Raw genomic sequence first — 139,528 nt, forward strand, 5'->3', positions numbered from 1 at the left:
ATGACAAGAGATTGCACAAGCAGTGAAAAAAATGAAGAGTGGCAAAGCACCCGGTGTAGATAACATTATCCCAGAAGCCCTAAAGGTAGATCCAGATTTAACAGCGGAAATCATGGAGCCACTTCTAACACTAATATGGAACGAAGAACACCTCCCTGAGGAGTGGAAGAAGGGTGTCCTCATCAAGATACCGAAGAAGGGTGACCTCTCAGATTGCAATAACTGGAGGGGAATAACGTTGCTCTCATATGGGGGAAAAGTGATGTCAAGAGTCATACTGAACAGAATAAGCATAGCCGTTGACAGGAGACTACGTCAAGAACAGGCAGGTTTCAGAGAAGGTCGGTCTACTGTGGATCAGATTAACACAGTAAGGCTAATCATTGAACAATTTGCTGAGTATCAGACATCTCTGTATATACTTTTCATTGATTTTGAAAAGGCCTTTGACTCTATCAACCGGAGGAAAATGTGGAAGGCTATGGAAAAGTTTGGAATTCCACAAAAGATAGTCCGTCTTACACAGGCAATGTATGATGGATATACTTGTCAAGTAGAACATAAAGAGAAGCTGTCTGAACCTTTTGCTGTAAAATCTGGAGTAAGACAAGGCTGTCTACTGTCGCCAATCTTGTTTATCGTGACACTGGATTGTATGCTGAGAGAGGCAACGAATAGAAAGCGTGGCATTCAGTGGGGATTAAATAACCGATTGGAAGAACTGGATTATGCCGATGATCTCTGTCTTCTTGCAGAAGGTTTTCGGGACATGGAAATCATACTGAATGGCTTAAAAATAGAAGCTAAAGAAGTATAGGCTTAAAGATTAATAACAAAAAGACTAAAGAAATGTGCATAAACCATCGTAACAATTGCAACTTGACTCTAGATGGAATGGATGTAGAAAGGGTTGAGGAATTTTGCTACTTAAGAAGCATGGTAAGCCAGGATGGAGGTGCTTTTAAAGATGTGGTGAGTCGTATAAATAAAGCCAAAGGAGCTTTTGCATAGTTACGACCAATATGGAGATCCCCTCACATTCGTATAAAAACGAAGCTAAGGATATTCAACTCAAATGTGTTTCTACCCCAGACTATTAACTCAACTCTGTGTTACTGTATGGAAGTGAGACCTGGAAAGTGACCAAAGACATTACCTCAAGGTTACAGACTTTTATAAATCGGTGTTTGAGGTACATTATGAGAATATGGTGGCCAAAAACTATCTCAAACAAAGACCTTTGGGAGGCCACAAGTTAGTCCCATTCAGGAACAGATGAGAAGAAAATGGAGATGGATTGGGCACACCCTGAGAAGACCACAAGAGAGTATCTCAAGGCAGGTATTGAGTTGGAATCCACAAGGCAGTCGCTGGCAAGGCAGACCGAGGATTACCTGGAAGAGAACCATAGATAAGGAGATTGCTGGAGTTAACAAGACATGGAGGGAGGTGAAAGCATTGGTAGCAGATAGAACAAGCTGGAGAAATTTTGTCGAGGCCCTATATTCCACGTGGAATTAAAGGAAATAAGTAAGTATTGTAAATCAGGAGGAAGAACATGATGAGGAGTAGCCTTAGGGGTGGGTTTGAAAATAAGTTGATTTTATAGACGAAAGGGACCAGAATAGTCTGGGGTAGAAATATCTCTAATAATCTGTTGACAATAAGAGTCACGATTTTGGTTATCTAGACAGGTCTGAAAAGAAGGGGGAAAATTAGATAAAGACGAAATGGGGGTAACAGAATTTATGGGAACCTGATGGATTTCAGAATCATGAGAGTTGGTCGTCAAAAAAGACTAGATAAAGCATCAGCCACTGAATTATGGAAACCAGAGACGTACGGATAGTCGCAAAAGTATCCGTCCACATGCTGGTGTGATAAATAATTAAAAGGGCATACAAATGCCTTCATGAAGCCCTGAAGATAGTCTTTAACAAAGTAACATTAAGGCACAATATAATTGTGTTATAATATATTATATGTACCTCCGTTATTGTTAATAATCCATTAATGTACGGATATAGCATAATAAACGGTAACACAAAAGTATTCGTCCGCTATGTTCTCTGTGATGTCTAACATCACAACATGGGGAAATACATGAGTCAGGGTTCTTGCGAGCACTACATGCTGATGTTGCAACACGTAAACATCTCGTTCAGAGCTACAATGGGTAAGATAGGGGAAAACGCTTTTTGAACAGGAGCGAATTGTTGAAATCTCCAAAGGAGAACATTCCCAACGACAAATTCCTGTGAAGACAGGAATACTACGATCAAGAGCAGAATGCACTGTTTACACATTCAAAACCACTTCGATAGCGATAAATAATTCCTCAGCTACTTCCCGCCAATTTTCAGGCAGTCTGTTATACTCGGTACGACCGGGTGAGTTGGCTGTGCGGTTAAACCTAGGAAGCTCACACAAGGTGAAAAGAGACACAACCTAAGCACCTTGCCTCAAAATCTGCATGTTTCTAGTCCTGTGCTGCGAGAAGATGTAGAATCATGAAGTGGGACAGACATCAGCACCGGTACTGTAAGACGAGTATTACGTACAGTTGGTATGAAGGTCCATATAAGCAAGTAAGGTAAGGTAAGTAATGTAAAGTAAGGTAAACGGACGGAAGAGGTTGAGTTTGTAAAACAGTATGTCGGTTAGCCTCTTACATTCTGGAAACGAGTAGTATTTACCCATGAATGTAAATTCAGCTTGTCTGATACGTCCGCAAAATGTAGTGTGTGGAGAAAGAAGGACGAAGAAATCTGCAGGAAAAACCTTCGGCCTACACCATATGGGGGTGTATGTTGGAGGATGGTGCAAACAACTTGTACATAATATCTGGAACAATGGATACGATGGTGTATTTGGAAGTTTCAAAGCAGCAACAGAATCCTAATGTCAAAAAATTAGGGACTGTTAGTGACTACTACTTCAACAAGATATTGACCCTAAACATACTACGTAGGTCGTTAAGCACTGGTGGCTTTACAATACACCTTTTATGCTGCAAACACCTCTCCAGATTTAAACTCTGTAGAGCATTTATTGGCGGAATTAAAACAGAGACTGCAGCAAAAGAGGAAAAAGTAAGGAAAGATGGAAGCCACCACTATTTCTTGAAGAGTGGCAGAAGATAACCCCAGAAATCGGATGATGATGATGATGCTTGTTGTTTTAAGGGGCCTAACATCGAAGGTCATCGGCCCCAACCCCAGAAATCAAGGCAAAACTAGTTCACACCATACCGAAGAGGCTTCAAGCTGTCATTGCTGCCAAAAGAAATTCAACTGGATACTGAAGAGTTATTTGTTCTGTGAGCCAAGTGCGTCTGAAGTACAAGTGGACGAATACTTTTGCTGCACTACTTGTCGGAACAAATAGCTACAAAAGCCACTATTTTTAAACATGTTGTGTTATTATTTGATTGTTTTATATTAACACACTAGCTGATGTACCCGTGCTTCGCTACGGGATTCTCAGAAAGACTGTCTTTGTGGTTTTCCTACCTGAAGTTGTCAAAAGGAATGTAGTGATTAAAAGCAATGTTATATAAAATAAAACCAAACCAAACCAAACCAAACCCCATGGCTCTACAGCCCTTGAAGGGCCTTGGCCTACCAAGCGACCGCTGGTTATATAAAATACTCAATCAAAATTAATAAACTGCATATTTTCTCACTTTTAACGAACAGTACTACGGTGCTGATCTAACAGTCCAAAGTTCCAGAGCTGCATTGACCAAACCGCAGACAGCCGTGAACACTTCTCTGCCATTATTCCTTTAAATATGCTCATTCCAATCAGTGCCTCAGAGTAGAAATTGAATAGATCGAATGCTATGATGAACCAGTTTGTTACATATCAGTAGTATCAGAAATTTATCTAACTCCCCAGCTACTTCCCGCCAATTTTCAGGCAGTCTGTTATACTCGGTACGACCGGGTGAGTTGGCTGTGCGGTTAGGGGCGCAAGCTGTGAGCTTGGATCCGGTAGGTAGTAGGTTTGAACTCCACTGTTGACAGCCCTGAAGATGGTTTTCCATGGTCTCCAATTTTCACACCAGGAAAATGCTGGGGCTGTAACGTATTTAACATAGGGGCTGCTTCCTTTCCACTCCTAGCCCTTTCGTATCCCATCGTCCCATGAGTCCTATCTGTGTCGGCGCGACGTAGAGCAGATTTAAAAAAAAAAACTTGGTATACACCAGTAATCCCATCTATCGGAGATGAATGGCAACAGACACACAAAGCAAATCACAACAAACAATGGTCAATGTAATGTTATTGTTGATCAATGTTACGAGCTTTCTGTATTGTACGCCTTCACATTTAGTTTTCTTTTGACTCTGTAATATAAGGTCGTCTCATAAAATTAATTATAGCTTAGACTGTAGTTCCTTATTCCCCGACTTTACATAACAATTTTCATTAAATTCTGTTTACCCATTTTCTCGTGACGGCGCTGATATGATCTTAGCAACAAAAATCCATATTCATGAATATCTCCATTATCATAGCCGGTACGGTCAAAATGTATAAGACATAAATGATCGGAAATTTAATACTATGTAACTTTATTTATATAGTAATTGTCACTAAGACCACTAATAACACAAATATTTGAGAATTACATTTTGGGCCTTCCCCTAAACTACCATTTTGCTCAGCGTGAATAAAGTTATTTATGGCCTAGATTGTAGTGACTTATTCCCCAACTTTGCATACCGATTTTATTTATGATGGGACAACAAATAACAAATTTTTGAGAATTAAATTTTAGGCCTTCCCCTAAACTACCATTTCTCTCAGCGTGAATAAGATTATTTATGGCGTAGATTGTATCGACTTATTCGTCGATTTTGTATAATTATTTTAATTAAGATAGGACCACTAATAACATAAATATTTGCGAATAACATTTTAGGCCTTCCCCTAAACTACCATTTCTTTCAGAGTGAATATAGATTATTTATAGTTTATATTGTAATGACTTATTTTAGAACTTTACATACCAGTTTTCATTAAGATAGGACCACTAATAACATAAATATTTGAGAATTAAATCTTAGGCCTTCCCCTAAACTACCATTTCTATCAGCGTGAAAAAGATTATTTATGGCCTAGATTGTAGCGACTTATTCCCAGACTTTACATACCGATTTCCATTAAATTCTCTTCAGCCGTTTTCGCATGATGCGTGTACATACAGACAGACAGACAGACATAAATTACGGAAAGTTAAAAAAATGCATTTCCTTGTTACTATGGACATGACTGATACAGAAATACCATCGTTTTTAAATTTTGAGCAATGTACAGACAACTCTTATTATATATAGGCACTATATAGATTATATTTCAGGCCTTCCCCTAAACTACCATTTCACTCAGTGCGAATAACATTATTGATAGCCTAGATTAGAGAGACCTATTCCCCGACTTTGCATACCAATTTTCGTGAAGATACGACCACTAATAAAATAAATATTTGACAATTAAATTTTAGGCCTTCCCCTAAACTACCATTTTTCTCAGCGTGTATAGCCTATATTGTAGCGACTTATTTCCCATCTTTGTCTAGCGATTTTCATTAAGACACGACCACTAATAACATAATTTAAGAATTAAATTTCAGGCCTTCCCCTAAACTACCATTTCACTCAGCGTGATTAAAATATTTATAGCCTAGATTGTAGCGGACTTTACATTCCGATTTTCATTAAATTCTCTTCAGCCGTTTTCTCGTGATGCGTGTACATACATACATACAGACAGACAGAAATTACGGAAAAGTAAAAAAATGCATTTTCTTGTTACTGTGGACATGACCAATACAGAAATACCATTCTTTTCAAATTCTGAGCAATGTACAGACAAAACTCTTATCTATATATATAAAGTAGCTTGTCCTGACTGACTGACTGACTGACTGACTGACTGACTGACTGATTCATCATCGCCGAGCCAAAACTACTGGACATAAAGAAATGAAATTTTGAAGATATATTCATATTAAGATGTAGGTGCTCGCTAAGAGAGGATTTTTGGATATTCCGTCGCTAAGGGGGTGAAAAGGGGGGAGAAATTTTAAAATTAGTGTGTCTATATCTCAAAACTTTAAAAGTTTACAGATGTGAAAATTTGTATTTAGAATCTCCTTTGAAAATAAGGAAACACGTATTTTTTTGTTTTGAGACAATCCCAATAGGAGGGGTTAAAAAGGGTGAAAAAGGGGTTGAATGCCTTTAATCAGGATACCGGTACTTATATCTCAGAAACTGAAGATATTACAGACCTCAAAATTGGTACTTTTGATCGCTTTCAAAAATAAAGAAACACGTATTTTTTTTGTTTTTGAAAAATCCAATTAATGCGAGGGTGAAAAGGGGGGGGTGAATTTTTAAAATGAGTGCATCTATATCTCAGAAGTGTTTAAGTTTAGAGATGTAAAAATAGGTATTTAGAATCTTCATTAAAAATAAAGGAACACGTATTTTTTTGTTTTCGGAAAATCCCAACAGGAGGGGTGAAAAGGGGTGAAAAGGGGGTTGAATGCCTTTAAAGAGAATACTTATATCTTAGAAACTGAAGATATTACAGACCTGAAAATTGGTCTTTGGGATCTCCTTTAAAAATAAAGAAACGTGTATTTTTTTTGTTTTTAGAAAATCAAATTAATGGTGGGGGGTAAAAGGGGGGTGATTTTTTAATATGAGTGTATCTATACATCAAAACTTTTAAAGTTTATAGATGTAAAAATTGGTATTTAGAATGTCCTTTAAAAATAAAGAAACACGTATTTTTTGTTTTCGGAAAATTCTAATACGAAGTGTGGAAAAGGGTGAAAAACAGGTTGAATGCCTCTAATGTGGCTACTTATATTTCATAACCTGAAGATATCACAGACCTGAAAACTGGTATTTGGGATCTACTTTAAAAATAAAGAAACAGGTATTTTTTCGTTTTGGGAAAATCCAAATAATGGGGGGTGAAAAGGGGGACGAAGTTTTTAAAATGAGTGTATCTATATCTCAAAACTTCTAAAGTTTATAGATGTAATAATTTGTATTTAGAATCTCCTTTAAAAATAAACAAACATGTACTTTTGTTTTCGGAAATACCACTTGGGTGTAGGGGGTAGTTAATAATGACTGAAAATGGTGTTGAATTCTTTTAATTAGGCTACTGATATCTCAAAAATGAAGATGTTACAGACGTGAAATGTGATATTTGCAATCTGCTTTAAAAGTAAAGAAACACGTATTCCCGGAAAATCCAATGAAGTGGGGGTGGGGGGTTAAAGAATAGAAAAATTAATTGACTTATTTGTATGAGAATACATAAGCTAATAAAAACTAAAGTTGTTACAGACGTGAAAATTGGTATTTGGATCCCCTTTAAAAACAAAGGAAAACGCGTTTTTGGGGGGAAACCATCTTGGGGTGTGGGGGGGGGGGTTGTGAAAAGGAGTTGAATTCCTTTCGTGAGGACACATAAATCTAAAACTGAAGAAGTTGGAGTCGTGATATTTGGTATTTAGAAGACCCTTTACTATTAAAGAAACAAGTATTTTTTGCCGGAAAATTCACTTAGGGGGGAGGGGGAGGAGTTTGAAAGGAAGTGAAAAAAGTTAATTATTTTTATGGGTATACTTATATCTCAAAACTGAAGGTAATAGACGTGACCACATTGGTGTTTGGAATCTCCTTTAAACATAAAGAAGCACGCCATCTTTTCATTATTTTTTGGGGGGTAAATAAACTTAACGGCGGTGGATTGTAAAAGGAGGGGAGACCAATTGATTTTACTGTTCGCAATGTACTTACAAGGAGCCTCCGTTGCTGAGGCGGCGGCGCGCCGGGCTCTCACAGCTGGGTTCCGTGGTTTAAATCCCGGTCACTCCATGTGACATTCGTGCTGGACAAAAAGGAGGCGGGACAGGTTTTTCTCCGGATACTCCGGTTTTCCCTGTCATCATTCATTCCAGCAACACTGTCCAATATCAATTCATTTCATTTGTCATTTATTAATCATTTCCCCAGGGAAGTGCGACAGGCTTCGGCAGCCGGAACAATTCCTATTGTCGCCGCTAGACGGGGGCTTTATTCATTCCATTCCTGACCCTGTCGAATGACTGGAAACAGGCTGTAGATTTTCGATGTACTTATTCTGATCATAAACAGATCATTTCTAATCTTTCCTGGGTTCGTTTTCATGAACCATCTTTTCCTTCGGAGAACGTTCTTAGATTACAGTAGATTATCCTGGCATTTAAATAAAAATTTAAACTAATTTGAAGTAAACAATAGGAAAGAGATTGACCGTCCGTTCACCTCTATAATAAGGTAAATAATGCACGGAAGTATGTCATTCGTATCGCCAGAAATCCCGCACATTTGCCTACGCGCGACAATGGTGCTGGTCATATTGTCAACAATGACAGTGGCAGCAGAGGTAAGTTACCGCCAAGTAGCGGTCTTGCATCTTGCTGTGGGGTCCAGAACATCTATAATAATAATAATAATAATAATAATAATAATAATAATAATAATAATAATAATAATAATAATTTTTCTGGACCGTCGTCAAATGTGCGGATCCCGCTGGAAACGGGTCCTGGACGGGTAATGACTAAGAATACAGTCCGGCCGCGGGTTCAGTACCGCCAAGGCACTCAAGAAGACACCACGCCGGTTCTCCAGAAGGATTTGATCCATATTAAAAATGCTTATAGGAAAAGATGGCAAAGATTTAGGGACCTAACTGACCGGGTGGAATACTTGGACCTAGCCCGGGAAGTACGAAATCGATTGCTGGAAAGAAAGATTGAAAAATGGGAGGACACTTGTCGTAATGTATTAGAAAACGAGTCTGATCGCGAATTTTGGCGGATTCTCGCAGTAAACGAGTCAGATCGCGAATTTCGGCGGATTATATATCTACAACAATAAACATTCAATTATAAATTTCAGTATAATACCGTAGCGAAGCACGGATATCTTGCTAGTTTTATATATCTAGATTCTAATTCTCAAGTAAAAGGTAACTAAGTATTGCAACATGGATTCCCTTTGCTACCTTTCAACTACTGACTGTTATTTATGGTCACATCTGTGAATGGACGGATACTTTTGAGACTACCTGTATTTCAACGTAAATTTGAAACGAGAAGGATGAAGTAACCACCGACCAGTTCAACCAGTTTTATGGGCGTTGTTGAGTAACCAAGAAAGAGCCTGATTATCAGTACTAACCAAAAATTCACGATGATCAAGGTACTCAGAAAAATGTTCAATGGATAAGATCAAAGCAAGAGCTTCTTTTTCATATACAGAGTATTTGCATTCTACCGGAGATAAAATGTGGCTAAAGTAGGCAATAGGAAGTGCCTGACCATTAAAAGTCTGTTGCAAGACCGCCCCCGTTGCAACATCGGAGGCATCAGTAGCAAGTTTGAATGTGAGATTAAAATCGGGCATTTATAAAATAGGGGCCTGAGATAGTTTAGATTTCAGAGTACAAAAGGCAGTTTGTTGAGATTCAGCCCAATAAAATTAAACTCGTTTTTTTTTAACAAATTTAAAGGTTCCGCAATTTGTAAGAATTTGGGAATATATTTGCCATAAAAACTGATCATGCCGAGGAACGATTGTAGTTATTTTAAATTCTTGGGTGGAGTATCTTATGTATAGCTGAGACTCTATTGGGGTCAACGACGACACCTTGAGAGCTGAAAATGTGGTCTAAAATCTTTATATATGATTGAGCAATTAGAACCTCGTAGGGATTGACGGTCTACCCAATGGACCGTAAACAGGTCAAAACTTCGAAAACATTTGGATATCAGAAGAAAAATCAGGAGAATAAATTAAAATATCACCGATAAAGGGAAACTAAAACTTGTACCTAATATCAGAAAATAGTCAACAAAACGTTGCATAATCTGTGAACCCAATTTTAAACCAAATGGGACTTTGTTGAATTGATACAACCCATTAGGAGTAATGAAAGCAGTGTATCGGGAACTAATCTCATCAAGTGGTATCTGGTTATTAGCCAAATTTAGATAAAAATGGTGAAAAATTTTGAATTAGAAAAATGCTGAAAAGCTGAGTGCAATTTTGGCATAGGGTAAGCATCATACAGTATTTGAGAATTTAATTTTTGATAATCCACAATGAATCTTGATGAACCATCAGGTTTATCGACAATAAAAGCGGGAGATGCGTAATTAGATGATTGTAGAGTAGATGAAGCCAACCCTGAAGATGGTTTTCCGTGGTTTCCCATTTTCACACCAGGCAAATGCTGGGGCTGTACCTTACTTAAGGCCACGGCCGCTTCCTTCCAACTCCTAGGCCTTTCCTATCCCATCGTCGCCATAAGACCTATCTGTATCGGTGTGACTTAAAGCCAATAGCAAAAAAAAATGAAGCAAAAAACAACAAATACCCATTAACATGGCTTGAGGTAGAAACAGCACTAAAGAGCATGCAAAATGGGAAGTCCCCAGGCTTTGATGATCTCAGCTCAGACATAATAAAGGCAACTGGAATACCAGGCTTGAATTGGCTTTATAGAATGTTATCAGTGATTTGGGAAAGTAACAAAATTCCAGAAGATTTGAGTAAAAGAGTCATCATCCCACTGTTCAAAAAGGGCAACCGATGGAAATGTGTAAATAACAGAGGCATCATGCTGTTGTCACACTCACTGAAGCTGCTGGAAAAGATCATAGAAATGAGACTTAGGAAGATAGTGGAACCTTTGCTTGAGGGAGAACAACACGGGATCAGGAAAGGTCGAAGTACTGTGGATCTTATCTTTGCAGTAAAGATGCTGACAGAAAAGTACTGGGAATTCGGAAGAAATCTTGTGATTGCATTTGTGGACATTGAAAAAGCATATGATAGTGTTGCTCGAAACAAGATATAGGAATGTCTGGAAGACCTAAAGGTGCCAAAGTACTTAATTGACAAAGTCAAGATGCTATACCAGAAGTGCTACAGCTGTGTCCAGATAGGCAGCAGACGATCAAAATGGTTTGAAACAAAGAGAGATGTCCAACAAGGAAGTGCTCGGTCACCACTCCTGTTTGTAATAGTAATGGACAAGGTCATCAAATTTTTCAAGAAAATGGACAGTGAACCAAACGCCCTGGGATTTTCTGATGATATGCTTTTATGGCGAGAGACAGAAGCTGAGCAAAACAAAGACAGTGGAAATGACCATCAACAGGGAAGGAACAAGCTCAAATATATTTCTGGAAGGAGCAAAAATCGAATCAGCTTCCCACTTCAAGTACCTTGGAAGCACAATCTTGAAAGACAACACTGTTAGGCAGGAAATACTCAGCAGGACACAGAAAGCATCGAACTTCTACAGTTAAGTCATAAATCTTCTCTGGGACTGCAAAATACCACAAAAAGCGAAAACAATCATGTACGACACTTACTTCGTACCAATCCTCACGTACGGTTTAGAGACATTACCCTACTAAACAAAGACTTCAGTAGAATCCAAGCAACAGAAATGAGATTCCTTAGAACCATGAACCAAACTACCAGAAAGGACAAGATCAGAAATGAAGTGAATAGGAAAGTACCTGGTATCGAGGTTCCTATTACCAGTGTCATAAATGCAAATTTCAGCAGTATGGGCACATAATGAGAATGAACAGGGAAAGACCTGCCAGAAAATATTTTGACCTTAATCTCGTAGGAAGAAGACCAAGAAAATGTTGGATAGAGGCTGTAAGATCAGATGTGGAGAAGAGAGGATACAAATGGGAGGATGTATTGGAACAGAAGATGTATAAAGACACCACACCCGGGAAACTGAAGTTGGGAAATGATGAGGGAATGATAGTATTATCAAGAAGCATCTTGTCAAGTAATTGATTGAGAATTTTCATCCTAGGTGGGGTTAAAAAGTCTGGAGAAGAACGAACAGGAGTAGTATCCGTTAAATCAATGTGAGCAGAAAAGTTTTTTACAGTTCCCAGAGTCGGAATAATAACATCCGAAAATTCAGTAAGTAAGGACTGTACTTGATCAGAGTGAATGGAACTAATATTAAAAAGGGTGGAATGGTACAAAGAAGGGTACAAAGGGCACTAGGAAAGTTTTGCAATGTGAGTGAACGCTTTAGGCTTTTTCAAAATAATTTCCACCACACTCAATACACTTCTGCATACGTCGAAACCAGTCACTGCACCAACTCTGCCACTTTTCTTCGGTTACATTTTCACACTCTTTATCCCATGCTGCCAGAAGCTCCTTGTCGGATGCAAAACGTCGCCCTTTCAGCTTCATCTTCACTTTTGGGAAAAGTGCGAAGTCACATGGGGCAAGATCAGGACTGTATGGAGGGTGATCAAACACAGTCAACCCTGATCTGGCAAGAAAATCCATTGTTACATTAGCACGATGTGCTGTAGCATTGTCGTGATGCAAGAGCCAAGTGTTGAGCTGTGACCTTGGACGAAGCTGCTTGAGAGCCTGGATGACCTGAGGCAGACATGTCTCACTGTACCACTTCACAGTAACTGTCCTCTGTGTTTCTAGCACAACCCAAGTCAGGATGCCCTATTTAGTGAAGAATACTGACATCATTCTTTTCTTCACTGACCTTGACTTTCGCACAGTCACAGGAGTACCTTCATCTTCAAACAGCCACACCTTGTGGGATTTTCCTGGGACGTCGTAATAATAAAGCCACGTTTCGTCACCTTTAACGATGCTATTGACGTTACGCGACGTCCCATTTTTGAACTGTTTTAGTATTTTTCGGCACCATTTCACTTGATGTGCCCTGTGTTCCTCTGAAAGTGAATGGGACACCCAAAGGGAACAAACCTCTCTAACATGGAGATGGTCATGTATAATTGAATGAATAGCTGGTGCAGGAATGTGGAGGGTCTCTTCTATGTAGGTGCTTTGAAAAGTTCTCGGAATGTACTAGAATTAAGTATCTTACCTCGGTGGAACTGCTTTTACTTTTCAACATAGTCTCCCTGTAGACTAATGCATTTGGTCCAGTGATGTTCCAATGCCTTGATCCCATCTCGAAAATGAGATTCCTCCAGGCCTGCGAAATACCTCTCCAATTCAGCTGTCACATCTTCCCTTGTAGAAAATCTCCGTCCACCGAGGAAAATTTTCAGCTTGGGGAATAGATGAAAGTCTGATGGTGCCAAATCAGGTGAATAAGGTGGATGTGGCAACAGTTCATACCCCAGTTCATGAAGTTTTGCCATGGCAATAACACTTGTGTGCGTTGTCCTGATGAAAGATGACCATTTTCCTTGCCAAACCAGGCCTAGTTTTGCGTATCTTTTCCTGTAGTTGGTCTAGGAGGTTTGCATAGTATTGCCCCATAATTGTTTGGCCGGTAGGGAGATAATCTATCAGCAGAATACCTTTTGAATCCCAGAAAACTGAGGCCATGACCTTTCTGGCCGAACGCACTGCCTTTGCTTTCTTTGGTGGTGGTGAATCAGCATGTTTCCACTGCTTTGACTGCTGTTTTGTCTCTGGGGTATAGTAGTGGACCCAAGTTTCATCTGTAGTCACAAACTGGCGCAAAAAATCTTGTTGGTTGCACTGAAAACGAGCCAGACTTTGTTCGGACATTTCCAGTCTGGTGCGTTTATTGTCCAATGTCAAGAGCCGCGGCACCCATCTTGCGGATAATTTTTTCATACCCAATTCTTCGGTTAAAATATAATATACCCATTCAGAAGACATCCCTACAGCTTCAGCAATCTCCCGCACTTTCAGTCGACGATTCTCCACGACCATTTTATGCACTTTTGCGATAAATTCTGGGGTCGTAACACTTTTTGGCCGTCCACTACGCGGATCATCATCCAAGCTCTCCCGACCAAATTTAAACTCGGTGGTCCACTTGGCAACGGTTGAAACTGAAGGAGCAGAGTCCCCCAGTGTGTTCTGAAAGTCGGCATGAATTTCCTTTGATTTCATACCTTTCTTTACAAAGTATTTAGTCACTGCTCGAATCTCAGTTTTTTCCATTGTCACAAATCACTACGCTCGAACAACAGCAAAGAGTCGTCACTACCACACTCCTGCAGCTAGAGCACTGATGCGCCACGTGTTCACTCACAAAGGATGTGTGATTATTGCGCGGGAACCTCGTTGCTCTAGCACTGACATCTAGCGGTGATTCCGAGAACTTTTCAAACCGTCCTCGTACCTGCCGATATGTTAACCGCCTCTCTTGCTGCAACATTTTCCTCACAGCTTCAATGTTTTCCTCAGTCACTGATTCAGACGGTCACCCAGAGCGCAGATCATCTTCTACCCCAAAATTTCCCCTCTGGAACTTTTTGTACCAGCAGAAAATTGTAGTCTGATGTGGACAGTTTTTCCTCAGCACAGGAGTCATTTCCTCCAGGCACTGGTCAACAGTTAATCCACAAGCAAAATTGTAGCGGATAATTGCGCGATATTCACCTTTAGACCACACTGACATCTTATCTTGCTTTCAATCCCACTGCTTGGTAAGAACTGGTGTGAAGATCGCACCTTGCTGTGTTCTAGACCGGTTTTCACTCCTCTTTTCATCCCTCACCATAACAGGGGTGTCCAACCAACCGTTTTTGCGTATTACAAAACTTTCCTAGTGCCCTTTGTAGAAAGCAGTATTGACCAACAGAATACATTTTGAAAAAAAATGAAACCATAGAATTGGCAGAATCCAGAATGAGACTGCTATGAGAAAAAAATCATAACCTAAAATAACAGGGGAAGATAAATCTGGAACAACTAAAAAAGGGAAACGGCCAAGAAAAATATTGCATTTTCACTTTTAAAAAAATAGAGCCAAGGACCTAGATCATTTGGTTAGAAGCGGAAACACACTGAGTGTTGGATGGTAAAAAATTTTAATAGAGAAAAATGTTTTTTAAAGATTCAAAAAGGCTCAAACTAATAAGCGAGACAGCAGCTCCAAAATCTAATAAAGCAAGAGTAGGCACTCCAACACATAAGAAGCACTAGGTACAGATGGAGGAGAGTTAATAAAAAAATAGGCTGAATAATTTTGTGACGCAGATGGAATTAAAGACGCATTTTGTGAAGAAACGGAAGCAATTTCATTCTGAATTGGCAGGTTTTCCCCATTGTAACGTCCACTGCCTGAGGACGAGGGTGAAAGTAGTTTCCCGAATAAGGAGTGGGGCAATTTCTAGAAATATGACCTGTACCCTTACAACAAAAGCAAATCGTGGGTGGACGAATAATATCGGGAGGACAAGGTCATGGGGAACAGATGCATGACACGAAATGTACCCTAATGCATAAATTGCATGAGACTGTGCCATACAGTATAAATGAAGCAAGGAAATGGGGGGCAATGCATTAAATAATTGCCGAAAAGAAGGAGTGGTATAAAATTGCACAAAGGAAATGAATTCAGTGGTGGTGTAAGCAATATTCAACACGTCACTGTATGTAGTAATGGAATCCAAATAATCATGTGCTGCTTCACTCGGAAGTTGGTGGCATCGAACAAACTCACCACTAAGCTTATTTCATAAGGGAGAAAGTAGTTATGTATAGCGTTATGCAATTCGTACCATGTAGAGGAATGAGACATATTATCTGTCCAAAATTTTGAAAAAAATCCAGTAGTTTTACAAGACAATAGAACAATTAATGGGGGTAAAGATGCAATTTTTAAATTTAAAAATTTTTAGGCATGGAAAGTGCCAAATAGTAAGATTACGAGGGTCTGTAGCTAACAATGGCGGAACCTGAAATAGCGATTGTTTGACGATTTGAATATAGAGGGAGCTGTCAACTGAGTTAACCGGAGGTTGTGAATGTGGAGATATAGAATGCTGATGAATAAATGAAGATGGTTTAATATCATCACTAGTTAATAAATCAGATACCAGTGTGGAAGAGGAAATCTGACCCGATGAGGTAGGTGTGTTAGAAAAACATACTAGATCCGCAGAGGGTAAATCAGGCAGGGAAAGATTCCTGTAAGATGGAGGGGGGAAATGGTATGTTCATCCCCTAATTGGAAATTATCTGAAAAACAGGCCATAGTCACAGGTAAATAATGTAATAAGCATAACGAAAAAGCTACAAATTAATTATAATTAAAGAAATGTTCTGCTACCATATATCGGGGTAGGATACTTAGGGGTGATAGCTAATTCCCTTTTGTTTGTATTTATTTGCACCTACTAAGTTGGTGAGCGTATGAAGGAGAAGCCTTCGTGCCAGCAGAATAGAACGCAACCTTCTGACTCAGAGAAGTAACAACATAGTTTAAATACACTTGCGGTAAAGCTAATAACCGCGCGATACAATCCAAGTAACACATTAGGCTCAGCAGGACGAGAATCGAACCAAGTAGACATTAGCACACGATTTTCCAGCAGAGTTCATTATGCGTAGGAAGCAATACTGCGGGATAGACCCAGGAGGTAATGCCATGGTAAGTACATGGACATCCGGATGAAACAGGAAAACAAGAAAGCTTTTTTTTTTCTAGGACAACCAAAAGGCAACAATATGTATTTCGAAAATACTTATTAAGAAATTTACAACAATTAGGACTAAAAGAAAAGTTACAGTATTTTTCTTTACATAATGCTTGAAAACAGTTTTTTTCACAACACCCAAGACCAACAGATTCATCCATAAAAGGTAGCCACACAATGTTCAGGCATGACAATGAGTCTGACTAGAATTTTTGCACACTTTATGCATTATTGGAACAAACATCATTTGCAATACAATAGAATGATACACAAAGATCAAAGGACACGGCATGAAACAGAGTGCAAAATTTGGGCAACAGACACTGCTCGTAATTTTATTTAGGATAAACATGCAGTGTGAGTCATTCCACAATGAAATAAACCACCAGGGTTGTAGGAAACATTACTGAAGAACGAGAATAATATTAAATCTAGAAGCAGAATAATAAGCACTTCTCACAATTAAAAGCCATCATTTTGAATGGAACAGCCACTAGGTTTGTACTAACATTAATGAGAAATAAGAAAAGTTTAGTCCAAGAAAGAAAAATTGGAATAGTAAGACACTTCTCACAATTCCACAATATAATCTCACCTCAAACCACTCGAAATTGAATGTCCATAAGGGTCATACAACGAATTAATGACGAACAGGAACAATTTTTACAATTCACTTTTTGTTTTTAACGAGAAACAGAACGGAACAGACACATGACAAGGGTGAGGAGAGAGGATGGGAAAGTCTGCTCAATGGAATCCTTTTAATTCATACCGAAATATTGGCACGACCGTCCCAAGAACTACGAGACACCCACAGTTAAGTTAAAAGTTAAATGTCCACAGTTGGAAATACAGCCACAATACAGTTCAAAATTTATCAGTCACGAGGCAATGAGTGCCTCAAAAATGGTGAGTTCACCGTCAAAATGAGTTTTGACGGAATGAAGTTTTAATAGGCCGAGGGGCAAGACCAATAAGTTATAACAAAAAGAGTTTATGTGCATGTTGTTTATCACCCACCTCCACGTAGTAATAAGTCCCGTAGACGACAAGCAGTACAGTCCAGCTGCACATGGACAGAAAATCCCTCCACACAAATATCACTCCATAATCCAACTCGGCACCGATAACACCAACGCAAGCTTTTATAGGCGGGAGGTAGCAAGTGCAGAACATACAAGAAAGGTGACGTGAGCGGAGGAGGGAGGAAGCAAAATCATACACAGTAAGCGTAGAGCCGGCCAGGTGAGAAGATGAAGCAGCTGACCCGATGCGTCACAGAGCAGCAGGCGGTTTGTAGAATGTAGAATGGCTGGATGATGAAATATGCAAGGTAGGCGAAGAAGGACAGAGTCCAAGATTATAGAATGTAGCGGTGAGAGTACGTGACAAAGCCCTAATTTAATTCTTGAATATTTATGATATTAGTGGTCCTATCAATAAATAGTGCATTTAGAGCACTGTATTTTAACTGATATCCTGCCTGGGTATGGCTTTTCCCCACTCCGAACAAATACCCATATTTAATATAGGTGATGAAGAACGAAGTTTATATGAGTTCCCCCCCTGTGAGTGGGGGGTTCAAACAAAGAATACACCCATGGTATCCCCTGCCCTTTGTAAGAGGTGACCGAGGGATGATGGAATTAAAACCATGAGACTACTGGTGATTAGTACCATAATGTGAGGAACACCGTGGGTTGACATTGCTTGTGATTAGTACCACCATGTGAGGAACACCATGGGTCTACGTTGCCTAGGAGTAGTACAATTTGTGAGGAACACAACGGGTCTGGTTGTTGCCTGTGATTAGTATCATCATGTGCACCAAGACAGGGAATAGGTTGCTTGTTCCTCATTTTAAACATGCCAAGTGTTGCGCTGGAATGTGTTGGTTCTCCTGTGTTCAGAATGGGTCTGTGTTACCTATGAGTAGTACCTGTATGTGGGAACACCATGGACCTACATTGCCTGTGATTAGTAGCACTATGTGACGAACACCATCGGTCTTTGTTGCTAGTGGTTGGTACCACAATGTGTCTATGATTAGTACCACTATGTGAGGAACACCACGGATCTAGCCGGTGACTGTGATTAGTCCCACTAAGAATCAGAGTTATTTAGCCACCTTAATCGATACCTTTATTTGCCTTTGGCAATTTTATAAAATCATTAGTAGTACATCTTTCGACTGCTTTGCAGTCATCATCAGCAACATTCATGTATGCTTAGGTATAAAAAAGGTGAAAGTATGCACAATACAATGAATATTGAATTTTCACGACCGCATTGTAATCGAAACCGACTTTCAACCTATTAGGTTGTGTTATGTACATTTAGTATGTGTTGAAGAGATTTTAAGTACAGAACAAAAATGGCCAACTGGACACCAGTGGGATCCGAACCCACAACCTCCCGATTTCAATATTGTAGATGTGTGGAAAGAAAACAGATACCAGCGTCAATCACTACTACCTCAACAGCCTCATACAACTACCAGAACTTCGACTTACCAAGAGGAGGTTGGTGCCGACTGGATCATGTTAGAACTGACCATGGCAGATGCATATGAATGTTGCACATGTGGTAAATATCAGACTCCCAGAAGTGAGACTGCAGAGCTCCAAACCAGATAATCTCCCTGATAATGCTGGGTTTTTGTGTACATCATTTGGATTGTTTCTTTTTATGTTCTTTTCCTTATAAACCAATCATTCCTTTCTTAAATCACCATCTCTCACACGCTTGACTGCTTTACTTCCCAATCGCAAACATTTCAGGGGAAACTCGTTTTTTTGCTAATGGCCAACAAAGATCTCATATTCCTAGCAGTTAAATCTTGATAGACATTTGTCAACATTACCCTTATTGCTGTTGATTTTATGTAGTCAGGTAAATATTGGAAATAACTATTGAGAGTACATCATCAATTATGGATTATATGAAAAATTCATAGGACCAGCTTTTTGAGATTCAGATAATGATTGGGATCAATTCTTAAAAGGACCAAACAGTAATAAAGAATTCAGGGATATGAAACAAAATTAGTAATGCAGAAGGAAGCAAGGTATTTTTGCAACTTACCATATTTACGCGAATAATACCTGCATGTTTTTTTTTTAAATTGAGGCACGAAACTGGGGTGGGGTTTTTATTTGAGTCAATGTTGGCTTTTTTCTTCTTGCAAAATCAGCCTTCCTAAAGTTATGGTGTGGGGATTATTCGCATAAATATGGTACTTCCCCTGCAACTGTTATGTAGAGGGTTAATCTAGGGTAATGTGACATTAGGAAGTCTCAAATTAGTTTTCGGCTAATAATCCTGACAATTATGCCACATGTTGGTAACTCTGGAACTGGATTTGATATTTTGCTATTTCTATTGACAGTCATACCTTAGCACCCAGTTAGAGAAGAAACAATATTCTTACTTTTACCTTCATAAAACTTTCTAAAATTATAAGGTCATGATTAAGTAAAACATAGCAATAATAGCATTTATTATACAATAATTACAATAAATATGATGTACAGAATATATCAAAATATCTTTGAAACTGTAAAGAAAGTAAAGTAGTAGCACCATTGGTTTATAAAGGTATGAAGGCTAACATCTTCACTTTTCAGGGCATTAGTTTACACAAATGAACAATCTCTGTATTAAATGACTGATCATATACTGATGAATTTAAATATCTTATACTTTTTCACCAGTAATGGATATAATTTCCAGTCTAAAAATTCACCAAGTAACTGGTGGATCAGCACAAAATCAATCTTTTCATTAGGAAGCTAAGGGTTAATGTAAAGCAACGTACTGTGAATAAGTAAGCAAAGATAAACTGTACTAAGTTCTTTTTGATAAAATAAAATTCTGCGTATAATCAATATAAATCAGATTAATACTGTCAGGAATATAACTAATTACAATTTATTATTTTTAAAGGATAAATAAAAATACATTGCAGTTAGGTTGAGGTTAGTTTCTTGCTAAACCAATTCAGTTTTTCATTTATTCCCTTGATTTTTCAGAAGTAATCATTGGAGATGTGGCTTTCAGTATTTTATTTTCTTATCAAACAGTGCAATATATACAACGTATGAATATATCTATAAGAAAACTAAATCAGATCTGACTTCTGTATCAGTCTTTAAAAGAAACTGTAGCATATATAAAATACTCAAAACTCAGAACAATAATAAATATTTTACAGATGAGCCGGCCCTGAGTGAGCTCGAGAGTGCCCATTTTATGGGTACATATAGGACCAGGAAAGAAGAATACTATATTTACTATTGTGTATCTTGCCATGCGTCAGTATAAATACAACAAGGTACACCCTGCGGGAGCTGAATACATGCTCTCATCTTATGGTTGAACTGTCTCCTGTAATCCTCCCCTTATCTTGGTAGCAGCAGTTCTCTCCCCTTGCTTGGTGAAAGGCAAGTAGGTGATACTGGATCCCAGGCCTAATGAGTCAGATGGAATGTGAAACTGTTGAACTGGCTGTAACTGCAGTATACCCGTAGTCGATTACTTTAAAGCACTAGACTGAATATGACATTGTATTCAATTTGAAAAATTTTATTATGTAATCAAAAGAGTATTGTAAGAAAAGATGGATGGCTATGGGGATGGTGGAGGCCGATTTAAAAAAAAATGATTGATATCCTTCCTGTCATTTAATGAGTCAATAGTCAGGGAAATCAGTACCAAAATAAAAGTGTAAACCATGCAATTATACGATTCATTGTAAAAAATAAACATTTTTTTGGAGTATACTAAATCTGATGGAACTATCTCCTATGGAAGACAGTTTTCAAATAATAATACTGATAAGCTATGTGGAAAATGACACAGAAAAGAATGTGATTGTAGCAGGTGATCTTAATTTACCAAATGTCAGTTAAGAAGGTAATACATATGACAGAAAGCATGACCAACAAATGGCAAATAAGTTAATCTGAGGAAGCTGAACCAAAAAGTGATGGAACCAACTAGAAAGAATAATCTGGACATGGTGCTGGTAAAACCAGATGAGCTCTACAGAGGAATTGAAGTAGCAGACTGTACAAATGATCACAAAGATGTTTTTGTCATAATTTAAAATATAAATACGATAGAAAGGAAGGTTGTAAAAGTAGAAATATGGTTGATAAGACCATATCATATCTTTCTGGTATGTGAATCTGTTGTGATGTCCTTTGGTGTAGCCCAACTTTCTTTTAGGATAGGTGTATAAGGTAAACAACATGAGAAGTGCATAACAAAGGACATCATAAAAATCGCATGTTCGAAGAATATATTTAATGTATTATTATGTCTTTATACGTAATATTTACATCATATATCAAGACCATAGTTTTCTTACAAGAACAAGTGATTCACATGTTCAAGTGATATAAGTTTAAACAGACTCATATGATCATTGCATGATGTATTAATGAGTCAAGACATACCAATGTGATATATCGGGTTTTGGTGATTGTTAATTACACGTCTTTTCCATATGTGATAAAGACTGACGATGGCCCAATAGAAAGGCCGAACGTAGTCCTAATATATGATGAATGAATAACAATAACATAATTTAAGGTATTGAATAGGTGGACCTATCTATCTTTGTTAATACTGTTAATAGGAACTGACCATGTTAGAAGAAAGAAGTCAAATTATTATGAAGACCTGTATTTTGACTAGTCACACTTGCCATAAAGAGCAGATAATTTAATTATCTATATCAACTAAGACAGTCCTCAATTCATAACAAAGAAAAAAGAATTACATTCTTCTGATTCACCATTATACTCTTTAAGAAGCATTATATCATCTAACTTTTTTTTTTACCAATTTGTTTTACGTCGCACCGACACAGATAGGTCTTACGGTGACGATGGGATAGCAAAGGCTTAGGAGCGGGAAGGAAGCGGCCGTGGCCATAATTAGTTTATCAACTAGTGTTTCTGATAACTGACAGTAAGCCTTAGCTCTGCTGGCGAGCTCTAGATATCTTTCTGCTTTTGTCATTTGCCTGGTGTGAAAATGGGAAACTCTAACATTATCAATGAAATCAACAAGTTACCTTGAAATAAAAATATTCTAAACTGGAAGAAGAGCAGTGGAGAAGCTGTAGTATCATAGGAAGTGCAAAATTCTAATGAAAACTAGGAGTCTCAGGTCAGATCCAATGCCATGAAAAGTGTCTTGAGGGTCTGCTTTTGAAACTAGGTAAACTTGGATTCCCTGGACTAGTCCTAAGAAGCAGTGCACAGGCTGTTTCACAGGTTTACTGGATGTTGCACAAGAGGTTGGCTGACACATCACCAAAATTCATGAAATCAGTACCATATTGCATTCTCCAATATAACATGGTCCAGCATTTTAGAGCGAGAATCTGAACCATTAGTGATTGAAGATCCATGCTAACTAATTTACTAACAAACGGTATCCCGTGCTGTCAATAATCTCATCATACTCGAGATCTGCAGATGGTAGTGTCAATACAGATTCCTTACAGGCACACATGAAACTCCCACCAATACCTTAGCAAGGAGATTTCAGAAGGGTGAATCCACAACAAGGTGGTGCCAACATCAAGAGTTGCAGTCAAATAGGTTGTACGCTTTCTGAAAAGTGCAGGCCAACAACTGGCATTTGCCAGAGGCTATTTGGTAAGATTCCCCCCCCCCCCCCGCGTAGGTGATTAGGCGTTGGGTAGAGGTGAAAACGGAGAGGAAGTGGAGCATCTCGAGGTTGTAGCTCATGACTGGAACGGCTAAAATGTTAGCAGATAATGTAAGGCAGTCAAAAGCAACATAACTTTTCCAAAATTATCATGAAAATAAAGGTATTATAAATTACAAAAGATTGAATTTTCTGAACACTGAGGGCACAGAACATCCGTTCAGTGAACAAAACCTTTAAATAGGTTTTACAATGCTGTGTAATTTCTGAATGGATTAAATTTAAAACCAGAGAATAAGAGCACTTCACAGCAGTTTATCAACTAGTGTTTCTGATAACTGACAGTAAGCCTTAGCTCTGCTGGCGAGCTCTAGATATCTTTCTGCTTTTGTCATTTGTTTTTGGTGGCGGAGGTCCCTTTGCTGCAAGATGGCGGCTGTACAGGCTGCAAAAGAAAGTTATTCCATTAGTATAACTTGGAAAACAAAATGGCATAAGGAGTAGCCAAGAAGCTAGGAATATTTTAGTCTTTGTTCCGAGTATTTTATAAATATATTTACATTACTAGTATTAGCAAAATACAAGGCTAAGGAACTCATCTTCCTCACTCCTACACTAAATTCTCTAGCAAAGGACAGATAAGGGACAAGAGAGTATGGCTGCCAAGAAATAGACAATGATGAGCCACCTTTCCTTTCTCCCTTTGGAAACAAAAAGACAAATTGTATATGATTTGATCTGACACTTGTTTGCTCATTTCTAATACTCAGAAAGATTGAGATAATGATGGGAGCAGGGTTCCTTAATAAGCCACAGAATCAACTCGCATGTATGTCTTGAAATGAGGAACATTTGGATGTGAACTGAGAGAGCCAGGATTCAATTCTACAACCTTGGCAACAACAAGTAAGTGCTCAACCAACTGCAACATTCAGCCAGCCAATGGTGATAGATACAGAACAAAATGGGCAGTACAAGACATCAGATGAACAACCTGAAACTATCACCAAGAATATTAAAAAAATTAAATGCAACTAATGAGCTGTTTCCACAGGAGTACAGTATAGGTAGCGGCTCTCAAGATCTTCTAATAATGATTATAAAGCACACAATTCTATTTCATAATGCCTAATGACACTAAGACAATTAGATAAGATTAGACTCAGGTTTTACATGATCCTAGAGCAAATAATTCACAAAATATTGTCATTTGAATCTTTGTATGTTGTCTGCTCCTTTTGGAATGTCGCTACTGGTGTGTTCCTTTATCAGTTTCATTCAAAATGATAACAATTAGCTACAAAACACACTTCCAGTTTTTCACACATTATGTAGAATTTCAGAAATATTGTTAGCACAGGCTACTCCAATGCAGAGTTATAAGTCTTCCAGTATATTCAATATGTCCTTCTAAACATCATCTTTCAGCTTCTCCCATCATCCTGAACTAAAGACTATGCCTTGCTGCTGCAACCATTCTTTGCTATTGCCTGCTGTTCCCTTTGGCTCTTTGTAGCTTTTGAAACCCATCCTGCTCTGTAAGTCAACCATGTGTTTCTTTCTTGGTCTTCCTCTTCCTTTCATCCCAATTTCCTTTATTAACTCTTCCAAAAACTGGCTGTGCCTTAATATGTGTCCTACCAACTTAATTTTTTTCTTCTTTTTTCATCTGTACCGGTACTTCTGCTGTATTCCGTGATTAAGCTGTCATGATAAACTGTTTTCAGCTGACTTATTTTTAAAGTTCCTATCATCAACACATTTATCCACAGAACTTCTGCCCCAATTTTAAGAGCCACACTCCGTTTTTCGCAGGATAAAGTTTAAAATAAAATTGCGGTATCTGTATTTATCATATGCGACTATTTATTCAACAAAAGGTTAAAGTTTCAACATTTAACAACAAGGATGCATAACATACTGTACCGGTTACGACCTGTACATAAGTATTTTTTGAGCATAAGTTACGTTTATTTACCACGCGTAATGTTCCGAGCGCGCCTGGTTTGTTTACCAGCAGCGAGGACTAGCTAGCGAGTGTATGACGACTGTGAGCTGTGACGTAGCCACAGGGGCTAGCTAGACCGCCCGTTCGTCTCAACATGTGTTACCAGCCTTGACTGGTATTTTCTGGATTCCACGTCACTTGTTCTAGAGAGTTCGATGGAGAAAATTTTGAAATTTCTATAATAATGATGCTAGCGAATCAAGCGATATGTCATCTTGTTTGGGATCACCTAAACGTCCCAATGCTCGAGTTTCAAGCAAATCCATCGAGGGATTCGGGAGATATTCAATCAAACCGTATTATGACGTAGACGTCCCGAATCGAATAAAAGGAGGACCTACTGTAGCCTATTCACACAGTCTCAGCTGAGTAGTCAGCGGGGACACTCTTGCTGCTACTATCATCGTGGAACTCTGTCATTATACAAGTGTGGGAAGACGATTCTTCCAAGTACTATAAAGTGGACTCATAAGACTTCGAGTGTTGTAGAAAATTTTCTAAGTCTTCGTAATTGAACTTAGAATATTTACAAGTGTTAATTAAATGGACTTGTATTATTTACGTGCCTTCGAGACTAAAACTTTTCTAAGTGTTTGGACTTGTATTATTTACGTGTCTTCGAAGCTGGAATTTTTCTAAGTGTTCGTGAAATGGACTTGTATTATTTACTTGGATTCGAGACCAGAATTCTTCTAAGTGTTCATTGAATGGACTTGTATTATTTACGTGCCTTTGAGACTGAAACTTTTCTAAGTGTTCACTAAATGGACTTGTATTATTTACGCGTCTTCGAAGCTGGAATTTTTCTAAGTGTTCACTAAATGGACCTGTATTATTTACGTGTCTTTTTTTTTTTTGCTAGGGGCTTTACGTCGCACCGACACAGATAGGTCTTATGGCGACGATGGGATAGGAAAGGCCTAGGAGTTGGAAGGAACTGGCCGTGGCCTTAATTAAGGTACAGCCCCAGCATTTGCCTGGTGTGAAAATGGGAAACCACGGAAAACCATCTTCAGGGCTGCCGATAATGGGATTCGAACCTACTATCTCCCGGATGCAAGCTCACAGCCGCGTGCCCCTGACCGCACGGCCAACTCGCCCGGTAATTTACGTGTCTTCAAAGCTAGAATTTTTCTAAGTGTTCACTAAATGGACTTGTATTATTTTCATGTGTTCGAGACCAGAACTTTTCTACGTGATCATTGAATGGACTTGTATTATTTACGAGTATTCGAGATTGGAATTTTTCTAAGTGTTCGTGAAATGGACTTCTATTATTTACGTGGAATATTTGCGACTGTTGAGGAACTCATCCTTCTAATAGACAGTGATTGATTAACATTGCTAGTGATGAACTTTAACTTTCCAACGGCTTTAAACAAAGTTAGGATTTCACTTGCATTTACTCAAAGACTTGTACATTTGCCAGTGTTGGTTTAAAAGACTTATAAATTTCGTCAGTGAATTTATTTATGTGGAAGGACTTGTGTTTTCGTCAGTGGTCACTCAAAGACTTTATGAATTTCACCAGTGATTAACTTTAAATATATTCAAACTTCCAAGTGAATGGACTTGTGTTTTCATTCGAGTTTAGGCAAAGACTTGCACCTTCGCCAGTAATGAACTTTGAGTTTAACTATAATTTCACAAGAAGGGACTTGTATTTTTCGTTGCCAAAAGTTATTCAGGGACGAGGATTTTCCTAGTGATGAACTCTAAAATTATTAATACCACTCATATCGTTTTAGGAGTGTTGGAAGTCTTGATGTACAATTATCAAGAACTCTGCTTATAAGTTGATCATCCAAGGTTTTCATGGACTCAATGCTACTAGTGACCTTGGGAACATCAATCCTCTCAGTCTCATTGGGCTAAGGTTGTACATGACTATCTACAACATCGCCTGGATCACCGGGGTTCAACCCGGGCCTCAGAGTTCGAGACATCTCTACTTGCCGTCAATCCAGACAGTCCAGCTGCCTCTGTCTGGGGTATCTGGAGTCCCTGGAATCCCTGGAGTCTTCTGGAACGTGCTTCAACCAGCTTGGCTTGGTGAGCTGGAGAACCCGAGCCATACTATTGGAATACGAGGAAGACAATCCATTTCTACTTAGAGGTGATGTGCCAATTCATGACTTATTTGAATAACCTCTTGTGCAATCAGAGTCAAAGTTTTTCTGTAGATAGGACCTACCTCCTGTACCGAGCCCTAGCTACAATTAATCCAGTTTTTCGCCCTGAGAACTATAGTCATGCTACTTTAAAATTTAATCTGAGAGTCGGGCTCTTTTTCTGGTACAATACATCAAAAACCTTTGTAACTGTTCAGTACAATATTTGTATATTGATTAAATCATTATTATCTAAAACAGTTTCCAGCATTTGGCTGGATCAGTTGTTGATTCTGGAACAAAGTTTTACAACTGCATGACCTTGCTGATACCAACCCACCATGGGATTTAAAAGGCTGTTCCTAACCTGGAGAACAGGTGCCGTTGTAGCCGTCCCTAATCTGGGGTACAGATGCTACCTGATGGGTTTTGGGGGCACTTCCTTCCCTGAGGAACCACCCCCCTCCCAAGGGGCTGCTCTGCCCAAAGCCGTTAGCCTTTTCAGGCTGTCAGGCCATTTCTCGCCACCCAACATTGAGCCACTGGTTGTATGGTCTACTCCATTATCATAGCAGGGGGACCTGGCCACCCAACTTGCTCGTAACCTTTTAAAATTGAATAATAGTTATTAAATGACTTTTTTTTTTAAAGGTGATGGGCAAACTGGGCACGTGTAAAGAAAATTTGTTGTTACATAAGCTATAAAATGTACATAAAATGGCTCATTTATCGAATTCATAAATGTAATCCAGGGTATATTCACCCAAAATAAACCAACAAGGACACTTCATAACTGCAAGTTAACAGTAAATAATGAGATCACAAATCGAAATACAGCACAAACTCTTACAGACAGCACCATGTTTAAAAAGAACAACTGTCTCAGGGATTCAAGGCTACCAACACGCTATCACTCATCATCACTGCTCTCATCCATGGAAATTATTCTGGTATTTTCGTTGGACTCATCCGTTCTCTTACAAGGAATGGTCTTCTCCCCCTTCTATGATGTTGGAAATGCCACATTTCTTGGAGTTCTTGACCAAGAGCTCAACTGGGATGTGGTCCAAAGCACTTTTTATCCATGCACAGATAAGCTGGAGATCTGGCTTCTTATTACGGCCTGGGGAGATCAGGGTAGGTAACGGTTAGAAGCCACCTGTACAGAGCTCGATCGCTGCAGTCGCTTAAGTGCGCCCAGTATCCAGTATTTGGGAGATAGTAGGTTCGAACCCCACTGTTGGCAGCCCTGAAAATGGTTTTCCGTGGTTTCCCATTTTCACACCAGGCAAATGCTGGGGATGTACCTTAATTAAGGCCACAGCCACTTCCCACTCCTAGCCCTTTCCTGTCCCATCATTGCCATAAAACCTATCTGTGTCGGTGCGACGTAAAGAATAAAAAACAAGAAGCCATCCACTTTGTGTACAGCTCCTTCACTGTGAACTTGAAGGGTCTGTTCACGTCTAAGGGTTGTAAGAGAGATTTAAGCCACTCGAAATCACAACTAAATCAGTCTCCTTTCTCGTTAGTAACTCGCGGACAATGGGCGCCGTGTGTCGTCGCAAACTGTCCAACACAAGTTTAACAGTACACCAGGGCATCACTGCAACACCACTTTCATCTGATTTTCCACAAGAGCCTGTCCATCCGTGCTTCCAGCACTCTTGCAATAACATGATTTATTCTCAAGTCCAGCACAGTTTTTAGTTTGAAAACTATGAAATGATAGGGATAGGGCAAGTACAAGATTTTGATAAGGATAGCACGAAGGAAAAGTAGACTGTAGGTATAGGACATGAGGTAGGTCGCTGGTTCATATCACTGGATATGAAGTATCATGATAAAATGTTTTCACCTGACCTATTTTTAAAGTTCCTATCGTTAACACATTTATCCACAGAACTTCTGCCCCAATTTAAGACCCACACTCTGTTTTTCGCAGGGTAAAGTTTAAAATAAAAATGCGGTACCCGCTCTGTGTACAGCTCCTTCACTGTGACCTTGAAGGGTCTGTTCACATCTAAGGGTTGTAGGAGAGATTTAAGCCGCTAGGAATGATAACTAAATCAGTCTCCTTTCTCATTAGTAACTCGCGGACGTTGGGTGTGGTGTGTCGTCGGCTCTCCAGCATCTTTTGAGTGTCTTCTCGGTTTTCGGCTAAGACACAGGTAATCTTATGCTGTAATAATAAGAGGAAGTATCTGTCTGTCTGTGTGTGATGAGTGATGCGCAGCCAAATCTATGGCATGCAGAGATCTAGAATTTTTAACTTAGGGAGATGGAAGGGGATCCGAATGCACCTTGAAGCCGGATTTTTTAATTTTTGCTTTTGTTGGCGAGTTATGAACGGAAAACAGTCAGAAAACGTGTGTTGGGAAATGTCACTCCAATGTACTGTCACCAAGATTAAATGTATAGATTCACTGTCGCTAGGCAACAAACATAAAATAGGTAATACATCAAGGAGCCATTTTAAGTCCATGATGTAGGAAGCCATTTCTAGTCCCACACATGAAGAGTCACATTCAGTTCGTAATACTGGAAGTGTTTGTCTGTGTGTATGTGTGGAATGCCCAGCCAAATCTACGGCATGAGGAGATCTGAAATCATAAGTAATAATTTTCATTATGGTCTGTATTAACAATTGATCACTATCAAAAGGGGTATAAAGATAGTAACATGAAGTTTATAACCTATGATAGTAACATCAATCACCGGGCGAGTTGGCCGTGCGCGTAGAGGCGCGCGGCTGTGAGCTTGCATCCGGGAGATAGTAGGTTCGAATCCCACTATCGGCAGCCCTGAAGATGGTTTTCCGTGGTTTCCCATTTTCACACCAGGCAAATGCTGGGGCTGTACCTTAATTAAGGCCACGGCCGCTTCCTTCCAACTCCTAGGCCTTTCCTATCCCATCGTCGCCATAAGACCTATCTGTGTCGGTGCGACGTAAAGCCCCTAGCAAAAAAAAAAAAAAAAAAGTAACATCAATCAACCTTACCCCTTTTGATAGTGGAGATCTGAAGTGTTTAACGTTTTTGTTTCCGAATTTGGTCAACTATGAACCGCATAGAACTTAAAGCTTCTTGGCCTTTCTTCTTTTCCCAAAAACCTCTTCTTTCTTCCACTTCTCATCTTTCTCTCCTCTTTGGAAATGATCCGTCCGGGCCTCCATTTTAGTGGTTTCTCTTCAAATGATTTTAGACTGTTGACTCTTCTTCTGAACTTTCTTCTAATGTGGATCATCTGTAGTGTAATTCCAACATCTTCCATGTCCCTCTTAACCTCTTCTACCCACTTGGGAGATGGCCTTTAATCCCATGATATATTTGAAGATCTTTTTTGTCAGTCGTTTGTCATCCATTCTTACAAGTGTCCGTAGAATTTTAGCCTTCGTTTCCGCATTGTGTCTGTGATCTTTTCAGTATACTTGTAGCGCTCCTCATTTCTCCTTTCCTTGTTCTCAAGTTCTTGCAGCTCCCCTTTTTTTAATTAAAATAAGACACTCTCAAGCGTACAATCCTTCTAGTTTTCTTACCGAGTTATAATGCTGGATTTTGGCCTAGTAGGATATTGCCCGTTTGTTATACCTGTTCTGTGTTAGTTAATAGGCCAGATCTAATTTTCTGGCTCATGCCTTGTTTGCCTCTTTATCCACTCTGTTGAGTTGGATCCATTCACCCAGGTATTTGAACTTGTTTGTCCTTTTAATCTTGCCATGTCTTACCTCCACATACCTCTCGCTCTGGGGCTTGTACTCTACATATTCAGGCTTTTCGTAAGAGATTTTAAGATCCACTTTATCAGCGATTTCATGCAGGCTCTCCAGCATCTTTTGAGAGTCTTCTCGGTTTTCGGCTAAGATGGCAAGGTCATCTGCAAAAGCTAAACACTTGATTTCTAGGTTCTGTCCTTTCTTCCCCAGGTGTATTCCACTTATTCCTTCCAATTTCAGACCTTTTTTCCAGGTTTTCATTGCTTTCTCCAGAATGATGTTAAAGAGGATTGGGGATACTCCGTCTCCTTGTCTGACCCGTTGTTATTTCAAACGGAACACCGAGTTCTTCTAAGAACTTTACTTTCGAGGTGGTGTCCATCAGGGTTAGTTTTATGATTTGTCTCGTTTTCTTGTCAAATCCAAACTCCTCTAAGACATTAAGTAAGAACTGTCTATCAATCGAGTACATTCATACATATCCCACGTTGTTCCATCTTAAGTGATAGGTCGACGAATGAGGCTTCTCTACTAGTTCCGGTCTCTGAACTTCTCTCCTTCTTCGATGCTCTCCAAAGTATGTCCTTGCTCTTCAATGTCAATCTTCACCATGTCCTTGTACCTGAGTCTTGGTCGCCCTCTCGGTCTTTTGTCTTCAAGTTTTAGACCATACATTTGTTTCAGTAATTTGTTATCTCCCATGCTTCGCATATGACCATACCATCTCAGTCACTGCGATGTTATCCTGTCCTGCAGTCTTACAACTTGAGCCTGCTTGCGGATTTCCTCATTACGGACTCTGTCCCTCCGTGTTTTACCGATCATGCTACGGACAAATCTCATTTCTGCTGCCTGGATTCTAGTGACATCTTTATTTCTTACAGTCTATGTTTCGCAACCATAGGTCAGGATTGGTACGTAATAGGTTTCATATATGACTCTCTTACATTTTGTTGGTATTTTCTTGTTCCATATTATGTCTTTAACTATTTTGTAGAAGTTGCTACCTGTCTGCATTCTATGGGAAATTTCCTTGTCTATGGAACCAGTATCAGAGATAACACTCCTAAGATATTTGAACTGATGGTTCATCTGTAACTGTTTCCTCTTCATTTCAATGTGCCACTGGTTGTTCGTATCTTTTCATGACCATAACCACACTTTTCTCTTGGCTGAAGATGAGTCCATATTCTCCATTAATTTCATCAGCACAAGCTGATTTTCCGGTTTTGATGGATTTCCAGGCATACTCCACATCATTCCATGTTAAGTCTAACCCGTTGTCAGTGACAGGCTTATGAGATAGTACTGTGGGGTTTTTTTGTTGTTTTTTTTGTGTGTAGGCTGCATGCAATTCACATTTAGCAAATCATCAAAGTAAGTCCTCCAAGTTTCTTTCATCTTATCATCTTCAGTGACCAGATTTGCATTATCATCTCCTAAGTACAGTAGAAGTCCGCTACAGCGAGTATGGCATAAAACGAGAACTCCGCTATAATGACGATTGTTTTCTGTCCCTTCAAAATTCCTATATTAAACTGTGTATCGTCCTTTGGTTAAAGTGAGAGCCCTAACACTGACACATCCGTTATTACGAGTGATTATGTGCGCACGATTTTTTCCGTTACAGATATTTATGCACCCCGGCGATAATAATGCATGCGACCAATTATCTTCGGCATCGTTTCCTCGCTAGCGAGTTCTCTCGTCGGCATTCGAAGGCGATGTCGGAGTCCATTAGTAATACCCGTCGACTGCTGTTCTGTAAAGCAAATTCGAAACGAAAGAGAACAAATTTTCTCAATAAATGCGTAAACAACGTGCCCGATAACTCGTTAAAAATTAAGGCTGACTAAACGACCGCTTAATTTTGAGGCTAAATACTGCAATTAAGTAAGAATGGGATACATTTCAAGACATGGCAAAGTGCTTAATTGATTTCAGAGGTTAGTTTATATTTTCTCGCGTCTGGTTAAATTACGGAAAGGCTATTATGAAAATTTATAGCGAGAAGGTTATCATTTCTCTACTGGCGCATGAAGTGTGTTTTCATCATACATATAGTACGGTTAAGTTTGGATAGGTGACGCCATTTGAATAAGAAGACTGAAACGTTTGCAACAAAATGCGATCAATCATCTTCGGTACGGTATAGTTTTCTCATTTTGTGCATTTGCGAGCTCTCTTGTCGACATTCAAAGGCGAAAGGCGATGTTGGAATTAATTAGTAATATCCGTCGACTGCTGTTGTCTAAAGAAAATTCGAAAAGATAGAGGATAACACGTTTTCGTAATAAATGCGTAAATAACGTGGCCGATAGCAGTTGTTAACTCGTTAAAAATAATGAATGAAGTAAACGATATCTTGATTTGAATGTTATATACGGAAATTAAGTAAGAATGTTATACACCTCAAGATATGGCAGAGTACATCACTGATTTTAGAGGATATTTCATATCTTCTCGCGTCTGGTTAAATTTCGAAAAGGCTATTTACATGTAAATTTTTTGCGAGTAGGTTATCATTTCTCTACATGCGTTTCAAATATGTTTTCATGATACATATACGGTTATGTTAGGTGACGCTGTTTGAAGAAGAAAACTGAAGTGTTTGCCACAGAAACCTCTGGAGTGATACCGTATTTCACTGAATCCAAGACTTTTTTTTCTTCTCAGAATCTCATGTGAAAACTCAAGGGTTGTCTTGCATTCGCGGCCTAACAGTAAGTTAATGGATACCACTGGCAACTACCTCGATAACCACACTGCTTCTTTTCACCCGCGCACAAAACTCGTTGACATTAAACGACCGCCTCTTTCCTATAGCCTACATCGCTAGCCGCGACAACGGTTGTACCGTGCCTGTGTGTAAAGTCACTGGATCTCAGGAAATAGTGAAGAGAGTATGGCGTTCTATTAGCTTCTACAAAAAAGTTTCTCAAATCTGCAGAATGGCATCAACACATGCGAGCCTTCAGATTCTTAGAAAGGCCAGGGGTACTCAGTGGTAGAGTTATAACGCGTCTATTGTACTTGACGCTTAGTAAAATTAAGTTTTATAGACAGCAGGAATATTTTCGTGATGGACAGTCGTATTATAAAGATACATGGAAAAGGTATTGCCAGCAAATTTTCAACGGGTTCTAGTCGATATTATGATGCCAATTTTAAGTTAATGGTTATTAAACACTCGGAAATGTAGAATAACTGTGCAGCTGCAAGAAAATACGGCATAGGCCTAACTAAAGCCAATATTTGGCGTCAGCATGAAGACAAGAGCTAAAAAAATACGCTGGCCTACTGCACAAAAAATGCATTCAGTGGTCCGCAACAAGGACGCTTTAAAGAAGTCGAAGATGAAATTGTGAGGTATGTGTGCGAAAAAAACGCAAGGGCGGAATGGCCATACCATGGCGCAATAAACTCGTTTGTTGACTTTCAACGTCCGCGATTAGGCCTATAAATTACATCGCTAGCCGCTGAATTTGGCCGAACCCGGCAAGCGAGACGTGTGTGTAGCGGTAGCCGGTTATATCTGAAGCTGAGTAAAAGTAACAGTTTTACAGACAGCAAGAATAATTTCCTGATGGATCGTCGTATTGTAGAGACGCATGGAATAGGTATTGCCGGCAAATTTTCAACGGGTTCTCTTCGGTATTCTGATGCCAATTTTAAGTTAATGGTCCTTAAGCCTGCAGAAATAAAGAATAATTGTGCAGCCGCAAAAAATAAAAAATAAATAAAATACGGCATGACGAAAGTTAATGTTTGGCGTCTAAAAATAGTCTCAAAATGCGTAGGCCTACTGTACAACAAAGGCATTCATATGATTTCACAAAGTACTTTTTGAGCCTGTTTTACATTTTTTGAAGGAAAAAGTGGGGTTCATCTAGGATTCGGAGAAATACGGTACTATATTTTTTTCAAAATGAAATTAAACATACACTTTCATATAGTATCGGATTTCAAAAAATAACAAAAAAGTAAGCTGTAGTGTGGATATCATCTGCGGAAATGCAAGTTTTGAACAAACCGATTGTCGTTTCATATCGATTTTAATGTACATCGACTTTTATACAAAATTCGGATATAACGACAACCCGTTATAGCGAGTAAATTCTTCGCTGTTATGGATTCTCGCTATAAAGGACTTCTACTGTATTTAGAGTGTTCTTTATCTCTTTTTCTATTTTTCATCATCCCATATAACATTTTCTTATTACCATTAACATCCTCTTTCAATTCATCACTCCACTTGTTCAACCACTTCTCTCGTTCTTCTGTAACAACTTGTTTTGCTTGTTTTTTAGCAATCCTGTACAGTTCCTTATTATTGTCAGTACGGTCCTTGAAATATTTTCTAAACATGTCGTTCTTGTTCAGGACAGCAGTTACTGTTCTGTCATTCCACCATGGCATTTCCTTCCATCTTCTTGTGCCACTGGTTCCTCCACATACCTTCTCAGTTATCACTATTAGATTTTCTTTCAGATCCTTCCATTCCTCCTCAACTGTTTTTTCATCTGTCTTTGGTAGTACTGTTTTGATGTTGTCTTGAAACTCTATTATTCTATCATTATCCTTCATCTTCCATGTCTTGAGTTTCTTTACCTGTGTGGTTCTTACTTCTTTTAACTTGTTAAACTTGAAGTATCCAATAACGAGTCTATGATCACTTTCCAGGGAGACACTAGGAATCACTTTTACATCTAACAGTCTATTTTGTAGTTGTTTCTCGATCAAAAAATAGTCTACAGTATGAGAGATTCACTTTTCCATCCCATCCATATTTGTGACCTTATGGCTTTTTTGTTTTTGATACCATGAGTTTCCTATTACAAGGTTGTTCCTCAGACAGAGATCAAGGAGTCTAGTTCCTTCTGGGTTTCGTGGACCCCATCCATGTGCTCCTAGTACTTTCATATCTATCTCTCACAGTCCCTACTTGAGCATTCATATCCCCTAAGATAATCCTTCCATCTCCTCTTATTCTTTCCTCATATGCTCGAGTCATATGCTTTTTTGAAGTCCTTACTGCTCTTGTTCTCAGAATGCTTTTTAAGGTTGAATACCTGTTCTGTACACGTCCTCCCCTTTCTGAAACCAGCTTGGTATTCTCCAATGAAGTGATGAGCTTGATCTTCAACTCTGTTCAGCAGGGCTTTAGAGAGTATCTTATAGGTGATTGGAAGTAGAGAGATCCCGCTGTAGTTGTTTGGGTCCGTTTGGTTACCTTTCTTATAGAGCGGGTGTATGAGTGCACATTTCCAGTCATTTGGGATCTTTTCAGTTTTCCATATGTCTTCAGTAAGACGATGGATTCTTTCTGCAATGATTTCTCCTCCGATCTTCAACATTTCTGCCATTATGTCATCTTCACCTGGTGCTTTTTTTATCTTTGAGCTCGTTGGTTATCTGCTTGATCTTGTCAAGCTTTCGTGGTTTGGAATCTGGGTTGTCATGAATTTGTTTAAGGGAATCTAGTCTTTTCAGAGGTTCTTCGTAGTTTAGCAGTGCTTTAAAATAGTCTGCCAATAGCTGGCAGTTTTCTTTATTGGTAGTAACTATACTTCTATCTGTTCGCTTGAAGCAAAGACTTGGTGGTAGGTATCCCTGTAGCTCCTCTTTGAAGGTTCTGTAAAACTTCCTGGTGTTGTTCTTTTTGAACTCTTCTTCCACCTTTTTCACCCTATTTCTGTCATATTTTCTCTTCTCAGCTCTTATGATCTTGGCTGTTTCCTTCCCTCCCTTTCATTCCTGAAGTCTTCCCATTTTTTCTTGGTCTTATTGGAATTCCACCTCCTCCAGGATGTTAATCTTCTTTCAAGTGCTTTGTCACACTTTTCATTCCACCACCTGTGCTTCAGTTTTCTTGGAGGGTTTACCAAACTATTGGATGCTTTGATCAAGGATTCTCCAATCTCTTCCCAGCTATTCATCTCTAAGTCAGACAGGTTTTCAAGATGCTTATCTTTATTCTGCTTCAGTGTCTCTGTATTGATTCTGGGCTTCTTGCTGGCTTTTGGTTTGGGTCTATCTGGCTGGAAATCTGTTGTTGTCTGAATATATGTGTGAAGATCTCCCTTGTTGTGAAATAAAGCGCAAGATACAAGAAAAGTCTGAGTAGTCATGCTGCTAACAATTTCCAGGTGAATAGCTGTAGTAGCCAAACATACAAAAATTTACAAATATCATTTAAACTTTGCACTGTTTTTATGAGAGCCTGATTTTATGTACAGTGAGCCAGCATAATCAATCCCACAGTGTAAGAATGGATTAGCAGGTGATACTATGTAGTTTGGCAACAGACCTATTAGTTGCTGGGCATATTTTGCCTTGAGCTTATGGCAGATACCACTGACGCATCCTTTATTACGAGCGATTAAGCATGCACGACTTTTTCTGTTATCGATATTTATGCACCCCAGCGATTATGTTGCATGCAATCTTGATCACCTTCAGTATAGTTTCCTTGCTATGTCCACTAGCAAGTTTTCTCGTCTACATTCGAAGGCGCTTTATCTTAAAACAATTTTTATTAAAATAGTCAACCTATTCAATACAATACATACATAAGAACGTTTATAACTCATACATGACACTCAAATTGGGACGTTTTGCCCTAGTTGTGGGCAACTTCAGCCTAATTTTCCTCCTCAAATTGAACCATATTAATAGCTAAAATAGTATGAGTGGCAAATGTTTCAGTTTTCTTATTCAAACAGCGTCCTAACTTAACCGTACTATACATATGATGAAAACATACTTCAAGCGCCAGTGTAGAAATGATAACCTTCTCGCTATAAATTTACATCATAATAGCCTTTCCATAATTTAACCAGATGCGAGAAAATATACTAACCTCTGAAATCAATGATGCACTCTGCAATATCTTGAGATGTATCCCATTCTTACTTAATTGTAGTATTTAGCATTAAAATTAAGCGATCGTTATTCAGTCTTTGTTTTTAACTAGTTAACTGCTGTCGGACACACTATTTATGCATTTATTATGAAAACATGTTCGCTTTCATTTCAAATTTTCTTTGCAGAACAGCATTCGACGGGTATTACTAATCGACTCCGACATCGCCTTCGAATTACATGTAATGAACTTCATTACAAGATATTAGAATCATTCCGTATTGACGGTTTTCACTTTACAATGGCGAAAAATGAAAGTATCCTCCTATTCAATACATCATATATTCCGTCATTAGACGGAGTAAACAAGTTCAGACATGTTTCGGCTCGTTTGAGCCATCTTCAGTGAAAAAATTAGGGGGGTTGGAATAATTTACATAATATGAGTTGAAAAAATGCTAAAAAACATAATGAAAGCGCAAATGAAAAAACAAACAAAAGAGAGCCTAGACGGAAACAAAATAGCACAAATATACAATATTTACATCAATATGCAGAGCAAAAAACAACTTATTGTGACAAAATTCAGTGAAACAGGTGTTAATTTGAAATAATAATTGATACTAAAAACTGCGTTAACCTAAGAAACAAGGCAATTGCCTTCGAATTACATGTAATGAACTTCATTACAAGATATTAGAATCATTCCGTATTGACGGTTTTCACTTTACAATGGTGAAAAATGAAAGTATCCTCCTATTCAATACATCATATATTCCGTCATTAGACGGAGTAAACAAGTTCAGACATGTTTCGGCTCGTTTGAGCCATCTTCAGTGAAAAAACGCAGTTTTTAGTATCAATTATTTCAAATTAACACCTGTTTCACTGAATTTTGTCACAATAAGTTGTTTTTTGCTCTGCATATTGATGTAAATATTGTATATTTGTGCTATTTTGTTTCCGTCTAGGCTCTCTTTTGTTTGTTTTTTCATTTGCGCTTTCATTATGTTTTTTAGCATTTTTTCAACTCATATTATGTAAATTATTCCAACCCCCCTAATTTTTTCACTGAAGATGGCTCAAACGAGCCGAAACATGTCTGAACTTGTTTACTCCGTCTAATGACGGAATATATGATGTATTGAATAGGAGGATACTTTCATTTTTCGCCATTGTAAAATGAACTTCATGGCGGTCCGTATTGAAAATAGTATATTATCTTAAAACAATTAAGTTTATTAAAATGGTCAACCTATTCAATACAATACATTCATAAAAATGTTTATAACTTATACACGACACTCAAATTGGGACATGTTTCACCCTAGTTGTGGGCAACTTCAGCCTAATTTTCCTCTTCAAAATCAAATGTTATCGGGATCCCGATATTCTCAAATTGAACCATCTTAACAGCTAAAATAGTATGAGTTAAAAATACAATGTGTCCGTCTCATTACTGACAGGTGAACAATTAATTAATGGAGTTCTTGAAGCAGTCTTTAAAATTCATTCATTAAAATATCTGGTGTTGGCACTTGTTAAAATTATCATGAGGTTAGGTACCCTCCTTCTTATAAATCAGTGTTACATTAACACTTGATACAAAATAAACACCTCATTAGAACACTATATACAGTCACAGGATAAAGAGATTTAAAATAAAAGCCATCTGGATGTTAATTAAAATGTCTGTTGTCTGATAACATCTATCGATAGTATTAAAAGGATATTAGACAACGGGTTGATTATTACTCCATCTAATGATGGAAATGTGTATATATTGAATTGTTTTAATTCTGTCACGTCTTTGTTTTTCTTTCTTTCCTTCATTATATTTTAAGACATTTTTTAACATCTATTATATAAATAACTTTAACCCTTTTTTCAGTGAAGATGGCTCAAACGAGTTGAAACATGTTTGACTATTATTATTCCATCTAAAGATGGAGATGTGTATGTATTGAATAGGAGGACATATTAAATTTCCTTTGTAAAGTGAAAACCGTCAATACGGAATGATTCTAATATCTAGTAATACCATCAAGCTGGAAAACCTCCTTACTGAGGATACTTATAAAGGTAAAGGAAATCCAGACTCTCTCGATTCGTACAGAGCAGGCAGTCAAGGTCACGAGCTGACTGACGGATTTGACTGCATGAGAAACAGCTGTTGTGAGCGCTAGCCCAGGACGTTATCAGATAGTGCAAGCCTCGAGGGGTGTACATTACACGTTAATAACTATGCTACTCTGGTTTTTTTTTTTTCATATCAGAGGTACCAATATATACAAGAAAGAGATACTGAATATATGTACTGCATATGAAAAATGTACATGAACAAATTAATCGTGTATAGTTATGAATGAAGCACTTGACAAATTTGCATATGAAGTATAATAAATTGAAGAACATACATAAAAATCAAAAAGAAGAAAGCAAGTATTATATGAAAATATCTACATTATATATACATTATTTATACAAGTTGTGACCAGTATTTGGCTACATTGATGGCATTGTTTCCAGCTACTCTGTGCAATACATGCATATATTATTTCATATAAGGGCACCCATAATTAATTAAATGAGTTCAACATAACATTTACACAGCATGTGCGAAATAACATGCTTTGTAATTACTGTGTAACAGGAAAGTAATTATTTTAAAGGTTATAAGCAATAAAGAAAAAAATAAAAGGCATTTTTTAAGGACTTAACATACTCAACTTGCTCAACTCTGAAAATGAAAATCCACAGCCTGCTTCCAGTCATTCAACCGAGTCAGAAATTGAATGAATGAAGCCCCCATCTAGCGGCGAGGATAGAAATTGTGCCAGCTGTCGAAGCCTGTCGCACTCCACTGTATGATTAATGACTGACAGATGAAATGAAATGATATTGGAGTGTTGCTGGAATGAAAGATGACAGGGAAAACCAGAGTACCCGGTGAAAAACCTGTCCCGCCTCCGCTTTGCCCAGCATAAATCTCACATGGAGTGACCGGGATTTGAACCACGAAACCCAGCGGTGAGAGGCCGGTGTACTGCCACCTGACCCACAGAGGTTTTTATACTCACTCCGCTATGTACACTTATGAAGCGAAATAATGCCTAATACAATACTGCTATGGTACTGTAACAGAACAACATGTTAAAAAAAGTAAGCAAACTAAAATAGGCTACGATAAAAGTAGTATCTCTTCAAGTAAATGTATTGACACGAAAGTACACAAATACAAAAACACACTGCTAATTACTGTGTTAATCCTTATGCCACAGCCTATGTAGCTATATGATTTCACATGTCACACAATCTGTATATCTTAACAACTTTTTAGCAATTATTCACACACTGTTTGGTTGGACACTCGTAGTGCAGGCAAATCTCATAACTGATCATAGGTAAGAGCCTGATAATCAGGATTGAAACCTAGTCTTGTTCAAGTTCATTTGTACATGTGGGGGGGGGGGAGAGGGGAAGAAAAACCTCACACCTATAAGTGTTTCCAAACAATGTTTTTATTTCTCCCGATATATTCAGTCTTTCAGGAAATGAGATGGGTCCAATTGTTGATAAAAATCAACTGAAGATGTATGAGTTCTAGCAGTAAGTTACGTGGTGCATCCTCTGGATGTAGCTGAAATGGTACGCTGAACAGTTGTAGCTTTTGTCGAATACCGTCATGTTATGAAACTCACCTTGAAGCTCATCTAGAAGGCAAACTTATTTCTTCGGTTCAGTGTAAAAGTTCAGATATCCTAAACAGTCAAAATGGTAGAAACCTGCTTTTCAAATTTGGTTCTTCAATAAGGTTAGTTGAATTTAAATCTTTCTATGGCAGCGAACATATCTGTTATTAGATTGTAATTACCTTGCATCTGTAGAATTAATTCCTTTAGGTGTGTTAAAATATCTGCCACAAACGCAAAGTCAGAAATCCACTTTGGGTCATGAATCTGAAGAATGTCCTTGCCTTTTTCAACCAGGAAATCAGAGATGTGCTGCCGGAACACAAAAAATCTTAGCATGGTTCTCCCCCTACTTAACCACAATACTTCAGAATAATGTGGTACTTCGCTGTGCTCACTGTCGATCAAGTCCATGTAGTCTTTTAAATTGGTGATGGGTTAATCCGTGAGCCCCAATATAATTCACAGTTTTCATAACAGTATCCATTACATGACTTATAAAGGGCTCCGTATCAAACAGGGATCATAGTGTCACGATCACGGCTTAAGTAACGGAATAACCATTCTTCGTTGGATTTGGAAGATGTCTTCCGTGAAGGAATGAGTGTAGTCCGACTGTAATTTTGATCTTAGTCGACCAATTAATCTTGATTTTGCACCCGTCATAGCTGGACCACTATATGTCTCCACAGATACAAATTTATCCTAGCACAAACCCTTTCTTTCAGCAAACTGAAAAACAGCACTAAATATGTCTAGCCCAGTTGTAGTTGTCTTCAGAGAATTCAAGTCAAGGAACTCTTCGGTTACTTGTAGTGAACCGTCTACTCCACAAACTAAATTAACTAGCTGTGTAACGTCCACAATTTCTGTACTTTTATCGATTGCTATTGAAAAAGTTGTAAAATTCATACAGATATTCTCAAGCTGCACCCTGATATCTTCAACAAGCTCATCAATTCTTGCAGCTACAGTGTTTCTTGACAGACTTAATGATTCATACTTATTTCTTTCAGCAGGAGACAAAATCTACACTGAGGTCACTATACAATCTTCAATGAACTCACTATCAGTGATTGGGTAACTTCCCAGTGCAATTCTAGCCATTTCATAGCCAGCCTTTAGGATGTTGTCGTCTATAGCATTCTTTAAATTCCTGCCGTATGCTATAATTAATTCAGGTATCGGCTATATGAAAGCTATTTGCAGTATTCTGCATGCTTTAACTTTTAATAACTCCAAATACTGAATTTTCCATCAAAAAGGAAAAAGGAAGCTTAATAACTTATGCTTACTGCCTGAACACCATTAGATAATTCAGCTATTAAGGCTTTCCTGTTTTCTCCTGTGATGTCCTTGTAGTCACAAGAATGATACACTTCATAGTGCCTCCAGACATTAAACCTCTGTGCTTCTCTGTCATGATCACAGTTTAAGTAACAGGATAACCATTCCTTGTTGTATTTGGAAGATGTCTTCTGTTTACAATCTACACTTCCACTCAACATGTTTTAACCATTACATGTAGACCAGAATAGGTAGGTGGAACATGTCGTCGGTAGGCGTGCACACTGCACAGTCCTGAGTAAACAACGTGGGGAAGTACATGCAGAGTGAGGGGAAGAGACCTGTGTTCGAGTGAACAGGGATTTCTAGCACAGGCACTGCGCTTACGGCGGGCAGGGTTTGACACCCATGCTATAGAGGTATCGCTTTAGAAAATGCAATCTTCAAAGTCTTTTCCAAAATACTAACGGACAGGTTCACGTTGCCAACTACCGAAATCATCCCCGATCAACCATACGGGTTCAGGAAAGGCAGGTCAACATTACATGCGATACAGAACTTACTGAAAGACATCAGAAAAGCTCTGAGACGTAAAAGAGGCAAATACCATGTCTATTTTATAGACTACAAGAAGGCTTTCAATCTGCTGGATTCTTATTGGTAAACTTAGGCAAATGTTAGGAGAAGGAAATTATCTAACAAACATACTGGTAAACACCTTACAGGATAAAACAGTCATTGTAAGAGACAATCTTCAATCCTCATGACCTATCATCCAGACGAAGGGTGTTCTACAGGGTGACCCGATTAGTCCACTCTTATTCAACCGGATTACTGCAGACGTCATGGAAATACTGAAGGGATTTGAAGGGCAAATCACTCTACATACCTGTGCAGATGATATGACCCTTGACTCTTCCAATTTAGAAGACTTACAAAAATGCTGCGATCTACTGGTATCCTGGGCAAAAAGAAGCAAATTCCAGTTAAACATGGACAAAACGGTTCACATGATGTTCAGAAGGGGTGGCAGAGTTGCCGCCACAGATCAACTGTCCTGTGGAGAAGTCTCCCTAAAAATTGTAAATGATTTCAACTCTCTTGGTGTAATCTTGCAGACCTCTGGAAGCTCCTTCACGTAACATGTAATAAATAGGGCGACAGCAGCAGTTATTGCGATGAGCAATATCAAAATGCTATGGAGACTATCGATTGATACGGCTATGAAGATCTTTAGTAAATTAAATCCCATCACCCCCTATGGGATACAAATCATTTGGCCCTATCTCACCAAAAACAATTTAAAAGTAACCGAAAAAAGCAAAGGCAACTTTTCTGAAGAAGATTTTATGTTTATCACAATATGCCCCAACCAGACTAACTAATAAATTAGCCAGGGAATCCTTTTACGTAGAAGATATAAGACTACAGATGTGCCTAGCATGACCTGCTAACAGAGCTACAAGCTAAGAAGAAAGAAATATGGTCTGAGTTCTATGCCCCTCAAGCCATGACATCTTCACACTGGAAAGCTCACGACTATGATCTTCGACATATGGTAACTTGTTTCTCAGCGCAAGGATTCCACTTTTGAGTGTGTAAAATCAAAGCCTTCCACGAGCCAGCCTTAAAGTGCAATTGTGAACTATGTGAACAGAAAAGTGAACAATATCATGCTGAGTGGTGTAATAGGAGACAGGAGAACTTATGTAGTGAATAACCTTTCATTTAAATTAAATTTTAGAAGATGAGGGCATTAAATTCATCTCAGAATTAAAGTATACTGGTGGCCTGTCGCAACAATACTTGTGAACAAAGACTAAAAATAAAACTGGTGATAAAAGAAGCGTGAGAAAAATAACTGAAGATATACTGAACTCCTTTAAACTTACACTTCCGTTTTGACTAAACATACAGAATTTTTGAACCTTGTAATTTATAGAATTTCAAAATGAATTCTGTTCGCAAGACCTGAATCTATCACATAAAGCTGGCCGTATACTGCTCGGCAATTTTCAGTAGACAATAAATCTGAAATGTAACTGAATCATTCCCTGAATCTTAGAACAATAAGGATCTAATCCTGAAATGTGACTACGGTTAGGAGAGAAGGATGCAACGGACATTGTACTGTTATACTGCCTTATATGGTTCATGAAATCATTATCATGTAGCATCATACCTTTAAGTACAGCGTTTGCTTGAGATTGTGGAAAATAAACCAAACCACTGTGGCAACATGAATTAAAATGTCCGTTTACCATTTCCACAGCGAAATGCTGTGCTTGGCTGTGCATACGGATTTCATTTAATAAACCTACACAGAATAATTCAATGTAAGTTTAATAAAAAAGGACTTTTTGAAATAGAATACTCTGAGATGAATTTCTTTCTGTTTCTCACTCATTAGAACCAACATGGAGCAACAACTAACATTCTGGTGATACCTTGATTTCACAGAGCCATCTATTGGACTAACAGAAAAATCTGCATAGACACGTTTCACACAGCTCTCTATCGGACTGGCGTAGAAAGATCAGCACGAGACAACCTTCATAGAGCCATCTAGCGACAAATACAGTGAACTGCAATGACCTAATCATTGTATAATTTGAATAGATTACTGAAAATGAAAACCTACAACCTGTTTTCCAGTCATTGACCGGGTCAGGCATGGAATGAATGAAGCAGATATAGGCTATTAGTACGATGGGGTCGCCACTCCCAAAGTGATTTATTAATGAATGATAGATGCTATGAAATGGGAATGGAGAGTGTTGCTGGAATGAAAGATGACAGGGAAAACCGGAGTACCCGGAGAAAAACCTGTCCCGCCTCCGCTTTGTCCAGCAAAAATCTCACATGGAGTGACTGGGATTTGAACCACGGTATCCAGCGGTGAGAGACCGACGCACTGCCGTCTGAGCCACGGAGGCTCTTGAATAGATTACTATTTTACATAAATAAAGGACTTTATGAAATAAATAATTTATTCTAGTAATCCTGAGATGAAACTCAGTCCATTCACTCACAAATACTCTCTCCTCAGTTGGTGGCTATCCATGAATGGGTGAGAGGAGTGTTTATTCACTCACTCATTCATGCATCAACATCATCAAATCATGCATCCACTAATTCATTCATTCATTCATTCATTCATTCATTCATTCATTCATTCATTCATTCATTCATTCATTCATTCATTCATTCATTCATTCATTCATTCATTCATTCAAATGTATGTTATAATTGTTGGAATTTGTTAAAGTATGTGAAACAACACTTGCAATAAATTCTATTCTAGTAAACCTGAGATGGAGACCTTTCTTTTGATGTATAATACATAGGCAGTTTTCTCACAATATTGCATTACACATTCAAATTACAGTAAAACCTCGTTAATTCGAAGTCGTTGGGACTCAAAAATCGGACTTCGAATTACGTGATTTTGAATTAACCGCCAATTCGCAATTCAGAAGTACCAACCCTTGCCGCGTTACGAAATATTTTAAGTCCCGTTACTGCATGCAGTTAACCTTGATTCACAGTTTATACCTTTCAAATGCCATGAAAAAAGAACTATTTCCAAAATGTATCCAAAAAGGTGCATTTACAGTATTCAAATAATGCACTTGCATATCTCACTGGCAAATATAACCTCACGCAACGAAAGAAAGAAAAAAAAGCACGATTCAAAGACGAGGAGAAATCTATGCTGGCTCCCATGTGCAAGTGTGTGCAAGTGCTTAATTCATTGGAGTACTATACTGTATGCATTTTAGATGCCTTGTATTTACACAGAAAGTACCCGATGCCCTTAAAATCAAACTTTCCTATGACTCTATCCTTGTACGATTTCCTGCCATGGCACTTCTCTTGTACTTCAGAAATGTAAACACTTGCCGCGTCACAAAGTATTCTAAGACCCATTAATACATTCAATCACCTCGATTCACAGTTTAAACCTTTCCAATGCCATGGAAAAACTATTTCCGACATGTATCCAACGAGGTGCATTTACAATGTTCAAATAATGCACTTGGATAAATCACTGACGAACATAACCTCACGCAACAAAAGAAAAACAATCACACAATTGAAAGACGAGGATAAATTATGCTGCTTCCCCTGTGCAAATGCATTAATTTTTGGATATCTGTAATGTTTGCATTTTTAGATGCTTTGTACTGGGATGGAAAGTGTCTGACGCCCTTAAAACATTGTAGCTTATCGAACTTTTCTATGACGAGGGGATAAAGTTTCTCGCTTCCATGTGCACTGCAACTGCAACGCACTACAATGACCCCCATCCCCGACCCTTGTACGATTCCCCGGCTGGCACTTTCTCCTTTAAAACCATAAGACCGTTTGGGCTCGCATTAAAATAAAGCAATGCAGTTTCATCGGCAATGACAGTATTTTTCGGTACCTACGAATTTATTATATGAGCCACGCTTTTTCGTCAAGTGTCGGCATCGCCAGTGTTCGCATATTTTGTTTTCCCGCACACTGCCTGTTGCGTGATATTACGGCGTTCCTTAAAAGGTTGAATACAAAAGAAATCCGATTTCATTCAACTTGGCAATCATGAAGCGCGCTGTAGACCCACCGAAGTGAGTGTAAGTGCGGAAAGCTACCCCTCCTCGTTCCGGAACACGCGTTCTATCATAACGCGGATAAATTTAGAGTTGAAATTACTCTGTAACATACCATTGTTTTAAAATGTAAAGGCAGTTTCGAATTAAAAGTCTGAATATCGGTAATGGGGCCGACATTGTACTTTGAATTACGAATTATCCGTATTTCGAATTAAACAATTTAAATAACATGCAAAACTGTATCTCATGTTTTCGGGAACGAGAGCTTCTTCGAATTACGTGGGATTTTGAATTAACCGATTTCGAATTATCGAGGTTCTACTGTATATATATATATATATATATACTTTATATACACATTGTATGTTGTTATCACTGGTTTTCTATAATATATATATATGTATGCAAAAATGACTATGGCAGCATATAACTGGTATACAGATAAATTATGAGCCACAGAAAATCAATTTCCTTGAGTTGCATGATAGGTACCAGTGAATCAGGAAAACACGAGTTTAAATAAATCTAAATATTTAAGCGGCACTCAAATTGATGCGTGTTTCAAAAGTAAAGGCAAGTCTATTCTTAGTGCTAGTGGTAGCAGATCTGACAATGAGTGTGTTTCAAGATGTAAGTTTCATCACAACAAATAAATATGAGAATGTTACAATCTTTAAAAAACATATGAAGCAGTCTTATACTTACTATCTGTATGTCTCTGTGCGAATGTAGTCCAAGACATGAGATACGCCTACTTGCAACTGGTCTGCGATGGGTGTAACCCACGGGTTATTCTCCATCTTCAGTACTGATTTATTGCTCACTAAATCCAGGCTTCCTACAAACATACAAACAATGTCAAGGAATAAAATAGAAAACATAACTGTTAATCTGTCAATAGAATTAATTTGGAAACCTTGTGGAATAAAATAAAACAAAATACATAGCCATTGTCTCTAAGACTAATATACTTGTATGATACATTTCAGATCATTCCACTTTCTTTTTCTGTCCTATCTCCACCTACACTGGGCACTGCTTTGCACAGAATTTAGTTCCTTCCCTGCTAACCAAGCGAGTGGATGCAAAGATGAGCTATGGGATGTTCAAAATAAGCCTTTAATAAAAAATAAATGTGAACAATTTCATTCACCTCCAAAACGTTTTAGATTGACACACCCAACCGCTTCATTGCTAGCTTTCCACTCCTCTTCCAGAGGACTGGGCATAAAATCTACACTAACAGACCAATGCTGCACCGATGCATTACAATCTCAGAAAAAAATAATCGTTAGGTCATTATCAATCAGTTTATAAGATTTTTTCCTATATTTTTTAAATTCTTGCCTTTTTTTTGTTCAAGCTTTTTGGTTCACAAGACTCAAAATTGTACAAAGCTTCTCTTTGAACAAGAAAACTTCTTTTGCTAGCACTCTTTGTAATGACAAGTTTCTTACCTTTCTGAAACTGAAAATGCCATTTTCCAGGTTTTTTTACAACTTGGTCACCATAATCCTTCGAGTCATGCACTGGACAGTCTTTCCCCAATCGTAGCAAACTCACTGATTATTTCAACATACTTGGATGGGTTTTCAAAGACACTGTGTCTCTGTTGTCTCTTCAAAGACACTATGTCTCTGTTGTCTCTCTACATTACCCAATATCCTGTCAGGGGGAATAAATGAGTGTACTACAATGGGGAACCAGATCTCAATTTTCTCAATTTTTGCAGGAGCTTCATTCAGAAACCAGTGGAGAATCATCCCCATCGTTGTATTCTTATTCTGACTGTCACATCCGTCAGAGAATAAGCGAACAGAACTGAAAGCATCCATGTTTGTACAAGTCAGGTTGTGATGCACAGCAGATGAAATTAGACATGACCCTTTGGCATACTCATTTTCTGTCCAAACGTAAGAACACCCTGAGTGCACCTGACAGATTCTAAAGTTGTACAGGTACAACTACTGTGCTTAATATGCAGCTTGGTCTGGTACATTTGGAAGTCCAGATTTTTTTGATGGTCGTAGCTGAGGGTAAGTTGGCCGTCAATCCCTTCTTGCATTTTCTTGTAAAATTGATTACTTCAGCGCTTGTGAACTTACAGCTGCAATTTTTGACTGCATTTTCTCTTTATTTGGGTAAAACAAACTGAGTACTCATTTTACTTCTGGGGTTATCTATGTTGGATGTTATTTTTGCAGAACTGACAGAGACATGTTGCAATAAGAAATTGTTCTGCCACACACGATCTGGTTCCTTGTAAAAGTTCTGATGTATTCTTCATATACATCCTGCATGGAAAGTTCCTTGCATCTGAGTTTGCTAGGCTGAGTGGCTCACACGGTTGAGGCGCTGGCCTTCTGACCCCAACTTGGCAGGTTTGATCCTGGTTCAGTCCGGTAGTATTTGAAGGTGCTCAAATACATCAGCCTCGTGTCAGTAGATTTACTGGCACGTAAAAGAACTCCTGCGGGACTAAATTCCAGCACCTCTGCGTCTCCGAAGACCGAAAAAGTAGTTAGTGGGACGTAAGGCAAATAGCGTCATCATTATTATTACATCTGAGTTTTCCATCCAGGTGCTAGCACATGTTTTTTTTTTTTTCTTTTGAAAGCTTTCGGTTGGTATTTGAAACAAGACATGACCAAAACTTATAAATAGCCATTTTCTTGATCTCATACACTCCTCTTCCAGAGGACTAGGCATAAAATCTATGCTAACAGACCAATGCTGCAGCGATGCATTATTATCTCAGAATAAAATAATCATTAGGTCATTATCAATCAGTTTATAAGGTTCTTTACATTCTTAAATTCACCTTGCACTCTTATTTTCTTTCCTTTTCCACCATCTCTTTCTCTTTCTGACCTCATAGGTTCGGTCCCAGCAATCATGATTTCTTTTTTGCCGACACCATTCTCTTGTTTAATTGTATCTTCTACCTCATCACTATAGTTATGCGAACTGGATTTAACATATCCATTCTCATTCATTTTGGTAAAATTCACAAAAACTAAACGAGAACGACAGTAGCCACTTCCAGATATCAACACATCTAACCTGAACGGTTAGAATTCCTTGATATTTTGAGGATAAAATATCTCCGCTCATTTGTCAAATGAAGCAGTGTGGCCAAATTAACTCCAAGCGTAAATACTAGTTTCATAACCATGTGCAATAATATGTCATGCATAATTTTTGTATACTCAATCTAATCCTTGTGGAGCCTGAAATAACAGCTTTTACATTCATAACTGTAAGGACGGACATGTCTCATTAGCAGGTACTGCAAAAGTAAACATAGCATCATGCACTTTGCAGATCTTGCATTTTTGTCTATTTCATACTTAGCAGGTACTGCAACAGTCTACAAATTTCTTTTCTAATTCCACGATGTTATATCCGGTTTCAGAACCAGAGGTGTTGCTTTTTCGTTGCTAATGGCGAGCTGAAGACATCATTTTCCATATTTTTTCACATTTTTGACATTTTGCAGGTTTTCCAACTGAGGTACTCAAATAATAGTGATAACAAAGGGAAACGTTCTGAACTTTAACACATTTTAAAAAATTGTTTCAACTACATTAATAGAGGGCCTACTTTTGGTATTTAGACTTTCATTTCTTTTAAAACTGAAACTGAAAGCCTAGTGTAGTGCGCTGATCTAACTAGACTATTTCCAACGAAATAATAAAGTAGACATAAACAAACATTTTGTATCACTCCGCGAGTTCCACATGGCTTGGTGCTTGCTCTTTACGTCAGTATGAACATGATAGTAAGAACATAAATGAAAACTGACAGATGTAGACATAGGAACATATTTGAGATACGATAACAAAATACATCATCATTGCTATATATCTGCCATGAAAATTAATAAATATGCTTACTTTCATGACATTTCATTAATCCGAACTTGCAAGAGGCTCGACTCCCTGTAGACAGGCCGATTTACTGTCACTTGCATCACTAGAATCCTCTCCTAAATTGATAACTACATTTTGAACCACAGTATCTATGGCACTTACGAGATACCACATTGTTTTTTTCTCTTCGCGCACCACATACTGGATATAGGAAGATGTTTATGCACATCTCGAAGGCTGGCAAAATAACGTTTGATCTGGCTCCACACTATCTCTACTGGGTTTAATTCACAGCGATACGGGGGCCAGCCTAAGTACAGTGTGGCCCGCTTGATGGACTAAGTCATCTATTACGTATTTCTCGGACCGAGGTCTGTCAGTCTTCACCAATTCCAGCAATTAGGTTTTAACATTTAAAACATCTAAATGTTCATCGCATGTTATGTTTTTACTTCTCAGCCACGAAATTACTACAGCTTTCCTCTAAGATTTGTTTGGGATACATTCTAACTTCACACCGTAATAAAGAGCATTGTCTAACATGATAACACTACCAGGCATCAGCTTTGGTAATATTCTTTTAAACCACAATTTAAAAAGTCGCCAGTCATTTCATCATCATAGTCTCCTTTTTTCTTTAACTCAAACACAAGATCACCACTCTCCACAAAACCAACATCACTTCCAATGTGTAACACTATCAGTCACTTACCCTTCTCTGTTGGATATTTTAGGCCTGTGCTTAAACCCGAAAGAAATGCCTGTTTCTTTGACTTTACGGTAGTATCTCGCCATGCCTTTGATGTTGTATGCCCTTCATTAATCCACGTCTCGTCCAAATAGTAAAATTTTTGCCCCTAGTGTCTGAATTCTCTCATCTTGCAGAGACAACGCCTACACCACAATATAATATCATCTCTAACCACTACAACGCTTTTTCGATTTCTACTGATGAACTTGAAACCTATTTCTTTCAGTAGGGTGTGAAGGGAGGATGTTTTTTTTTAAATATGGGATTTCAAAGTCAGAATTTACAGCCAATGACACTTTGTTATTCTTAAGGGGTTCATTGTTTCAAAAAATATGTGCACTATCCTCCGCTTAGCAGAACGAACAAATTCATCGCACTCCACATCCAAAACACTTCTAACACGTGGCCCATTTTTACCTGGTGTGGTAACACGGCCAGTAGTAGAAAATTCTTTCCGCGCACTGTACGCACTCAAAACAGACACACCGGTGAACTCGGAATGATAATTTCACGATATCATCAATTGAACTGTCGGGATATGTTTCCATGAACTTATTAAATACGTTTAATACTAAAGTCTTTCCTCCACTTTTCAGAGGTTTCCCCCGCTTATGCTTTACAACACCAGCCATTGACGTGTGATTGAAATGAACTGACTCAAGGTCGTGTAATCGCTCGTGAATTTCCTCCCGGCTGACAGGTACCGATACAAGATTTAGGGATTTCCAAGAGCAGATATCGGTTATTAACGTTATTGATACTTCATACTTTAAACAAACTTTCAGAAAGAACTCATATTTTTAAATTTAGAAATAGACGGGTGGATGAAGAAGGAAAGAAGTGTGAAGCAGTCAAAGTGATGTGGTTTTGTTTATGTTTACTTTATTCTCTTGTTGGAAAGAGTTTAGAATGAGGATACAGCAACACAAGCGTTCATGCACTTGAAAAAATGATGCTAGGAATACACTTTCAGGCTGAAGAGCTGTTTTCTATTTTCATTCATTAATATGAAAATTAAACAGAGAATCAGGTACTGTAGAGGTCCACTATAGAGAGTACGGCATGTAGTGAGTATTCTGTTGTAATGACAGCTTTTTTTCTGTCCTTCGACAATTTCTACATTAAACTGCGTATTATCCTTCGGTTACATATTAAGAATTTCATTTTGGTTCCGTACTGACGTCACTAAACATGTACAAATACAAATGTAAAAGTTCCACCAATTCAATATATCATATATTCAGATAAAATTATCTTACAGGAAGTACTAGTACATGTTTCGTCCAATTATTGGACATCTTCAAGCTATTGCCATCAGTATTAAACCATTAACACTAAACAATAAAAGAACAATGGAATAAAATCTATGGGAAACTAGTGTATGACTCATTAAAATCGAAAGCGAAACATCGAATTAAAATATGAATGTGAAATCACACATTCTGGCAAGATGATTACTAAAGTCTTACAATTGTTCTTTGTGTTGAAACACAGATCTTGATGTGGTGAAATTAGGATAAATATCCTCCTTATTTAATGTTGCGGTGAACTTCAACAAGGAACCATTGAGCCTTTTGAGGTCATGCTATTGCCAACTGTGCATAACACGTAAATCGTGTGAGGTTCTCTTCTGGCCCCGTTGGAACTTCTCAGGCTGGTCTGCAGCCTTGTTTAACAAGAACACAAAGAACAATTTTAAGACTTAAGTGATCATCTTGCCAGAATGTGTGATTTCACGACTTGATAGATGCACTGTCTACTCATATTTTAATTTGATGTTTCACTTTAGATTTTAATGAATCGTACACTAGTTTTCCATAGATTTTACTCCATTGTTCCTTTTTCTTGTTTTCTTTTTCTAGTGGCTTTACGTCGCACCAACACAGATAGGTCTTATGGCGACGATGGGATAGGAAATGCCTAGGAGTTTGAAGGAAGCGACCGTGGCCTTAATTAAGGTACAACCCCAGCATTTGCCTAGTCTTAAAATGGGAAATCACGGAAAACCATCTTAGTCGATGTGTTCTCCTCACGATGACCAGATGAGGCTGTGTCATTAGTAGCCTCTCCTCCTGGCTTACTCTGTATGCGCAGCAGTTGGGTGACTCGCCGCAACTCCGATGTGTGGACCTTAACAGGAGGGTTGGTCTTCAGTAAGTAAACACCATGGCCCAGCCGTTTATCCACCTCGATGGAACCAACCCACTTAGGTGCGAGACCTGCGTGAAACCCTCCAATCTTATTAATGACTGGGTGGTTGCGTAGCAATACTTGTCGGCCTGGTAGGAAGATCTGCATCTCTTCGACATCTTGAGCCTTGGCCTGGGTAAGGGATCTCTTCTCGGCCAAAGCTTGCTTCTCCTTGATGTTCTGCTGCTCCCACTCTGCCAGGGAAACAGCTGCATCATCTTGGCCCCAAGTGGGTGGTGGAAGAATCTCCCAATCCCCGGTGTCGTACAGCTGTCGACCAAGAAACAGCTCTGCTGGGAAATAGCCAGTGACACGGTTGATGCATCATTGCAGGGCAAAGAGTGACTGAGGTATCTGACGGTCTCACAGTCAATGTTCTTAGTCTATCAGGTGGACTCGTAGCATCTTTTTCAGCTCCTCGTTCCGCCATTCCGCTGGATTTGCCCTTGGGTTGTAGATAGGGGTGGTCCAGTGCTCCACACCCCATTTTGTCATCATATGCTGCCACTTCCTCGGCGTGAACTGACTCCCGTTATTTGACAGAATGCACCGTGGATAACCGTAATGGCTGAATACCTCGGTCTTGTAGCAGGCTGGTGATGCGTCCCGTCGTGGCTTCAGGTATCGGAAAGGCCTCAACCCATCTTGTGAAGAGGTCAGTGATTACTAGGCGTCCTGTTTTACCCTGTGGTATTTGAGGGTAAGGACCCATCAAGTCCAGGGCTATGACCTCCCACGGGTGTTGTGGCTGTCTTCCTCGTTGGCTGGAATCTGTCTTCCTGTTGCTTGCCTTGGTGCAGGCACAGATGTAGCACCCCTTCACGTAGTCCAGGATGTCTTTCTGCATACTGACCCAGAAGAATCTTCATCGGATGGACTGATATGTCTCTTTGCCTCCTGGGTGTCCGGCTTCCGTGCTGTCGTGGAACTTCTCGAGGATGTCCGTCGCATGCTGTCTGGGGATCAGGCGTGTCAGAGATGTGTGACCTGTACATCAAGTTTACCCCGTCCGCTGCTCCCACTACCCTTCCAAGGTCGTGAGGCTTCATAGGCGGTAGTAATCTGGCAACAGACCTGTTGACAAATGAATGGCTTGCTTGGCTGTCGAATATTGCTGTAAAATACTCGTTGCCAATCCGTAAGACGATAGCTGGGCGGAGTTGGTCTATTCTACTCACTATCTGACCAATTCCTCTTCTACTTGACCAGAGTAGTTCATCTGTCAGGTCTTGAGGCACCTTCCTGTTCCCGGTCCCAGCCCCCCTCAATCCAGAATGGGCTGGACGTAGTTTCTCCGACATCAAGGCTGGGCACTTGTTCTTCAGGTGTCCCGCTCTTCCACACTGGTAGCACTTCCTAACTGCGCTGGGCTCTTGCGTGGCTTTGCTCTTATTTTCCTCCTCCAGCTGGGCGATGATTCTGAATAGATTGTCAAAGGATCTGGGTTGTGATACTTTCACAAGGGGCCGAATCTTATCGTGATATCTGCTAAGATCTTGTTTTCGCTTCCTTCTGGGTGCAGACGCTTGAAGAGTTGGTACTTCTACAGGACGAAGGCGCTAGCTCGCATGTCAGGGGGTTGTGCCTCAGTCAGTAGCTTCCTTTTCACAGAGCTCTTCACTTCTTCGGAATTAAACTTAGCGAGGAATTCCCTCTTGAAGTTCGTCCAGTTTAGATTTAATCCCTTCAAGTTATTCCACCAAGTAGCGGCTTGCCCCTTTAATCGCGGTGTGATGAGTTGCATGAAGATTTCCTCTGGAAAATTATTCCTTCGTAATAGTTGACCGATCCCTCGATGAAACTAGTCGGGTTCTCCTCCAGTCGCCCGTGGAATTCCGGACGGCTCTCTATAATCACCTTGGGGTCTAGGGGTCCTGTATTGCCGATTAGGTTTAAGGAGGTTAGAGGTGTGGCGGTGTGTCCTGTTTGAGTCAATCTATTTTCTACTGTGTGAAGGATGCTTTCCCATATATTCTGTACATCTCCCCTGATGGCTGAAATCCGGTTTTCTATCCTTCCTTCAACAGCAGAAATACAGCTTCCAAGATTTCCATCGATGGCAGATATACGGTTTTGAAAGTTTCCCCCAATGTTAGAAATCCTCCCCTCAACCTGTTGTTTTATGCCGAAAACCTGGATTTCCACCCGCACCTTGGGGTCCAAGATATCCCCTTCCAGCTTGCTTACTCTAGTATCGATCTGGTCAACCTGTTCCAGTTTTGACTTGATGTCCGATATCTGCTGCGTTAATCGATCGGTGACATCGCTAATTTGCGTAGGCTAATTGTAGCCACCAGCAGTGCTAATGCACTATGCGAGACTTTGTCTCATTATCAAAAATTGATGCCTGCTTGGCCATCAGATGACGTAGATGTCAATTCCCATAGGGAATCTGAAATATTTGTGTACACCTCCACGGTATGCACTAGCCAGCGTTTTGGTAGGTGTGCTAGGTACCAACTGATGAGAACAGCCTAGCACACGGGGGTGAAACGCTGGCACCAGGAATGAGTTAGCTGGAAAATTTATAATGTCCAATAACGGACCATTTATACTGGTATTATAAATTTACTCATTCGGAACAAATATTTCAGATTCCCTATGGGAATCGACATCTACATCATCTGATGGCCAAGCAGGCATCAATTTTTGATAATGGAACAAAGTCTCTCATAGTGCATTGGCACTGCCGGTGGCTACAATTAGCCTACGCAGTGGCCTCCACGGTATGCACTAGCCAGCGTCTTGGTAGGTGTGTTACGTACCAACTGATGAGCCCAGCCTAGCACCCGGAGTTGAAACGCTGGCACCAGGAATGAGTTAGCTGGAAAATTTATAATGTCCAATAACGGACCATTTATATTGATATTATAAATTTACTCATTCGGAACAAATATTTCAGATTCCCTATGGAAATCGACATCTACATCATCTGATGGCCAAGCAGGCATCAATTTTTGATAATGAGACAAAGTCGCTCATAGTGCATTGGCACTGCCGGTGGCTACAATTAGCCTACGCAGTGGCCTCCACGGTATGCACTAGCCAGCGTCTTAGTAGGTGTGCTAGGTACCAACTGATGAGCCCAGCCTAGCATACGGGGGTGAAACGCTGGCAACCAGGAATGAGTTAGCTGGAAAATTTATAATGTCCAGTACTATGGTGCCGATCTAACAGTCCAAAGTTCCAGAGCTGGAATGACCAGGCCGCAGACAGCCGTGAACCCTCTCTGCCAATATTCCTTTAAATATGCATACATCTCATTCCAATCAGTGCCTCAGAGTAGGGATGAATAGCTCGAATGCTATGATGAACCAGTGTTACGTACCAGTCGTATCGGAAAATTTATGAAACAGAGGAATGGCATGCTAAAGAAGAAAGTTACCTAACTCCCCAGCTACTTCCCGCCAATATTCCGGCAGACTGTTACACTCTGTACGACCGGGCGAGTTGGCCGTGTGGTTAGGGGCACGCAGCTATGAGCTTCCATCCGGGAGATAGTGGATTCGAACCGCACTGTCGGCAGCCCTGAAGATGTTATTCCAGGGTTTCCTATTTTCACACCAGGCAAATGCTAGGGCTATACCTTAATTGAGGCCAAGGCCGCTTCCTTCACACTAATAGCCCTTTCCTATCCCATCGTCGCCATAAGACCTAACTGTGTCCGTGCAACGTAAGGTAAATTTAAAAAAAATACTCAGTGCGCAGCAGTAATCCTATCCATCGGAGATGAGTGGCAACAGAAGACAAAGCACCTCATGACAAACAACGATCAATGTAATGATATTGTTGATCAATTTTATGAGCTTTCTATATTGCAGGCCTTCACATTTAGTTTTCTTTAGACTCTGTGATATTATAAAATTACTTATAGTGTAGACTGTAGTTCCTTCTCCGGCTTTACATACTGATTTCATTAAAGCCTGTTTACCCATTTTCTCGTGACTCGACGCTGATAAAGACTTAGTAACAGAAGTCCAAATTCATGAATATCTCTGATCATAGCCGGTATGGTAACAACGTATAAGACATAAATGATTGGAAATTATAACTTTAGTTATGTAGTATTCATCGATACGACCACTAATAACATAATTATTCAAGAATTAAATTTTAGGCCTTCCCCTAAACTACCATTTCATTCAGCATGAATAAAATGATTTATGGCCTAGATTATAGCGACTTATTCCCTGACCTTGCATACCGATTTTCATTATGACAGGACCATTAATAAGATAAATATTTGAGAAATACATTGTAGGCCTTCTCCTACTCTATCATTTTTCTCAGCCTGAATACAATTATGGCCTTAATTGTAGCGACCTATTCCCCGACTTCCCTACCGATTTTCGTTAAGATACGACCATTAATAACAAATATTCAACAACTAAATTTTAAGCACTTATTCCCCAACTTTGCATACCGATTTTCATTAAATTCTCTTCAGCCGTTTTCTCGTGATGCATGTACATACAAACATAGATACAGACAGACAGACAGACAGACAGACAGACAGACAGACAGACAGACAGACAGACAGACAGACAGACAGACAGACAGACAGACAGACAGACAGACAGACAGACAGACAGACAGACAGACAGACAGACAGACAGACAGACAGACATAAAGAAATTACGGAAAAGTATAAAATGCATTTCCTTGTTTACTGTGGGCATGACTGATACAGAAATATCATCCTTTTTAAATTCTGAGCAATGTACAGACGAAACTCTTATGTTATATACATAGATATGATGAATTAGTGGAACTTTTACATTTGCATTTATCCTTCGGTTACAGCAAGAGCCCTATCACCGATGCGTCCGTTCTTACGTGCAATTAAGAGTGTGTTACTTTTTCCATTATCAATATTTGTGTACTCCTGCGATTATATTGAATGCAATCGATCATCTTTGGTACATTTTTCTCACTATGTGCACTAGCGAGCTCTCGGTCAACATTCGACCTTGAAGCAAATGTCAGAGTCGATTACTAATACTTGTCGACTAGTGTTCTATAAACACAATTCGAAATTAAAGATAAGATGTTTCCATAGTAAATGCGTAAATACCGTGGCTGATAGCAGTAGTTAACTAGTTGGAAATACAGGCGGAAGTAAGCGATGGCTTAATTTTAATGCTATGTACTAAGTAAGAATGTGATACATCTGAAAATGCAGCGCAGAATGGATGACCGATTTCGGAGGTTAGTTAATTCATTAAAACCTCATTAGGTCGTTTCTGCAGCGGACAAGAAAGGAGAATGTGTGAAGCAAGAAAACGTACTATTGAATACACGAATAAAACCTGTCTAATACAGATATATAACCACTTGATATGTTTTTTCCGGCATGTGTGCAATTTACGTTGTGTATGTATGGTACAGTGAAAGATACAGCCTTCTACCATTTCTAAAGATGAGAGTATTAAAAGACATAAAAAATACGAGAGAACAAAAACGAAAACCTTTTCCATTGGGGATCATTAAATAACAACAGTGTATTAAGAGGTGTGTAGAACACCAGACAACTGGGGGCCTATAAGAGTATCACCGCATTATTGCAGATCACACTCTTTCTAAAACGAATGTCAGCTGAAGCCTTATATTTCAGACCAGTAGGTTATTAAACATTGTTTCCTGGTCACACACTTTGACTATGAATTATTTGGAGGTTAAACTCAGCCATGTGCGAGAGAATGACTGACCCTCATCTTAAACGCGACAACACTTTGATCAACACAAGGTGAAACTTGAAGCTGCGAGTTTCAACATACACAGCACCACTGAAAGGCGCGGATGCCTGTCTATCTCCTGGATTTTGTCTTAATTAATGAGTGATTTCACGACTTTTTCAATATCCATAACTGGCCTAACACAAGACAAATATGTGCCACGCTAGTCAACTTCACACAATTGTGTTCCTAATCTATAGGTAGTCTATCATGCAACAAATATTTGCTACCCTTCACTGTATCACTCAACACAAAATAAATATTTAACTTCTGAATGGAATGCAAAATACAAGCACAAACAGGCTTACTGGGTTATTCAACAATATCAATGAAAACTGGAGAGTAAAATTGAACTTTCCTGTGGCTAATGGCTTGCTTTCCGAAGATGTAATTTACTCTCTAGTTCAGGAATTCAAGGCCATTTCCCATTATCGCGGCCTGCCTCCTACGGCGGAATGTTAGGTTAGGTGATGCTGTTTGAATAAGAAAACTGATACTGGGAAAAATGTGATTGTACTAAGCTGTAATAATGAAAATTTGTGACATAATAAGTGAGGTACTTTAAAATAGATTTTATACGCTATGAATCGGGATGATGTGCTAATGGAGAAATCGTTTTATTGAGGAATGCACTAATGAGTTTTCACTGTGTTTTCTTGTTTCTGGTTAAATTTTGGACAGACTATTCCCAAGTAAATGTATAGTGAAAAGGCTATCATTACTCTCCTGGCGCTATATGTGTTCATGACACATATAAGGTTAAGTTAGGTTATGTTAGGAGATGGTGTTTGAATTAGAAAACTGAAATGTTTGCCAGAGAAGCCACTGGAGTGATACTACCTGTATTCCAACTTTTCAGAATGAAACTTAACATATGCATTCACGTTGTCTCGGAATTATAAAAACAACTAACAAGTAAGCCATAGTATGAAAATCTATGAAAACACAAGTTTTGAACAAAATGATTGCTGTTACATACCGATATTAATGTGTGTGGGGTTTTTCCCGACTTTTACAAAAAATTGGGGACAACGATCCGCTATAGCAAGTACATTTTTCGCCGTAATTAATTTTTGCTAACACAGACTTCTACTGTTGTACCAATAATGATTTCATACAAAATCATCTGCAGTAGTTTTACACAGTCTCTAAAGCTCTTTCCAACTATATAGTTGTAATTAATAATAATAATAATAATAATAATAATAATAATAATAATAATAATAATAATAATAATAATAATAATAATAATATGTGTATAAAGTCTATTCAATTAAAACACGTTTATAGTGATGCCAAAGGGCTGAAACTTTTTTTATGAAAAGGGGTTAACATAGCAGTAAATTAACATAGGTGCCTTGCAATCTTAAATACCAACCAATGGGCCCAGATTTGATCCTGCAATCCTGTGTATAAAAGATAATCATCTCAACCAACTACACCATAGTCAGACTTATAATTATTATTCAGAATACAAAATGAAAATAAAGCATATCATCATTGTGACATGAAAACTGCTATGTGAAATATTTCAGCTTAGAATTTTGGCTGGTAAGTTTCTGTTGTCTAATGTTCAATAATGTGTGAGTGATATCAAAGAATTCTTGTTCTTAGTGATATATGTGCTGCAGGTGAGTATTTCCCCGACAACATCATCACACAGTGGTTTTCACAGTGAGCCCTTACTGAAGTGCTCATTTAATTGATCATTCATTTATTTAGAGTACAGTGAATATTTCATTTTATTGAGTCTTGGTAACTTGCAGGGATCAAGGCATGGGTTTCACAATTTCAACGGAAGCTTGGAGCCGAGGGTATATTTGTTTGCAAGCTATACTGGGAAAGAGGGGTTGCTACATGACACACCTGACCTTCACGTGCTTGCTTTCAAACAAGGATATGATGAAAGACAATGGCGTGGACCAATGGACCACATTTCAGAAGCCTAGCGAGAGCTAGGATGTCGTATGACATGAGTTTGAAGCGAGTGTCGGTGACACGATGATTTGAACTAATGAAAAGGTAGCATCATTCCGATATTGGCTATGCACTGGTTAAAGCAAGAGAATGCCCTGAGCGAGCACAGGACAGCGTTTGTGGAGGCGAATTAATAAAAGTGACCAGCGCGTGGGCTCGCTACCCTTATTCGGCCGGAGTCTTCTCGTCCTTGACCTTATGGGACCCTACCCTAGGACATCTTGGGGAGGCGGGGATCCTCGTGTTGACTGATCTATTCGCCGGATGGGTGGAAGCATTCGCCATCCCTGAAGCTACATCGGGACGTATCACACAACTCTTAAGGACTGAAGTCTTTAGTCGGTATGGGTATCCTCAGTGTCTACTCACGGACAATAGCAGTCTGTTCACCTCAAGGTAGTGGTTGCAAGCTCTGTCGGACTGGGGAATTGAACACAGGACTACACTGATCTACCATATGCAGACGAATCGCAATGAACGCAGAAACCAGCAGCTAAAGAAGATGCTTCGGATTCATTTGGTCGACAGAGAACATAACAAAGGGGACCAACACCTACATGAGTCCCTTCTGGCCATCAAACAGTGGTTAACCGCATCACGGATTTCTCACCTGCAGAACTTTTCCTTGGATGTCCACTGAAGAGAACTGGCGACTGGGACTTTATCCATGAACAAAGAGAGAACTGGAGGATCCTCATACGTGGCATGCGCAGAACCAGTGGCAGATTCAATAGGTGCGCCGCCAAGCCGAAGAGCGTTCAAGGAGAGAAGCCGAGAACAACGATGCACCGGAGGAAAGGGAGTTCAGACCTGGAACAATAGTTCTTCATCGAAACCATACCCTCAGCAACAAGCTTCAGAAGTTCCACGCTAGGATGGCTTCAAAGTGGCTCGGACCTTTCGAGATGAATAAGAAGTTGGGAAATGGTGTGTATCTCGTGAAGACTACACCACCGACAAAGGGGCATACTTACATAAAATCAGCTTCATGGTCCGTATCGCACTTAAACAGATTCACAACTAAGTATTTTTTATTTTCCACCTTGTCGATACACTAAATTGCTTAAGGCAACTTATTGGTTAAAAGTGGTACATGTTTCATATATTATCAACATCTTCAGCCACATAATACTGTTTAGATGAAACATTCATATATTGACAAAGTATCAATGTCAATATAGCGATGGTGGAGTTTGTAGTTCAAGGCCCAGCAGAAAAAGCGAGTGCCCTGTGTGAAAGCACGACAGTTCTGGAGACACGGGTGAAGCCTGCAAGCAGTGATGGCGGCTCCGGCGTCGTGAAGATAGCAACTCCACGGGATGACGGGATCATTGTAGCGATGGCAACAACACAGCCAGGGGGACCCCCTCAAGGAGATGGAGAACCGATGGGGTCTGAACCAACAACCAACAAACGAGGGTGCCACCTGACCAGGACACTAGTCCAGGCACAAAACCATATGCTGGTAGGAACATTGAATTCAGCACCCCAGAAAAAGAGGAGACTCAACAGGGCCAAGTCCGCGACGTGCAAACCTCTCCCGTGCATCACACCGGTGAAATACGAAGATGCGTTGGCCCTGACAGAACACAAAGGTGCGACGAGGGGAAAGTCAGTGGAGCTTCGACTGCCACGCGAGGACCTGTGGATCATTGCTACAGAGAACAGGGACACCGTTGGCCAGACCCAGCGGATCCCCTATGGAAAGGTGGTGGCCTCTGATCGAACTATCTGGCTGCCAAGTGTGTACTACAACAGCGCCAACGAGAAGAGAGTCGATTGAGGTGGTCTAAGTGTAATTAAATTTTGAGGGCTAAGAGAGACGAAGATATAGATATAAGGACACCTGGATATAATTTAAGACCTAGATTAAGGAATGTACAGGATAGATATTGAAGGTTTTAGGGGGGATAATTGTCGTAGGTACGACATCGTAACTGGTGTAAAACCTTCAATTATTATGTTTAATATATTTTAATTATAGTTTATTAAATGCTAAATTATCTTTTATTAAATGTTAAACATGACTAATACATGGTTTCCCTGCACATATGTGTTATAAAATTTGTATAACCTGAAATACGTATTGTGTGTAAGTTTAACCTCAAAATCTATATAGTCGAAAACAGTAGAAAACTCTATAATGTTCGTATATTAGATTTATTGTACTATAATTTGGTATATATGAAGGGTTCTGGAAACTTACTGTAAGGTTTATTATCCAGATACATGTAGAGACATTAGGAATGTTGGAGAAATTTCTATGTGTTTTGGTAAACAGTAAACGAAAGTTCGAGGTGGATCCATTACTGGAGTACTTCATTCGACTAGCTGGTAAATCGATGTTTTGAGTGTGTTCCATTAAGTGTTGTAAGAACCCTTCCAGAAATCGATAATTCTAGATCAAACAGTATACATATCGAGCTGTCAGTCAGTGAGTGTTGGACTCGGAGTCAGGTTGGACTCAAAGGTAAGTGATGGACTGCGAGTGACTGTTGGTCTCTGAGGTGGAGTCAGGGAATTCAAGAGAGTGTATGTTATAGTGCGCGAGTCAGTGCAGTTGATATCTGTACCTGTCAGAATCAACTTCAGGGTACTCCGCTATTAAGTGTTGTGTCACTTGGTAGTGTGTTTAGTTGTGTCTTGTGACTTACAGTGTCAATAAAGTAGTTTATATAAGGAAGTGAACGTGTTCTCGTGTGATATTTATTTCTGTCAAATAGGATCGCATTGCAGAACGATATCAAGAGAGTGTGTATTATAGTGAGCAAGTCAGTGTTTTTGATATCTGTACTTGTCAGAATCGACTTCAGGGTACTCCGTTATTAAGTGTTGTAGAGTCACTTGCTATTGTGTGTTTGTGACTGACAGTGACAAAGTGGTTTACACAAGAAAGTGAACGTGTTCTTGTTTGATATTTATTTACGTCAAATAAAATCGCATTTGAGAGCGATAGTAAACTTGATCGAGGAGTATATTTTGGTAGGATGTTTTACCACACAGCGTAGTTTTATATGTGTACAGTTATTTTCACCCCAAAGCGCATTAAAACAGTCTTTTCTTCAAGGTTATGGACCCCCACTGCACTGTAAAGTGTGCAGGAAAGTGGAAATACTCATCTAAAGTGGAAAGAATTAACAAACCAGCCAGAAGCGTGGTGTGAGCACGCAGGCCATAGTGTGAAAGTGCTAAAATTTAGGAATTTTCCTTGCTAAATGTTACGTTTGTGTGTCGGCATACACTTATTAAAATGTAATATATTTTTGATCCTCAAGATGACCTCTATCAGCATTGAGAAAGATCTGAGTCATATATTTTTGTCACCTGTGATGATTTTGTTACAGATTTTTCGTATTTTCTTGTTTATTTTAATAACCATGTTTTCCTCTAAACTGACATTATGCCTCACCTTGTATCATTTTTAGCTTTCAGTTGACCTCATTGTGTCCATATTAGATATATGTTCCCCATCAAAACCAGGGTATAATCTTAAAGTTATTTTTCATAGTTTGAACTGAGTACGCCTGGGAGCAGCTAACTAGTCTGGGGCAGATTACCTCGATGGTAGGAAACGGGGACAATAGGTGCAACAAACATACACTTAATAATATCTTACTAATAATAAGCTCTACAAATTGGTTAAGTAGTCTTAAAATAGCAGTGGAAAATAATAGGACACATATGAAAAATTTGGAACTCGTAGCACAGTGCCTTAGTAACAGGCATTTACCTGGACTGACAAGGTTTGAATACCAGAGGAACCAAGCCACAGAATTTTTACCTGAAAACTAATGTGGTGCTAGGAAGGGTATCAGGCCTTAAGCCCTTACCCAAAATGGCTCAGTCAGAGTAACCCCAGGCACTACAGAAATACAGTTGAAACTGGTTAAGACGTCCCTCTCTAGTGCGTTTCCCTGCTTATTACGTCATTATTCCAAAGTCCCAGTCAATGTCCTATTAAATACATTACATGTTAAAGAAACCTGGATAGCAGATTTATGTCACTCTTTAGTACGTTCATAATATTCCCACCATAAGAAATTTAAATTAATATTCCTAGCCATGTTGCACACGCGATGCGCCATTTTGACTGGCCTGGGTGAGGATTTGGTAGAGAACTTAATTTCACAGCCCTAGCATGTCGGCCTACAGCTGCACGGAGCGTCAGTCTCAAGCCAGTCTTTGATGTGGGCGCGTGTTTGTTTGGATCGCACAACAGGAGCTCGTGTGACGTGTTGGTGCTTAATTTTATGATCGTAAGTTCATTGTGTAACAACGTTCGTAAATTAGGACAACAGCTGATGTGTTGGTGCTTAATTTATGTCCTATTAAACACACGCAAAAGAAACCTGGATAGCACATTGATGTCGCTCTTTAGTATGTTCGTAATATTCTCACCATAAAAAATTTAAATTAGCGTTCCTGGCCACGTTGCGTGCACGTTGCACCAGCGATGACTGGCCTGGGTGAGGATTTGGTAGAGAATTTCACGGTCCTAGCGTGTTGGCCTACAGCTGCAGCGAGTGTCAGTCACGAATGAAGAGGTATTTTATGACACAAACGAAAAGACAGCAGGATCATCTAATAGGTCGTATACTTAGACATGATGGGTTATTGAAGAAAATAATAGATGGTTCCATACAGGAAAAAAATTATAGACGACGATCAAGATTAGAGTACATGACACAAATATTAGATGACACGAGTGCGACTGCTAAAATGAACTGAAACATGAAGAATGGACAGCTGCTGCCAACCAGCCTCACAGCGGATGACTAGAGAGAGCGAGAGAGAGAGAGAGAGAGAGAGAGAAGTTAATTGTGTAACAACATACATAAATTAGGGCTAGTGTACTTACGCATAGTGATTTGCAGGAAATTCAGTTATGGATAAGAAGAAAGCTACACATTTTATAAATGATGAAAAATTAAAGTTTATTGAGAAAGCGGATGCTAATCCACACATGAAACATGTGCAAATAGCCCAGATGTTGGAGATTCCTACCATAACTTTAAACATAATTACCGACGTGTACAGTTCACATATCTAAGAACGCTTTTCCTTGATGATTTGCTATGTTGGTGTTCTTAAAATGTATTACCATATTTACGCGAATAATCCCCACATATTTTTAAAAAAAATTTGAGGCACAAAATTGGGGTGCGGGTTTTATTTGCGTTAAGGTTGGTAACACACTCCTGGCTCACCTAGTTTTCGATGCTGAGTGTACAGTTATACTTTGTGCAACTGTAGATGGAAGAAAACTGTCCCCATATGTCATATCTAAACAGAAAACAATTCAGACTTTTAAGTCTAATCAGACTTTATATTTTTTTAAATAGTACCGTATTTTACAGAGTAATTTAAATTCAAAATTTTTCCGTGTTACGATAGAACGCGTCTTCCGGAACGTGCAGGGGTAGCTTTCCGCATTTTCACTCACTTCGGTGTGTCTATAGTGTGCTTCATAGTTGAAAATAGAGTGAAATCATAATTCTTTTGTATTCAGTGTTTTAAGGAACGCTACAATATCACGTAGCAGGCAGTTCGCGGAAAAGCAGAATCCGCGAAAACTGGTGAGGGTTGGCATTTCTGAATTACAATATGGTAGTTAATTCAAAATCACGTAATTGGAAGTCCGATTTCTGTATTACAAAGACTTTGAATTAACGAGGTTTTACTGTATCGCAAAACAAACATCAGATTTCGCCGGTGTGTCTATTTCACGTGTTTACATTGCATGAAAAGAATTATCCACCACCGGTTGTGTTACTGTCCAGTAAAAAGAGACCATGTGTGAGAAGGGTTTTAGACGTGGAGTGTGACAAACTTGTAATTTAGGAGGGGATTCTAGTGATGCAAGAAACAACGAATCTTCCCATCTACAGGGAATCGAGCCTATTGCAAGTTCAGATTAATGAAATACCTGTCACGAAAGTTTCATCAATGTTCGTACTATTAAAACATCTAGATTATGTCCAGGGATTAGATGTACATTTTGTTACTTTTTCTATTGTATTGCAGAACAGGTTATCGGCACTTTCCTCAGGGCACTGTATAGCAACTGGGCTTTCAAGCAGGAATCGAAACTGCTCCTTCTTAACACAAATCTAGTATGCGATTATGTTATCGATACCAGAACAGATGTTGCACCTTACATTTAAAAAAAAGCCATGGGAGGTCTTGGGATTGCCTATTACTGTTTTGGTCCTAATGTAAGACTGGAAACGTTATGTTTTCGTGTTAAAATGCCAGAAACCGCAGTCGTTTTATTTGCATACATTACATTTAAATGGTTTGTATCATTTCCAACTTGTACTGACATGTGCTGCGAGCGCGCTTTCCAGCTGAGCTCAAGGTCACGAATAATTGTAATTTCTGAAGTTTTGATGGTTTTTTTTTTCTCTTTCCAATTTGATTGGATTAGTGACGGGCAGAATTGAATATAATGCATTCAGAAACGTTTGAGAATCTATACTTACATTCAAAACCATGTTCTCAAGTCCAACATAACCTTTAAAAGTCGATGTAAGCCTAATTAACGCGGTACAAGATTTCCCGAAACTTGACTATGAACAGTATTAAATTACAGTAAATTACAATGGAAGATTAAGAAAAGAAGGGATTTCGCGATCATGTTGGGTGCTTTTGTATCTAATGTGCTTTATTTTATTAGACGAGAGAATTAAAAACTACCCGTGGTTGATTGTCACATGGCTTGGTGTTATTACATTTTTCGAAGAGTTGGCTAATCAAAGTTGCTGAACTGAAAGTTTACACGGGAAACTGACGAAGATTCCCTTGTAAAATTGAATATAAAGTATCGAGATTTTGAACTCGCGTACCGGTAATTAATGTTTGATGCCGGTTTTGTGGTCTAACTTGCCTGCCTCTCATCTGGAGGGTCCGGTTCAATTCCCAACCAGGTCAGGCATTTTTACCGGGATATAAGGGCTGGTTCTAGGTCTACTCAACCTACGTCATTACCTTTAGTTAAGGAGCTATCTACAGGTGATTTTTATCATCTCAGGCAAAGCAGCTATATCCGTAAATTTATATGTTCATATTTGCGTAAAGACCACGTGGACCTTGCGGAGTGATACGAAATGCTTGTTTAAGCCTACGTTACTCTTTCGATGGCAGGAATTTTAGTTCATTTCATTTTTTTTTTCAAAATGAGCCTTCCTAAAATGAGGGTGCAGGCATTATTCAACGGTGGGGATTATTCGGGTAAATACGGTATTTTATTATTTATTCCATTAATTATAATTGTAAACACTTGTTTGTTTCCATCGTAATTATTTTTACGTTCAAATCTAACCTTAAATTAAACAGCGTAATTGTTTTTCACTTTTTAGCATGTTCCCTCATTTTTTTTTCAGTCCCCACAAAAACATCCTAACCAGTTTTGACTGTAACTGAGTTAAGCTGAGGAAAATTAATTCATGTAAATGAGTGAGTAAGCATTTATATGAATAAATTAAGTTACAGGTTATGAGCCCAGCAAGTTTCATGACAAATACTATCCAGGATTATGATTTCTAAAGCAGTCAAGTCAGTCTACTTCATAACATACCTATCTCTGGAGGAAGAACTGTTAGTCGATTTCCCTGAATATGAAGCTCGCGCAGACGACTCAAATCTCCCACCTCCTTGGGCAACTCCACAAGATCATTATCACGCAACACTAGCTGAAATAAAGAGTACTCTCAAAATATAAAATTATCATAACAGTAGGAGAAACCGACATCCACTCTTGGATTAAAGGTATTAAGGAAAATAAATAGGGACTTCAAAAGGACAATTGTTATTATAAGAAATGAGAAGGGAGATATCACCAAGACCAAAGTAGTTTACTATGTTAAGAACTGATGATCATCATTAAACAGTATTGCAAAACATATTAGTATATTTAACCTAAGTTGAGCAATTTACAACATTATAATTTATGGCAATAAAACAACTGATATGCAAAACTAGAAAACAAAAATCAATTATACGAGTTCTGACACAGACAGGTCATGAAGGTTGTGGATCACACTGTAAGCCTATAACAGTTACACAGATTAAAGAAATACTTCATTCTTGAGACATCCATTACATAGTGATGATAAGAATTAACAACAAATGATAAAGACTTCACTACAATTTTTATAGAAAACAAGTTACCTCAGTGGAGCACTTTTAACCGATTATATCGGTCATCTTCAGCAACCAGCTCCCAAGACAGAAACATTAGATTGGTGTCTGTTACCAATATTATGGTTAGAAAGGCAGTTTCGACTAATGGTGGTGTTTGTCTAACTATTTTTTTTAAAAACCCTGTTAAGCTTTTCAGTCTGCCAAAACTAATTTTGAATAAATACATTTATAAACTACCTGAAAAATAACATATATGGTAACAGAATTATATCTGGAAAAGAAACAACCTAATTAAAAGAGAATAAATAAATAAATAAATAAATAAATAAATAAATAAATAAATAAATAAATAAATAAATAAATTCTACTTGAAAACAAAAACTGGGAGACCTAAAAATATAAACTGTAGAAAAACTTAAATATTTAGGTGAAATAAGCACATATACCTGAACGAGAAACCAGCAAGGCAAAACAGAATAGATAAACTGGTTACAGCACAGCATACATATAATAAAAAGTGTCTCTTAATAGCAACCTAATTGAAACACTACAAAACAGTCATCCGGCAACTAATTACATATGCCTGTGAAACATTATTCACACAGTTGCAATAGATACAGTACTCAAGTTATAAAGGAGAATAGTGAGAACATGTTTAAATAAAAATTATCACGTAAACGGAGTCTGGAGACTAACTTCCAATGAAATAGATTATAAAGAAATTAGCAGTTACCCGCAGCTTCGCTCGCGTGGATTTCGTAAAATAATAAAAGTAATCGTTCCTCGATACTGTACTAAGATATTATCTGAAAATCCCTAAAGTATAAACATTCACCGACAAATTGAGTTTCAATTACCCCGGAAACTCTTTGTAAACCATGTTTGTGTTATTGCCTTTTGGGGCTAAATAAAAGTTTATTTTTAAAGGAGATTCCAAATATCTATCTCCACGTCATAACATTTTCAGTTTTTGAGATAGGCTATAAGAATGCCCATAAAAAAGAATTTAATCCCTTTATCAGTCCTTCCCATTTTCCAAAAACAAAAAGGAATACATGTTCCTTTACTTTTAAAGGAGATTCCAAATACTAATTTTCACATTTGTAACATCATCAGTTCTTTGTTCACTTCTTTTCACCACCCGTTAAGTGCCTTTTTCCAAAAACAAAAAGTACGTATTCCTGTATTTTTAAAGGACTTTCCAAATACCAAGTTTCATGTCTGTAACATGTTAAGTTTTTGACATAAACTCTAGATATACCAGTACTCATTTTCAAAATTCACCCACTTTTCAATTCTTTTCAACCCCTTTAAGTGCATTTTCCAAAAACAAAAAAGTATACGCGTTTCTTTATTTTTACAGGAGATTCAAAATACAGTACCAACTTGCACGTCTGTAACATCTTCATTTTCTAAGACATAAGTATCCTCTTAAACAGAATTCAACCTCTTCTTTACTTAATTTTACCCCTCCCCACCCAAGTCGATTTTCCGAAAACAGAAAAATACGTGTTTATTTTTAAAGGAGATTCCAAATACCAAGTTTCACATCTGTAACTTCTTTTATCTTTTAGAGATATAAGTATCCTCGCAAAAAGAATGTTTGCCACTTAAGCACCTTTTCCCCTTACGAGTACACAATCAATTGGAATGCCTGCGGCTCTTGAAGTTTCAAACCAACTTTTTACAATTTTTTCCATTCTCTCGTATTTGCAGTATGACGCATACATCCTTTTCTTGGAGTTTGATCTGCATTCTGAAGCACTTGATGTAATGCTTCCTCTGTTTTTCACAATGGTATTCAGCGTGGATACAGGAAGCTGCAATTCGCATGCGAATGAAACACGTGTTCCGGGGTACGAATCAACCTTTTCTAATATTCTAACTTTCTCATCCGTAGTGAAAGTTTTTCTTTCCTTCTTTTTTTTCCCATTATTAGCAGGAAAACAATAAAGCAATAACAAAGAAGGATTAACAAATACACACAACAGGAAAGGAAGATCGCAGCAATTCACTTTGATTGCTCGACTCACATAACAAGAACAAAAAAACGTAACAAATAACAAAAATAAATGTGACGAATCGGTGACAATAACTTTAACAACTCCAACAACAAATGCAAGTGTAAAACAATAACCGTGAAATAACGAACTCAGGCAAGACAAACACTGAATCACTTGATAATGTCTCCTTCTGGCTTATACTGTACTTAATAATAAAGCAAACACCTGATATCTCCTTCTTCTTTGAGGTTTTGTAGGGCTCTGCATTTTGCCATTATCCAGGTACTGTATGTGCGGTATTATACATGTTTTTGATTTCTATTGTGTGTTTGTTTACTTGCATTCAAAAGACGTAGGAATATGGTGAAATGTTTGTGTGTATGTGACATTTAGAGAGTTAATTCAACTCGCTGTCAGATTTGAAAATAAGGTTTAGGACGTTGTGGAAAACACCTGATATCAAAGAATGCGCTGCGTTGGTTAAGCAGAAGTTCAATACTGAGAGTTCTAAGAGTTATTATAGACCATGGTTGATTGATTTGGTCATCATGCCATGGTTACTTAAAGCGTTTTAGGTTAGTTGCGACGCCATTTTACCTCAAATTTTACCTAAAATGTCACAAATGTAAATTTGAGGATTTTAATACATTGTGAGCATAGGAAATCTCAGGGGCCAACAAAAATGTTGTAAAAGACAGGAAATCGTAAAAGCTGGTAACGTAAATGCGGGGCAATACTGTAGTTATTAGATGGGCAGATTCTGTACAGGAAAGTATAATGTTCAATAACTCCCACATCAAAACACTGTTTGAATTGGGGAGAAGTTACCTCAGGTGATGGTGGATACCTTTTAACCCACATTATCATCCTGAAATGAAATCTCAAATCCATTATTATGTAGCAAACATCAGAACAAAGAACAGCATAGAAAGGATGATAGAGGTCTGGAAAAGACAGTTTCCCGTTCTTAGCTGGGGATTGTGAATCAAATGTCAGACAACCTGTTTATGTTGACTTCACGTGCCATGTTTTATAGCTGTATTCAAACAAAATTGCATACGAGCGGGTTTAAAAACCACATGGTTCTACCACTGCCTCCTAGATTTGTATTGTTCATTACTCTCGTGATAATTAACAACATATTACCTAACACATCTCAGCAAAAGTCTGGAGAACAGTAAGAATGTTACTGTTTAATTTTAAATATGGTGTTACCACACAACTTGTTAGTACTCATTTAAAAACTGTTGATGAAACCAGGGTCCATACAGTCTGCACAAAAACATAACCAGCTTCACTGTAGATATTCACAGAAATCTGCACTTTGTAATGAAATTAATTCTTTAACAATGCAAGTTCGGCATACCAGTATGGTTCTCAAAAAGCATATTAAGGAAAGTATCAGACCAATACTACATGTAGTAGAAACTAACTAGGATTTAACTTACAATTTGCAAATTCTTGAGCTGTCCTATCTCAGGAGGGAGAAATTCAAAGTCATTATCTCCAAGATAAAGAGCACGAAGCGTTTCTGGAACATAAGAAATTATTGTTTCAAAAATACCACAGTAAACAGTACAGTGTTTTCTATTTTTGATGGGAAAGAGGTAACTGACCAACATACTGGAATTCAATAATGATATTGGTGTTGTCAGCCAAGAGTTATCACATGAAATTTCCCTCATTCTGTGGATATACGAAAGGCAATGGGTTGGGATAGAGTGCCTTATCTGAAGTATTTATTTGTTTATTACTGTTTGCATGAAGAAGCTATACCAAATGAATGGAGAGTTGCAATTGTAGCCCCAGTGTACAAAGAAAAGGGTGATAAACATAAAGCAGATATGACATATTATATTAGATACATTTGCAAAATTACTAATTGGTTTGAGAGACGGCAATTTGGGTGTAGGAAAGGGAGGCTCACCTTGTGGGATTCAGCAAAATATGGCAGATATAGCAGTCAAATGGCCTATCCAAGGCTTTTGATAGGGTATATCATGGGAGAGTACTGACAAAAATGAGGGCTTCTGGCAAATGAGTGGTTGATGAGGTGGCTACATTTCTAGAAAACAGATCTCAGAAAATTAGATTAGGTGAAGTATTGTATTACCTGATCCTGTAATGATTAGGAGAGGGTCTCACAAGGCCTTTATTGGTTTCTTATATAAATGATACGAGTAAATAAATGGAATCAACGATAAGGACTTTTACGGATGATATTATATTTTATAGAGTAATAAATGTTACAGGTATGTGAGCAACTACAAAAAGACCTTGACAATGTTGCGAGACAGGGAGCAAACAATGCTATGACGGTACAAGGGCAGATTGGAAAGTAACGCACAATAATTTTTTTCCCAAAAAGTTTTTTTTTCCTTTTTGCTGGTGGCTTTACGTTGCACCGACACAGATAGGTCTTATGGTGACGATGGGATAGGAAAGGGCTAGGAGTGGGAAGGAAGCGGCTGTGGCCTTAATTAAGGTACAGCCCCAGCATTTGCCTGGTGTGAAAATAGGAAACCACAGAAAACCATCTTCAGGGCTGCCGACAGTGGGATTCAAATCCACTATCTCCCGGATGCAAGCTTGCAGCTGCGCGCCCCTAACCGCACGGCCCCAAAAAGTTTAATATGTACCAAAATCAAATAAATCACAACTGAACTTACATCTTTGACCTACATTTCTGCATAGTTACCAAGTTTCTCAACATATTTCTCTCATTGTGGTACCAGTTTCAATATGCCGTGTTCATAAAAGTCCTTTTGGTTGGAGTATAGCCATCTGCGGACTGCTGATTTCACTTCCGGATCTGTTGCAAAGTGTTAGTCTGCCAAACAGATGAAAGCCTGATGGTGCCAGGTCCGGACTGTATAGTGAATGCTGGAGTACTTCCCACCCAAATTTGTCAAGTTTCTCACGAACAGGAGCAGCAACATAGGGATAGGCATTGTCATGAAAAAGTTTGACATCATCAGCATTAATGCTGTGGTGTCTGTCACGAAGGGCACAATGCAACTTAACCAAAGTTTTAATGTAGGCTGCAGCATTCACAGTGGTCCCGTGTTCAGCAAAGTCCACCAATAACAAGCCAAACATGCCCCAGAATACTGTCACAAGCATTTTCCTAGCAGATTGAGTCACTTTGAATGTTTTGTACTATGGAACCAGCATATTTCCACTCCATAGAGGCCTGCTTGGTTTCGGGGGTCTACAGAAGTAGTACGACCACGACTCATCACCAGCGGTGATTCCTTTCAGAAAGTCATGCGCTTCTGCGGCATAACGCGTTAAGTGATCCATGCTTGTCATCATTCGCTGGCCCTTGTGGTTGTCTGTCAGGTTCTTAGGCACCCAGCGAGCACTAACTTTATGGAATTTCAACGTGTCATGAACAATGTCGTACACCACACCATAGGAAATGTTGAACATCTGCAATAAGGTTTGCAGGTGCACATGCCGGTCGTTCAAAATTGCTGCCTCAATGGCGCAGATATTCTGCAGAGTTGAAACCATTACCAGCTGCCTGGAGCGTGGCGAATCACTAAGGTTCACACGGCTCTCTTGGAAGAATGCACACCACCGGAAGACATTGCTAGGGTCCAGACAATTGTCCCCATACACGCTACGCATGCCCCTGTGAATTTCACTCGGTGTATGCCCTGATCCACAAATATCGAACTACACTTCGCTGCTCTTCACATGTGGAGGACAGTAACATGCGCACCATGTTTGTTTCATAGTTCACGCTTCTCTCACTAGAGCTGCACATGAAAACAAAATACCCTCTGTAGCACAAACTTCAAACTAAATTACTGTGAAATTTCAACATTCCAGGGAAGAAAAAATTATTGTGCGTTACTTTCCAATCTGCCCTCATAAATGATATGAAAAGTCAGGTTGTAAGTTTTACCAAGATAAGTCCTGTCAGTTTAATTACAGTTTTGAAAGGGTGATAACACCTCATGGGGATCACTGTAAGTACTTAGGTGTAAATATAAGCCAAGATCTTCTATTTTTATTTCTCGATTTGTTTTATGTTGCACCAACACAGGCAGGTCTTACGGTGCAAAGATCTTCAATAATAATGTTATTTGCTTTACATTCCACTAACTACTTTTACGGTTTTCAGAGACACCGAGGTGCTGTAATTTAGTCTCCCACAGGAGTTCTTTTACATGCCAGTAAATCTACCGACACGAGGCTGATATATATGAGCACCTTCAAATATCACCGGACTTAGCCACGATCAAACCTGCCAAGTTGGGGTCAGAAGGGCAGTACCTCAACCGTCTGAGCCACTCAGCCCAGCACAAAGATCTTCATTCATTAATGAAGTTGTAATAAGGATGTAAAGGAGAGAGTGAGTCTCTGATTTCTTTTACAATTGGCTTTTCGTTGCACTGACACAGATAGGTCTTAAGGCGACAATGGGATAGCAAAGTCCTAGGAGAGGGAAGGAAGCGGCCGTGGCCTTAATTAAGGTGCAGCCCCAGCATTTGCCTGGTGTGAAAATGGGAAACCACGGAAAACCATCTTCAGGGTTGCCAACAGTGGGGTTCGAACCCACTATCTCCCAGATGCAAGCTCACAGCTGCGCGACCTTAACCACTCGGCCAACTTGCCCAGTATAAGTCTCTGATAAGATCCCAATTAGAGTATGGTTCCAGTGTATGGGACCTACACAAGGTTTACATGATATGTGAACTAAAAAAGATCGACAGGAAGCAGCATGATTTGTTCTGGATGATTTCCAACAAAAGATTATTGTTACAATATGTTGAAAACTTTGGGCTGGGAAGACTTGGGAGTAATGAGACAAGCTGCTCGACTAAGCAGTATGTTCAAATACAACTGGTCTGTTATTCAAAATTATAAATTTCCCAGCTAACTCATTCTCGGTTGCCAGCATTTTGCCACAGTGTGTCATCAGTTGGTAACTAGCACACCCACCAAGATGATGGCTAGTGCATGTAGTGGAGGTCATGTTCCTAGCTGTCAGTGGAGAGATGGCATGGAATGACATTAGAAGATGAATAAGCTTGAGTGGAGCTTTTTAGGAAAGATCATAATATATATGAAGAAAAAATTAGAATTCAACAGGACAAATTGGGGTAAATATTAAGTTATAAGAAGATGAATAAGGGATTGAAATAGTTTATCAAGGGAAATATTTGATAAATTTCCAAGTTGATGGGAATATGCCAACTGGGCAACATCCCAAAATGCAGATGAGTGTTTAACTGATTGATTGATGGTTGTTTTAATGGAAACTATTTTATTTATATATTAAAATGTAAAGATAAAGAAAAGATTAAAAATGAACAATCATTATCACACACAAAATATACATTACGTAAGTCAAAACTCATTGGTCAAATTATAAATGACTTATCGGCCCACTTCCTATGGATAGCAAAAGATAAGATTGGCAAAATTCTCACCACTGCTAATGTGAGAACAAAACATTTCACACTCTTTAAGAAGAGGGTCATGGTGAACATATTTCTACAAGTATATATGATATATATTCCTTCTTACTAGACCATGAACATCATTCATGTCCTTCATGAACTATCCTTAAATAGAATAGAAGAATGATAAAGATTTTACTGATGATATGGCTAGCTCCAGGCTTCTGTATGATCCTTAAGAAGCATTTATAATGGATATCCTTTTCTGCTACAAACAGAAACTCAAAAACTTTTCAAAACAATGAAATGGGGAGTTGATTTTTTTCTCTTTTTTTCTTTTTTTTTTTTCTCTATTGGCTTGACATTGCACCGACAGAGATAGGTCTTATGACAATGATGGGATAGGAGTGGGAAGGAAGTTGCTGCAGCCTTAATTAAGCCTGGTGTAAAAATGGGAAACCATCTTCAGGGCTGCTGACAGTGGGGTTTCAACCCACTATCTCCTGAATGCAAGCTCACAGCTGCGGACCTCTAACTGCACGGCCAACTCGCTCGGTGTGGGGAAATTATCTGCATCAATAATTGAGAGAGAAACAAATATAAACTACTGCAATTTGTTCTTCAAGATCAATAGTGAAGTTAGCATAATACTAACATCTTTAAACAATATTAAGGGAAGAACAGAAGTATGGACTGATGAGTAGTGGCCTGATATTGTACACAAGAATGGAAAAGAAAAGAAAGAAAAGGAAAGAATTGGAATTAGTTTACTTAGCTTCATTTGTAGCTGAGTCCAACTTCCCACATTTCAATTTTCAGTATTAAAGTAGTATTAAAGACCCATAAACAGTACCAATGAGCATATATACTAGCCTCCACTCATATAAGGAAGAGAAATATGCATGTAGAGGTAACAGTTGTCAAACAATGTTTTACCATGTAAGCACATATGGAAGAGTACACATAAAAGAAACATACAATTCAAAACAATTATACGTCCTTACTTGGTAAGTCACTGCTCTCCATCTGTTTCCTATCTGGCTCCATGGCTAAATTGTTAGCTTGCCAGCCTTTAGTCCAGAGAGTCTCAGGTTCGATTCCCAGCTGGGTTGAGGATTTAACCTCCATTAATTCCAATGGCTCAGGGCTGGGTGTGTTTGCCCTCTCAATCATTAGTATTAATCGTAGGTAGAGCCCCATCCTCACAGACACACAGGTCGCCTATACAGCATCAACTCGAAAGACCTGTACCATGCCTCTTCGGAGGTCACACACCATTAATTATTAACCTGTTTCCTACCCTTAAGTTATGTATTTCCTCTAGTTATCTTCTTTACCTAAGCATCTACATATGCAATTGACTTTATGTTGCACCAACACAGAGAGGTCTTATGGCTACGATGGGATAGGAAAGGCCTAGGAGTGGGAAGGAAGCGGCTGTGGCTTTAATTTGCCTGGTGTGAAAATGGGAAACCACGGAAAACCATCTTCAGGGCTGCCGACAGTGGGGTTTGAACCCCCTATCTCCTGAATGCAAGCTCACAGCTGCGCGCCCTTAACAGCATGGCCAACTCGCTCGGTCATCTACATATGAGAGACTATTGCTGCTGGAATGTAAAAGTGGCTTGAGGAGGTCTACCACATATAAGAAGAGTGGGAAAAAAATATCCTTGAAAATGCAACAAAGTTCTAACAGCCAAGAAGATAAGCACTTGATATCTGATGTCATCCATGAAAGCTTATCCCAACATGTCTACAATGATTATTTGATGTAACAGAAGTTAACAGTACAGATTGTAAGAACAAAAAGGTACTTTTCTCAGAAGAAATATGCAACAAACACTATATTTCAAGCACATATGATCAATTATATAATTACAAACCCATCATGAAAAAATTTCCTGGCAATGCTGTTTCATCCAGGTTGTTGTAAGTGAGATCTAATACTTCCAGAACAGGAAATGCCCCAAAACCTCTTGGCAGACCACCCAAACGATTCATTCTGAAATTAATTAAGAGAAGTAATTTATGGAAAAAGTATGCTATCAGCCTTTGGGGAAAATAAAAATGAACAATAATATGCTTAATAAGTGGTTTTCCCAGCAACAGATTTAAAAAATTACATTTCACACACAGCATAACAAACAGGCAAGGCATACAAGCAGTGGGTTTTCAACATGTAAGAAAGGAAAACTCATGATAAAATATTGTTAGGAACTTCGTAATGCATGCAATGAATTCTGAGTGACAACAGTCTGTGGTGACTGTTTTGGTACGATAAATATAAATTAAAAACCACTGAAAATTGACCTTATTCACATTAGTTGACATTTTTATTTTTTGCTAGTGGCTTTACGTCACACCGACATAGATAGGTCTTGTGGCGACAATGGGATAGGAAAGGCCTAGGAGTTGGAAGGAAGCGGCTGTGGCCTTAATTAAGGTACAGCCCCAGCATTTGACTGGTGTGAAAATGGGAAACCACGGAAAGCCATCTTCAGGGCTGCTGACAGTGGGATTCGAACCCACTATCTCCCGGATGCAAGCTCACAGCCGCGCGCCCCTAGTTGTATGGCCAACTCGCCCGGTAGTTGGCATTTTATTGCAGTGAGCAAACTGAACAGTATGTAAAATATAAAGTCATTAAATAACAGACATTTTATTCTAAATTTCATGGAAATGTAAATTTTTTCAAAAAAAGAATAATGAGCGCATGGTACTGTATATGTTACTCGCAGGTACACTTCACTCACAGAAAAAATTTAACGTATGTTTGTTGTGGGCATCCATAGAGTTTGAATCTACATAGGAGAGGAATTATATTTTGATAATTAAATTAAGCCTGATAAAATATTAAATGTGAGGAACATATTAAACCATGTGCTCATGCTTTTTTTTACATCATTATACATGCAATGAAAAATCTTCTTTTGATAGACAGAATGGCTCCCTAACAACAGGCTATACCATAAGTTTGTTAGTAGGTCTTTTTCAATGGATGAAAAGACTGATAGATTCCACACAAGCTGTTCAGTTTGCTCAGTGCAGTAAAATGCCAACTAATGTGAATAAGGTCAAGCTAGGATTATTTGTACAGCAATGTATCAAAAGAATGCATCATCTGGTTATACTCGTACATTTAAAATTTCAGACTACACGTAGAGAATGTTTAGTGTTAAGAAAATTTCTTGCAACTGTAAAAATTATTTAACAGAAACCTTACCCTAAATTAAGGATACGAAGCTTTGGCATTGACGACAGAGAAGTTGGTAGTTCTTCAATTTGATTGTTGAAAAGGGTCAGGATCTCAAGATTGACAAGGTTGGCTAAACCAGGAGGAACCACTACAAAAAAAAATTGAAACAACAGTTTTGATATCATGATTACAATACAAAAAATTAAAAAAGAAATTAAAGTATGGGTATTAGGAAACTTATAAATGAAGCATTATTAACAAATACAGTATATCACAAATAACACAAAACATATCAAAATTAATCAGTCAATCACCAATGATCTTTATAGGGCTGTTGCCCACGTGGCATATTTCATGTCAGTTGTTTACTTAGACTTTTCTTTATATTTCAGTATGTTGGAAATTTATCAAATCTCCCATGGTAGATTATTCCAAACCCTGATTCCTGTTCCTATCTGACCTCTTGAATTCCAAATTCATCTTCATTTTGTGATCTTTCCTATTTTTTAAACTCCATTCGAGCTTATTCGACCACTAATGTAATTCCACGCCGGCCCCGTGGTGTAGGGGTAGCGTGCTTGCCTCTTACCCAGAGGCCCTGGGTTTGATTCCCGACCAGGTACAGGATTTTTACCTGAATCTAAGGGCTGGTTCGAGGTCCACTCAGCCTACGCGATTAGAACTGAGAAGCTATCTGACGGTGAAATAGTGGCCCCAGTCTAGAAAGCTAAGAATAACGGCCGAAAGGATTTGTAGTGCTGACCACATAACACCTCGTAACCTGCAGGCCTAGGCTGTTTATATAATCTTGGGATATATTAATATGATGTACTACGTAAACTTTATCTCCTCATATCAAGGTCATGTGTGACGCCATATGGTGTCACATCAATTTTTACGAAACATAAAATATAGCACGATGCCATATGATGTCACAGAATTTTTTGATGCTTTATATGGAATGTACAACATAAATTTAAAATACATTAAATTTATGTGCTAATTCAAACTAACACAATATTTATGAAAAATTACTGAAATGCAAAACAAGTACTTTATTACATTACATATTGTTACCCCGTGTGGGTGGGGGACGCAGATGAAGAATACACCCCCGGTATACCTTGCCTGTCGTAAGAGGCGACTAAAAGGGACAACCTAGGTGCGGACACGGATCGCAGTTTGGTACCATGTGTTGGACCCCCTGTGGATGAGAAGGATTGAATACATCCACAGGTAATCCCTGCCTGTCGTAGAAGGCGACTAAAAGGGCCATGTGGCCATCGGCCTGCTTTCTATTTTTTTTTTTAGGGTTAGTTTGTACACCGATTCAAAATTCTAGATGTGCGTGCTCCTGTGGCTGAAGAAGTATCAATTTGAAGATTTAGATGCTCCTGGCTTGTAAATGGAATATCTTTCTGTGGCCCTACACAAGGACCCCAGTCATCATTGTTCACATGATTGTGTACACCATTTGCACCAGCACCGACCCCACCTATAATATCACTACCAGTACCACCATCATCTTCTACATCACTCGATACATCCGTCATGCTGTCAGTGTACTCATTGTCACTAGCGTTATATTCACTGTCATCAACACTTACATCTTTCTCTCCATCAGAATCCATCAGTAATTCACAAATATCCAATTCACTAATTCTCTCCTTGGTAAGTCACTTACCACTTCCACCAAGAATATTACCAATATCTTCCATTTTTTAAAAATATTTTTGCTCAACTATACAAACCAAATGATAATTCACACATAAACGAGGAAAAAACAATGCCTGGCGCACTTTCAGTTGTGAGAATGACCACTGGCCAGTCAGTGATTTTGGAAGAATACTGTGGCACCATATGGTGGCACAGAGTAGCAATGCATAGCTAGAATAGACCCTGTACTTTGCTCTTCACGTAGTACCAATTTTATGTGCATAGATATCACAGCTGATTTGCTACAGCACTGTGCCGCCATATGGCGTCATGCCAACTCTGATTTCAAGACCAGCAGTGACATCATATGGCGGCACGTGACACCCAACATGTTAATGTAATTCCACACCATTTCTCCATTGACAGCTCGGAACGTACTGCTTAATTCCAATATAATTGGTCTGTTATTGGACATTGTAAATGTTCCAGCTAACTCATTCTTGGTTGCCAGCGTTTCACCCCAGTGTACCAATTTGGGCTCATCAGTTGGTAACTAGCACACCTATTAAGAAGCATGGCTAGTGCAAACCCTGGAGGCCACTACATAGGCTACTTGGAGCCACTGGCAGTGCCAATGCACTATGAGACACCTGGCTTGGTCTCATTTCCATACTGACTGTGAGATACTCTAGAATAAAAGACTTGAGGATTTCCACCTTTTCAATACAATTCTAATCACATTTGGTGATTAAATTACATTATCAAAATGAGCAGTACGTGTTGCATCTCATAAGAGACATCTTCAACTGCTTGTTAAAAGTTTAGATTAAAATAGACATAACAAACATTAACAGATGATACAGAATAGTCAAAAATATTTAAAATTCCTTAAACTTAACAAGCACACACTGAGTACACTTGAAATAAAAATTGGTGCTTACAACTAATGATCAGTCTTTGAGGAGTTCCCTCCTTCAATTAGAATAAACTGTCGTCTCAGCAAGAAGATCATGAATAATGGGTTCATATTAATCAATTCAGATACTAAGTCATCTAGTCCATCACCATATAACATACAATCTTTAATCCTCAGCAAGCATTGTAACATTTGTGGAACATAACCGGTGTTGTGAGGTCCAGGGAACCACACATGTTTAAGGCTGAATAAGGTTTTCAATTTCTGAAAAATGTCATTAAATCAACCATGCTGTGTTTAGTTATTAATTCGGATCATTTATCCTAATTTCACTACAAAATAACTCCATAGGGCAGTTATTAGCAGGTTTTTGAAATACCATGTGCCTGATATCTACTTCAATCAAGTATGCCATAAATATTCAAATTAACTGCCTAAAGATACATAAAACATTTCTAATGGTTTAATCACGATATGAATAAAAGTCCTAACAATCAAACTGCAAAATGATTTATTCAAAAAACATATGAATAAAGTTCCTAACAGTCAAACTGTAAAATGATTTATTTAAAAAAAAAAAAGTTATGTAGAAACCAGCAGATCTTACATTTTTTAGGTACCTTTGACACATATTTCACATGATCATTTATTCAAACACTTGGAAAATTAAAATATATCCTACTTATAATACCATGATGAAATATATAAGTACCAAGCAAATGGGTAACATAGCTATCAACTTTGCATTCGGTAGATAGTGGATTCGAAACCCACTGTTGGCAACCCTGAAGATGGTTTTCTGTGGTTTCCCATTTTTCACACTAGGCAAGTGTTGGGGCTGTACCGTAATTAAGGCCATGGCTGCTTCCTTCCCACTCCTTTCTTACTCTATCATCGCCATAAGACCTATCGATGTTGATGCGACGTAAACAATTTTTTTAAAAAGAAATATGTAAGTCTGTTCTTTCCCCATTCACCTCAATCGAAAGCTGAAATATCCTTTAAATTGAAAATCACCTTAAAAAATACACTACTGTATGATAATCAGTATTGTCATTGTCAGAATCCTCTATGCCACTGGTGCATTAATTTAATATTGCTGACATATCTTCTTCAAAAGAAGCACTGCCAATATACAATTCTGATGGTCTGGGTTTTTTCGCTATTTACTTTATGTCGCACCGACACAGATAGGTCTTATGGCGACGATGAGATAGGAAAGGCCTAGGAATGGGAAGGAAGCGACCGTGACCTTAATTAAGGTGCAGCCCCAGCATTTGCCTGGTGTGAAAATGGGAGACCACGCAAAACCATCCTCAAGGCTGCTGACGGTGGAATTCAAACCCACTATCTCCTGGATGCAAGCTCAGAGCTGTACGCCCTTAACAGCGTGGCCAACTCGCCCGGTGGTCTGGGTTTAGCCATAGTTATAACTACAAAACAATTTTTGTACAGCAAAAAAGAAATTCGCACCAGAACAGAAATTGGAATGATGTTATTGCAACAGATTCCAGAAGCTAACCGATACGCTTGAAGGTACTGGGACTGCCAAGGTCACTGCTCGAAAGGTATGGCACAGAGCAAACAAACAAAACTGTGGGAGGTCCCAGAAACCTCACAATGCTTGCTGAGGGTTAAAAATGAACTTATTATTTTGCATGTGTCCAAACAAAAGCTGGAATGTTATCCAGTCTGGAAGTAGTCTATTTCGAAAATAAACTCTCAGAGACATGTTGCCTCTGCTGAACAACATTCGGCAATTCTACATTAAATCCACATCAGCTATTTACTGGTTTGGGTAACTCATCATCACATTAAAATTGCAGCACAGTGTCAACTGTCTGTTGCCAAGTTGATGACATTGCCAAAGGGAAAAATGGAGTAAGCCCTGGATCATGCCTGATATACAACAAAGCACGAACAGCTAATGTCAGGAGAATAAACAAGAATGACTGGGTGAGCTGGCCATGCGGTTAGGGGCGCGCAGCTGTGAGCTTGCTATCCGGGTGATAGCGGATTCGAGCCCCACTGTCAGCAGCCCTGAAGATGGTTTTCTGTGGTTTACCATTTTTACACCAGGCAAATGCTGGGGCTGTACCTAAATTAAGGCCACGGCCAATTCATCCCCATTCCTAGGCCTTTCCTATCCCATCATCGTCATAAGACCTATCAATCAATCAATCAATCAATCAATCAATCAATCAATCAATACTGATCTGCATTTAGGGCAGTAGCCCAGGTGGCAGATTCCCTATCTGTTGTTTTCCTAGCCTTTTTTAAAAAATGATTTCAATGACATTGGAAATTTATTGAACATCTCCCTTGGTAAGTTATTCCAATCCCTAACTCCTCTTCCCATAAATGAATATTTGCCCCAATTTGTCCTCTTGTATTCCAATTTTATCTTCATATTGTGATCTTTCCTACTTTTAAAGACGCCACTCAAACTTATTCGTCTACTAATGTCATTCCACGCCATCTCTCCGCTGACAGTACGCAACATACTACTCAGTTGAGCAGCTCGTCTCCTTTCTCACAGTTCTCCCCAGCCCCAACTTTGCAACATTTTTTTAACGCTACTCTTTTGTCGGAAATCACCCAGAACAAATCGAGCTGCTTTTCTTTGGATTTTTTCCAGTTCTTGAATCAAGTAATCCTGGTGAGTGTCCCAACAACTAGAACCAAACTCTAGTTGGGGTCTTACCAGAGACTTATAAGCCCTCTCCTTTACATCTTTACTACAACCCCCTAAACACCCTCATAATAATGTGCAGAGATCTGTATCCTTTATTTACAATCCCATTTATGAGATTACCCGAATGAAGATCTTACCATATATTAACACCCAGATACTTACAATGATCCCCAAAAGAAACTTTAACCCCATCAATGCAGTAATTAGAACTCAGAGGAGTTTTCCTATTTGTGAAACTCACAACATGACTTTTAACCCCGTTTATCATCATACCATTGCCTACTGTCCATCCCACAACATTATCAAGGTCATTTTACAGTTGTTAATCTTGTAACTTATTTATTACTCTATAGAGAATAACATCATCTACAAACAGCCTTACCTATGATTCCACTCCTTTACTCATATCATTTATATATATAAGAAACCATAAAGGTCCAATAATACTGCCTTGAGGAATTCCCTTATTTAATTATTACAGGGTCAGATAAAGCTTCGCCTACTCTAATTCTGTGAGATCTATTTTCTAGAAATAAAGCCACCCATTCAGTCACTCTTTTGTCTAGTCCAATACACTCATTTATGCCAGTAGTCTCCCATGATGCACCCTATCAAATGCTTTAGACAGGTCAATCGCGATACAAGTCCATTTGACCTCCTGAATCCAAAATATCTGCTATATCTTGCTGGAATCCTACAAGTTGAACTTCAGTGGAATAAACTTTCCTAAAACCGAATTGCCTTCTATCAAACCAGTTATTAATTTTGAAAACATGTCTAATGTAATCAGAAAGAATGCCTTCCCAAAGCTTACACATGCAATGCATGTCAAACTTACTGGCCTGTAATTTTCAGCTTTATGTCAATCACCCTTTCCTTTATACATAGGGGCTACTATAGCAACTCTCCATTCATATGGTATAGCTCCTTCAACCAAACAATCAAATAAGTACTTCAGATATGGTACTATATCCCAACCCATTGTTTTTAGTATATCCCCATAAATCTTATCAATTCCAGCCGCTTTTCTAGTTTTCAATTGTTGTATCTTATTGTAAATATCGTTATCATATGTAAATTTTAGTACTTCTTTAGCATTAGTGTCCTCCTCTATCTGGACATTTTCCTTGTAACCAACAATCTTTACATACTGCTGACTGAATACGCCTTTTGAAGATCCTCACATACACACTCTCCTTGTTCATTAATTATTCCTGGAATGTCCTTCTTGGAACCTGTTTCTGCCTTAAAGTACCTATACATACCCTTCCATTTTTCAATGAAATTTGTATGACTGCCAATTATGCTTGTCATCATGTTATCCTTAGCTGTCTTCTTTGCTAGATTCAATTTCCTAGTAAGTTCCTTCAATTTCTTCTTACTTCCACAGCCATTTCTAACTATTTCTTTCCAATCTGCACCTCCTTCTTAGTTTCTTTATTTCTCTATAATAATAAGGTGGGTCTTTACCATTCCTTACCACCTTTAAACCTGTTTTCACATTCCTCAACAATTTCTTTAAACCCATCCCAGAGTCTGTTTACATTCTTATTTACCGTTTTCCACTGATCATAATTACTTTTTAAAAACTGCCTCATGCCTGCTTTATCAGCCATATGGTACTGCCTAATAGTCCTACTTTTAAGACCTTCCTTTCTATCATATTTATTTTTAACTACGACAAAAACAGCTTCCTGATCCTTAATACCATCTATTACTTCGGTTTCTCTATAGAGCTCATCTGGTTTTATCAACACCACATCCAGGATATTTTTCCCTCTAGTTGGTTCCATCACTTTCTGAATCAGCTGTCCTTCCCATATTAGCTTATTTGCCATTTGTTGGTCATGCTTCCTGTCTTTCACATTTCCTTCCAATTGAAATTTGGTAAATTCAGATCTCCCGCTACAATTACATTCCTTTCCATGTCGTTTCCCACATAGCTGATTATCTTATCAAATAATTCTGAATCCGTGTCAGTCTGTACACTCCAAAGACATCAAGTTGCCTATTATCTTTAGAAATGAGCCTTACACCTAGAATTTCATGTTTCTCATCTTTAACTTTTTCGTAGCTTACAAATTCTTCTTTCACCAGAATGAATACTCCCCCTCCCACCATTCCTATCCTATCCCTACGATACACACTCCAGTTCCGTGAGAAAATTTCTGCATCCATTATATCATTTCTCAGCCATGATTCAACTCCTATCACAATATCTGGTAAATATATATCTATTAAATTACTTAATTCTATTCCTTTCTTTACAATACTTCTACAGTTCAACACTAACATTTTTTGTCATCCCTATTTGACTTCCAGATCTCTGTACCCTCATCACCGCTCCCTAGACAACGCCGTTTCCCTGAATGTACCTCCCTATTACTCTTCTAAACAAATTTCCTAACTTATACGTACCACTGCGGTTTAAATAAAGGCCATCTGAGTGCAGATCCCACTCCTACCCACCCGTTAGGGTCTAGAAATTTCACTCCCAGTTTCCCCACATACCCACTCCATAGTCTCATTTAAATCCCCAATCATCCTCCAGTCAGTATCCCTCCTACACAGTATTCCACTGATAACAATCTCCGCTTTCTTAAATTTCACCCGTGCTGCATTTACCAGATCCCACACATCCCCAACTATGTTGGTACTTATATCAGCTTGCCTTATGTTGTTGGTACCAACGTGAAACACTACCACCTTCTCCTTCCCTTCTACTTTTCTCAGCATCTACCTCAAGCTAATTCCTGGATAACACTCTACCCTGGTTCCCTTTCCTCCACACATTTTCCCCATGTGTCTAACGATGGAATCCCCCATGACCAGAGCCTCACCCCACCCACTTCCTTCGATCCCCTCCCCTCCTGGTCAGCCCTATCCTTTCCGATAGATGCAGAAGCCATTTCCTCCTCCCTTTTCTCCCTCCCACAACCCTGTTCCACCTCTCTTTTCCTGTCCTCTACTGTGTCAGTGCGACATAAAGCAAGTTATACTAAACAATAATGACCAACGGGGTTAAAAATTATTAAAATGATTATGTACATAAACAGTTGTTGCTTTTATCTTGAAAACAGGGTCAAATAGGAAACATGTTTATGTGAACTATTTTCATCATTTTAGTGCCTTTGTCCACCAATGAACTGTGTTCCATATGTTATGGGACACCCTATATGTTGAGAATGTAATCCTACTAGCTGGAATTCTGAAGAAGTTAAAAATATAACAAAACTGTAGCAATTGTGTATCTTCATGAAGTAATATATACTCACCCTGAATTTTATTGTGGCTTAGCGTTAACCTCGTTATATTCAGCATATTAACTGAAAGACAAAAGAAAAAAATGATTACAACAGAATACCATGGGTTTCACATGAAGATAAATTTGTGCTCCTATTGATTGACAAGAATCAGATGAGTTTCTACCATTTAACTCAACTATGAATGTTATGCAACTGCAAGATCATCTCTAAAGAAATAATCAATTATTACAGTGGGAAACTAGCTGATTGGTGAAGGATACAGTATCTAAAACATGGCATAAATACTGACTGGCAGATTAGATGCCAGTTTTGACATCAGACATACTGTCAATTTTATGCATGTATAGGTGATAAACTGCCAAGTACGATGTTTGTGATATTTTCTTACAAAATGAAGAACTTATGATAGTAACTACCATATATTTACTATGGTACTCATCTTTAGCTTTCTTTTACTTTAATACAGTAAACTGAAAACAAAATTTGAACAAAAGATACATCCTAGGATAAGCAGATGGTAGCTGAATTTGTATTTATGGTGGCACATTGAATTAGGGTGATAATCAAAGAATTTACAAGTAGAGAAGCTTTACTTATGGCTAATGCCATTATCTCACTATCACAGCTGAACATTGCTCCCTTACTCTTTAGCATTTTTATCATAATCATGTCCGCCTCCGTAGTGTAATGGTTAGTGTTATTAGCTGCCGTCCTCAGAGGCCCGGGTTCGATTTCTGGAACTGTGAGAAATTTAAGAATGGTAATAGGGCTGGTATGTGGTTGAAATGTACATGCAGCTCACCTGCAATGAGGGCATGCCTGAAAAGAGCTGCACCACCTCAGGATGAGGACACAAGTTTACTTTTATCATCATCATCATCATCATCATCATCATATCATGTTCATAAGAATGTGTCCCGCTTGATGGCATGGTCCACAATGTGGCTCAACTGTCTCCATTTCAGTTGGCTGTGTTCTAATGTGTAGCCCACCTTTGCAACTCAATCTGCTTCTGCTTCAGCACATATCCAAAACATCATCAACATTGTATATTTTCTCCTAGATCAGCTCAACACCAATTTGTTTCCTTATGTCTATGCTTTCAACATAATTCAATGTAGCGACACCGACAGACCATCTCAGTATCTATGTTTCCATGACACTTAGGGTACGTTTATGCTGGCACATCGCCAGGCCTCGCTGCTTGATGTTAGGCAATAATGAAAAAAACCAATCTGGCTTCTCGCTATGCTGCTATCCTCGCCACATCGATAGTCTCAAACAAGTTTGTTTTCGGAGCCTGGTACATCACCGGCTATCCTATAACTTGGGACTATGATTGGTGTTTTCAAGGTACCCCACTCTCCCTCTCACTGTACTCCATGCAGGTGTTCTATGGTGATCACTAGCTATCTGAACCTGACCCAGTATTGTGTTGTGCTGTTTCGTTTCTGCTATGGGTGATGATTTTAAACAAATACTGATACCAGCTGTCTTTGAACGAAATGTGATTTAGAACCAGCAGCACGTGGATAATCATAACAGGATAAACTATGGAATGATGAGATAACAAGCAGTCAGTGGACCTTGTCAACTGATTTAAGAGAGATAGTGGCTGTTTTTATTGTGTTTTAAAGTGAAGTTTCTATTTGTATTTAATTTTTATTTTAAACTTTGCTTTTATTCTGCCGACATGTTTTTATCTGTCTTTGTACATTTTAAATATTTTTTTTAGCTTTTAATTTGAATTTAATATATAATTTTAAAGAATTGAAAGGGTGAACTTCACATTTCATTCTTTTTCTTCTTGTCTCTTGCTACAATCTTCCACTGATGAATCGGAACTATCACTCTCAGAAGTCGAGAACATCTTCACAAGATGGATTTTCGACTACAACTTAGAGCTGCCAGCAGCGTTAGCATGGGACTGCCACAGGGTAAAAGCTCCATGGTGAGCAGCCTGGCTGTAACCAGCACCGATTTGTTAGGGTGAGCATCCATGTGCCCGCAGGGAAGCTGCAGTATAAACATATCCTTAGTCAATATTCTGCTTATTACGTAGCTGGCTAACATTCAGGATCATAGAGTCAACAAGACAAATGATAGTGCAAGAGATCTTCGATTTCGGATGGCCTTTTATTCAATGATCACAGGTGACATCTGCCGTCATTCATCACTGCATCTAGGCTGGATTAATACTTACATTCTCCTCTTTGACAAGCTGGACCCTTTTACCAGTGGCAGTTCATGAATGGCGGACTTTAGGGTGCCGCCCTGCTGCCTTTTCAAAAGCACCTAAAAAATTTTCACACTGTAACCGATTACAAACAGAGATGGAAAATGTAGCGAAGTCAAACTTATGGAGGTATGCAATTCATTTATGCAATGTTATCTTCATTATTTTGGTTGTAAACATTTTGCTCTTCTGCTTTCAAGATAAAGTCAATGTTTTCAAAATGTGACTGCTATCCAGCAAGCACATTTTCTTGGTTTGAACCTGTTTAGACTTGAGGTGCTCGGGGTGTGGCAGGGAAGCCCTCAGTCTGGTTTCTAGAGAAGGCTTGTCTTCTGGGCAAGGGAGGAGCCTTAACTGCAGTATGAGATTGTTAGGGGAAGGAAGAGAGTAGGTGGATGTAACGACAGTCCGGTGAAGCTAACAGCAACATCGCCAACCACTGAACAATGTACCTAAGTTTCTTTTCTTTATGTCTTACATGAATTATTACTAGAGATAGCTCTAAATTCCAAAACATTTTAGAAAATAATGAATACTATTTATAAAATTCAGTTCTATAAAGAAGCTAAAATAAACATTTAAGATGTAACTATAAGATGATGGCACCATTTGTAGGCTGGTCAAATTGTTAAATACATCTTCATGCTTTGAGATTTGAGCAGGATTTCACATTTCAGACCATTGGTATCAAGGAGAGATAACATTCATGCATTGTTTATTTATTTTCATGAATGTCTTTCATGATCAGTGAAACAGTGCAGTGCCAAGCTTCACATCTTGTAATAAGATTTCAAAGCATACTTTGCAATGATATAAATGTTGATTCCCATAGGGAATCTGAAATATTTGTCCCGAATGAGTAAATTTATAATACCAATACAAATGGTCCGTTATTGGACATTATAAATTTTCCAGCTAACTCATTCCTGGATGCCAGAGTTTCGCCCCAGTGTGCTAAGTTGGGCTCATCATTTGGTAAATAGCACACCCACCGAGATGCATGGCTAGTGCATACCGTGTAGGCTACTGCATAGGCTACTTGGAGCCACCAGCAGTGCCAATGCACTATGTCTCATTGCACTTTATCTCATTACCAAAAATTGATGCCTGCCTGGCCATCAGATCTTCGCTGTGTTTCGTGTTGTTGTAGAAGGTTACACTTTCTGGCATCTTCTTTCATTCTGTGCTCATTGTTACTTGAGCGTACCATGTGCTGGGAAGAAGGATGCTCTTCCCTTGGTACAATGTCAAGGTGCACTGTACTTTCCCAGCCTGTTGCAAGGTGGTTGTAGAGTATAATTCAGACATGGACTTCTTCACCTCAGTAGGGATTTCCCGACTAATGGGGTTGATTGTTCCAACCAATGAAGTATTTTCCTCTTGAAGCTTCCTAGCGAGTTGCAGAGATGTTGCCAAGCTTCTCCCTTGGTTTAGAAACAGCCCCAAAAGGTGAAGTATGACATACTCTCCTTATACGCTGCTTATCAGGATGTCCGTCGGCTTTACCAAGGTATGGAAATGCATTGCAGATTTATTTTGAGTCCACATCTGCAGCAATCCAGAATTTGAGTCCATACTTGTCACACTTGTTTGTCATAAATTGGGTAAATCTGAACCTGGTTCTGATGGGAAGTAACTGTTCATCGACTGTAATATTTTCACTTGGGTGGTAACAGTAAAGGCAATTTTTCACAAATTTATCCCAGACTTCACACACAAGAGCAAACCTGTTAGCTGGCAGGCTCTCAGCTCATGTTGATTTCTCGTTGAAACGGAGGAATCTGAGAAGCACTCTATATCTTTCTCTTGACATTATATCCTTCATGAATTGCTGTCCATAAAAACGCGACCATACATCATCCACAAACACACCTTTCGAAATAGGACACCGCAGGTATACATGATGGCAATCATAGCCCCCAACTCCTCAAGCTACATGGTCCATGTTGGTGATCTTCTTTCTAAGCATTTGATTCTGTGTGTTTTAATTAGACGAAGCACAGATTCATCAAAGATACAAAAAGCACTAACGACAGAGTCGTCACCTCTGCGGTAAGCATATGTGGTAGGACCTCTCCTCTTTCAGGACGTTCATTCCAGCCCAACTTCCAGATGAAGAGTTGACATCCAAGATTTCCCACTCATTCCGTCTCGGGCGACCATCTTTGCTGATAAAACACATAAGTGAGCAGACATTTGGGGCGAGTTCAGAGACAGATACGCACTTTCGATTTCTCCCAAGGATAATTCATCCTCTGTCTTATTATGATCTTCATCCTCACTAGTCTCACTTGTCTCAAGCAAGAAATCACCATCTGAATTTTTTAGCATACGAGACACCTCGTCAGTAGAAAGACAATTGTAACACGACATGTCTTTAAGAAGAACACTTTCTAAATGAAGAGATGAATACAATAATCCTGCTTACTGGAACACTCATCTAACAGTAAGAGCTTACTTAACAATACTAATCATGTCAGTGTTTTCCCAGCCTTAGGCCGTGGTCCAGGAACATGTGACGGTTCCGATGTTTCACCAAAGACTGGGTTCAGCGTTGTCAAGTGTAATGAAGTCAAATAAATAATAAAGTTTAATTATTCCACCTATTCAATACATAAAAAGAGATCTTAATAAACAATGAAATCTGTAAATAAAACTATGGGGACATGTTTTGCCCTTTAATTAAGGGCATCTTCAGCCTAATCTCAATCTGAAAGTTAATTAATCAGGTACCTGATTGTAATTAAATTATATATGAATATGAAGATGATGTTGGAAATGTGTTTCAAATGGTGAGCGAAATGGTTGACAATAGTTTTGATATTCTTAAAATGAAACCTTAATAAAGTTTAATATACAAATAGTCGTAAATTTATTAATGTCCTTGTTTAAAATTGGTAACAAATTGTATACTGGTAGTTTTTTAAGAATGTAAATTTTGTAAAGAGACGTTTCTGTTGCTCACTTCAAGTGAGGTTTCAAATAAATTGTTACGTTGAAACAAGTAAATTGATGGTTGAGGGTGTTAAGAGAAAATTTATCGGGTATTAAACAGTTCAAACGTCAGCATAAAAATTGTTAGACTGTTGAAACTCTCATGTGTAGAGATGAAACTGCAGTCTTCTAGAAGCACGAGTGAAGAAGAGTGCTTGATGGTAAGTAGCTGTGTTAAATATGAAGTCTCTTTATTAATGTTGAAAATGGTTGACGTAAAGAAGAATTGGAAAAACATTGTGTGTAATTTCATTTATTTTCAATAGTAAGAGACTTCATATTTAACACAGCTACTTATCATCAAGCACTCTTCTTCACTCGTGCTTCTAGAAGACTGCAGTTTCATCTCTTCACATGAGAGTTTCAACCATCAATAGGCCCCGCTTTACTTGTTTCAACGTAACAATTTATTTCAAAACTCACTTGAAGTGAGCAACGGAAACGTCTCTTTACAAAATTTATGTTCTTAAAAAACTATCAGAATACAATTTGTTACCAATTTTTAAACAAGGACATTCATAAATTTACGACTATTTGTATATTAGACTTTATTAAGGTTTCATTTTAAGAATATCAAAACTATTGTCAACCATTTCGCTCACCATTTGAAACACATTTCCAACATAATTTAATTGCAATCAGGTACCTAATTAATTAACTTTCAGATTGAGATTAGGCTAAAGATGCCCCTAATTAAAGGGCGAAACATGTCCCTATAGTTTTATTTACAGATTTCATTCTTTATTAACATCTCTTTTTATGTATTGAATAGGTGGAATAATTAAACTTTATTATTTATTTGACTTCATTGTACATTTCAATACGGACCAAAATATGAGAATTATAACAAATTGTCAAGTGTTCCGACTGACATTGATAGCAGCGAAGCTCTCAGTGGAATGAAGTGGTGATGTAATTCCACCTCATTATATAGTGCAGGATACGGCATGCTGCTCGCCTATTGGTCCGCCATGCTTGGGGGGCAGTCGCTGATTGGCTGATTTTCAGTTTTTCAACAAGCCATCCTCTCTCCACAGCAAGTGTCCACAAGATCCCATGCAGCTGCAGCCAGGTGTACACAGGCATTACAAAACGCAGCATCACCACACGATTGAAGGAGCACAACAGACATAGCCGGCTGGGACAAACAGATAGATCATCAGTCGCTGAATACTCGCTGATAGCAGGCCATGACATACAGTACAGCAACACCAAAGTACTGTCAACTACTGTGTCTTATCAAGCCCAGCTACAGAGGGAAGCCATTGAAATCCTGAAGCCCATCACCAGCTTCAACCGTAAGGAGGAATCTGAACGGGTAAACAAAGTCTGATTTCCAGTCCTGAAAACCTTAAAACCTGAAGAACATGATGGCTGAGGCAGAACAGAAAAAACAACAGGTGATCAGTTGCCTGTCTCCGCCAAGGCAGGTCGATGTACATCGGGGCTCCTTAATGCTTCGACCATTGGCCAAAGAAGAGCCATTCAGTGACCCCCCACCCCTCCCCAGTATGACGGACCAATAGGCGAGCAGCATATCATAGCCTGTCTATATAATGAGGCGGAATTACAACACGACGTCATTCCGCTGAAAGTTTCGCTTCTATCGAAGTCAGTCAGAGCCCTTGACAATGCCGAACGCAGTCTTTGGTGAAACGTCGGGACCATCACATGCTCCTGGACCATGGCCTATAAGCCTGGAAAACAATGACATGATTCTTTTTTCCCCTAGATCGCACTGACACACATAGGTCTTATGGCGAAGATGGAATAGGAAAGGCCTAGGAGTTGGAAGGAAGCAGCCGTGGCCTTAATTAAGGTACAGCCCCGGCATTTGCCTGGTGTGAAAATGGGAAACCACAGAAAACACCTTCAGGGCTGCCGACAGTGGGATTCGAACCCACTATCTCCCGGATGCAAGCCCCTAACCGTACGGCCAACTCGCCCGGTGAAATGATTTGTAGCGCCAGCTGTGGAAGCTTCAATTGCTATACTTAACAATACTAATAATCCAGGCCAAGTACACACTGTTATCTGACAATGCAAACTGCTGTGTTGTAATAAGGAATTATACAGGTATCAAAATGACCCCCACTGCTGTCCAGGGTGTGTCATAGGTTATCAAAAATCTATGAAAATGTAAATATTTTGCTGGGTGTGATACATCACTGTCAACAGGACAAAAAAGAGATGGAAAGTCAAGATATTTGAAGAGAAATGATACAAGGCCTATCAAAGAAAAATTGAAGGCGAGTGTCATTTTGACCCCTTCTGCTTTCTAGTGTTAAATGTTTATCTGCGCAGCTGAAAACTAAATGTTAAGTCTTTATTTAAGTAGACAAGGGAGATGGATTCTATAAATAGTATTTTTAGTAGTGGCAGTAATTTAAGTTTTGAACATAGACTATCAAGTAAAAGAAGGCCTCCTCAACCAAATTTAAAAATTTCACAACAATGGAAGTGTTATAACAACAAAATTATGTACACTTGGAAATTCAGTCATCACCTGCTATGTCCTTCATCAAGAGAGCTGTTAGCTGTCCCTGACTTCAAGGAGCATGTCATCAACTACTTCGTGGTGCAGGAGAGGAGAATGGATTTTGTCTAGAAACAAATCATCTAAGGTATTGTCACGTATTATTGTTTTTATTTAATTTTCATGAATTTATCATCATTCCATTATCATCATCATCAGCAGCAGCAGCAACACCAAAGTACGAACTGTGTTCTTATACTAACAGCATTCAATCAACTAGTACTTTGTAACCTACACAAAATGCTTTTGGATGCACTTGTTTTCTTGTTGATAGTGTTCTCTGCTGTCTGTTGTGTTCACACTTTGACAGATCCATGTACCCTTCCATTTTCCCTGCATATATTGTGATTCGCATTTGTTGAACTTCTATCAGAAAAGTATAAGTAGTGTGTTGAACTCAGTGGTTTTGTGGACGTAAAGAGTTTTATCGATTTTTTATGGGTACCATATGTAGGGCTTCTGTATCTGCAATATAATTTTAAATTAATTTTTTGTTTCACGTTACAATGTAATTGTCACTATGTGATTGTTCTGTCTTGGAAATAGATTTCAGTTCAGGCATTGTAACTGGATTACTATTTTTGTTACATAAATGGTGCTATTTCATTGAAAATATTATGGTGCTGATCAGTGAAAACTGGGCTGGATGGGGGAGTTAAGATAGTGGCAGAGCCCTGCCAGGGTAAAAAGTCATAAACTGACATTGTCTCTTACTCTACAAGACTATTTTATCCTTGAATTGCCATTATATTTCACCATTTCTGATCAAATTTAATCCAATCTAGCTCCTTTATCATGGCACAGTTTATTAACCATTCCCTCTACTTCCTCAAGCATGATTTCATTACCAACATCATTCTCATTCCAATGAACTCTAATATTTGAGTCTTTATCACTTGCCTCTCAGTCCATGACTCATTTCCATGAACTAACACAACTATGTGTATGCCAACTTTGTAATTAACTCTGTGAATCTTATCACTTTTAAGTCTCCTCCAAAAGAACAAGATCTCTAATCGACTACAGCAAAGAATGATCTGCATATTACTATTATGGCCATTTGGCTGCAATAAATTCTTATTAGTAGTCAATAGATTTTCGAATACTTCTTCTTATCCATAGATGTACTACGGTATTTGTTTATCTGATGTGTCCACACAGTAATACATTTTTCTTTTCCATGATTCTTTATTATATTCTACAGAAGTTTGTCTGTTTGAAGTTGACAGATATGACATAAAAGTTGATATGAGTATCTATATCACAGAAGTAGAAATTATGGAGTGCACAGTAGTGTCAGGTAAGGGAAAAGTTTTCCACAAGGATTCAGTAGTGCTGCCAGCAGACTCGTGCCTACTGTACACTGTAGCCTACCGGGTTTGAGAAGGGAAGGGAAGGGAAAAGAGAGATTTTTTTTTTTCATTACGGCTACTATACAATACTAGAAATAACACAAAATAAACGATCATAATATACGATGTGGTGAATAACATTCGACACATACAACGAAGGTTAGAAATTTCACTACCAATATAATTAGGCCTATAGGTATTGAATATACCTTACTGTCAAGTTTACCGTTACAAAAGTAAAACCCCCATAAAAAATATGCAGAAACAAAACGCTTTTCTATGAGCATATCTATTAAAATAATACAGTAATTGGGAATGGCACATCTAAGGGGCACGCCCACTAAGGCCGCAATGAAAGTAGTCAAACAAGTTACCTAATTTGGAAGCAAGTCACGTTCTCTTCAACTTCCCCAGAATACTTACACAATCCAGGCATTTCTTCAAACGAAGCAATCCCTTTATCAGCTAAATCCAGCTCAGGATTTTGTATTTCTTTCGCTTCATCAATAACTTTTTTTGCCTTCGACATTTTCGTATTCGTAGGAATACAGGAAACTGGTGCTTGATTCATTGCGCGCGCAACTTATTCAAGAGATTATTTAGAGATGCAAGTTCTTTCTTTCTTTCTTGATATTTGGTTGGGCTCTGTATGTAACTAACACCCAGTTCCAATACTTTGTAAATGAAACACTGTCAAACACTCAGAAACATGTAGTTACGGTGACGAAGAAATACTTTATCTCACAGTACAAAGATCACTGGTATGGGTGAACATCTACATCTTGTGGGTGTAAGTGTAATAGACATAGGAGTAAGCACGGGGACACAAGGTACTATATCTTCACGCCGAAGTGACCCATCTTGGCGTCTTCTACTTTGACATACGGAACGGGCCGACAATTGGGAAGGACAAAGGATAGCACACAACAACTAAAGGATCTAGTATTATGGATGGAGTAACACAAATGGAGGGGTAGAATGTATATATCGCGCAAAGTGTAGTGAAAGCTTATCAAGGACATGTGATATGACTAACGCCGTGTTACCCTAAACGTTCCTACCAAAGAGCATCTGACCTACCAAAGAGAATTTACCTACTGAATCTGGATCTTTCTAACAAATGAGCAACGTATGAACATATGTGCTAGAAGCGACAAAAGACAATAGTAACGCGAACATTGTGCTCAGTTTCTGCTAGAGTTGTATAATAACAAAAATTAAACAAAACCTAAGTAGGCATAGTCGGGAGTGTTATGAAGTCTATGTAAGTGACACAACTATTAATGAAACGTGAATCTTATGGTATGTTTACAATATGATGCCCGTGTCCTCTAAATATCTGTTTAATATGTAGATGATGTCCGGTGACGGATTGTAAACAAGACAAGCAACACTTGTTGGAAGTGGTATTCGTAAACGAGATGCAAGTTAATTACTCGGTGGCCCAAGTTCTACTGTATAGTACTGAGAAGTTCCTACAGAGAGAAGCACATCTTCTAACAGGTTTTTTGCAATCTTGCGTAGGAAACCCGTAGGAAGTGGAATGAGGTCGCAGCCATATATGGATTATGTTTACCTGTTATTAATTTCCTTCAAAATTTGATGGGAATAATAGATAAGACTCGCTTTTCAAATTAGCTTCGAAGATCGATATACATCACGACTCTATAACAGTATTTGGTTATATTGTACAGTTTAAGATTCTGGTGTTTAAGATCATTTTAATTCAGGTAAAAAGAGCAAGCACACCGCAGTGCAGTTGCAGTGCTCAACAGAGTTGGGAGGAGGAAATAGATCATTCGCTTAACGGAACTACAGCATTATCAAGTATCGACGCTTTATAGGTACTTAATAAATGCAATACCGGTACCGGTAACTGGGATAACACGACGCCTAAAATTTCTCGAATGAAGGATATTTTCATTCCCAAATAATGTATTTTCTAATCTTATATTACATGGATCATTCATGAACAGTTCTAATTGAAAAACTTTGAAAACTCTTCACACAAGATCCGGGACGCTCATAAAAAGTAACTGAAAATATAGCCAACCAGTGAAAACCAGTACCGGTACCTATACCTAAAGAGCACCAGGAAAATGCTGACTCGGGAGAGGGCAAAGGGATTTTTAAAAAATAATGAGACACGTCTTGCTAGAGACAAAGCGAACCTATCCTGACGTATAAGCATATAAAGGAAGTACAAGTAGTTGTAACAATTAAATACGGTACCGGTATTATATTTAAATTCATTCCCATATAGAACCTTGAGTAGGCACTTGCCAAAGAGGGTCACCCGCTGACAAACACCTATTTTGATCAACCATGTCCTGCAATTATTACTTTCGTAATTTCTTATGATTTTATATATATTTAAATGTCTGAAATTCTCAAATGGGGTGGGGGTGGGGAAGAATGCGTACTAATTATAATAAGAAAGCAATTCTTCTTCTTCTTCGTACGCTAGCTGCGGGCGCCGCACTAATGCTACTTTGCACATTTTACGGTATGTAGCAATTACACTGGCTCAAGGTATATTAAGACTTGGATTTCTCAGGTCACGTTGAATCTAATTAGCCCTTCTATGATGCTAACATTTTAACCTTCCACTGCGCTGATCACCGCCGCAAAGAAGACGGGGCGTTATTTTGTACATGCTGTCCCTACTGACTATGTTTGGCGAGCGCTATTCTGTGCATTATTTGCTTCCGTATAAGCATATAAAGGAAGTACAAGTAGTTGTAACAATTAAATACGGTACCGGTATTATATTTAAATTCATTCCCATATAGAACCTTGAGTAGGCACTTGCCAAAGAGGGTCACCCGCTGACAAACACCTATTTTGATCAACCATGTCCTGCAATTATTACTTTCGTAATTTCTTATGATTTTATATATATTTAAATGTCTGAAATTCTCAAATGGGGTGGGGGTGGGAAAGAATGCGTACTAATTATAATAAGAAAGCAATTCTTCTTCTTCTTCGTACGCTAGCTGCGGCGCCGCACTAATGCTACTTTGCACATTTTACGGTATGTAGCAATTACACTGGCTCAAGGTATATTAAGGCTTGGATTTCTCAGGTCACGTTGAATCTAATTAGCCCTTCTATGATGCTAACATTTTAACCTTCCACTGCACTGATCACCGCCGCAAAGAAGCCGGGGCGTTATTTTGTACATGCTGTCCCTACTGACTATGTTTGGCAAGCGCTATTCTGTGCATTATTTGCTTCCGGTTCAAATGGCCAGCCTCCATCGGTTCCTGACGACTATTATAGTTTCCAATACTATGAGATAAAGGACCCGGCGGTGATGGCTTGCCGACTGTATCGGTGCATTGGGGAGGTTGGTATATTCCTCACCAAAGATCGTTTCCGTAGATATCCATGATATTTTTGTGTTCATCGTATAATTATTCCCGAAATAAACTTTCAGCTTACTAGGTCATGTTTAGTACACTACATATAACTTAGGTAGTACATAATATCGTGATAATATGTACTAATTATTTATTTCGCGTGTAATGCAGGAGGCGAGGGCGGAGACTGGAAGTCTGTGTAGACCTGTGAACCTGAAAGAATTCTGGCTGAAGAAAGGTAATTCAAATGAGGAAGTTTGTGACAGGGAAAGTGGTAGTGCACTAGAGGAGAGCTGTAGTAAACTAGAAGTAACTAGGGTTACGAGGAGTAAGACTCGCAGTCAGAGTGGAATGCAGGGGAAAAGAAAATAAGTAGAGATGAAAATAGGTTTTATGAATAAATTAGGGAATTAATCTTTTAGAGAGTTGATGGGAAGCTTACTGGTACTTGCTTGTGTAGAAAGCTGGATTGCTCCGGGAAGTAAAATAGAAGTAGAAAAAATTACAGTCTATTCCAAAGAAAAACAAAATAGAGAACGAAGAGGTAATTATCCGGCGGTATAATGGCTATAGTAAGAGAGGAGGTAAAGGAAAAAACAAAACACATTGAATTGGAAATTGAGGAAATTATTCGGTTAAAAAGAAAATTTTCTGAGGAGAGTGAATGAAATTTGTGCATCAGTTTCGTTTACAACCCTCATGAAGCCTCTCTATTTGCGAGGAAAGACATATTTGATGAGTCAGTATTGGAAATTAATAGAATTCTAAAATTTTGAGGGCGTAGGCATTGTATTGATGGGAAACTTTACAACGATAGTTGCGGGTCAGAGGCCGTTGTATGACAAAGATGCAGAGAAAATATATACTGTATATTCAAAAGAGAAAGAGTCAAGATAAGGAACTTAAAAACTGGTGAAAAGTTATTAGATTTGTGTGACACTGAAGAACTATATATTTTTATGAAAATCTCGCCAGGGCCACATTCATTATTATCTTTGCAGTTATATATGGCAGTCCATACTTCTTCTCCCGAGAAAAGTTCTTCTGGTTCAGGCAAATCATAGGTTGTGAATGAATTCCTTATTGGGCAGATATTCCTCGCCTGCAATATTTCTGTGAAATGTCTTTCCCCTGCATCCATCGATATTGTACCGGGAGAAAAAATGTCTGTCTTTGGGGCCGCTGACACTAGCTTGAGGAGCATGGAATATTTCTAAGGGTGTGGTACATAAACATCGAAGTTGGTACAGAGAGGGGTATTAGTTCACTGAACTTAGATTTCTTTGGAAATTTGATTTTATTGTTCATCGGAAACAAATTCATATCACCTTTCATACAAGTTGAGTTGAAGCGTAGTAGCAGGCTGGAATCTCCGGACTCTGGGATGGTTATTGGACACGGTCTGGACGGGAACCACGCCCGATCTGGTTGTGAAGTTCTCGACGTTCTAGAATTTCTCGAAGTTCTAGAGGATCTGGGAGTTCTCGAATTTCTAGGTGCACACGTTGCGGGGTTCGATCTCACACGATAATACTGAAAGGTGAGGCGTGACGCGCACACATGTCCCCCGTATGGCATTCAACTCACTCGTAGCACTGTTAAATGAATTAACATTGACCTTTAAATATTCTATTCATTCATTCATTGCAAGTGGAATATGTCGAATGTTAATGTAATTGACACTCGAATCTTGATTCAAACACCTCGTTGAATCACCAAGGTTTGTAAATTATTACTTGAAAGTAAAACAATTAAACTGGATACCTGATCACATACTGAATGTCAGCTGAATTAATACTTGGGGAAATTCTGTACAATTTATAATGTCAAGTTCACGACGTAAGTCCGCTAATATTGGCATTGGCATAACAGACTGGAATGTTCCATTAGATCCGTAATCTTTATCATCACAATTCCTAACTTACTGACTTCGTCAATTTATAATCAGAACGCAGGAAATATTAGCAAATTTAACGACACTCGGAAATGTCCTATTCCGTCTATAAATTAAAATTACATGTACTTGAAGATTGTTCAGCAATGTCATTAGATGATCATTAAAGTTAAAGTGCACTTGGAAAGAGTCTGACACTGTCTGTGGAAAAATTATTATGACGTAGAAATTATAAGTTCAATATGGTACTGAAAAATTCTATGTTCTCTCGGAACTTCAGGTGAGGAAAACAAATTCAGATATGGCATGGGTATTCCATATTTCCACAGTCTGTTACGATGATATAAGTTTAAACACAAGTTCAGATGTGGCACTCAGAAATAGTCTATGTTCCTATAGTTCGTTACGAAATACAAGTTCACACGTACTACTCGGAAATAACACTAAGTTTTCCACAGTTCGTCACGAAATACCAAGTTCAAATATGGCACTCGGAAAAGTTCTGTTCTCAAAGTTTGTTTACGAAACATAAGTTCAAACGCAAGTTCAAATGTAGTATTTGGAAGAGTTACAACACTCAAGAGAAAAATTCTATGTTCCTTCAGTTTGTCACTGAAACACAAGTCCTAATATGACACTTGAAGAAAATTATTACGTTCCACCTCCGCTGGAACCAAGCACTCGAGATGCGAAGTTACGTCTGACCATAGGTTCGGTCTGCCCCACTTGTAGAGCTCCACCCGTCATCCGTACCGCAGAGACGGTAGAGTATTACTGCCTCTGTAGCCTGGATCGCCCTCCCTTTATACCCGGATGTGGCGAAGCATCTAGATACGGGGATATTATCCACCTCTATAACTCCCAAAGTACGTGGTGGAGTTTCTCGAGAATTTGATAGATTTGATAGATACGATGGCCTCCAAGTTGGCTGTGTAATAATAACAACATCTTAACAACAAGTAGACTTTTATACATGGGTCGGAATATAACCATATATGGTCACGCCTGGCTGCGTGAAGCTGGCTCGAAGCGGCTACGTCACGGCTGTGTACGTCAGCGAGTTCGGCGGGCTACCTATCCTCCACCTCGCGCGAAGTTAAACACACATACTTCGAACTTGTTTCCACGTAGCAGTGTTTCCGGTACAATATGTGTGTAGAAAATCTCGGTTTCCTTGGGTTTAATGCCTTGAATGGGTTCTTCTCTGCTTCATCCACTAATTTTTTCCTCATCTGCTTGGTGGGTCCTTTTGTTCACTGCCTACTTATACATCCTTCCTGTCCTAGCATATTCCTGTAAGTTTGAATCTGAAGGAGCAGCTAAGGCTAGGTGCAGGTGTTTTAACACTTCTTTCCGAGCTGTGTAGCATGTCCCATTAAACCACGGTTTAGATTTTCTTTCAACAATGGGTACCATAAAAATATTTAAGCTCTTTAGGCTTTTTCAACCGTGAAATTACCAGCGTTTCGCCCAATTGTAGCAGTGGGCTCATCAGTCGGATTGCTACACCTTCCCAAGACGCTGGCGGATAGTGCGCCGTTCAGACACCACTGCAAGCCTCTTATGTAGGACAATGCAGTGACGGTGCATTAGGGGAAGCACGTGCCTCCACGTGTATAAATTCCAGCCTTAGTATCAAAAATAAGGTTCCTAGAAGGAAACCATAGTTGAAATTCATCGATTGCAAATGTTAAAAACATTTGAGCTCTCTGGATTTTTCAATCGTGAAATGGGTACCATAGTTATGAATTTGTTTACAATTTGCTTTACTTCGCACGGACACAGACAGAAGTATTCAGTCAGCAGTATGTAAAGATTGTTGGTTGCAAAGATAATGTTCAGATACAGGAGGTGACTAATACTAAAGAAGTATTAAAATTTACCTATGACAACAATGATATTTACAGTAAGACACAAAAGTTGAAAACTATAAAAGCAGCTGGAATTGATAAGGTTTCGGGGGATATACTAAAGACAATCTGAAGTACTTATTTGATTATTTTTTGCACGAAGGAGCTATACCAAATGAATGGAGAGTTGGTATAGTAGCCCCTGTGAACTGTATAAAGGAAAGGGTGATAGACATAAAGCTGAAAATTACAGGGCAGTCAGTTTGACATGCACTGCATGTAAGCTTTGGGAAAGCATTCTTTCTGATTATATTAGACATGTTTGCGAAATTAATAACTGGTTTGATAGACGGCAGTTTGGGTTTAGGAAAGGTTATTCCACTGAAGCTCAACTTGTAGGATTCCAGCAAGATATAGCAGATATCTTGGATTTGCCTCTTATCTGAGGCATTTGATAGGAGAGATCCACTGATCTCTATACATGGATTGCTGATGGTAGCTCTCCGCTGCAAGAGAAAGTACGCCAAGTTTCGAGCGCGGTCCGCCATGTTGGTATACCCATCCTAGAGCTCTCCTTATGAGGAAGCAATGATAATAATCAATTTTAAATCGCAATTAATGGGGCATTGGAATAATTAAAAATATAGGGACATGTTCACTCAAGGCATAAGGACATTGGGAACACCGACAAGTCATTCCGAGGTCAGTAAATCTCCGGGATAGCAGTAAAAAATAGTGTATAATAACGGCGCAAATATTAACTTAGGCGCTGAATACATGCAATTAGCGATCGGTATTACAATATAATTGCTGTAAATTTTATACATGTATGCCACGAAATTATCCATTCTCAAGAAGAGGTATGACTGAATTTTTCGTATTTTGAGCCAAAAACTCCGTTTTATATTCATACAAAAATAGTTCTGTCCTTCCTCTTTCAGGAAATGTTTTCATTTTAGTAATTTCGGCTTGTTTAAAGCTTGTAGAAGCCATTCAATATGAGCCCGCAAGACATTTAAAAGCCCAGAACCACACTCATTTCTTCTGTAACGGCATAATGATAGTTTACTGTGTGTTTTTCGCTGGATACTCAAGTATTTCGCGGCGCATTTGCCGTAGAAGTACACTTCGGCATGCTGACAGTCACTTGTTTAATACGTGTTAGGAAATATTGTAATTTGAACTGACGGAGAGAATGTTGTACCGCTTCCAAATAGTGTTCAATTTATATCTGCCACACATGTATACTTTGATAGTTTAAATATATTATGTATTTGTATTATTTACATTTAGAAATTCGTATTTGTGTTAATCGTAGTAGTACAAGCATGGCTCCCTTGTTTGTTTATATTTTACTAACACGTGGTTTCAATTCAGCGAGTGAAATATCTAAACTAGTGATTTTTCATTGATGTATTTCATCTTAATGCCTTTGTAAATAATTGCAATAACACAGCACAGAACACGCATGGAACTACAATCAGGAGGCCAGGCGTCACTGAACTAAGCATAAACAAAGCAAGCGCGCTTCTCGTAGTCAACTGTACCGTGCGCTCGCTGCCATCTTACTATGCCAGTCATCTTCTATTCGGCTTACTGCTACCCAAGCTACCAGCCATCCATGTATAGAGATCAGTGGGTAGATCATGGGAGAGTACTGGCAAAAATGAGTGCAATTGGAATAGACAAAAGAGTGACTAAATGGGTGGCTATGCTTTTAGAAAGTAGAACTCAGAGAATTACAGGCAAAGCTTTATCTCAATCAATCAATACTGATCTGCATTTAGGGCAGTCGCCCAGGTGGCAGATTCCCTATCTGTTGCTTTCCTAGCCCTTTCCGAAATGATTTCAAAGAAATTGGAAATTTATTGAACATCTCCCTTGGTAAGTTATTCCAATCCCTAACTCCCCTTCCTATAAATGAATATTTGCCCCAGTTTGTCCTCTTGAATTCCAACTTTAACTTCATATTGTGATCTTTCCTACTTTTATAAACGCCATTCAAACTTATTCGTCTACTAATGTCATTCCACGCCATCTCTCCGCTGACAGCTCGGAACATACCACTTAGTCGAGCAGCTCTTCTTCTTTCTCTCAATTCTTCCCAACCCAAACATTGCAACATTTTTGTAACGTTACTCTTTTGTCGGAAATCACCCAGAACAAATCGAACTGCTTTTCTTTGGATTTTTTCCAGTTCTTGAATCAGGTAATCCTGGTGAGGGTCCCATACACTGGAACCATACTCTAGTTGGGGTCTTACCAGAGACTTATATGCACTCTCCTTTACATCCTTACTACAACCCCTAAACACCCTCATAACCATGTGCAGAGATCGGTACCCTTTATTTACAATCCCATTTATGTGATTACCCCAGTGAATATCTTTCCTTATATTAACACCTAGATACTTACAATGATCCCCAAAAGGAACTTTCACCCCATCAATGCAGTAATTAAAACTGAGAGGACTTTTCCTCTTTGTGAAACTCACAACCAGACTTTTAGCCCCGTTTATCAACATACCATTGTCTGCTGTCCATCTCACAACATTTTCGAGGTCACGTTGCAGTTGCTCACAATCTTGTAACTTATTTATCACTCTATAGAGAATAACATCATCCGCAAAAAGCCTTACCTCCGATTCCAATCCTTTACTCATATCATTTATATATATAAGAAAACATAAAGGTCCGATAACACTGCCCTGAGGAACTCCCCTCTCAACTATTACAGGGTCAGACAAAGCTTCACCTACTCTAACTCTCTGAGATCTATTTTCTAGAAATATAGCAACCCATTCAGTCACTCTTTTGTCTAGTCCAATTGCACTCATTTTTGCCAGTAGTCTCCCATGATCCACCCTATCAAATGCTTTAGATATGTCAATCGCGATACAGTCCATTTGACCTCCAGAATCCAAGATATCTGCTATATCTTGCTGGAATCCTACAAGTTGAGCTTCAGTGGAATAACCTTTCCTAAAACCGAATTGCCTTCTATCGAACCAGTTATTAATTTCACAAACATGTCTAATATAATCAGAAAGAATGCCTTCCCAAAGATTACATACAATGCATGTCAAACTTACTGGCTTGTAATTTTCAGCTTTATGTCTATCACCCTTTCCTTTATACACAGGGGCTACTATAGCAACTCTCCATTCATCTGGTATAGCTCCTTCGACCAAACAATAATCAAATAAGTACTTCAGATATGGTACTATATTCCAACTCATTGTCTTTAGTATATCCCCAGAAATCTGATCAATTCCAGCCGCTTTTCTAGTTTTCAACTTTTGTATCTTATTGTAAATGTCATTGTTATCATATGTAAATTTTATTACTTCTTTGGCCTTAGTCTCTTCCTCTATCTCGACATTATCCTTGTAACCAACAATCTTTAGATACTGCTGACTGAATACTTCCGCCTTTTGAAGATCCTCACATACACACTCCCCTTGTTCATTAATTATTCCTGGAATGTCCTTCTTGGAACCTGTTTCTGCCTTAAAATACCTATACATACCCTTCCATTTTTCACTAAAATATGTATGACTGCCAATTATGCTTGCCATCATGTTATCCTTAGCTGCCTTCTTTGCTAGATTCAATTTTCTAGTAAGTTCCTTCAATTTCTCCTTACTTCCACAGCCATTTCTAACTCTATTTCTTTCCAGTCTGCACCTCCTTCTTAGTCTCTTTATCTGTCCCTGCAATAATTAAGAGGGGGATTCCTCAAGGCAGTATTACTGGACCTTTATGTTTTCTTATGATATGTGTAAAGAAGTGGAATCAGAGATAAAGCATTTTGCAGATGACGTTATTCTGTACAGTATAATAAATAAGTTACAAGATTGTGAGCAACTGCAAAATGACCTCGAGAAGGTTGCGAGATGGACAGTAGGAAATGGTATGATGATAAACGGGGATAAAAATCAGGTTGTGAGTTTCACAAATAGGAAAAGTCCTCAGTTTTAATTACTGCGTTGATGGGGTGAAAGATCCCTTTGGGGATCATTGTAAATACCTAGGTATTAATATAAGGAAAGATCTTCATTGGTGTAATCACATAAATATGATTGTAAATAAAGGGTACAGATCTCTGCACATGGTTATGAGAGTATTTAGGGGTTGTAGTAAGGATGTAAAGGAGAGAGCATATTTGTCTCTGGTGAGACCCCAACTAGAGTATGGTTCCAGTGTATGGGACCCTTACCAGGATTACTTGATTGAGGAACTGGAAAACATCCAAAGAAAAGCAGCTCGATTTGTTCTGGGCGATTTCCGACAAAAGAGTAGCGTTACAAAAATGTTGCAAATTTTGGGCTTTGAAGATTTGGGAGAAAGGAGACGAGCTGCTCGACTAAGTGGTATGTTCCGAGCTGTCAGCGGAGAGATGGCGTGGGAGGACATCAGTAGACGAATAAGTTTGAGTGGTGTCTTCAAAAGTAGGAGAGATAACAATATGAAGATAAAGTTGGAATTCAAGAGGACAATTTGGGATAAATATTCGTTTATAGGAAGGGGAATTAGGGATTGGAATAACTTACCAAGGGAGATGTTCAATAAATTTCCAATTTCTTTGCAATCATTTAAGAAAAGGCTAGGAAAGCAACAGATAGGGAATCTGCCACCTGGGCGACTGCCCTAAATACAGATCAGGATTGATTGATTGATTGATTGATTGATTGATTGATTGATTGATTGATTGATTGATTGATTGATTGATTGATTGATTGATTGATTGATTGAAGCTTGTCCCGTGTGGTACAAATCAGGTCACGCAAATAAAGTCGACATTGCCTTGAATGAAACCTGCAGGCTAATCACATGCTGTTAAAACCAATACCCACACAGAAGTTGCATTCACTTGCTCGTATAGCCCCACCTGATATTAGACGTGAGGTGGCCGCTAGTGTTGAGAGATAAAAGGTATGTAGCACCTCAGCCCATCCCCTTCATAAACATCAGCCACCACCAGCTCGACTGAAGTCCGGGAATAGTAATTAACAGCAGCTTTTATCCTGTTAGGGGTTGTAGGATAAAAAAAATAGAGCACGACTAAGTAGTATTGTAGTGTAGTCGTATATTAATTACCTTAATGTTGTGTACTATCCCAGACAATATATCCCTCCGTTCATTTATTTTTTTGCAAATAAGTTATTTTTTTAATTTAAAATTTTCCCCCCGTAAAGAATGGCTAAGGAGCGCGAGTGTACTTATTGTGGGTGTGGTGAGGCATTGAGGGGTATGAGGGAGGAGTTGGAAAGAGAGAGATAATTAGGATTCTCACAGAAGACGGGAAGGAAGATAGGACTCCCTCAAACAATGTACAGGTTACAGTAGGTGTACAAGAGGGAGGGGAAGGAAAGGGAGGAGTTGTAGAAGACAGGTGGTCTAATGTTCTAAGGGGAAGGAGATTGCAGGCCAAGGGCTCTATTCAGGATCAGAATTCAGGACAGGTGTCTGTGCGAAATCGGTATGAGTCACTCCAGGTAGAACAACAGAGGGAAGATGAGGAACAGGGAACTGTTGCTGAGATACGTGGAAGTAGGAGGAAGGGAAAATGTAGGAAAGGGAAATGTAGGGTAGAGGATAGGAAAAGACAGGTGGAACAGGGTCATGGGAAGGAGAAAAGGGAGGAGGAAGTAGCTTCTGCAGCTATCAGGAAAGATACGGCTGACCAGGAGGGGAGGGGATCAAATGAGGTGGGTAGGGTTGAGGCTCTGGTCATGGGGGATTCCATCGTTAGACACGTGGGGAAAGTGTGTGGAGGAAAGGGAAACAGGGTAGAATGTTATCCAGGAATTAGGTTGAGGCAGATGTTGAGGAAAGTAGAAGAGAGGGAGGAGGGGAAGGAGAAGGTGGTAGTGTTTCACGTTGGTACCAACAACGTAAGGCAAGCTGATATAAGTACCAACATAGTTGGAGATGTGTGGGATCTGGTAAATGCAGCACGGGTGAAGTTTAAGAAAGCGGAGATTGTTATTAGTGGAATACTGTGTAGGAGGGATACTGACTGGAGAGTGATTGGGGATTTAAATGAGACTATAGAGTGGGTATGTGGGAAACTGGGAGTGAAATTTCTAGATCCTAATGGGTGGGTAGGAGAAAGGGATCTGCGCTCGGATGGCCTTCATTTAAACCGCAGCGGTACGTATAAGTTAGGAAATTTGTTTGGAAGGGTAATAGGGAGGTATATTCAGGGAAACGGGATAGACTAGGGAGCGGTGATAAGGGAACAGGGAACTGGAAATCAAGTAGGGATGACATAAAATTGTTAGTGTTGAACTGTAGAAGTATTGTAAAGAAAGGAATAGAATTAAGTAATTTAATGGATATATATTTACCAGATATTGTAATAGGAGTTGAATCATGGCTGAGAAATGATATAATGGATGCAGAAATTTTCTCACGGCACTGGAGTGTGTATCGTAGAGATAGGATTGGAAAGGTGGGAGGGGGAGATTTCATTCTGGTGAAAGAAGAATTTGTAAGCTACGAAAAAGTTAAGTATGAGACACATGAAATTCTAGGTGTAAGGCTCATTTCTAAAGATAATAGGCAACTTGATATATTTGGAGTGTACAGATCGGGAAAGGGTAGCACTGATGCGGATTCATAATTATTTGATGGGATAGTCAGCTATGTGGGAAACGACATGGAAAGAAATGTGATTGTAGTGGGAGATCTGAATTTGCCAGATGTCAATTGGGAAGGAAATGCGAACGACAGGAAGCATGACCAACAAATGGCAAATAAGTTAATATGGGAAGGACAGCTGATTCAGAAAGTGATGGAACCAACCAGAGGGAAAAATATTTTGGATGTAGTGCTGATAAAACCAGATGAGCTCTATAGGGAAACTGAAGTAATAGATGATATTAGTGATCATGAAGCTGTTTTTGTGGTAGTTAAAAATAAATGTGATAGAAAGGAAGGTCTTAAAAGTAGGACTGTTAGGCAGTACCATATGGCTGATAAAGCAGGTATGAGGCAGTTTCTAAAAAGTAACTATGATCGGTGGAAAACGGTAAATAAAAATGTAAACAGACTCTGGGATGGGTTTAAAGAAATTGTTGAGGAATGCGAAAACAGGTTTGTACCTTTAAGGGTGGTAAGGAATGGTAAAGACCCACCTTATTATAATAGAGAAATAAAGAGACTAAGAAGGAGGTGCAGACTGGAAAGAAATAGAGTTAGAAATGGCTGTGGAAGTAAGGAGAAATTGAAGGAACTTATAGAAAATTGAATCTAGCAAAGAAGGCAGCTAAGGATAACATGATGGCAAGCATAATTGGCAGTCATACAAATTTTAGTGAAAAATGGAAGAGTATGTATAGGTATTTTAATGCAGAAACAGGTTCCATTCCAGGAATAATTAATGAACAAGGGGAGTGTGTATGTGAGGATCTTCAAAAGGCAGAAGTATTCAGTCAGCAGTATGTAAAGATTGTTGGTTACAAGGATAGTGTCGAGATAGAGGAGGAGAGTAAGGCCAAAGAAGTAATAAAATTTACATATTATAACAATGACATTTACAATAAGATACAAAAGTTGAAAACTAGAAAAGCGGCTGGATTTGATCAGATTTCTGGGGATATACTAAAGACAATGGGTTGGGATATAGTACCATATCTGAAGTACTTATTTGATTATTGTTTGGTCGGAGAAGCTATACCAGATGAATGGAGAGTTGCTATAGTAGCCCCTGTTTATAAAGGAAAGGGTGATAGACATAAAGCTGAAAATTACAGGCCAGTAAGTTTGACATGCATTTTATGTAAGCTTTGGGAAGGCATTCTTTCTGATTATATTAGACATGTTTGTGAAATTAATAACTGGTTCGATAGAAGGCAATTCGGTTTTAGGAAAGGTTATTCCACTGAAGCTCAACTTGTAGGATTCCAGCAAGATATAGCAGATATCTTGGATTCTGGAGGTCAAATGGACTGTATCGCGATTGACATGTCTAAAGCATTTGATAGGGTGGATCATGGGAGACTACTGGCAAAAATGAGTGCAATTGGACTAGACAAAAGAGTGACTGAATGGGTTGCTATATTTCTAGAAAATAGATCTCAGAGAGTTAGAGTAGGTGAAGCTTTGTCTGACCCTGTAATAGTTGAGAGAGGAGTTCCTCAGGGCAGTGTTATCGGACCTTTATGTTTTCTTATATATATAATTGATATGAGTAAAGGAGTGGAATCGGAGGTAAGGCTTTTTGCGGATGATGTTATTCTCTATAGAGTGATAAATAAGTTACAAGATTGTGAGCAACTGCAACGTGACCTCGAAAATATTGTGAGATGGACAGCAGGCAATGGCATGTTGTTAAACGGGACTAAAAGTCAGGTTGTGAGTTTCACAAATAGGAAAAGTCCTCTCAGTTTTAATTACTGCGTTGATGGGGTGAAAGTTCCTTTTGGGGATCATTGTAAGTATCTAGGTCTTAATATAAGGAAAGATCTTCACTGGGGTAATCACATAAATGGGATTGTAAATAAAGGGTACCGATATCTGCACATGATTATGAGGGTGTTTAGGGGTTGTAGTAAGGATGTAAAGGAGAGTGCATATAAGTCTCTGGTAAGACCCCAACTAGAGTATGGTTCCAGTGTATGGGACCCTCAGCAGGATTACCTGATTCAAGAACTGGAATAAATCCAAAGAAAAGCAGCTCGATTTGTTCTGGGTGATTTCCGACAAAAGAGTAACGTTACAAAAATGTTGCAATGTTTGGGTTGGGAAGAATTGAGAGAAAGAAGAAGAGCTGCTCGACTAAGTGGTATGTTCCGAGCTGTCAGCGGAGAGATGGCGTGGAATGACATTAGTAGGCGAATAGGTTTGAATGGCGTCTATAAAAGTAGGAAAGATCACAATATGAAGATAACGTTGGAATTCAAGAGGACAAACTGGGTCAAATATTCATTTATAGGAAGGGGAGTTAAGGATTGGAATAACTTACCAAGGGAGATGTTCAATAAATTTCCAATTTCTTTGAAATCATTTCGGAAAAGGCTAGGAAAGCAACAGATAGGGAATCTGCCACCTGGGCGACTGCCCTAAATGCAGATCAGTATTGATTGATATAGTTTTCTACAGTCTTCTGCTCCACTTGATTCTGTCCCAGAAAAAGGCCAGTGTTAAGCTATGGAAATAATGGTAGTCAGATCATCCGGTACGTGTTTAAATTGAACAAACGTTGCCACCTGGTCACGAAGAGGGATGGTTCATATGGAAGTCCTTAAACAGTCTGCGCACCAGCGTTGCAAGATCTAAGGACAATCTCATGAAATGGGGCATCGTGCATGGTTGAGGCTCATTGTGTAAATGTGGAGAGAACAGACTTCTAGGCATCTCTTGGACTGTCGTCTATGCCCAGATTTATGTACAGGATTTGAACTGGCACTGACTCCAAACAATGGCAACAATGTAACCGCATACTGGTCACAACTTGTGTAAATATTGTATATATATTGTAGATATTATCATGTAATTATTGATTTCTCATTTTTTTATATTTATGTGTGTTATACATCATATGCAAATTTTTGAATTGCTTCATTTATAACTATATGTGATTAATTTGTTCATGTATATTTTCATATTTAGTACATATAATCAGTATCTCTTGCTTACATACAGTATATTGGTACTTCTGACACGAATAAATAGGTAATAATGAATACTTTCGAGTCAACTCTATGGAACTCGTTTGATCGGTATGGCTTTCTTACTGACCCAGGCGTAGATGCATAGGAGGGGAAATTGAGGAAATACCCCGCCTCCACCAAACGGTTAGATGAAAATATCAAAGTTTTAAAATGATATAAATTTAACATAAAATATAAGGGAGCATCAATTCTTCGGGCGATATGATAATACAGCATACAAGTAATCACTGTGAATTGTAATGAATATACAATTTACTTAGCTACAGGACACACATTGTGGAGTTACGAAATGAAATGGCAATAGATGGACTTGTCGGCGTTCAGAATAACTGGCAAAATTTACCCTCTTCTGTTAACAGCACCGACAACTTGACTTTGAGGAGGAGCAGGGAAGGATTGAATGAGAGTGCAAATATTCAAAGGCCCAATCCTGGCGTCATTTTAACTTTTTGAACATGAACGGACATGAGTTTTTGATAGTATCTCTTGTGAGACCCAATTAATACCTAAACAGATTTTCAAAAAGACAGCCCCATCATAAAATAATGGCCCTAGCTCGTAGCATCTCCCTGATTGTCCTTCCCATGAGACGGCCCTGTGGTATTCCTTCTTTCTAGGGAGGGACAGCTTATTCCTAGTGTGCTGACTTCTTACCAAAATGACCACGGATTGCAGTGCATGCGAGATAATTTTTGCTACGTGTTTAACGTCACATTACCAACTGCACTTGATGTCGACGATCGGAAAGGGAGGACCAATACTGGGAGGGTAGTGACAGTGGCCTTAGTTAAGATACACAGTTTGAAACTGTAATAGAAAACCATTTTAGGAGTGCGAGGATGAGTCTCGAATCCACCTCTCTCGAAAGCGGGAGCATGTGAGGTATAACACTTTTGGTCACGTGATTTATAATCACAAGATTAAGAATCATGTAATACAGCAAACTCGCCTACTTTGATAGGTATTTTTTCCATTATGATATTTTGTTTTTTATTTTCTTTTGCTCGAGACGCTAATGGCTAATACGGCTCAAGGTTTAGAATATAATTTAATTTCTCTGTTATCTGTAAATGCCAAACTTTTAAGGCCGCCGGTAATAATTGTTTAAACATTTTGAAGGAATCCGAAATATTTTCGAAGGTTTTCATATTGGAAGGAAATTCTTATTAACCTTTGGATATACTAACAGTAGCAATTCTGCTTAATAGGCCTAGTAAGTTCTTGAAAAATATTAAAGTAGGCCTACTATGTATTGCCGAAGTAATATGTTCATTAATTTAATTATGAGTTGTGATTAGATTGTTCGATTTTCACTATTTATTTTCATTACACTCTGGTGGTTCCTTCGTGTCTAAACCCGTAAGATATCGGGCTTCAACCCTGGTCCTGAGTTTAATCAGGGTGAGCACATGTAACATTTTTGCTGGATAAAGTGGAGATAGGACAGGCCTTCACCGGGATCTCGGTTTCCCCATATTCTTTTCATTCTAGTTATGCTCCATTTATTCATGAATCATTCCCTCGGTAGCTGGCACGCTCGTCTATCTCGATGTTAGTTGAGACTCCCCCACCCAAAATGGTACTTCACTAGAGTCGTGGTATACTGTACGTCACTGTATCCTAATATCGTGGATTGAAAACGGGTATAAGTAGTCGATTTCTCTTCTTCTTCTTCCTCATCTTATTCCTGGTGCTTTTCCCATCTCAAGCGAGGTCTGCCTGTTTGCATTTCGAGCTCTATTTCGCTCGGTCTTCAAAGTCTGCGAGGTCTGCAGCTTTCATACCCTCCCTCACACAGTCCATCCAACGCTTTACAGGTCGGCGTCGAGGCAATTGTCCATTGTCCATTGTGCGTACGTGCTCCCTTCGCGATAGATTCTGCGCCAGCTCTGGCCACGAGGCCATACCACCTCAATTTTTCCTCTCTTATTTTGTCGGGAATCGGGTCAACTATAAGAGTGTTCCTGACATCTTAGTTCTTAGCGTGATCTAGTCGCGTGACTCCCGGTGTCCATCTAAGCATACGCATCGCCGTTACATTCAGGACCCGCTCGTGTCTCTTTATCGACGTCGAACATTCCAGTCCATACAGTATCACAAAGAGAACGACTGTGCGGTGGAACTTCGATTTGTGTCACAGGGGGAACTTGTTGTCACAAAGGACACTGCCCATGACCTGGTGACACTTCAACCAGGCGGCTTTAACTCGAGCTCGAGCGTCTAAAAGTGTATCACTGTTATCTGCCACGCAGGAGTCAAGTTCACGGAACGTAGATCTCTTCGGTAGTGGAATGTTGTCAATCAGTATTGTCCCATTTGTCATTGTGCCGCAATCAAGGTACTGACACTCTGTTTTTTTTTTTAAGGTTTAGCCCTAGTCCAAATGTTTCCTGCCTCTTTCTCCACTGGGTGACCGATTTATTAAGGCTCTTTCGTGAGTCGCTAACCAGCTCAATATCATATGCATACAGAAGAGTCCATGGATGGCGTGTTTGCAGGTCCGCGGTAACTATGTCCATGCATAGTATGAACCGGACTGGTGACAGGGTGGATCCTTGATGAACACCCACTCGAATGTCAAATGGTGCTGTGTCGCCAGCTGCACAGCGGATAAAGCTTATAGAGTTGTAGTACAGGAGCTGAACCTAACGGACAAATTTCTCAGGGACACAACAAAATGATTACGGAGTGAATACGAGATGAGTTCATGAGGAACCCTGTCAAATGCCTTTTTATAAATCTAGAAAGGCCATATGGATCGTTCTTCACTTCTCTCTGTGCATCTATGCAAGCTAGTGGTAAACATGAATAGCATCTGTTGTTCTGTGGTCTTTAACGAAGACACGTTGGTTTCATGTGACAGTAATGATACTTCTATACTTGCATCAATCACTCGTTCGAAGAGTTTCATGAGTGGTAGTTGGCGCATATAGTAACATCACCCTTGCCTTTCCAGATACTGGTATTCCATGTAGAGGTTATTCCATTATGTTCAATGCATTTGTTGAAGAATTTTGCTAGAAATACAATCGAAACTGGCCATCTCCTTTCAAACTTAAAGAGGAATATCAGCAGGTCCAGGTCCTGTACTATTTTTCATTGCGCGGATGACAGCTACAACCTTGGCAGGCGTGCTGTATAGAACTGCACTGGGCACTGAATTGGCTGTGGAGATAGTCGGATGTGGGAACGCCTCATTACAAATGACAGTGAAATGTTCATGCCAGTGACTAAGTAGGGTTTTCGAAGGAGGTGTCAGTGTTGGTCCTTCATGTGGATGGCATGACCAAAATCCTCAGTGGCATGCTGACGAGATCTGATGTTCCCATAGGTATTATTGGCTCATCCGTCTAAATTTAATTGTTCACAGAAATCATGAAGGTAATTGTTCTTAGTGGTTGTCACTGTCCATTTGGTGATAGATTTGAGTCCCCGATAGAGGTATAGATCGGTTTTAGTTCTTGTTAGTGATCTTCTTGCACTTCACTGTGCGCTGGACAGCGTCATTTCATCACCAGACGTGTTTGTCCACGGAATGTTGTTTTCCTTGTTTTGTCAGGTCTATTATGTCTTCCGCACTCGATCGAAGACGTGCAGCGATCACACCCTACGTATCCTTCACAAGGCGGTTAGTATTCCGGAGTGGAAATATGGTGTCCAGTAGGAAAATTGGTTTGACATGAAGCTCCTGCCACTTGATGAGTTCTTTGGTGGTAACGGATCAGACAGGTAGGCGAATGTGAAGCTGAAATTCATGAACTAGGATAATATTCAGAGGACTTATGTTGTCTGATTATATTACTTTACAGTCCATTACTAGTCTCAGATCCTTCCTCTTCACCATCCAGTAATCGATTTGCCATTTGCGACGACCACTGCTATACGTTGGGTGGCCAAAAGTCACGGGAAGGGATGTGCAGTTAGTAAATGCGCCATGTATGACCCCTGAGCGTTGCGGCCAGCTGCGGCGTAGCTGAGAAGTCCGTCACAGACACTAGTGTCGTGAAGATGGCAACACTTCGTGAGTTAACCGACGTTGAACGTGGGATGATTATTGGCGCACGGCGCATGGGTCATAGCATTGCGGAGATTACACGCGAATGCGGGTTTCTGAATTCAACAGTGTCGAGGGTGGATGTTCAATATCGCAGAGAGAATGTTACCAACCACGTAAACCGCCGCACGGGAAGACCACAAGTGCTTAACGAACGGACATCACGTCGTGTCAACAACTGCACCGCATAGTCTTCACTAGCCGACGACCAACTCGTGTCCCTTTGCTGACACCTCGACACTGAACAACCCTTATCCACTAATTATATGAATATGCAATGATACACCTGATCCAGGAGAATCATGATCATGAAAGTTAGAGTGCGCAGTGGAAATTAAGTGTCATAAAAATAATCATGATACCAAAATGTTGGGTTTGGACCGAGACGGGAAACGACCAGTAAAAAGGTCATGATCTGGAGATGGACCACCTAGGCCATATGAAACAAGCATAAGAGGCTAGTCTACATACAATACAAACCAAGAAATATTTAAAAGTAAGGTTTATTTTCAAAATCAGGAGAAAAGGATAATGACTCGAAATATGAAAGGGCAAATATATATGTATAAAGGAACATACTCACATCAGATTTTGTTTTGATCTCATATTAACCAAGACCATGTTCATATGGCGGAGGCCTACTCATAAAACAATAGCTTTACTTACATTGTAGATGTGTATTCCTTTTAATTCCAATACAATTACCCACGACATGGATTATAAATCCCGAAAAAGGGAGTGAATTTTTCCAACAGATATTCACCACATATATAGAAACCAACTCAAATGTTACCTCCCACGCACAATAAGATTGTTTTAAATAATCAAGGAGTAGTTAGTTAATAAGCATCAAGGCCAATACAGAAATGTAATTAGTGGGACAAGTATAAAGCATGCTCAGAGCGCATGAACATAAAAGGGAACTAGAATGAAGACAAAAACGCTCCCCATAATTTACTTCAAATACCAAAAAATAATGGGAACACGCCAATATTATGGAGGAAATAAAAATAATAATCAAAGGAAATCTAATAGTTGATATACGCCTCATTAAACTACTCGTTTACACACACTCACGCACTTGCACATATGCCAAAAGAGCCACAACCGAAGGAAAAGTGGTGGTCACGCACATTCACCTGCAGCCTCAAACAAGAGCAATTCACAAGTCAAATTCTCAAATGAATACTTTCAATAGGCACACGATATATATAACTATCGAAATCCCTTCCGAAATAGGAGTGGCAATCACGTAAGTACCCTCAACCTTCAACAGTTTCTATCCCACACAATGCAAGTAAAGCCCAGCACCGATATGGATTATGAATGGCAGAGAAGGGAAAATCCACACAAGGACACACATGCACAGTAAATGTACGGTTCACTTAGAAGTAGCATAAAACATCGATTAAATATAACTGAGAGGACATGTACCAATACATACGTAGAATAACAAGATGCATATCAATCACAGTCCAAAACACGAAAACAAAATAATCACCCTTTATGAAGGTGACATATTTTGCTATCAAGAGATCAAGAAATATAAAGTAGATAGAGAACACCCAGGAGAAAAATATGGTGAGCTCAAATAATAAAAGTAACAGAAACATTCAAGGGAACTGGCAGCGAAGAGAAAATCAAATACCTAGATTACAGGTTCAAAGGATACCGTTGCCTACTACCTTAATTTTTCCAAAGATAAGAACAAAAATAAATCTATCGAAAGTGTGAGAGATAATAACAGCACCTTTTAAAGCGTTTTAACAGGCGTTTATAAGTATAAAACGCCATGTTAAAACATATCGAGTCCGTTTTCCAATAAGTAAGCAACAATATTTTTTGTCAAGGAGAAAAATTACATATCTGGTGGAAAGAAAATCTTTCCATGGCAGATGTGGCACAAGGCTAACACCTATCAGTATACTCAGAATGTCAACTCAAGACGTGAAGCCACAGAGGCCATCATTGAACAACGCAGCAAGTCTAAGACTAAACTGACAACAGCAGAAGCCATATTCAGAGAACAAAGCCATCAGTTATGGCTCAACACAAAGCTCAAAAACGTGCATGGGCCCACGCACATCGGCAATGGATCATGGAACAGTGGCGGGGTGTGTTATGGTCGAATGAATCCCGATTCCAGTTGTATCGAGCTGATGGGCGCGTGAGATTGTGGCACATGCCCCATGAAGCTATGGATCCTGCGAATCAACAAGGTGGTGTCCAGGTGGGAGGTGACTCAGTTCTGGTCTGGGTGGCATTCTCATTTCGCAATTATGCCCCGTTGTCCGGCCGCAGGGAGCGCTGACATGTGCACATTATGTGGACATTCTTTCAGATAATCTGCATTCCATTCTGGCCCTAGAGTACTCTGATGGAGATGTCTTCTTTCAGCAGGACCATGCGCAATATCACCCCTCTGTGGTGGCACGCACGTGGTTGGAGGAGCAGTCCAGTGAAGTTAGACCATGGATTCACCCTCCAGATCCTCCGATCTTAAACCAACCGAGCATATATGGGATCCTATCGATGCTGGTGTACGCTCCATGAACTCCGCACCAACTATACACAAGACTAATTGTGGGTAGTAGTGCAATGCGTGCGTCCAGATCCCTCCAGAACGATTCCAACACCTTGTGGAGTCGATGCCTTGCCGTACTCTGCCGTTTTGAGGACTCGCGGAGGAGCAACTCGTTATTAACATCACATTCAGGGTCTTCCCATGAGTTTTGGCTACTCAGTGTATGTTATGATGTTTTGCAGGCGTTTCTTGAAGAATGTATTTACTTTTGCCAATTGCATTCCAAAGCGTATTTACCAGTTACGTTATGCACACCAAAGCCGAATCCACCATGCACTCATTCAAAATCTGAGGCATTAGCTGCGCATGCTTCGTTGCCTGTCATAACTCTTATAGATCAGCTCCCATCCTTTCGTCTTGTTGTTGTTGTTGTTGTTGCTGCTGCTTGAGTCATCAGCTCATACACTGGTTTCATGCAGCTCTCCATTCTACCCTATCCTGTGCCAACCCTTCGTTTCTAAGTAAATGCTGCATCTTACATATGTTCTAATCTGCTAGTCATATTCGTACCTAGGTCTTTCACTGACGTTCTTAACCACTACACTTCCCTTAAAAACCAACTGAACAAGTCCTGGGTGTCTTAAGATGTGTCCTATCATTCTATCTCCTATTCTCGTCAAACTTAGCCAAATCGATCTTCTCTCACCAGTTCGTTTCAGTATCTCTTCATTCGTGATTCGACATATCCATCTCACCTTCAGCATTCTTCTGTAACACCACATTTCAAAAGCTTCTATTCCCTTACTTTCTGAACTAGTTATCGTCCACGTTTCACTTAAATACAATGCCACGCTCCAGGCGGTAGTCTTCAAAAGCATATTTCTGATACTTATATCAATGTTAGAAATGAGGACATTTCTTTTCTTACGAAAGCCCTTTCCTTGCTTGTGCTAGTCCGTATTTTCTGTCTGTCTTACTTCTTCCATCGTTAGTTATTTTACTACCCAAGTAACAATACCCGTCCACTTCCTTCAAGACTTAATTTCCTAATCTAATATTATCAGCGTCGCCTGACTTCGTTCGCTGCACTTCATTACTCTTTATTTATTTTCATCTTGTACTCCTTACCTCTGACTCTGTCCATACCATTCAGCATTTTCTCCAGATCCTCTGCAGACTCAGATAAAATAACAATATCATCGGCAAATTTCGGGGTTTTGAATTCCTCTCCTTGGACTGTGATTCCTTTTCAGAATTCCTCTTTGCTTTCGTTTACTGTCTGTTCTATATAAACATTGCAAAGGAGGGGGTACCAACTGCAGCCTTGCCTCACACCTTTCTGGACTGCTGCTTCTTTTCAAAACCCCTCGATTCTTATCACTGCAGTCTGATTTTTATACTGAATGCAGATAATTCTTCGTTCTCGGTCTCTGATGCCGATCGCCTTCAGAATCTCAAATAGATTGGTCCAATCAACATTATCGAATGCCTTTCCTAGATCTATGATCAATATGTACGTGGGATTGGCCTTCTTAATTTGATCCTCTAAGTCAGACGTAAAGTCAGGATTGCTTCACGTATTCCTACATTTCTTCTGAAGCTAAACTGATCTTCTCCTATCTCAGTTTCAACTTGTTTTTCCAGTCTTCTTTAAACAATGCGTATTAAAATTTTGTAGAGGCAAGATACTAAACTAACGGTGCGGTAATTTTCACACTTGTCAGCATCGGATTTCTTGGGAATAGGTATAACCACATTCTGCTGAAATATGGCACTTATCCTGTCTCATACATCTTACACACAAAATGAAATAACTTCGCGATTCTGGTTTCTCCTAAAGCAGTCAGTAATTCAGAGGGAATATCATAGATTCCGGGTGCCTTGTTCCTATTTAGGTCACTCGAAGCTATGTCGAATTCCGACCTCAAGATTGGGTCTCCCATTTCATCAGCATCACCCGCTTCTTCTTGTTTCAGAACCAGATCATCTACGTCTTTTACCTTGATACAGTTGTTGGATATGTTCCTGCTACCCTTCTGCCTTGTCTTCTTTCCCTTGAACCTTTTTTTCTTTTGAGATCTTGATATTCATACATCTAGTTTTTATTTCTCCGAAGGTTTCCTTGATTTTTCTGTATGCAGCATCTACCTTTCCTAGAACCATGCTTTCAACATGCTTGCACTTCTCCTTTAGCCATTCTACCTTAACTGTCCTGCACTTATGTTATTGGGTTATTTAGCGCCCACCACCCATTATGGGGCTCTGAAATGCCTTGCCTTGGTGAAGGGAGGTGGAACAGTCAATAAGAGATCTAGATTTATGCATTTTGAATACAGGCAAACCAACACATTTCAGCGTAGCGCACGGAACCTTCTTCCACTTTGACGTTGGTCAGTTCAGCCAAGCGCTCGTTCGCCTGTTTCGGTGGAATGCACACACTGACTATTGTGACAGTGAACATTTCCCCATCATTCTTACTTTGTTAAATCACAAATCCATCGAGGTCCTCGATGGACACGAGAACTTAAACGTGCTGACTGGACAAAGTTCACATCACTAGCTGATTAACAACGTGAACAGCCGGAGCATAGACGACGGTATAAGTTATATCATAGAAGTTATTCTTGGTGCTGCTAAGGAGTCCATTTCATCATTTTCCTGGGACTCCTCAACAAAAACTCTTTCCTTGGTGGAACGAAGACTTTGCAGCAGCTACAAAAGAAAGGCGCCACTCTCGTAAACGTTATCGTAGGCCAACTTGGATGTTCCGGCACTTCGAAACACACAACATCAATAAAGCGGAATCGTCACATAACACCTCCAGCCGGTCCACACTTCAAGAAGCCACACTGTCAACAACAAATTGCGAGGTATCGAGGCAGGTGCACATCCCACCGCAGCCATTAACAAATTATAAGGGTCACTCAGCCCAGACGTCCACCCCAAGCAAGTCGTGAAGCGCTAAAGATACCGACATTCTGCCCCCACCCTCACCAATGGTATAAGGGCCCCATAGTTCAACATACAGCACCTTCCTAGGCTTTTGACCACAGACATATAGTAAAAAGACAGGCAGCGCCGTATCTCGTAGCATTGAAAACTTGTGGCCACCGCTATCTTATGTCACTACAGATTCACTGTAAACATGCATGTTACTATCTTAAGTGCAGTTTTGTTTTATGTTGTTTTATGTACATTTCACATTAATTTTTCGGAAAACTACAGTTTGGCAGAACTATGAATACCCGTGTAGTGTTTGGGTGTGGTTTTTTCTATTCACGAAGAAAGAATAAGGAAGGAATAGGAGTTTCAATACACTGGCAAGTGGCGTACTTGTGCTCATGTACACTTGTAGCCTACTTAATAATGCAATTGCATTCGCGAATAAAGATGCCTAATTCACCTCCTTCCGTGTACATTTGTTGGCGTTAGCCCCCTTATGATGGAGTGCGGCATAGGGCCTAATAGTAATAATAATAATTTTACTAAAACATTTATAAGTTACGTTTATGTTTTGCTGGTGTTAGTGATTGAATAACAGCGGTCTCGGTCTCTTCTAATCTTTAAAGATATATTGTAAGGATGTAAAAATTACTGTTAAAATTAGAGTGGAAGGATTGGTAAGCTTGTATCAATCGAAATAGGGTGTTCGGTTCATTATCATAGAATATTATTGAATATATCTCAGGATTTGTGGTAAAGATGTTAGCCAATTCTCTGCAATGTGATACTTGTAAGGAAGCTGTTGTACAAAAAAAATCCTTAGCCGGGCTGAGTGACTCAGACTGTGAGGCGTTGGATTTCTGACCTCATCTAGGCAGGTTCGATACTGGCTCAGTCCAGTGGTATTTAAAGGTACCGCTATTCAAATGTGTCAGCCTCGTGTCGGTACATTTACTGACACGTAAAACTGCTACGGGACAAAATTCCGGCACCTTGGCGACTCTGAAAACCGTAAACGTAGTTAGTGGGACGTAAAATAAATATCATTAAACATTATTATTAGAAAATCCTTGTCCATTCATTTCTTTCCTAAATAGAGGTAATTTGTATGTTCCTACGAAAGATGTTCATGTGTGCAAACTTACTAAGATGTATTTTGGGGAGAATACGTGTAACGGTGTAAGCTCACTCATGAAAGGGAACATACAAAATGAAGTCACAGTTCAGTTGTATGTAACTTTGTTTTCAAGTTAAAGCTTACATACTTTAGACCTAAACTCAAATGACACGCACGTTTAAACCCGTATTAGTGTAATTTCATCACTGTACCTGAAAATACGTGGGAGAGCCCGCTTGTTGGCCATGATCGTTAAGGCGTTGAAGTCTAAACGGTCTGACAGCGTGGTTAGCCAGTTCAAGTCCCGTCGGCCGAATAAATTTTCACCATCAGAATGTTGGCCGGCAGGGTACCAGAACTGGTGGCATACAATTTCTAATCACTAAATTGCGCGACAAAAACCTGGATTAAATTCCAAACCTCTTCATAATACTCATATGGAGTGAGGGCATATGACGCTCTTGATGGTGATTCGTCCGTCGGATGGAGACATTAAGTAGTGATGGGCAATGCTCTCGCTCGAGACTCCCGAGACTATCGTCAGAGGTCTCGAGGCTATCGCGAGAATCTCGAGACCGATTATCCTGTGCTGAAATCTGTGCGACGTCCCAGTAACTACGAGTGTAAGCTTGATAGTATATCATAAGCAGTTATTGCATGAAATAACGTTCTTAAGTGGAAACGTGTATGCCGATGAATTTTGTCAAATGATTGCAAAAGTACTGCATATTCAACTTTGAACACCTTAATACCATTAACGAAAGTGTAAACAGAATGTCAGTATCTTAAACTGTTCACGACTATTTTGAGGTGTAAATATTAGCTGAATAAACCTGCATAATTTGTGAATAACTGTACAGAAGATAGGATGTACTAGAGGCGTGCATTATTCGAACATTAGACGGGGCAAGATGTGCCTGGCTTCATATGCAACCACCATGACGCATGAGTCGAACGTGTAATCCAAAATACCTGAGTTTGCTCCAATTCATTCAATCTGTGCGACGTCCCGGTAAGTAGGAGTCTAAGTTTGACAATATAATAATCATAAGCGATTATTAGTGATGGGTTACGACTGGAATCGTGAAGAGTCGATACCGTATGCCTTGGGAAATCGGGCGCCCGGTTCCGGAATCGATTCCGAGGAACTTAGCAGCACCATCTATGATGCAGATATGTAAAACGTGCAGCACGAATGTGTTCTGTAATATGAGTACGTTTTGGTTTATAACCAGGCCACTTTACAAGCCATGCCTGCACTCATTTTAGTGTCCTGGAGTTGTATGCTCTAATAAGACTGTAGTTTGAGCAGAATATATGATTCTCTGTTTAAAACTAATCAAATAGTATGGATTGTCAATAAATAGAAACCTGTATGGGTATTATGACATAATATAATACTACTATTTCAACGGAGTACAACTGTACTAAGGAGACAACCTTAGAGTGTTCAGCAGTGATGAAAATTTAAAAAAATAGTAATTCTAACAATTTTTCATAATAATATTTAGTACCGTATTAGTATGAAATGTTCATTGCAAATTAAGTGAAATGGAAGACAGGTATTCTACCATACCAGTTGTGTACTTATTGCAAATGTGACTTTATACATTTATACTAGCGATATTTGAAAACCACATTAGACTGCTACACCGGTGTCGAAATGTGTAATGTTATTACCAGACTAACTGGTTAAATTGTTATTTCATTATTATATAGCGTAATTCATTCATAACAACCAATAGGACATTTAATTTAAATGTGTGTTATATCATACTCTGTATACAAAAGAAATGGTAAATATTGCACGTTCGAATTTTCCCCACTTCTATACGGACGACTAACTCTAGTGACTGCGCCCAGCACAGTCTGGTGAAGTCATCGCGGAACCGATTCTTCACATGCGACATTGAGTGCGGTCTCGAAGTCGTAGGAACCGATTCTCGTGATTCCAGGCGTCATTCGCGCACATCACTAGCAGTTATTGAGTGAGGTAACGTTCTCATAAAGAAACTTGTGTGTCGATGAATTTTGTCAAAAGCGTGAAAAATTCATGCATGTTCAACCACAAACCTCCTAATACCATCAACGAAAGTGAAAACCGAATGTCAACATCTCAAACGGTTCACGAGTCACTTGAAGTGGACGTCTCAGCTGAACAACCCTGTACAATTCGTTAGCGACTGCAGATAGAACACGCACAAACCTGAATACTAGTGATAGGCAACGCTCTCGCTCGAGACACTCGAGACTGACGTCGCAGATCTCGAGACTCTCGCGAGAATCTCGAGACCGATCCTCCTGTAGTGCAAGCTGTGCGACGTACCAGTAACTACGACTGTAAACTTGATAGCGTATCATTGGGAGTTATTGTGTGAAATTACGTTCCCATATGAAAACGTGTGAGTCAATAGATTTTGTCAAAAGCCTGGAAAAGTACTGCATGTTCAACTACGAACACCTTAATACAATTAACGAAACTGAAAACAGAATGCAGTATCTTAAACTTTTCACGGCTTATTTGGGGTGGACATCTTAAGCTGAATAACCATGTATAATTTGTGAATAACTGGGGATAGGATGTATACCTGCTTGGATACTAGAGGCGTGCATTGTTCGAACCTGAAACGGGAAAAGTGTGCTTTGCTACATATGCAACCCCCATTACACATGAGTGGAACGTGTGATCTAAAATGCCCGATTTTGCTCCAATTCTTTCAGCACGGGTGATGGCAACGCTCTCGAGGCCGATTCTCGTGTGCTGCGAGCTGTGCAACTACAAGTGTAAGCGTGATAGTTATCATCAGCAGTTCTCGTATGGAAATGTGTGTGACGATAAATTTTGACAGAAACCTAGGAAAGCACTGCATGTTGAACTACGAGATCCTTAATACCATTAACGAAAGTGAAGACAGAATGTCAGTATCTTAAACTGTTCACGAGTTACGTCAGGTGGACTTCTTAGCTGAATAACCCGTATAATTTGTTAATAACTTTTATTAGGATGTAAACCAACCTGGATGCTTCACAGTCGTTGTCGACAGGGTATCTTCTTGCGATTCAGACCGGGCCGAAGGTGTTCTGTGAGTGTGACTATTCCTCTTCATCTACGTTATGTGTTTTTAATTGTCGGATCATCCCAGAAGTATTTCTGCCGACGTATTTTACTTCTTTTGAATAAGCAACACTGCGGGCTGTGCTATGTGACACACCATAGTTGGACGAGTCTTCTAATAAGTCTTGGGCGTTTTGTGAGAATTGTTGAGCTTACGGTGATGGTGGTGGTGTTGTAAATTAGGTTACTTCTTTTACTGGAGTCTGCGTTGTCGGTAGTGAGAAGAGAGACTTCAACATTGTAGTGATTTACCTTCAGAAAAGCCGAACTTGTCACTTGTCGCGTACAACTAGACACAGTTTTACATTGGACCGTTATATATCGAAGTACCTAATTATGCCGCGAATACTCTATAACATTGTAAGGAATTATTTCCTTCGTCACCAAAATATCGGTAAACACAAGCAGTGGTCATATATTATTAAATGTGGGGTCTAATAACGATATAGACCTGCCTGTCGAAAGAACTGGAGCAAACTGAAGCATTTTAGATTACACATTCCACTCATGCGTAATGGTGGTTTCATATGCAGCAAGGCGCATCTTGCCTCGTCTCGAGTTCGCATAATGCATGCCTCTAGTATCCAGGTACGTGTACCTACAGTAGCTGTCAGATAACGTACTTAAACCACTCATTCATGTACCAACCAGGGCATACATTGCCAGAATGCGTATCCTTTATAATTATGTTATACTACATCAAAATAAACCTCGGTAGAAATGAACACCCCTAGTCGCTTGTTGACACGTATTTACGAAATTCAGGAGGCCCGTGGCTGGCTATTCGCATACTCGCCACAAACAACATTCAGCTCCGACAACCTGTCGGTCTACGACACGCTGCTCGCCACACACTGCGAGGACAACGCTCTCGAGATCTCTCGAAATTTCTCGCGAGAAATATTACCTGCGCTAGTCTCAAGAAATTCCGAGAAATCTCGAGACCTCGTCTCAGACTGACCATCACTATTGGATACCTCATAGCTGCAGACAGGGCAGCCCCCCGTGACGCAGGCCGGGCCGGAGGCGCTCGCTGTGACGATTCCCCTGCTGAGACGTTGTGTGTCCTTAAGTGCCGGATCATGCCGAAGTATTTCTGCTGACGTATTTCAGTTCTTTGGAACAAACAACACAGCGGGCTCTGCCATGTGGCGTCTCTTCAAAAGAATCCCAAGTCCATGACTTACGCTGCGTTTTGGACATAGTATAATTAGACCAATTACACACTGCACAGTCGTATGCCCTCGTTGGCTGAACGGTCAGCGTACTAGCCTTCGGTTCAGAGGGTCCGGGGTTCGATTCCCGGCCGGGTTGGGGATTTTAACCTTAATTAATTCCAATGACACGGGGCTGGGTGTATGTGTTATCATTTCATCCTCATCACGATGCGCAGGTTGCCTACGGGAGTCAAATAGAAAGATCTGTACTTGGCGAGCCGAACCCGTCCTGGGAAATCCCGGCACTAAAAGCCATACGACATTTCATTTCAGTCGTATGCCGAAGTACTTGATTGTGACGCGAATACCGAGTAATATTGTACGGAATTCTTTCCTTCGTCACCGTTATATCGGTAAATAAAATCACTGGTTAAATTGCTATTGAATGTGGGGTCTGATAAATTTAGTGATAACGATATAGGACGTACAGTAGCCACCAGTTTCTGTACTTAGCCTACTCATTCGTGTACAGTACTTACCGCTGCATACATTGTCAGTATGTGTATCCTTTATAATAGGCCTTGGTAGAAATTAAGGGCCTAGTCGCTTGTTGACACGCATTTACGGAATGGAGAACTCCTGTGGATGGCTACTCGCATACTCCGCACAAGCAACATTTAGCTCCGCCTACCTGCGAGCCTATGACACGCTGCTCGCTGTACAATGCGGGGACAACGGTCTCGAGATCCCTTTACATTTCACACGAGAAATAGTGCCTGCGCTAGTCTCGAGAAATCACGAGACCCCGTCTCAGACTTCCCATCGCTACCTTCAGTGATATGTGTTTGTAAGTGCGGGATCATCCCAGAAGTATTTCTGCTGACGTATTTTACTTATTTTGAATAAACAACACAGCAGACTCTGCTATGTGGCATCTCTTCAAAATAACCTACATCCACGACTTACGTTACGTTTCGGACATCGTCTTAAAGTTGTCGCGTACAATTAGACACAATTCCACATTGCACCGTCATATTCCGAAGTACCTAATTACGACGCGAATACTCTATTAACATTGTAAGGAATTATTTCTTTCGTTGCCAACATATCGGTAAAGACAAGTAATAGTCATATGGTAGTGAATGTAGCGTCTGATGACGATGTACACCTGTCTGTCGAAAGAATAGGAGCAAACTAAGGCATTTTAGATCACACGCTCCACTCATGCATAATGGTAGTTGCATATGCAGTAAGGCGCATCTTGTCCCGTCTCGAGTTCGAATAATGCACGCCTCTAGTTTCCAGGTAGGTGTACCTACAGTAGCCGTCAGTTTTTGTACTTAGCCTATTCATTCGTGTACTTACCGCTGCATATAATGCCAGAATGCTTATACTTAATTATGTTATACTGCGTGAAAATAGACCTCGGAAGAAATGAAAGAAATGAACGCCTTAGTCGCTTGTTGACACGTATTTACGAAATGGAGAAGGCCTGTGGTTGGCTATTCGCATACTCGGCACAAACAACATTCATTTCCAACTATCTGTAGGCCCACGACACGCTGCTCGCAACACAATGCGGGGACAACGCTCCCGAGGTCTCTCGAAATTTCTCGCGAGAAGCAGTGCCTGCGCTAGTCTCGAGAAATTACGAGAAATCTCGAGACCCCGTCTCGGCTGCCCATCACTAACGTTAAGCCTTGAGCAGACCCATTTGTGCTATTCGACAGGAGTAGGCTATGTGCCGGCAACGGGTTTCACCCTCTCCCTTCCTAGTATATATCACATTATTCATTTCATCTCATTAACTCCTATGATTAGGCTGACGTCAGGAAGGGAATCCGGTCATAAAAACTCGCCACGGCAGATTCATCTCACGTCATACCCGACCCCGTAGAGAAACACAACAAGGATTGGACAAACCAACCAACCTGAAAATACGTGTGAATCATGCTGTAAGAGAGTAGAATGGAAACAGGATTTGACCAACGATCTGTCAAAAACAGGTTGGTTATTTTTAAGCATTGGTAAATTGATACGCCAGTCTTTCCTTTTTTAAACAGTAAAATAAAGGACTCAACAGGTCTAATTAATCAATGTTGATATTTCGATGTGCTTTTAATTAATGATCTCCTCTACAATATTTCCGTTTCGGGTACTATTTTACATTAAATGCATCGGGGTAGTGTAGTGACGTAATATGGCGGTGACCGCACGCGTCCGGTTTCAGAATCCTGCTGCTCATTGCCAGTCTTAATATAAATATGTGTGTGTGTGTGTGTGTGTGTGTGTGTGTGTGTGTGTGTGTGTGTGTGTGTCAACCCAACCATGCCACTTTGTCCAAATTCTTTCATTATCTGTAATACTTACGGTAATGATGTACTCAGAAGTTTCTTGAGGGAAATTCTTAGTTGTACTAAGGATGTGATTATCTGCAAGCTGTAGAATCTTACATGTACTGATATGTTGCAATAAGACTTCCCTGGCTGAAAAAATTAGACCCAAGTCTTTAAATTTTGTGTCTGCATAACCCATATCATTGTGAACATCGGCAGGCAGTCGTAGCAGTTCTTTCAGTGTCCCTCTCATCCTGACATCCAAATCGTTAATGAATCTTTGCAGGATTTTGTTGGGAGAAACTGTCTGGAAAGAATATATTAGGCGTGGGTATTAGAATGTCCCATATTTTGCAACAACAACAAAAAAGCGAAAATAAATTATACTATTTTTTTGGGATTATCACCTAAATATTTTCCACTGGGTCAGATTTACTCAAAAACATAATTTCATCTCAATCGGTCAACATTAACCCGTGCCGACTTGAGCGCGAAATTTCAATGTTAGGAATTTTGTAGTTTGAAGTTAGTGTCAAAACCATTGATACATGTTTATATCTAATTTTATATTTACAATTTAATATATTTTTACTCTTTAGACTGTATTAACTTATAGTTTTTACTACTTTTGTGGATACTTTACTTTCAGTGCCGGTGTTTCTTTTTTTACAATCTAGGTACAGTGTACAATGTTCTTAAACACAACACAACACAACACAAATTGCTTTCCTCCTCATCTGAAGTTATTATCCCATAAATATCCTGCGTTGCTCATCTAAAGTCATTAGCCCATGAAGATCTTGCATTAATTTAACACCCCTTTCAGCATAGTCATTCACAGCTTTCAATTCCATAGCTATCCTTTGAGCATCTAAATATGAAGTGCTGCTCGTCCATGTCTAAGGACATTCTTGAATAAAACTACACCTTCAGGCAAGAGAACAGATCTCTGCTTTTGATTGACAGAAAGTCGTCTATTGTTTTCAATGAAATGAAGGTAAGATTGAATTAGGAATTGTATGTTAACGGATTATAAATTAAAGAATGCTAAGCAGGATAAAATTAAACTTACCATATAATTGTCCATCCAATTCTTCACAAAGAGTAATATGCGGTTTCTCTTTTCCACATGTAGATTCTCTCTGGCTAAATTTGCTACCATTTTGATTGATTTATATGTCTACTTCATCATCAAAGAATGATAGGACAGACAATTCTTCTGATAAATACCACGATGGCAACTAATAAATTCTTTGGAGCTGCTTTTGAAGTTATGGAAATGATATATGATATGATTCATATGATTTTAGAACTTCTAAAAAGATCTTGATAAGGACCTTTTAGGGCCGCACTGCACTGAAGCCACAGTTTGACATAAACAGTTACAGTGAATAGAGAGACATCTCTTAAGGCATATTCATTTACATTGGATAGTTTAAGTTGTGATCTTAGCAGAAAATTTTTATCCATCGAACCTCATACACTCAGCTGACATCTATCCGAAGCGCCACTAATTTAGGAGTACCGTAATAAAAGTTGATTTCATTTGAACTTGGAGTGCGTAATCTTAATCTTCAGATGATGATGATGATGATGATGATGATGATGATGATGATGGAGATACAGCAGAAGATTTAGACGCTGCACACTGTTCTTTCTTTTTCCCTTTCTCCTCTTGTCATTTTCTTTTAGTAATTGATAATAATCTTACCATTACCTAAACAAGGCATTGATCAAAAGCTGTAGTTCTTGTTGCTACTGAGAGCCTATAGATACAGATAATTCAGCACTTGTAAATGAAAATTATATTTCACTTGGAAAGTAGTGGAGGTAGTGCACACCTGCTACCATTTTAGTTATGGGTACTAGGTTTCATTATGAAATACAAAATTATTTGATGGTAATTTATGTCCATTTGGTGGTTTATATCTCCAATTAAAAGCGCACGTTCCCTGTCAATGTGTAATTGATGTGACATTATGTTGGACTAGTGACCCGAAAACGCCAACGGCCATACCATGTTGAATACACCGGTTCTCGTCCGATCACCGCAGTTAAGCAACATTGGGCGTGGTTAGTACTTGGATGGGTGACCGCTCGGGAACACCACGTGCCGTTGGTTCAATTCTCCTTTTATGCCGGCCCCGTGGTGTAGGGTTAGCGTGCCTGCCTCTTACCCGGAGGCCCCGGGTTCGATTCCCGGCCAGGTCAGGAATTTTTACCTGGACCTGAGGGCTGGTTCGAAGTCCACTCAGCTTACGTGATTAGAATTGAGGAGCTATCTGACGGTGAGATAGCGGCCCTGGTCTAGAAAGCCAAGAATAACGGCCAAGAGGATTCGTCGTGCTGACCACACTACACCTAGTAATCTGCAGGCCTTCGGGCTGAGCAGCGGTCGCTTGGTAGGCCAAGGCCCTTCAGGGTCTGTAGTGCCATGGGGTGTGGTTTTGGATCCAAAAACACGTGTAACACAATGGATAACAATGCACGTACCGACAGGCTCAGGCCTGACTCAGCGCTGGGTGGCAAGTCCGGACTTTGTCCTAAGTCGACTTTGCGCTCAAGTCGGCATGGGTTAGAACGCTCGCTCCGATCTCAACAAAATTATGTATAGGCATATTTTAGAATCATCTGAACAAAACTGGAGGGTGAGCTTTCAAATTGGAAAATTGGAGACACCCTAGAGGTTCAAGACGATGTAAAAGTGGCAAAGATATGAGGAACTGCACAGTTGACTGTAACTGTTTCAGTAATTTTTCTGAGTTGAACACACACTCTTGTGAATAGTCAACACTAAGGTAGCGAATAAAGTCATTTTTTCATTAGGCATTTGATTTCCTTCATAGGTTCTCCTCATTCAGTCGACCCTTTTCAATGAATATCCCCTTGCATTTAACTGTGTTAATTTCAAGACATATCTCACTGAACAGTTGGATAGCACAGTTTGTAAGTATAAATGCTGAACTCCTGCTGTTACAGACAATAACTGTGTCATCTGCAAACCCCATGACTGTTAACAGCTCATGTTCTGAAAGCCATAGTGAGAAAACCATAGGAGTTGTGTGTGCATAGCACTGGGCTTACAGAGCTTAAACCACACATTCTCACACATTCTCCTTGCCCTACCTTTCACAGTCACACTTAAGTTCATTCATTTATTGATAGTAATCTTACCATTACCTAAACAAGGCATTGATCAAAAGCTGTAGTTCTTGTTACTACTGAGAGCCCAAAACAAATTGAATATTTTAAATTTACAGATAATTCAGCACTTGTAAATGAAAATTCAATCAATCAATACTGATCTGCATTTAGGGCAGTCGCCCAGGTGGCAGATTCCCTATCTGTTGTTTTCCCAGCCTTTTCCTAAATGATTTCAAAGAAATTGGAAATTTATTGAACATCTCCCTTGGTAAGTTATTCCATTCCCTAACTCCCCTTCCTATAAATTAATATTTGCCCCAATTTGTCCTCTTGAATTCCAACTTTATCTTCATATTGTGATCTTTCCTACTTTTATAAACGCCACTCAAACTTATTCGTCTACTAATGACATTCCACGCCATCTCTCCTCTGACAGCTCGGAACGTATCACTTAGTTGAGCAACTCCTCTTCTTTCTCCCAATTCTTCCCAGCCCAAACTTCGCAACATTTTTGTAACGCTACTCTTTTGTCGGGAATCATCCAGAACAAATTGGGCTGCTTTTCTTTGGATATTTTCCAGTTCTTGAATCAAATAATCCTGGTGAGGGTCCCATACACTGGAACCATACTCTAGTTGAGGTCTTACCAGAGACTTATATGCCTTCTTCTTTACATCCTTACTTCAACCCCCAAACACCCTGCAGAGATCTGTACCCTTTATTTACAATCCCATTTATGTGATTACCCCAATCAAGATCTTTATATTTCAATTGGAAAGTAGTGGAGGTATGCACACCTGCTACCATTGTAGTTATGGGTACTAGGTTTCGTTATGAGATACAAAATTGCAAATAAACAAATTTTGTTTGTTTGTTTGTATGCTTGAAATTTACCTTGTGAATGATTGTAAAATAGAAATATGCTTATATAGTGTAGTGCTTCAACTTCTTGTGAAATCACTCAAAACTTATTCTCAAAAATATATTATGCAAGTCATGCCCACATTACAAGTGATTAAAGACTAGTGTTATTGTGGAATGATGTAAATAAAACCAATGTAACATTATCAAAATAAGCATGCCTCTCCAAATGTTAGAATGTCTAAAAAGTTTTATTTACTTTATTAAATTATTCAAAGTGTTTCCACAGATTTTTATAAAATTTACAGCACACTAGGACCACACCGAAGAACTTCAGGAGAAAGGAGCTCCTTTGATAAAGAAACTTTCTTTTTGTGCTAGTGTTTAACGTTGTACTATCTCCCGGAAGTGGAAAGAAAGCACCTGCCAGTAGAAACATTGCTACAAGTAAAGAACACAGTAAAAAAGAGACTGAAAAATCCAAATAAGCTAAGCTGAAAGGCAGACATATCAGCACTTGGCAGTGTTGACACCAGCACAATAACAACATTGCCACAAAGAGAGAATCTCAATGAAGCAGCATCATGGATAGTAGTGATAGGAAATTCGATTCATTTGATTCTGTTCACGTTACTGAATCATACAGTGATCCGATTCATGGCACATTGGAGTCACCGCTCCTACTGCATCTGTGTAGTCTGTACTGGTAAGACAGCAACAACAGCATTCAGTGCTCGCTGCTGCCATCTGGTCTTCATACTATGATTTCCTTTCTTAGAAAAAAAATGCTAGTCACTCTAATACATCGAAGGTTTCCAGTGATGCAGGATGGAAAAGGTCTAGGATTAGGAAGGTAGCATCCATGGCCTTAATTAAGTACAGTCCCAGCATTTCCTGGTGTGAAAATGGGGAAACTACGGAAAACCATCTTAACGGCTGCCGACGGTGGGATTCAAACCCACCATCCCCCGAATGTAAGCGCATAACTATGCGATACTAACCGCACGTCCAACTCGCTCAGTCATTTTTGAAAATACGTATTTTGCTATCAGCTGAGGATTTTTTTAAGTACAGGCTACCCGAGATGTACAGTAGCCCACTGGTTTTCTGATTCAACATACTGTTGGTTAAGTTATTGCGTCAGTCGGCTTACTTACTGTCCACATATGATTGAAGTCTTGTGCAACGATGTGACATATGAACTGAGAGAATACTGAGCCGTTCTTCCCAATATAAAACGGGTACTTTTGAGTGGTTATGAGCATGACTCATAGTCATAGGGCAGGCTAGAGTCGAGTTTAACTGTCAAATGTCAACTAAGTTATAATAGCAAGATTCATTAAACTAATAAATAGTATAACCTAGTAGCCAACTTACTTACTAGCTACTTCAGAATTATGTTTTGACTACATTTTTAACACTGCAAATAAATCCATCTATTATTTAATCCTCCCTGTAAGAAGAGGACAGTGAATACAAGTGGGTATTATTTCCAAATGAGCTGAGCTCGAGAGTCCATTATAGCATAAGATTCTTTCAGTGTACCATGGCTCTGCATGTATTACTTCAGAGGAAGTTCGGCTTCCCGCCAGTGTCCAGTGTGCCGATAAGGAGCCACGTGTATCTTGTGTCTCACTGAACTGTGCTCTTTCATGATTCCTTTGGTGTACCATGGCTCACTGTATGTCTCGCTGCAGCGGAAGCTCGGCTCCCCGTTAACGTCCAGTGAGTGCGCCACTCAGCACTGTTCGCTGGAAGTAAGCTGAATCGTGTGCCGTGAGCTCGCCGTTCCTGTGAATCGATTCACTTGGACACTTGAATGAATTGATACACTGCTTCGAATCATGCATTCAGTAGCCAACACTAATGGATAGGACTCATCCTGAAGACCACTCGCACAGTAAACAACACAAAACACAGAGCTAAACCATGGTTCAACAAGGAATGTTACAAAGCAAGAGGGAAAGCCATCAATGTCATGCATAAAGCCAGAATAACTCAATCAGTGGATGACTTGGACCACTACAGTAAGCTGAGGAGAGAGTACAAAATCGAGATTAAGGAAGTGCGAAGAACATTCTGGGAGGAAGAGGAAAAACCTTTAATAGAAATAGCAAGGCAGAGACTGTACAAGGCTCTCCAGCCAAAGCAACCAAAATTCCCTGGGAACATCCCAATGGATGTTTGGGAAAGACATCTAAGCTCAATCCTTCTGGCTAACGACACATGCCTGCTGGCAACAAACCCCACAGTGACTGAACCCCCTACACAGGAGATCGAATTTTTCACAGAAGGTGAATTAATCCACACAATTATGAGTACAAAGAACAATAAAGCATGTGGACCAGACAACATTTATAACAAGCACCTGAAAACTACACTTCCTGCACTTGTGACTCCACTCACAGCACTCCTGAATGAGAGCCTGAAACGAGGAACTGTACCGGATAAGTGGAAACACTCAAAGGTGAAAATGCTGAACAAGGGAAAAGGAACACGGCTGACCCAAATGCGAAAAGGGGCATTGCACTGGAGAACACCCTACTCAAGGTCCTTGCAACACTATTTGCTATTTGATTTACATCGCACCAAAACAGATAGGTCTTCTGGCAACATTGGGATAGGAAAGGCCTAGGAGTGGGAAGGAAGCCGCCATGGCCTTAATTAACGTACGGCCCCAGCATTTGCCTTGTGTGAAAATGGGAAACCACGGAAAACCATCTTCAGGGCTGCCGACAGTGGGGGTGGAACCCACTTTCTCCCGGATGCACTTCACAGCTGCGCGACACTAACCGCACAGCCAACTTGCCCGGTACAACACTATTATGTAAGCATCTTTGAGATATTATCGATGAGAAACTCCCCAATTCACAGTTTGGTTTCAGATGTTGGAGATCAACTACACAAGCTATACACTGTCTTCAAGCTGATATACACTGACTGACAGAGCAAATGCAACACCAAGAAGGAGTGGTTCGAAAGGGATGAAAGTTGGGGAAAAAACAGAGACGGCACGAACGAATAATTGATGTTTATTTCAAACCGATATGCAGGTTACACAATGCGCACGGCATCGAC

The 139,528-nt window shown here is 39.3% G+C and overlaps 1 protein-coding gene and 1 non-coding gene across 3 annotated transcripts; one reads left to right on the top strand and one right to left on the bottom strand.

The window, feature by feature from the left end:
• Positions 1 to 20,010: 20,010 nt before the first annotated feature.
• On the bottom strand, positions 20,011 to 99,873 carry ics (ras suppressor protein 1). 2 transcript variants are annotated; one of them, XM_068225492.1, is made up of 9 exons: positions 99,833 to 99,873; positions 98,838 to 99,016; positions 89,306 to 89,356; positions 80,791 to 80,911; positions 79,451 to 79,569; positions 73,602 to 73,684; positions 69,585 to 69,699; positions 48,189 to 48,321; positions 20,011 to 23,653 (listed from the first exon to the last, which is right to left on the bottom strand). In XM_068225492.1, the coding sequence occupies exons 2-9, from the start codon at positions 98,983 to 98,985 to the stop codon at positions 23,560 to 23,562; spliced, it is 864 nt and encodes a 287-aa protein (XP_068081593.1). In that variant the 5' UTR covers positions 98,986 to 99,016; positions 99,833 to 99,873; the 3' UTR covers positions 20,011 to 23,559. The 2 variants fall into 2 exon arrangements, with proteins under 2 accessions (XP_068081593.1, XP_066993883.1); XM_067137782.2 differs by lacking the exon at positions 99,833 to 99,873 and having other exon boundaries at positions 98,838 to 99,022.
• A 34,575-nt stretch (positions 99,874 to 134,448) lies between these two features.
• Positions 134,449 to 134,567, top strand: LOC136859437 (5S ribosomal RNA). The gene has a single exon (XR_010859000.2). It is a non-coding gene; the product is annotated as a 5S ribosomal RNA (ribosomal RNA).
• The last annotated feature ends 4,961 nt before the right edge of the window (positions 134,568 to 139,528 follow it).

The sequence above is a fragment of the Anabrus simplex genome, chromosome 1 (assembly GCF_040414725.1).
Source record: "Anabrus simplex isolate iqAnaSimp1 chromosome 1, ASM4041472v1, whole genome shotgun sequence".
Lineage (NCBI taxonomy): Eukaryota > Metazoa > Arthropoda > Insecta > Orthoptera > Tettigoniidae > Anabrus > Anabrus simplex.

Coding starts and splice junctions, on each gene's coding strand:
- ics (XM_068225492.1), bottom strand. CDS start 98,985: ATGAATCAAGCACCAGTTTCCTGTATTCCTACGAATACGAAAATGTCG. Junction 80,912..89,305: donor AAGCCACAATAAAATTCAGG/GTGAGTATATAT, acceptor TTTTTTTTGTAG/TGGTTCCTCCTGGTTTAGCC. Junction 23,654..48,188: donor CGCACAGAGACATACAGATA/GTAAGTATAAGA, acceptor TTTCTTTTGCAG/CCTGTACAGCCGCCATCTTG.